Below are 144,179 nucleotides of genomic sequence, written 5' to 3' on the forward strand. Positions count from 1 at the left end.
GCATGAAGAGAGACAGATCATGTATAGCTTGCAAGCTTCTCTGTCAGAAGAGAGTGGAGGGCCCCCTTGAGGGAAGGGAAGTAGGGGGTAAGCATTTATTAGGCACTGTGCTAAGAACTTTAAAAATATCTCATTTGATCCTCATGATAACAGTGTAATATAGGTTCTAGTAGTATCTCCAATTTATAGTTGAGGAAATGAGACAAATAAAGGTTAAGTGATTTTCCCAGGATCACACAACTAGTATGGATATGAGGTGGGATATAAATTCAGGAATTCCTGACCCCAATCCCAGCATTCTGTCCACTGTGACGCCTGGCTGCCTTTGAGAAGGGCATCAGGGTAGTCAGAAAGAAGCAGTTCAAGTGCTCGAGAACTCAAGACAAGGCAGCTTCTACTGAAAGCCAGAGGAGATCTTTGATTACAGTATTCCAAAAGGCAAACCGAGAATAACTTACCTTGCAAAGCTGAGTTGTAATCCTAGAGTAAGAAAATGGATCTTAAATGCAATAGGAGATGTTCTGACATTTCTAATAGAGCAGAGTTGAGTAGGAACTTTGAAATAGAAATATGGGAGTCTAGGGAAACCTAGAAAGGTAAATTTATGTGAGCAATTGAAAAGTGCAAACATTCCATTATTAGGAAAAGTAAATGTCTTTTCAGAACCTTAATGTGTTGAATGAGTTAGGAAAAACGGTTTGGGGGTGTATTGACTCTATCTTGAGAGTTTTAAGCAGGGAGAGGAGTAAAGGTGAGTAAAAGGAATTTACTAGTGTAGAAAAGAAGAATTTGTCTTTCTCATAACTGATATGCATGAGAAAGTATACAAACATGGAGGGAAAGAGTGGAAGGATGGAGCATCAGATGCACCTTACTCTTATCTGCACTGAGTAAAATAGTAAACACACAGAGTTTAATATAGAAATACAACAAACTCAGTTAAGGAGGGATAGGGAAGGGAGAGGGTTAAGATCAACAATACTGGGGAGGGAATAAGTCATTCTGTCAGATGCTTTGTGAAAATATGTAAAATTTAGGGAAGCTATCATTCCACTGTTCTGATAGTCAATTAATTATGTAAGAAAAGGAAATAAGTGAAATTGTCATGACTTGCCTTTGACGAAGCTATACTGGCTCTCTGTGAACACTACTTCCTTTTCAAGATTAGTAATCATCATTTATTACGTCCTAGAATTTTGCCAGGATTTGGAAATCAAGCTCATTGGTCTATAATTTGCAAACACCATAATCTTTCTTCGTGAATTGGGGCATTTTTTCCTTTTCCATTTCTGGGACACCTTTCCCATTCTCTATAATCTTTCAAAGACCAGTCAGTGACCCAGCAATCATGGTATCTTCCTGTTCATTCAGGACTTCGGAATGTAGTTCCTCATAGTTTAGTGATTTAAATTCATCTTAGACTGCTCCCTTTCAGTTCTAATTCTGAAATATTTTTCCCACTGGATTACTCCTTTCTATTTCTACCACCACTGCCTGGCCTGAACTATTGCAATGACCTCCATGCCTCTTGTCTCCTAATTAATCCTACAAACTTGTGCCAAGTTAGTATTTCCAATGCAGAGGTCTCTTCACACTATTCTACTACTCAAGAAATTTCAGTGGTTTCCTATTACCTCCTGATAAGATATACTTTCAAGGGTCTTCACTATCTGTCTCCAGATTACCCTTTTCTAGTTTCGTCAGGCACTCTGCCCAAATTGGATTAATTCCTGAACTCATCCCACCATGCACAATCTCTAAAACAAAGTCAAAATCATCTCTTCTCAACCTCTCCCTCCCTCCTTCATCCACCCCAAGATCTGGCCCTGCTGTACCTTTGTTTATAACTCCTGGCTACACTTTCTTTAATCCCTTTAGGTAAACATACTCCTTACTGTCTCTGATTACTTTGTTTATAATTCTCCTATGTATTTCTATTCTAATTTGTGTTATAGTTACTGTGCATCTTTTCTTCTTTCCCCTGCTAGATTATAAATTGGAGGGCCTGGAAGGAGTCCTATTTGTCTCTATACACCCTCTAGCACAGCACTTAGTATATAATAATCACTTCATAAATTTTATAGAATTGTTCAGTCGGAGTGTTTCCCATTTCCCGCTACTGCCTTAAAAAAATTGAGCCCTGCAATTTATACTATTAGCTAGCTACCTACAACTTAACAACAAAATTGATTCCCATTCCACACTGTGTTACAACAACAAATGGTGATTGAAAAAAAACATTAAAAGCCAAATACTCAAGCAACCTGGAGGTGGACTGGGGGAGAGAGTTTATGGAAAACCAGGTTGGTCATGGAGATATTCAAAACTTATCTTTGGCCTTTGCTCAACACAGATTTGGATAATTTGCATGAAATATATCCTAGAGAGGAAGCGGTAGGTCCTCCTTGCCTTCGCTCAGACTTAGATAATGATAATAAATTTTAAAATGTATTTTGGCTACCATACATTACCCATTCCATGCCAAAGTGGTAGATACCACAGCAGCCTATTAAAAAAAATTTTTAAATAGTCTACAATCCAAAGTTGTCTCAGCTAAGAAGGTACTAAGAATCACAATTTTTTTTTGATCATGTACAGGTGTTTGCCTGATTTATATTTTTCCTAAGGTGCTTGATCTAAATATGTCCAAACACGAAGATGTTACTAAAACAACTGAATCACATTCATATCAGCATTTTCACTATAAATGAAACAACTGACTGGAAAGGGAGAAGGGGGACAGGTTGTGTAGTGAGAGGGTTGATAGATTCTATCAGTTCATGTCCATGTGCGTATGATACTGCTGCTGCCTCAGTTACTGCTGGGCTGGTCCTGAAGGTAGCTCTTTGAGCATTGATCCTGGGCTGGTTGTAAAGTCCATCATGTACTTAATTCCTGAATGGCTCACATTCCTGACCTTTCAAAACTCACAAGGTTGCAGCCTCTAATCCCTTCAACTAAACCTAAAGAACAAATATTGAGCAAGCAAAGAACTGATGCCCGTATTCATAGGGGCACATTTGGTCTTGGAAAGAGAGGTCTCAAAGCTTTTCCCCTTCTGGCATTGCCTCTCACCGGGGAGCAAACCAAGAACTGAGATCTATGCAGAGAGAGGCTGAGGCTGACTAAGGGCAGTCCCAGTTCTGCAAATGCAGCCAATGGAAAAGGCTGCTGTCCATCACAAAGTCAGCAGAGCAGGAACTAATCACAGAATGTCTATAGGTACCCCCAAATCTCTCCAGGGCACTTCCAGTACACCTCACCATCTCTGGTTTCCATCAAGTAGGCTCCCCAGCCTCTTTAACAGGTGAGTAGAAGTATTAGAGGTGTTCTGCAAGTGGCAGTCTCCCAGTACTGTAATCTGAGGGCGGCTAGAACGCCTTTACCAAAAATACCTTCCTTCATTACCTGTAAACCACCTTGACGAGAATCCCACCCGCAGCATTCACTTTTTGGGGGTTTTAAGATCTTGAAGAGTAGGACCCTATTGAAATGTAAATACAGTGAGGTCCGCGTGTCATTATATGTGCAACATTTCTACAAGAAGTGGGGGGTCGGGGTCTTAGGATGATGGATTGGAGCTGGAAGAGACCTTACAGGCCATCTAAGCCAACACCTTAGTTTCACCGCTGAGGAAACAGGCTTGGCTAGGTTGAGCGACTTGCCCGAGGTCACACAGCGACAGGTTGCATTTGAACCCAGGTTCTTTGACCCCGGATCTGGAGCTCTTTTCCCCATACTGTGATCCAGAGGAGCCTGAGAGATGTGTTGGGGGTGGGAGTGGAAGAGGACAGATACCAATTTTGCCTAATTCACCCTCTTTCCTGACGGGCGCTCAGGCTTGTCCTAACATGTATTGCCCGAGTTTTGCAAAGCCAGTCCAGCGGCAGGTGAGCACGGGTACTGGGGCTCGAGTGCTCACGTCACTGCCCGGCTCTCCTGCGCACGATGATGCCTCGGCTTTGGTCCAAGTCCCTCTTCCGCCCCTGATCCAGCATCACCTCGTCGGACTCCTCCCCGCAGCCACACGGGGGCGCTGTGGGGCAAGCCAAGCGGCCAGACTTGGGGCTCTCGAGTCGCTGCCGCAGCCGCAGCCGCCTAGAAGAGAAGCTGAGCAGGTGAACGGGGGGCGAGCCCGCCGCTTGTACGGTGGGGGAAGGGGGAGACGCGCGCGCTCTCGTCTGGGTGGAAAGACGGGGCGGGGTGGGTGGGGGAGAAACAGACTAGGGTCGCGCGTCCAAAGGGAGACTGGGAGGCGGCGGAACTCGGTCTCCATGGCAACGGGAAACAGTCCGCGAGCGCGCTAGATAGAGCTGCTGCGGTGGGGGGTCGCCCGGTGCTGGAGGCATCTTCGCTTTATTGCCCAGGACAGAGTCCCCCAGACTGATGGAAAGCTCAGCATGACCCCCGAGCAGCTTCTTTCTGGGGGTAGGGGCGTCCCAAAGAAAATGAAGAATTCCAAGCTGCCGCAGCCTCCCCCAGGGAAGATTCCCTCTAAAAGCTTCGGAAGCATAGTGGGTGTGGTTGTGGGTGTGGTTGAGGTGTGTTTGTGGGGAGTACGGATGATGCCAGGGGGCTCCTGGGCTTGGTATCTGTAAACCCGAGCGCTGCTCATGGCTTCCCAGCCAGCGCTGGCAACCACAAACACACACACGATACACAGGTAGCTTCTAAACATGATTGTTTAGAAGAATGGAGGACAATAAAAGTATTAAAATATCAAGCCCAAATTCTGTCTCTTTGTGTCTCTGTCTCTCTGTCTCTGACTTTGTGTCTCTGTGTCTCTGTTTGCTGCGTGTGTGTTTGTGTGCGTGCGTGTGTGTGTAGCTGTTGTTCAGTCATTTTCAGTTGTGTCTGACTCTTCATGACCCCACTCGGGGCTTTCTTGGCAGAGATGCTGGAGTGGTTTGCCATTTTCTCCTCCAGCTCATTTTACAGATGAGGATCCGAGACAAACAGGCTTAAGGGACTTGCCCAGGGTCACACAGCTGGTAAGTGTCTGAGGTCACATTTGGACTCATGCCTGGCACTCTATCCACTTTGACAACTAACTGCTCTGTGTGTGTAGATATAGTAGCAGTAATTACCATGGGAATCATCAAGCAGAGGAAGTCTGTTTTATAGGAAACTCAGTAAAGAAAGGACAGGTAGGTGGCTTAGTGGATAGACCACGGGCCTGGAGTCAGGAAGACCTGAGTTCAAATGTGATCTCAGACATGTAAAAGCTGTGTGACCCTGGGCAAGTCACTTAATCTCTGTTTGCCTTAATCTGCTGGAAAAGGTAAATGACAAACCACTCCAGTATCTTTGCCAAGAAAACCCTAAAAAGGGTCCCAAGAATTGAACTAAAAGCAACTAAACAATAACAATGAAGAAAGCCTCTCCCAGCCTGACCTGGCTTGTCCTGATATATGTACACATATGTATGTGTGTGTGTGTGTGTGTGTATATATATATATATATATATATATCAATAAACATTTATTAAGCATCTACTATGTGCCAGACATTTTTGTAAGCCCTGGGGATACAAAAAGAGGCAATACACACACATATGTGTGTTCACATATACAGGTAAATCCTAAGCTTATATAACTAACTTTCTTTATGGAAATTAGTTTTTATTTCCATAAAGAAACTTAAAATTGTCAGGCTATGACTCAACTTTGGAAGGAAAGACATTTTCGCAAAATTAATCAGTTTTTAAGTACAGCGTAGCCAGGCCATTTATCAGAGAAAGAGAGTCTTAGGGTGGGAGAGGTTTTCTTCACTGAGTTTTCCATAAAATAGACTCCCTCAGTTTGCTTGCCAGTGGTTCTCACGATGATTATTGCTACAGTCATATTAATTATCTAATTTCTTAATGATTATAAAACATGTTGAATTATTTTTAAGATTTTTTTCATTCCAGACGTTTTTCTACACCAGAAACCATGGATAAATATGATATAATTAAAATGATTGGGGAAGGAGCCTTTGGGAAAGCATTCTTGGCAAAAGGAAAGGCAGACAACCAGCAATGTGTTATAAAGGAAATCAATTTAACAAAGGTAAATTTATAAAGTAAAAAACTATTTTTAATATATATGCTGACATTGACAATGTTTAGCAATGTATCAAAAATAATTTTAATTATGTATTTCAACCTTTAACTGAGAAATGTAACTCTATAGTATGTGCTTTACGTGCAGTAGTCATTTTGGAGCAAACCACATGTGTGTGTGCATATGCACACATATACACATATGTACTCATTACATATATTCATTAAATAGGACTTATTGTCAGTGAGTTCACTGTGGTCAGAGTTTACATATTGGAAGCATAGTATATGCTTTTCAAAGTGCCCTAGGCATCTCATTATAACAGTATAGGATTTCTTAGTGTTATTCACAGAATCACAGAAGGTTAGAATTGGAAGGGTTCTTAGAAAACAGCTAGCTGAACCCAGACTCCTCTATACAATACTGCTAAGAAAAGATCATCTGTTCTTCACTCAGATATCGTAAGTGAGTGAAAACCCACTGGGAGTCAGTCAGCAGGTATTTATGAAGTACTTAGCGTGGGCCTGGCACTGCACTAAGTCTTGGGGATGCAAAGAAAGGCTCTGTCCTTAAGGAGGTCACATTCTAGTGAGGGAGACTTACTCATGTATGTTTGAGTAGGTAGAGTAGAGGGAAGGTGATCTCAGAGAGAAGTGCCTCCTGCAGAAGGTGGGATTTGAGCTCTCTTGAAAGAAACCAGTGAAACTATGAGGTGAAAGTGAGGAACAACAGAGCAGGGGTGGGGAATCTGCAGCGTTGAGGCCACATATGGCCCTCTAGGTCCTCAAGTGTGGCCCTTTGACTGAATCCAAACTTCGCAAAACAAATCCCCTTAATAAAAGGATTTGTTCTGTAAATTTTGGGCTCAGATACAAGGCTGCAGCCAAGGACCCAGAGGGCCACATGTGGCCTCGTTGCCGAAGGTTTCCCTCTCCTGAGTGAGAGCATTCCAGACCTGAGGGATAGCCAGTGTACAGGCATAGAGAGGGGTGTGAGAGGATCAGCCTGGAGGGTGCTCAGACTGGAAAGGCAGGAAGGGGTCAGGTTATACATAAAGAACTTTAAATGCTAAACAGAGGATTTTATATTTAATCCAGGAGGTAACAGGGAACCATTGGAGCACATTGAGTGGGGAAAGGGTGGGGTGACATGGGCAGACCTTTTTTTTAAAATAGTATCTTCTTTTGTACAGTTACATGTAAAGATAATTTTTAAAATTCATTTTTAATAACATTTTGAGTTCCAAGCTTTTCCCCCTTTCTCTTTTCCTTTCCCCCTCCCTAAGACAGTAAGCAATTTGAAATAGGTTATATATGTGCAATCATCTAAAACCAATTTCCATGTTAGTCATGTTGTGAAAGAAAAAACAGTTTGCAAAAATATTACAGTTTGCAAAAGGAAAAAACGCATGCAAAAATTAAAGTGAAAATAATATGCTTTGATCTGTATTCATACTCCATCAGTTCTTTCTCTGGATGTGGGTAGCATTTTCCATCATAAGTCTTTTGGAATTGGACAGACTTTTTTTTTTTAAGTTGGATTGGAGTAGGGAGAGTAGGGAGAGATGTTAAAAAGGGAGACTGATTTGTTTATTGTTGCTGTTTTTCAGTCATGTCTGACTCTTATTGACCCCCTGTGGGGTTCTCTTAGCAAAGATACTGAAGTAGTTGGCCATTTCCTTCTCCAGCTCACTTTACAGATGAGGAAACTGAGGCAAACAGAATTAAGTGACTTGCCCAGGGTCATACAGCTAGGAGGGTGAGGTCAGATTTGAGCTCAGAAAGAGGAGTCTTCCTAACTCTGGGCCTGGCACTCTATCCACTGAACCACATAGCTACCCAGTTAGTAGGTTATTGCAATAATCTAAGCATGAGGTAGTAAGGGCCTGAACTAGCATAGTGGCTGTGGAGGAAGAGAGAAGGAGATATGTGTGTGTGTGTGTGTGTGTGTGTGTGTATTTGTATATATAAGTATGTATTGGAGATGTTATGAAGGTAGAAATGACAGGATTTGATGATGGATTAGATATATTGAGTGAGTTAGAGGGAGAAATCAAGGATGAACCTAGTTGTGAGTCTAGGCAGCTTTGAGAATGGTGGTGCCCTAGTCCAGGGCTTCTTAAACTTTTTCCACTCTTGATCCCTTCAATGCTTCTTTAACTGTGGGTCTTGACCCCACATGGGGTTGGGATCCACAGGCCTAGACAGTAATAGGGAGATTAGAAGATGGGAAGTTTAGGTGAGAAAAGATAATTTCTGTTTTAGTTATGTTGAGTTTGAGATGCCTATGGGATATCTAGTTAGAGCTGTCCAAAAAGTAATTGATGATGTGAGACTTGAGAATCAAGAGAGACATCTAGAGATCATCATCTTCATAGATATGATGGAACCCATGAGAAGTGATGAGACCACCAAGGCAGCTGATTACATTTTTGGATAGCTTTGTTATGAAGTCTTTCCCTATATCCAACCTAAAATTTCCATCCTTGACTTCTTTACTTGGTTACTAGTTTTGTCTTTTGAGGGCGAGGATACTTTATCTAATCCTGAAAGGTAACCCTTGACATACCTGATGATATCTATTCTGTTCTCCCCGAGTCTTCAATTCTCCAGGCTACAACATCCTCCCTTCTTTTATTCAACTTATCCCAACATTTGAGCCTATTAAAATCATTGGATCCTGATCCTGTCATTCAGGATGTTAGCTAACTTTGTGCCTTCTTCAGATCTGATAAGCATATCATCTATGTCTTTATCTAAATCATTGCTAAAAATAATGAATAGCATATGACCAAGGACAGCTGCCTGGGGCTACTCTCCTAGAAATTTTACATTGTTTACATTGAACCTTTTTTTTGCATACGCTTTGGGTTCATATATTCAATTCAGAATCCATTCAACTGTACTGCCATTTAGTTTACATTTCTTCCTAACCACAGTAGTAGCATGAGAAATTTTGCCAAATGCCTTCCAGAAGTCCACTTTAAACCATATGTGCAATATTCCCCTGAGCTACCAGCTTAGTAACTGTGAAAAGGGAAAATGAAGAGTCTGACATGAGCATTTCCTTGTTTTTTTCTTCTTCACAGTTTAATATAATTGCATCCTTCCATGTGAATTATCTTTTAAACATTTTTTCTTATCTTTTATCTTTAAATCACTTTAATTTCCTAAAATATACTTCCCTCCCTCCCCTACCCATCGAGCTATCCCTTGTAACAAAAAGTAAAAAAAGGAAAGCAGTTCAGCAAAACGGACCAGCACACAACTGACCTGTTCTTGTTTGACCTCATAGCTTCCCTTTAAAGATATTACACAATTTTTAAAGTAATATGTACAAGGACTTGGTCAAAAATTTAAGTCAAGCTTATCAGTTTATTGTGTGCCAATTCCAGTGTCTTCCTATTTTTTTTTTTTTTTTAGAAAATTGGTATAACATTTTTGCTTCTTTTTTTCCTGAGGCACCTTCTGGCCAGCTATTTCAGTACCCTAGGATGTAGTTTGTCTGGGCCTGATTAGCTGAACTCATCCTGGGAAGCTAAGCACTCTCATTATTTACTTAATTATCTTGGGTTTCAATTTTAATTATCTTGTTGAATAAAATTGAATTTCCTATTAGTCATTTCTTTTTGTTTGGTCCTTTCCAATCCAAACACCATTCTCCTTGGGCAGGAAAAATGAAAGCTAAATAAGAGTTAGGTAGTTTTCCCTTATCCATATCATCCATTGTCACTGCCACATTCACCCTAAGCATCAATCTTTTCCTGCATTTGTGCCCTTGAACCCCATACCCTTTCATGTCCTCCAGGAGCTTGCCTCTTTGATCATTCCCTCTTTCTAATCATACATCACAATAATATTCTGTTACATTCATATAACACAATTTGCTCAGCCATTCTCTAATTGATTGGGGACTGGAAACCCCTTTGCTTTCCCGTTCTTTGCCACTACAAAAGTGCAGCTGTAAATATTTTTGCGCATATTGGCCTTTTCCATCTTTCTTTGATAGATTCTCTTGTCATTTTATTAGCTCTCTTGAATTCAACCATCCTTTCTATGCAGATAACTCCCTAAAAACATCCAACCATCTATCTGTCTATCTATATCTATTTGTCTATCTTTCTCTATTTCTGTCATCTATATCTCTATTTCTATCTATTTATTATCTATCTTGATCTCTATCTCTATTGCTATCATCTACCTATTTATATCCATATATCTATCTTTATCTATCTCTATCTCTATCTCCATCTATGTCTATTTATCTATATCTATTTATATCTATCTATCTATCTATCTATCTATCGTCTTTTGTCTGAACTCCAATCCTGTATCATCAGCTGTCTCCAGGATACTTTCTCTTGGATGCTCTGTAGGCATCTGAACGAGCACAAAGCACCTTGCCTCCTAAATCATGTCATGTCTATCTCCATGACATCTTTCTCATCCATCTGTTTACTCACTTGGCCATCACCCTAGTTTAGGTCCTCATCATCTCTCACCTGGACCATGGCCATGATGTCTTACTCCCTGCTTCCAGAGTCTCTCTTCTTCACTCCAACCTCTGAGTAGCTGCCAAAGTAATCTTCCTAAAGTGTAGGTCCAACTCTTCTGCTCAGAAATGTTCAGTGCTTCCTTATTTTAAGTTCTAGGATAAAATGCAGACCTCACATTTAGAGTCTTTCATAAACTTACCTTTTCAGACATATCTCATGTGACTCTCTTTCACGAGCCCCTCCATTCCAGCCAAATTGACTTACTTGCTAATTTTCAAATTTAGCATTCTGTTTCCTTCCTCCATGTTTTGGTTCAGGTGGTCCCCTCTGCATGTAATGCACTCCCTTCACCTCTTAGAAGCTCTAACTTCTTTAGAGGCTCATCTCACATGGCAGTCCCTTAGGGAGCTTTCCTGATCCCCTTTAGTTAGTGCTCAATCCAACCACCAATTATCAAGTATTTACTCACTTATTTGTTTGGATCCCTAAGATCCAACGTAAAATGTAATCTATTTTAGGGCAGGGATAATTTCTACAAATAATATATCCTTATAAATGTTTGTTCAAATGAACTGGATTGAATTCTCCAATATCCTCCTAATATAGCGAAGGAAAATCCCTTTTGGTTGTCCTCAGCATTCCTTACCATTCTCAGCTCATTCTAAGCTTCTGACTTCCTCATTGGGCATAAAAATAATTTTTATTGCTATCTTTTGTTTTTACATCTCCTCCATTTCCCAGTGTATTTTTCCCTTCCTCTCTCAAAACTTTCTTTTGGAACCATTTTGTTCTTCCATTACCAGCCTTTGTTGCTGTCTTGCATACATAAATGAAACAGACAAATAAAAAACCTCTAAACCTGTGTTGTCTGATGAGTTCCCTGTGCATCCACACCTGTTGCATTATTCATTTCTCCCTTCTCTCTTCATTAGGATTATTTCTTTTTGTATTTTCAAAATTTCATTGCCGAGAGTTTCTTATCCTTCCTGGGCTGGCTTCCTCTACTGAATTTTAATTCATGGAATCCTATCCTATCTTGGAACCCTTTGAATTTTGCTCTTCCCAAATCTTGGTTGCAGGTTAGGCTATGGTTCAGTGGATAGTGTTGGACCTGGTATCAGGAAGACCTGAGTTTAATTCTGTCATCAGACACTTACTAGCTGTGTGGCCCTGGGCAAGTCACTTACCCTTTATTTGCCTCCATTTCATCATCTGTAAAATGGAGATAATGATATCCCCTATCTCCCAGGGTTGTTGTGAACATGAGATGAGACATTTGTAAGGTGCTTTGTAAACCTTAAAGCATTATCTAAATATTATTATTATTATTTATCACAAATCGTCATATAGGAGACTTGGGATTCTTCCCAAGATTTCCATTACTTCTACTGCAGTAAATTTTAACTTACTGGCCAGAATCCAATCCATAATAACTTTCGCCCTTCATCGCTTTCTCTACTTTTTGAAGGATGAAATTTTCCTGCACTTACAGCAAGCCAATAATTTATTCACTAGTTTGCTTTTAAAAGGCAGAGAAAGTACTCTAGCAGATGTTCAGATGATTGACATCTAGAATTACTCCTAGATCATACCTTCCTGCTAGACTCATAATCTATTTCTTGCATTCTTCATCTATTTCTTCCTTTTGTTCTGTTGTTAGAAGGCAGACGCAGGCTGGACCCGATGTACGAAGCTTGTTACTGCAAGGAGAAGTAGGGCTTCTTTCTAACAGTTGTGGAGCATAGATTTCCTGGGACAGTGTTATTAAAAGGTTCCAGTGGAGTGAAGGAGGTTCAGGAAACATGGATCATTCACAGATAGTTCAGTTTTGAATTGTTGCCTTCTGACCCAACCACATGCCTGAAAGTGCCCTCCCGAAAATTGCCTGTAATCTTTTCAGTGCTAAGTCTGATGACCTTTTCTCTATGATGACCTCCTCCTTAACTACTACTGCTTTTGACACTATTAGCACTCTCCATGCTGGTTTTTGTGACATTGTTCTTTCCTTGTCCTCCTCCTTCCTCTCTGACTGTTCCCCCTCAGTCACTTTTGCTGCATCATTAACTCCCTCTGATCAGGGATCTACCCCAAGGCTCTGTCCTGGGACCCTTTTTTCTTTTCCCTCTAGACCCTCCTTTTTGGTGATTGCATCGAATACCATGAATTCAGTTATCATTCTTATGTAGATAACTCTACGACTCCTCTGGTGGTGGTGGTGGTGGTGGTTGTCCTTTGTTCTTGAAGACCAAAATGACATCACTATGCTTGAGTCAAGATTTAATGTGTCCATCTGTGGCAGATCAGGCCAATATGATCTCGGAATGCTCTACCACAGGTCAGGCACAAATGGTCTGTGTGAACATTTGGGGTGGATACTCCAAACTTGCTCATCCTGCATTTCCTTTGAGCTGTTTCAATTCTGCTTTGCTTATAAAGCACAGCACCTTCTCTGATGTGAGAATGCCATGCTGAGTGCTTCTGTGCCAGTGTCTCCCATGTCACACAATCAATTCCAAAGTTCTTGAGAGAGACCTCGAGAGTGTCCTTGTATCACTTCTTCTGACCACCATGTGATTGCTTACCCTGTGTGAGTTCTCCATAAAACAGTCTTTTTGGCAAGCGTATGTTTTGCATTCAAACAACGTGGCCAGCACATCAAAGTTGCACTCTCTGAAGCAGTTTGAATGCTTGGCAGTTTAGTTCAAGTAAAGACCTCAGTGTCTAGTATCTTATCCTGCCAGGTGATCTTCAGAATCTTTCTAAGACAATTCAGATGGAAGCGAATCAGTCTCTTGGCATGGTGCTAGTAGACTGTCCAGGTTTCACAGGCACAACAATGAAGTCAGCACCACAGCTCTGATGACCTTCAGGTTGGTAGTCAGTCTAATACCCCTTCTCTCTCATACTTCCCTCGGAGCCTCCCAAACACTGAGCTAGCTCTGCCAATGTGTGCACCAACCTCATCATCCACGTGAACATCCCTGGAAAGTACACTACCAAAGTAAGTGAACTTATCCACAGCATTGAAAACTTCTCCATTTGCTGTAACTGATGGTTGCACATATGGATGGTGTGGTGGTGGCTGATGGAGCACCTGTGTTTTGGCCTAACAATCAACACCAAGAAAACACAGGTGCTCCATCAGCCACCACCACACCACACCATCCATATGTGGAACCATCAGACTCCTCTGTTCAGCATTTAAAGCCCTCTTGAATCTGGCTCTAGATTACCTTCCCAGATTTATTTCACATTCCTCCCTTCACGTATGACATAGTATGTCCAGCCAAATTGCTGTTGTTTGCTGTTCCTTAAACGTGGCATTCCATCTCCTTTCTTTCTGCCTAGGTCTAAGTCATTCCTTATCCTTCCTTATCATAATCCAATCCTTCATCATCATACCAATTGGGTGTAAACTCCTAGAGGACATGGGGTACTTTTCCTTTAGTTCTTGTATCTCTCTGTTCCATAGTATCTTGTACATAGGTCAAAAACAGGGATGAGATGGGCCTATGATATGATTTCATTGATTTAGGAAGCTCTTGGTGAATGATTTCCTCTACTAATGGGGATTGGCACCTTCTCTGCAATTTATAGTTTTAGAGAGTGGCTGATAGGTTAAGTAGTTTGTCTGGGGTCACACAGCCAGTATGTGTCAGAGGCAAGACTTGAACCCAGGCCTTTCTGGATATAGAACTAAGCTTTATATCAACTAAGAACTGAATTTTGACTCTGAGTGCTGTGCTATTTCCATTATCCTAGCTGTTGCTCCATTGGCTTCCCAATATTCTGACTGATCTCTTGCTTTTTCTTCAATTTCTTAATTTCACTAAAACCATATTTTTCCTTTTGTCTAAGCTTTTGATTAATTCTTCTTTCTTTATTATTGATAATTTTAATTAGATGATTTCCACTGAATAAATTATTTTGGGTTACAATTTTTTGATGCTATACCAAATAAGATTGTGTTGATTCTCCATACCTACACATTTCTGTGAGAGGTTAGCCGTTGATGATTTTTAGCTCTGTCATAATAACATTTTTGTTGTTTTCAACTAGAGTTTATTTTGTTTAGCAGGAAATACCATTGTTCATAGTAACAAGAATTTCCTCAGTGCTACATCAGTGACGTAATAGAATGCTCTGAGCACACGCATAATATGCACCCTAAGAGCGAAGACTCATTTTTATTTTTGTATATACATTTCCTAGCACATAGTAGGTGCTAAATAAGTAGGTGCCTGTTGATTGATCTCTTGATCGGTTGTCAATTAAAAGTCCTAGGTCTTTTTTCCACACAAGCTGTGATCTAGCCATGCGTTATTTACTCTGTACTTTGTGCTCTTGGTTTTTGTAGTTTGAGTTTGGGACTTTGCACCTTTCCCTTTTAGCTTTCCCCTTCTTAGATTCAGCCCATTATTCTAGCCAAATGAGATCTTCCCAGATGTCACTTCTGTAATCCAGTATGCGTCCCAGCTTTGTGCCATCTGCAGACTTCATAACTTCACCATCTATGATTTCACCCAAATTTATACTAAAAATGTGAAAGTAATAAAGATGGAAAAAACTCTTGGGGTATGACTGTCCAAATAGTTTTGAATCCACTTAACTAGATTAACATCTAACCCATATTTTCCATTTTGCCTGAAAAAATAATATGTAGGCTTGTAAAAAGCTCTGCTGAAATCTAACCGTAGAATGCCTGTGGCATTCTGTGGTTGTGCCAGTATAGTAACCGTCAAAAGAGGAAGTGAGGCCAGTCTGACTTTTTATTGGCCAATCCAGGCTGGTTCATAGTGATTGCTGCTTTACTTTATGGGCTCACAAACCATTCTTTTCATAATAAATGTGAAACGGCCAGAGAAAGAACTATGCAGTCTGAATGCAGACCGAAGCACACTCTTTTCTCTTTGTTTGTTTTTTCTTTCTCGTGGTTTTTCCCTTTTGTTCTGATTCTTCTTTCACAACATGACTAATGTGGAAATATGTTTAATATGATTGTATGTGTATAACCTATACCAGATTGCATGCCGTCTTGGGGGGGGAGGGGATGGAGGGGAAAAAAAGATTCAGAACTCAAAATCTTATAAAAGTGAATGTTGAAAACCATTTTTACATGTGATTGGAAAAAATAAAATACTATTAAGGGGAAAAAATGAATGTGAGAATTTTGTCAGGTGTTAAAGAATCATCCTGGTCTCATTAGATTTATATTTATATGCATTACTAACTTTTTTTTCCTGTCAACAACAACAAACATTTATTAAGCACTTACTGTGTAGGTTACAAAGAAAGACAAAATCACAGCCCCTGCCCTCAAGGAGCATATATTCTAACGGTGAAAATAACACCTGAATAGCAGCGTACGTATAAGGTATATAAAGAGATGGAAGACCAGGAAAGGTTCCTACAGCAGGTGGGAATTGATCTGAGTCTTGAAGGAGAGAAACAGAAGCAGAGGTGACCCAGCATGGGGAATAGCTAGAGAAAAGGCATGGGATGAGGTGATCTAGTAATGTGTTTGAGGAAGAACATCAAGTAGCCCTGCATTTTGGATCATGGAGCAAAGTAAAGTACTTGGGGCGAGTAGAGTTGACTGGAATGACTGGAAGAGTTCAAGCCCCCTAATATGAAGACAAGAAATGGGCACGACAGAATAACTGAGCTCACTGAGGAATCTTGAGAGCTAACAGCCACCAGGAGCTAGGTTGCTGCCTGCCACTTTTCAGCATCTTTTTTTTTTTTGTATATTACATTTTTTCCCAAGAATCTTTTTTTGTTTGCACAAGACAAGCAAGTATAGAAATAACTTCAGCAGATGCAATATCTGCTCATTAATATTCATAGCAATATAAAAAGGCTTCTCCAGAAATATTAGTTTTATTCATAATAACTATAACAAATACTTATCCGTTTGCCTACTATGGGTTGGCCAATATACTAGGCATTGCAAATTAAGAGGAGGGACCCAGTCCACAGGGTGCTGACACAGGGTATGACAGGGAATAAACACTCGTAATTATCTCTAAACCAGGTGCTTTCTTGTTGTTTTTTTTTTCCCATTTAATTAAATAAATAAAAAGCCAAACACCCAAAATTTTATTTTTTTAAATCTAATTTAGATGCCTCATCGAGAAAAAGAAGCTTCAAAGAAAGAAGTCATTCTTTTGGCAAAAATGAAACATCCAAATATTGTAAAATTCTTCACATCTCTTCAAGGTTTGTTTTTCTGATTTATAGGTGCATATATATTGTGTTGTTTAGGCAGTAGCTCCTGAAAGCTGTGACTAAATCAAGTTTTTATAAGTTGAATAATTTCTCCCAGTCACCTTACATTTCGAGGGCTACTTTATCTTAGTTTCTGATTTATTGACCTTCAGTTGGCAATGGTTCTTAGAATTATTTTAATTTTAGATTTCTGTGCTGCCTCCTGACTTCGGCAAGTACCAAGCACAGTGCTTTGCACACAGAAGTATGATGTACATTGAAAATATTGACGAATAACCATCTACCAACGCATGGCACAGTAGATAGAACACTGGGCCTGGAGTCAGGAAGACTTGAACTCAGATCTAGCTTCAGACACTAGTTGTGTGGCACTGGCCAAGTCCCTTAACTGCCATCTGGCTGTCTGCCTCAATTTCCTCATCTGTAAAATGGGGATCATAATAGCACCTATTTCCCAGAGTTGTTGTGAGGATCAGATGACAATAATTGTGAAACAGTTAGCACAGCACCTGGTACATGGTAAGAGTTATAGAAATATTAGCTTTTTATTAAAAACTTAAATGTTCTATAGGATGCTATTAAAGTCCTATAGTATTATAGGATTACTATACTATGCACTATACAGGGCAGCTAGGTGGCACAGTGGATAAAGCACTGGGCTTAGAATCAGGAAGACTCATCTTCCTGAGTTCAAATCCAGTCTCAGACACTCACTAGCTGTGTGACCCTGGGCAAGTTACTTATCTCTGTTTGCCTCAGTTTCCTCATCTGTAAAATCAACTGGAGAAGGAAATGGGAAAACCATTCCAGTATCTTTGCCAAGAAAACCCCAAATGGGGTTATGAAGAGCCTGAAACGACTGAACAATAACAAAACATTAAGTTTCTTGTGCAACTCTGTCTTTAATTCAAACAGCAGACTCCCCAGTCCATCCAGGCTGTCTTCCATGCCCAGAATGCATTCCCTTCCTTACCTCACCTCCTTAGAATCTCTCATTATTTTTCAAGGCTGAGCTCAAGTGCCGCCTCCCACACATATCCAACATTCTTTCCCCTCGCTACAGCACCTTCTGCCTAGTAATGTAGCTATTTGTGTTTGTCTTGTTCCCCCTTCCAAAATGATAAACTCCTTGAAGTCAAAGAAAGATTGTGTCCTACTCAGGACTAGTGTCCTGGTAATCACCACGTGTCAATTGCGCTGGCTTGCATATAGGAGATAACTGATAAATATTCGTTGAGTGGAATTGTATATCTTTTCATCCCTCACAATGTATCTAGTATAGGTTCACTAATAACAGTAACAACTTACCTTTCTAGACAGTATGTCCCAGAAGCCTTAGTGTGGCCCTCAGTTCATCAGAGCTTACAAAGTGATATGTCCCTTCACACAGAGGGAGACAAAGAATACAAGCTCATTAGAGCTTAAGTTCACACTAGGACACTTGGGACACATTGTATTAGTGTGTATTTGTTGAGAGCACATTTTTTCCTTTTTTTTAATTAGATTTTTTATTTTTAGTTTGCAACACTAAGTTTTACATGTTCTTGAGTTTCAAATTTTCTTCCCTTCCCTCCCCTCCCCCTTGCCCCCCAAGACGGCATGCGGTCTGATACAGATTCTACATAAACCTTCTCATTAAGCTTATTTACACAATAGTCATGTTGCAAAGAAGAATTATGACCAATGGAATGAATCATGAGAGAGAAGAAACAAAACCAAAAAAAAGAGGAAAAAAAAGAGCAAACACTTTGCCTCAATCTGCATTCAGACTCCAGAGTTCTTTCCCTGGATGTAGCTCGCTTTTTCCATCATGAGTCCTTTGGAGCTGTCTTTGAGCCTTGTATTGCTGAGAGGAACCAAGTCTATCAAAGTTAGTCATCACAGAATCAATATGTCTGTGGCTGTGTATAATGTCCTCCTGGTTCTGCTGCTCTCACTCATAGACCACAACCTGTTCAGCCATTCCCCAGTTGATGGGCATCCTCTTGATTTCCAGTTCTTTGCTACCACAAAAAGAGCTGCTATAAATATTTTTGTACATACAGGTCCCTTTCCTATATCTCTTTGAGATATAGCCCTAGGAGTGGTATTGCTGGGTCAAAGGGTATGCACATTTTTATAGTCCTTTGGGCATAGCTCCAAACTGCTCTCCGAAATGGCTGGATCTGTTCACAACTCCACCAACAATGTATTAATGTTCCAATTTTCCCATATCCTCTCCAGCATTTATTATTTTCCTGTTTTGTCATGTTAGCCAATCTGACAGGAGAGATGTGGTACCTTAGAATTGTTTTGATTTGCATTTCTCTAATCAATAGTGATTTAGAGCATTTTCTCTTATGCCTATAGATATTTTTAATTTCTTCCTCTGAAAATTGCCTGTTCATATCCTTTGACCATTTCTCAATTGGGGAATGACTTGTATTCCTATAAATTTGGCTCAGTTCCCTGTATATTTTAGATATGAGGCCTTTATCAGAGACATTGGTTGTAAAGATTTTCTCCCAATTTTCTGCTTCCCTCCTAATCTTTGTTGCATTGGCTTTGTTTATACAAAAACTTTTCAGTTTAGCATAATCAAAATTATCCATTTTGCATTTTGTAATGTTCTCTATCTCTTGTCGTGTCATGAATTCTTCCCTTTCCCATAAATCTGATAGGTAAACTATTCTTTCCTCTCCCAAATTGCCCATAGTATCAGCCTTTATTCCTAAATCATGTACCCATTTTTACTTTATTTTGGTATATGGTGTAAGATATGGGTCTATGCCCAGTTTCTGCCATACTAATTTCCAATTTTCCCAGCAGTTTTTGTGAAACAGTGAATTCTTAGCCCAGAAGCTGGATTCTTTGGGGAGAGCAGATTTTCAGGAGGAAAAAAGGAAAGAAATAGAGTGAGTGATAATAGAGGAGGAAGAGGGAAATTGTTCAGTCATTTTAGTCATGTGTGACTCTTAGTTGCTCCTTTTGAGGTTTTCATGGCAAAGATACTGGAGTGGTTTGCCATTTTTTTCTCCAGCTCATTTTATAAATGAGGAAACTAAGGCAAACAAGGTGAAGTGACTTGCCCAGGGTCACACAGCTAACAAGTGTCTAAGGCTGGATTTGAACTCAGGAAAATGTGTCTTCCTGACTCTAGGCCTAGCACTGTATCCATGGTGCCACCAAACTGCCACAAAAGGGCAAAGGAAAAAAGAAAGGAAAAAAATGGGAGAGGAAGAAGGGGTGCTTCCCCCAGCCCATCCTCCTAGGCTTTTTTGAATTAAGGGGTGAGGAATGTGCTTCCACCTCATTCATTCACTCAACAGCATATGGTGGTTAGTGAACTGAATTTAGAGTCAGAAATATGGGCTTGAAAATGAACTTGACCACTTATTTACTACCTGGACAAGTTATCTAACCTTTTTTCAGTCTCAGTTTTACAATGAGAAGGTAGAAAACTTGAGAGTCAATTGGCTACCTCTCTATTGTTTCTCCACTTCCTTCTTCTCTTCTACCATTTTTCTTTAGGCTATATTTATTTCTATTTCATTCTTTCTCTTCTCCTCCTGATGTTCCTTCTGCTTGAAATCTGTTCTCACCAAATACATGCTAAATTTGAACAGTCTGTTTGATGTAGAGCCTCTGACTGATGCAAACGTTTATTTATATTAAACACTTTTCAGTATGGGGGCAACGTGATTAATTTTCTGATCTGTATTGCTCACCCCCACTCATACATCTGTATTGGTTATCCCCACCCTTTTATCTATATTGATCACCCCCAGTCATACATCTGTTATGTGGATCATGAAAATTTGGATAACCTAAAAGTAACTCTTCTTTGATAAAAGGTTGGGGACCCTTGGCCTAAGTAAAGCTTCTTAACTTGGGATTCATGAACTTGATTTTAAAAAATATATTTTGATGCTTATTTTTCAATATAATTGAAATTTCATTTGTAATTGCAATTCCTTTGTAATCCTATGTATTTTATTTTATACATTAAAAATATTATTCTGATAAAGGATCCATGGGTTTCACCAAACTCCCAAAGGGCTCATGCCATAAAAAAGTTAAGAAGCTCTGGACTAGAGCATAAAGTCCAAGTTTGTTAGCCTAGTAGTCAAAGCCCTCCACCATTTGGTCTCAGACCTGTCATCTTCCTTGACTGTCCTTCTGCCTCTCTATAAGAACCCTGCACTGTAGACATCCTGCTTACGGAAACACTTCCTGGGATTTCTTGTCTCCATGCCTTTCTAATGCCTTCACCCTCCGGGTAGCCTCCTAATCTTTTAAGACCCAATTTAAATGCCATATTTTCCAGGAATCCCTCTTTGACCACCCTGGCCTAAAATATTATCTCTTCTGAACTTCTACAGCACTTTCTGTCCATTTTGAGGCAGAGAGAATAGTAGATGGATGGTTGGACTTGAAATGGGAAGACATGGGTTTGAATTCTACCTGCTTAACAGCTTTACCTACTCAATCTCAGTTTTTTCAGCTGTAAAGTTGGGATGATGAAAACATCTACTTCACAAAGTTGCTGTAAGGATCATAGGAAATAATATATGTAAAGTGCTTTGCAAACCTTAAAATCCATATAAATGTAAGCTGTTATTATTATTATTATTATTATTAATTAGCTAGGTGTCACAGTAGATGGAGTGCTGGACTTAGAGTCAAGAAGACATGAGTTCAAATTTGACCTCAGACACCACCTGTGTGACCCTGGGCAAGTCACTTATCCTCTGTTTGTCTATTTCCTCAACCACAAGATAGGGAGGATAATAACACCTATCTTGCAGAGTTGTGAGGATCAAACGAGATAGTATTTGTAAAAAAAAAATAATAAAAAATAAAAAAAACCTCAGCAAAGTGCCTAATACATAGTCAATGCTATATAAATCCTTATTTCCCTTCCCTTTGTGATCTTGTGAAAATTAACTGCTAAGTTTAGTCCTCTGGCTAGTGCAGAGGTGATGTTGTGGTGGTGGTGGTGGTGCTTTTCAGTCATGTCCTACTCTTTGTGGCCCCATTTTGGGTTTTCTCGGTCAAGATACTGGAGGGGTTTGCCATTTCTTTCTCCAACTCATTTTATAGATGAGGAAACTGAGGCAAAGAAGGTTAAGTGACTTGCCCAAGGACACCCAGCTAGTAAGTGTCTGAGGCTATATTTGAACTCAGGAAAATGAGTCTTTCTGACTCCAGGCCTGGTTCTCCATATACTGTATCACCTAGCTGCCCCCGAGTGCAGAGGTACTGGTATGATTAAATCACATTACCATATTTCACTGACCCATACTCAATAATCCAGTGACACTGACTGTATTGTTTCTCACACAACACTCCATCTCTTGAGTTTGTACCTGTCTTGCATGCCTGGGGTGTTTTCTCTCCTTGTCTCTGCCTCGTGGCTTCCTTTAAGATTCCCACCTTTTGTAAGAGGCCTTTCCTAGTCTTCCCTATTACAAATGCTTTCCTTCTGAAATTTTCCTATTCATCTTTTCAAACCTGCGTTAGACATCACAGCCATCCTGTTTCCTCAAGCTGATAACAACATGCCCCTCATACCTCACATAAAACTTTTTAGAAATTCTCTAGCGCAGTTATCATATAATAGGATTAGGGACTGGACTTGTGATTTCAGTGGCATGGGGAACTCATGGATGAAGAAACCTCTTTCCCATCAATGCAGGTCAGTACCTTCTCCGTGGCTTAATTATTAGAGTGTTGTCCTCGCTAGATCACTTAGAAGTAAAGTGAGTTGCCCAGGTTCACACAGCCAGTACACGTGCAAAGGTAGTCTTGGATCCAAAGGTTGTCTTGAATCCAAATCTTCCCGGGTTTCAAAGCAGACTCGCTATTTATAATACCACACTGCTTCTCATGTTATAATGTTGCATATTATAGCTGTCTGTGTTGCTATCACATTTAATTATATTCTAAATTCCTCTACCAAATTGTAAGTTCTTTGAAAATGGGAAGTGCAGCTAGTACCTAGCACCATGCTCTGAATACACACAGCACTTAAGAAACATTTATTTTTCTGAGAGAGAAAGAGAGAGAGAAAGAAAGAGAAAGAGAGAGAAAGAGAGAGAGAGAGAGAGAGAGAGAGAGAGAGAGAGACAGAGAGAGAGAGACAGAGGAGAGATCACAGAAATTTCTCCATATCTCTCCAATCTACTGCTTATGCAATAACTTTTTTGGAGGGAGAAGGGACCCAAGCACAGGAATTTATATAAATCCTTTTTAAAATTTAATTTTCTTAGATTTAGCTCATTCTAGACTACTGAGATCTTTTTGGATTCCCATTCTTTACTTGATGTATTAGCTATCCCTCCCAGCTTTCGCATCATCTGCAAATCTGATGCACATATTAAATATCAGTTCCTCTCTCTTATCCATTCCCTAAGTAAGCCTAGTTGTTATTTATGCCTATGCTACCAAATTCAGGCACCACTGTACACCACGATGGAAACACAGTATCTGGGAAGAAATAATAAGCCTCCTATAGAGGATTTGCCCTGTAATGTCAACCTTTCTTCCATGATAGGAGCATAAATCTGTGCAGGAAAAATGATAGAGGGAGTCATAAATATAATTACAGGCTCTCTACTACAATATTACTGAAATACCTCATTATAATGTAGAGGTGACCTGATCTCTGGAAGATTCTCATAGCAAGCTCATGCTTTAACAATTCTTACCAATCCAGAAAGGTTTTGCATATGGGCTCAATGATGGCTGGTGTGTCTATTAGGGTTAAGGACCAGCTTAGCCAAATTCATAGAAGCTCAGCACTACAAGGTTGGCTAATAAGCGTCAGATATTTTTGGCCAAAACCACTGGTTAAATCTTCTAGAAGGCAAGGAGTGATTTTTGAGCTACACCAGTATAGAGAGTACACACGCAGATGAAATAACTTTTTCTTAATGACAGATTATGTTTATTCATTTTAAAAATGGAAGGTACATCTTATCTTTGGTATTTTTATTGTTTTGGGAGGTAGATTTCTAACCCATTATATGGGAGGATATTTTAATTATACTTTAGAATACTTTACCTTTAAAGAATTAATACATATAAGAAAGTCATTCCAGTAAATAAAATAATCCCCTCTTTTTTCTTATAGAGATGAATAAATTATATATTGTGATGGAATATTGTGATGGAGGAGATCTTATGAAGAGGATCAATAGGCAACATGGGGTGCTCTTTGATGAGGAACAGGTAAAGGATTCTAATGGGGGTTATAGCAAGTATGTTACCAACAGATAGTATCAGAGAAAGAGAGAGAGAGAGAGAGATTTGCTTTTATAATTCCAAAACTGGATTATTGTGTATGTCATTTATGGGTGACCCCTCAAATTAGAATGCAGTGAATTAGTCAGTGTTTTGGACAAATACAGTTTGCCCAAGAATACATTCACAGCTGTGGATGTAGTGACTCTCCCATTTGAAAGTGGAGTCATCTTGATTAAAATAATTCTCAGAACACCCAGCCTCCCCTATCCCTGCCCAAGTCTGTATATGCCATTAAGATAAATATTTACTTCCCTTTTAAAATCAGAATCTGGAAGCATTTAAAAACAAAACATTATAAATGCAATATATTAACCTCTTGACTTGGTTTTATTCCTTTTCCCATTGGGGCAACTGCCTTATAATAGCTATGCAACTTTGCTAGTGAGGGGGAAAAAACCTTCTTCTTAGAAAATGTCATTTTAATTTCACTGGTTATTAAGAGAAGAGAGAGTGAAAAATAGTGGCCTCTTTTCTCATCCTCACTCTGTGCAACCACATATTTTTAATACATACAGAGCTTTTGTTGAAGTCCATTTGGGAGCTCTGGTCATGGAAGAGATATGTGCCTCTGTGGAGAGGAATAAGAATCAGGGTCAGAATGATGGATGCTTAATGTTCTGGATTAAAGCACTCCACAATAATGTTATCTTCATCTTTGCTGAGGCCTTTTTTGTTACATTTTGCTATTTAAGACCATCATGATCCCATACATTGCCTCCAGTTTTGCTGTTAAATATTTCAAATGAATAAGCAATCCATAGATTTCAAGCAGTTGTGAATTTATTCAAGCATTCTTCCTATGCTGTTGCAGGAGCATATTATTTCTGGATTTATGGAAAACATGTCTCCTCTTCTCCTCTGTGTGCTATTTCTCCTATATTTATATAACTGCCCTTCGCTGTTAAAGTTTGGGCTACATTTCATCTTGATAAAAGAACCTCCAGAATTGCAATTTAACATTTTGTCTCTGGAGCATACCTGCATATATTTCTCCCCTTTTTCTACATTTAATATGACAAAGAAACAAACAAATGCTTGTAAATTAGTAAAATTTGAGTGTCATCTCTATAGACATGGAGTGCATACTGAAAAGGACCCTGGATTTTATGGAAAGAAATTGACAAAAAAACACGGATCAAAATGAGGTGTTAAAAGTGAGATAAAATCAGATTCTAAAAACTTCTATTGGGCAGCTAGGTGGTGCAGTGAGCAGAGCACTGGCCGTGGAGTCAGGAGGACCTGAGTTCAAATGCGGTCAAATACTTGACACATGTACTAGCTGTGTGACCTTGGGCAAGTCACTTTACCCCAATTGCCCTGCCAAAAAACCCCTTCTATTCTTGTTCTCCATATTTCCTCTTACTCCAAAAGGAAACACAACTGAGAAGCAACAGAGTTATCAGAAAAAAGAAAATATAAATGCGGTGCCCAGCACATTATTAACATTCGAATGTTCAGTAAGAAGGACAAAATTAAGAACAGTCTCAGTCACTTCCTTGCTTCTAACCATTTACCTTTTAATTATATTGAATTCTCGCTGACTTAAAGAGCACAGTAGACAGAAGGCTAGACCTGGAGTCAAGAAGACCTGAATTCAAATCCATCCTCAGATACTTACTAGCTGTGGAACCCTGGGCAAATCACTTAACCTCTGTTTCCCTCACTTTCCTCATGTGTAAAACGAGGGTAATAATAGCAGGGCTGTTGTGAGGATCAAACGAGATCATAACTGTAAAGCACTTAGTACAGTGTCTGGTACATAGTGAGTCCTATATAGATATTAACCATTGACAATGGTGATGATGAAGAAGGACTCATCTGGCAAAGCTATGTGGCCCTTCCTGCCTCCATTCTCCTTGTCAGAAAGTAAATAGAATTAAAGGGGAAAGTGGTTACTCATATGAATGTATATGATATTTACAAGGATATCCATGTAATTTACTTTGTTTTTGCATCCTGTCGCTGGGACGTTTCACTGAAATTGCAAGTATCCGATTGACAGAGTAACTTCTCTTTCATTGTAGATTCTGGGTTGGTTTGTGCAGATCTCTCTGGGATTGAAACATATTCATGATAGGAAGATCTTACACAGAGACATAAAAACACAGGTAAATAACCCAGGGAAGGTGACCAAGAAAAATGAAATCTTTTTTTTTTCTTTTTTACTTAACTCACAAAGCTTTTTCTTTGTTTATAGAACATTTTTCTTAGCAATAATGAAAAGATTGCAAAGCTTGGGGACTTTGGCATAGCAAGAGTATTGAACAAGTAAGTAGTTTTTAAATACATTTTCTTTCCTGCTCAAAATGGTCAAAATATATATGTTTAGGCTTGAAAGCTACAATTGTCTAATATTTTTAGGTAAATACTTAGATACAGACTCTGAGGTGGTAATTGGTACATTGAGATGCACCAAACAAATACATTGGAAGGGAAGGAAGGAGAGGAAAGGGAAGGGAAGGGAAGGGCAGGGAAGGGCAGGGAAGGAAAGGGAAGGGAAGGGAAGGGAAGGGAAGGGAAGGGAAGGGAAGGGAAGGGAAGGGAAGGGAAGGGAAGGGAAGGGAAGGGAAGGGAAGGGAAGGGAAGGGAAGGGAAGGGAAGGGAAGGGAAGGGAAGGGAAGGGAAGGGAAGAAAGAAAGGAAAAAAGAAAGAATGAAAGGAAGGAAGGAAGAGGAGGAGGGAAGAAAGAAAAGAAAGAAACAAAACAAGAAAGAACCCTTCTATCATATAAGCATAGTCAAGCAAAACAGATTCCCACATTGGCCGCATCCCAAAATGCATTTCTCCATCTACGTTAGTCCGTCATCTTTTCGCCATGAAATGTTCCATGTCATCGTTCCTGTGGAATCATTGTTAATCATTTCATTGATTAGGGTCCTTTCTTTCAGAATTGTTTATTTTTGCAACATTAATATAATAGTATAAATTATTTTCCTGGTTATGCTCATTTCACTGTGCATCAGTTCATATAAGATTCCCAGATGGCTCTCAAATCATCTCTCCATTTTCTTGTAAAAGAATAGTGTTCCATTACCTTCATATACCATAATATGTCAAACCATTCCTTAATTGATGGATTCTCCCTTAGCTTGCCAGTTCTTTGCCGCTATTCAAAGAACTTCTATAAAGTTGGGGGATTTTGGAGGGGTTTTTTGCATATATGTCTTTTTCCTCTTTCTTTGATCCCTTTGGGGTATAGGCCTAATAGTGGTGTCTCTGGGTCAAACAGCATGTACAGTTTAATAACTTTTGGGGCATAATTCCTTATTGCTTCCTAGGATGGCTAGACCAATTCACAGCCCCACATCAATGTACCCGTTTCCCCACTGCCCAACCAAAATTTGTCATTTTCTTTTCTTTTTTTCCCCCAGCTTTGCCAATCAGATGGGTATGAGGTAGACTCTCAAAGTTGCTTTAATTTGCATTTCTCTAATTACTACTTATTTGAAGCATTTTTTTCATGTGACTATAGATAGAACCCCTTGAGAGGTTCCTGTTCATATCCTTACAATAGATATTAAGTAGAGAATGCAAGCTCAGTTTCAAAAGGAGTTGAATGAGACTTCTGTGACTTTGAGCAAGTAACTGCCCTTCTCCTCTCTGGCACCTCAAGTTGGACTAAATCAAGTTTTCTTAATTTTTTGCTGTGTCACAGACCTCTTTGGCAGTCTAGTTAAACCTATGGACTCTTAGAATGATGTTTTTTAATGCACAAAATAAAATACACAGGATCGAAAAGGAAAGACTTTTATTGAAATACAATTAATAAAGTATTTTTTTAAAATTCAAGGGCTCCCAGTTAAAAACTCCTGAACTAAATGATCCCTAAGGTCCCTCCTAGTCCTAACATGATACTTTGAAGGGTTTGAGAGGTTTGACTTCCCTAAAAGCATCTGTCTGTTTGCTGTACTACTCACCTCTCCCCTCCCTCAACTCCTCATTAACCTTCTTGGAAGAAACAGCTAACTGTTCTTGATAACTAAGTGCTAAGGGAGGTTTAAATAGCAAGTTGCCGAATGGTCTTCTTTTGATCGTCGGTAGATTGGGAGTAGGCAGCCTCCCCGGCAAAAAATTTGTGGTGTTCTGGAGTCTCTATCTCCTTCTATTGGGTAGAATCCATTCTTCACCTTCCCCTGGGTTGCCTCTTGTGCCACTTGCCCTGAATAGGGTTTGTGGTGCTTAATCCGGGTGCAAAAAACTCCTAGTTTTGGCTGTGCCACTGAGGTCTCTTCCAATTGCGTTTCTCTGACTTTTGTTAATGGTTAAAATTCAATTTAATTCAATCTAGTTAATATTTATTGCGTCTACATGGTGCTTAGCACTAGGAGGTGTTGGGTTGAATGGTGATCTGGAGGTAAATACGTTGTCTTTGAAGAATCAAGCAGGTATGCGATCATCATTTTTTCTATTCTAAGCCTATGTCTGTGGTTTTACTTGATTCTTCCAAAAAGAACTGTAGTCCTCTGGCCATGAGGAAACTGGGAGAGGTAGGAGGCACAGTGTGGTACATGGAAATAGTGGTGGATTTGAAGGTAAAGGATCTGGGTTCAAGTCCTATCTCGACCACTTATTTTCTGTGTGGCCTTGAGTGATTCACTAACTTCTCCAGGCATCAGTAAATTAGTCGTATCAAAGGTCCCTTTCAACTCTTAAGTGTTCAGTCCTATGATTTTATCCTAACAGCCCTGGGATTTGCTATTATTATCCCCGTTCTACATATGAGGAAATTGAGGCACAGAAAAGTTAAGTGGCCTACTCAGAAACACACAGCTAGTAAGGGTCAGAGGCAGAATTTAAACTCAGTCTTCCTGACTCCGAGTCCTGCACCTTCAGGCCTTCAGCCTCAAAAGTTAGGGAGGAGGGGCAGCTAGGTGGCGGAGTGAGGAGAGCACCAGCCCTGGAATCAGGAGGACTTGAGTTCAAATCCAGCCTCAGACACTTGACACATGTACTAGCTGTGTGACCTTGGGCAAGTTTCACTTAACCCCAATTGCCCTGCCAAAAACAAAAAGTTAGGGAGGAAATGATAGTTAAGAACTGTTTTCCTTCCCTTTGTTATTTTCAAAGTAGTTTTATTTCCTGTTCTAGTAAAATATTTTTTGGTAATATAATGACTTCAGAATAGAGTCTACGTTTCTTGTCTTCGTGAGAATAAACTACTGTATTATCTTATTCAAAATATTTTTAGTACAATGGAACTTGTGCGGACGTGTGTTGGGACACCTTATTATCTGTCTCCAGAGATCTGTCAGAATAAGCCCTACAACAACAAAACGTGAGTTCTTGTTATCCATTGACTCATTTGAAATTAGCTATCAAGTCCAATTTGGAGAACTCTATAGGAATTCCAGGAACTGTGTGTCATCCTGGCCATGCTGTTGATTAAAGCATCGTACCTTAATGTCTATGTAAGATGGCTCCTTTGTAAAGATATAGGAAAAGGTTGAATTCTTTTGGAGAAAAGGTGTCATCATAGACACTGGAGATCTCACAATCATGTGATGCCATATGGTAACTTTGGGAATTTTGGTCATGGGATGTAAACCTTGGCCTCTGGGATTGATCCTTGTGAATGGACTGCCCTGCAGTGACTTGCTAAAGATTCTATTAATGCTTCTGATCAATCAATCAATAGACATTTATTAAGTGCCTACCATGTCACCAAGCACTGTACTAAACTCTGGGGATGCAAAAATAAGTGAAATTCAGTCCCTCCCAGCAAGGAGTTTATAATCTAGTGGGAGAGACAACATGCAAACAAATATGTACAAAGCAAGCCATGTACAGGATAAATCGAAAGTAATTAACAAAGGGAAGCCATTAGAATTGAGAGGTCGAGGAAGGCTTCCAGTAAAAAGAGGGATTTTAGTTGAGGCTTAAAGGAAGCCAAGGAAGTCAGTAGGCAGAGTAGAAATATTCCAGCTCTGTGTCTGAGCAACACACATACAGAAGAGTGGCCTTGTCATTGTACACATTGCAGGTACCACCTATTTAATAATAATAATAATAGCCAGCATTTATATAGAGTTTTAAGGTTGTAAAGCAATTTACAAATTTTATTTGATTCTCATAACACCCTTGGGAGGTAGATGCTGTTATCATCACCATTTTTAAAATGAGGACACAAAGGCTTAAGGGTTAAATGAATCACTCAGCCTAGTTCACCTCCCCCCCCCCCCCCCCCCCCCCCCCCGCCCCGCACCACACCCCCTCCCCACGTGTCAAGTTACTGCCTCTTCGCACAAGGAAGTCCCTTCTGGGAGGACATAGGGTTCCTCTTGTGATGTTTAAAAAGGTCTGAGAGACATAATTTCTGGATAATTTAATCATTTTATTAATAATGCCAGCATTTTAATAAAAGGATGATCATTTGGCTCTCTCTTTCTTAAACCAAAGACAATCATGGCAGGGGGCTCGAGGCTTATATGCCCTTTTGGAAGAGGAGGGTTCCTGAGGGTGGCAATCAACTCTAATTGGCTAACAGCTATTTTGCTTGCCTCCCTGGAACTGGCTGAGTTGCATAGCAGGGGTCAGGGCAAAATATTATTTTAAGGGTTTGTTATCAGAGAGAAAAAACCAGCTGGTGGGAGAAAAAATATTATTTTAGTGGTTTGCATATCAGGGGGAAACAGTGGTAGACAAAATATTATTTGGGGGACAGAGCTGTACTAACCTTTGAAAAACGTTATTGTCAGTATTTTTCCATGAGTATGTTCTATAAGCCTGTAGCTGTCCTTGAGGGGAGACTGTCACGATAGGCCTCACAACCAGGCCTAATATTATAATAGTATTGAAAACTGACGTAAGAATGTAGTGAGTTTGGCACAGCTGGATGGGACAGTGGGTGAGTTGGAGTTAGGAATTAGTTCAGTTCACTTGTGTTGGACTCTTTGTGACCCTATTTGGGGTTTTCTTGGCAAAGATACTAGAATGGTTTGCCATTTCCTTCTCCAGCTCATTTTACAGTTGAAGAAACTGAGGCAAACAGGGTAAAGTGACTTGCCCAGGGTCACACAGCTAGTAAGTGTCTGAGGCCAGATTTGAATTCAGGAAGATGTGTCTTCCTGACTCCAGGCACTCTATCCACTGCACCATCTAGCTGCCCTGGAATTAGGAATGTGAGTCCAAATGCAGGCTCAGACACTTTCTTAAGCCATGTAATCATGGGCAAGTCATTTAACCCTGCTCAGTCTCAAAACCTGCTTCCCAGTGTTGTTGTGATGATCAAATGAGGTAAACATGTACACGGCATTTTGGAGCACTATGTGGATGTTGTCTATTAGTATGATTATTCATACTGGTAGTCTGGTAAACAACTGCCTCTCCAAAAAAAAAATGTGTGCATAACACACTTTGAAGTTTAATCTTTGTTATACTCTCTTAAATCTAGGTAGTCAACAAACAATAAATCCAGCCCTGATGTGTAATATTTGCTGATTTCTGAGGTGTTAATACTCACACTGAAAATTTAACGTTTGGCCCTCAGGAGCTATTCCCAACTCTAAAATCCTTTGTGGTTTGTCCTTGGCTCTTGAAGAGGACCATGACATCAGGGAAATGGTGACACGACTTCCAATTGACTTTGATATGAAGGAGGGAGGGTTGTGCCGAGTCACCAGACTGGCTTTCTCCTTCGGAGCCCTCTGGGTCCAGTGGCTGGATATTCACCAGGGCAAATGGAGATGGCCCAGGATGCATTGGGAGACCTTGACTCTTTTAAACTAAGGTCTTTTCGGGTTCTCACTTTGAGTGGGGCAATGCCCATTCAGTAAATAGGCCTCTTAAAGAGGTGAGTCAAGGGGTGGCCCTTTTAATAAAAAAAAAAATCAAATTCCCCTGGCTAAGGACAACAGAAACAGTTGTGTTTGTTTGCCTGTTTAGCTTTACTGGGAGAAAGAGGTGATCAACAAAGGGATAGCATTGCTGCTTGGAATGGACAGGATTTTTAAAACAGACGTCTTCTGGTTTTTACATCATCATAGTTATCCCCAGTATTCCTTGGTTGTCTCCTCCCAGAGAACCATCTCAGATAATAAACAGACAGAGTGAGAGCGAGAGCGGGAGCGAGAGAGCAAGAGCGGGAGAGAGAGAGGAAGAAGGAAAGAAGGAAGGAAGGAAGGAAAAGAAAAGGAAAAAAAAATCAGTACAACTGATCAATACATTATAAAAGTCTGAAAACATGTGCATGGTAGTTCCTCTACAGCTAGATCTATTTCTTTTTCTGAGATTGGGTTATTTAAGATCTCTATCTAATCTTCTGATAGTTTGAGTATTTTATAACCTTGAAGGTATTTCTCCATGTCTTTTGTGCTCTCAGTTTTATTAGCACATAATTGTGCATAATACGTGCACACAGTTATATGTGCGATTATTCTTTTTATTTCTTCTGGTTTTGTTGTGATGTCACCTTGATCATTTGCTATTTTACTCATTTGATTTTCTCCCTTTTTAATTAACTAATTTTTAAAAATCAGTTTTGTTTATCTTTCCAAAGAATCTGCTGTTCATTTTCTTTATGATTTCTGTGGCGGTTTTTTGGTTTTCAATTTATCTCTATCTCTAATAATTTTTAATATATCCCCTTTTGTGCTATTTTAGGCCTGCTTATTTATTTGTTGGCTTTCTAATTTTTAAAAATGCATATTGAACTCATTAATCCTCTTTTTTTCTATTTTGTAAATATATATATTTGTAGGGACATTCCAGAACAATTATGATTTGCTCTGACTATAGCCCTCCTCTCATACTGCCTTACCTTGGGACTAAAGAGAACTTTGTATCTCAGTCTATACCTTTGAATAATCTCAGTATTCCTCTACACTTGGGAGAACTAAATAACTAAAGAACATTGGCTAGCATACTGAACGTGGACTCAGGAAACCCTGAGAGTTCAAATCCTGCCTCAGGCATTTACTATCTGTGTGAACCTAGGCAAGTCACTTTACCATCACTGTAGACTGCACATTCTGCTATTCTGTGATGGTGTGTGGAAACTTGGGGAATTTTGGTCATGTGATGTAAATCTCAGCTTCAGTTCCCTCATCTGTAAAATGTTGGGGTTGGACCCTATGGCATCTGAAGTTCCCTCCACCTCTATCCAAAGCTGTGCCCCCTCGGTTCAAGACCACACAAACATAGCTAAGCTTTACTATATTGTGAGGGGATTTAAGGTGCAAACCCTATAAAGACTGATGTCTCTCAAAGCACTGCCCCTGTTTTTGAGGCAGGAGAGCTCAGTTGGAAAGCAACAAATTTCCACACTCTTCCTGTGGATGACAGTATTTGTTAAAAACAGCAGCAAACAAAACTAATTCATTCCAGGTATCTTATGCCCTGGATCCCCTTTATTCTCCAGGCTTCTTTTCTAATCCCGATCTTTGGAGAAATGTCTCCTCTGACCAATTAACTTTGGTAGGCTTGGATATGCTACCAGATTTTTTTAAATAATTTTTTTTAAAAATGAGGTTTTCTTTTTCCCCTACTGGGTCCATTTGGCTTCTGGTCAAGACCCCACCGACATCATGGCTATCTCTGTGATCATTTTTGAGTATCAGGAAAGATATCAACTTAGTTTGCATCTGATTCTGATCTTAAGGAATCTTATCATGTCTGTCTCTTCCCTCTGTCTCTGTCATGAGCCCTGCTCTTTCCTTTAGGGTATTCTTAGATTTTTTTTTTTGTGATCCTGTACTATCTTGCTTCTTCTCCTGTATCTCTGATTGCTCCTTTTCTGTCTCCTTCCCTAGGTTCTTCTTCCTCCTTCTGCTCCTTGAATGTGGCTAACTCCCAAGGCACTGTGGGTAGTTGCTTTTTTTTCTTTAATAATTTCTCTAAATATGTTGTCTAGGCTCTTTTTCTTGGTTGTGGCTTTTGGGTAGTCCAATGATTCTTAAATTTTTTCACATAAATATTATTTCACATAAGGATCACAGGCGGGATTCAAACCCAATGTCTTGAATTCTAGAGTCAATCAGCATTTTTTCTATCATGCTGCTTCCCATATAGTCTGAAAATACTGAAGGACCCACACTTACATTTCAAGAAAGACCCCATTAGCCACTCTGGTTTGGAGGTTAGACCTCTCATTTCACAATCATTCCTTTCATGCACTGTGAACGCCTACCATTGCCTGCTAATCCTATTTCTACTGTTGCCATATTAGATTGAGACTGATTTATTACAATGAGCAGTGGTGTTGGGAACTGATTGTGTAGAGACTTCTTTACTGTTATGAGTACTGGAATAGATGATGCTATCCTTGCAATTAGCTTATCACTATAACTAAATAGCATACATTTCTAAGTGTAAAGAATTATCACCCTTTGCTGTAACACTTAAGGTGTTCTGCATTTAATTTGGCTGTGTTTTTATTGTATTGCATAAGTAAATATTCTTCATAATGATCCTCTAAGATATGACATTATGCTCTGTGAAATTAATCACTTCCTGAAGAGTTCCAACCTATATGGAACTTGAGTATCTTTTAAATTATGTGAATTAAATGCTCTTCAGCCCAACCTCTAAAAACCTAATAGTTCCATCAAATCACTGAGGAAACAAAAAGATTATAACATCTCACCCTTTTGGAGCCCCTTACCGAAGGAGAATTATACTGTTTAACAAATTAATGATGAGTTGTGTCTGTGACAGAATGGTGCATATGAATCTTGGTAATTAATGTTATTTGATAATGGTTGTATGATATAACTTTTTTCCCCAAACAGAATATTATCTATTATAATACAGTCTTAACTGAAGACCATAAAGATGGAGTAAGGAGAGCATTACTAAAGCCAAGTGAGGACTAAGTGGTCATGGTGGCTCAGAACTGATTTTTATCTTGGCTTTTCATGTCCTGAGCACAGGAACTGCTCCATGCTGGCCCTTGTTAGGTTCTGCCTTGCCTTCATCTAAGGAAGAAGGGAAGAATGAGAAAGGAGAGTGGTAGTTGGAAGAAAGCAAGATGAGGGGGAAAGGAAGAGGAAGATGAAAGTAGAGAGAAAGAGAAGAAAGAAGAAAAGAGAGAAGATAAAAGAATGATGGAGTATGGAGAATGAGGGAGAAAGGCTATAGTCTTGGCTAGAAGAGTGCTGGGCATAACAAGAGAGGAAGTTGCAAAATATTATATATTTCCATTCTATTTGACTCTTTCTGTATACTTTCCTCCCACTTTGCTATGACTGAGGTGTTGAATTTTTCCACTAAACATTCAATTTATCCTATTTTGATGAGGTTGATTGAATTACCTGTCAGTATTATGATGCTACTGTGTTTGAAATGATCAACCTTACATGTCTCTGCATAAACTTATAGGAATTATAATGAAGACCTGCACTGAAACTAGTAATACAGCTATTAGATTAATATGGAATATAGATCAATTTCATTGTTCAAACTGTCACCTAATTCTGGGGTGATATGACATTTACAAATAAAGTAGTAGCATTTTAAAGACACTATAATTAAAGTATACATTATAAGTTGGAAAACAAATTCTCTTTGCTATAACAAAGTGCTATGCATTTAATTTAGCAAATGAAAGAAAATGAAAGTATCATTCTTAACTATGTGTCCATTGTATTTCATAAGCAAATATCTTCCATGTTGATTTTTTAAGATAGAGATGGGACCCATGGATTCCCAAGGGGCTCATGGATAGACTTCAAGAGGTTCGTGAACTTAGATAGAAAAAAAATTACATTGTCATTTTCACCAGCCTCTAGTTGACATTTAATATTTCCTTAAATGATGAATATAGGCAACAAACATTATTCTGAGAAGAGTCCATACATTTCACCAGACTGCCGAAGGGGTCCATAATGGACCAAAGAAAGGTTAAGCACCCCAGCTCTAAGATATGACATTATGCTTTGTGAAATCAAGTCAAAACCACAAGCATTTATTGAGCACCCACTCTGTTCTAGACATTTATGCTAAGCACTGGGTATACAAAGAACATGAAAAACACAAAAAGAGTACCAAACCTCAAGGAGCTTATATTCTGATGGGTCAAACAATGTAAATAAAAAGATATTCATAGAGTAGAAGAGAACCTTAATATTCCATTTGTTTCTTGAAGCACTTGAAAATAATATCATTATGTAAAGTACTTGTCAAAAAGAGTTAGATATTCTCAAAGGATCACTTTCTACAACTGAGATTACTTGTTACAAAATTTATAAATTCTCTGTGAAGCAGGAGAGGCCATTTTAAAATATTTCATCCAGGGCCATTTTTCTCCTAACTTGACTCTGAGTGGCTCTGATATAATTATTTTAAAAGTGAAGTGGTGATTATTTCCTGGATAAAGTCACAAATTGCTTCATCCTTTTTAAGCATCACCTCTCATAAGTGCCACCTTTAAAAACCAGAAGCAAATTTGTTATAGGACTTCAGCTTTGAAGGTAGCTATTCATAAGCCAGGCGTCCTTCTTCCTGCTGAACAAGTTGCCAAGTTGTCTTTTACAGCCATCACTTATAAAAGCCTAGGGAAAGCTAATGCAAGTTGAAAAATGGTAAGCAGTAATTTCAGTGAGCAGTTGTTAATATAGTAGACATTTAATAGAAATGGTGATAAGATTTGAGCCCCTAGAACTTTGTTCTGAGATGAAAATCCAGCACTCTGAACCTTAAAGATACAGGGGGACCTAATCCTAGAAGGTGCAGCTCAGTACAAGAACCCAGGTAGCCAAGGATGAGAATAAACAGGGCCAAGCATTCTGCCCAAAAGTACAGTATAAGGTGAAGCCTGGTTTTGGCACAGATTGCAATTTTGGAACTAAGGTTAGTTAGATGAGCAAAGTAGAGGAAGATATGGAGCAGTATAAAGAAGAGATCTAGAGATCTATTAGATCTAGAAGAAAATAGCTCTATCAATTGTAAGCAGAGACTCAAAGAGAAAAATGAGTTTTCTGCAAGAATTGCATAAATATCTGGAAGAAATGACTCAAAAAATAAAAGTTCTGGAAAGATTGGAAAGAGAATAAATAGCTTAGAATAGAAAGTGGTAACCCTTATCCAAGTAGTGGATTCCTTGGAAATAGAATAACCTAAATGGATATCAGTGATTCCGTGACAAAGCAAGACATTTAAGAAGAAAATTAAATGAAAACAGAAGAAAATGTAAGGAATCTGCTGTTAAAAATAACTAACCAGAAAAACAAGTCATGGAGATATAATTTAAATTGAACTATCTAGAAAGTATAGTTTAAAAAAAACCTAGAGACTAAATTTTCAGAAATTATAAATTAAAACTTTCTAAATATATTAGGACCAGAGGGCAGAATAAAGACATACAGAATCTGAAAACTGCCTCCTAAAAGGAACCTCAAAAGTAAAAATCCCAGGAATGTCATAGCCAAAATCCAGACTTTCCACCTTCAAAAAAAAAATCCTGTGAGCATCCAGGAAGAAATATCCAAGTACCAAGGAATCACAGTCATGATCATTCAAAATCGTGATCATGGAAGTTTCTACTGTAAATGAGAGGAGACCTTGGAACACAGTATTCCAAAAAGCAAAAAATAAAGACTTAGAAGTGAACAGTATCCTACAGGGGAAAAACAGATACTTAATGGAATAGAGGACTTTCAAGCATTTCTGTTGAAAAGGTCACAGCTCAGTAGGAACTTAGACATGCCAACATAAGAGTTAAGGGAAAACTAGAAAGAGAATGTTATTGGAACATTTCAAAGTAGCTGTATGATGTTGAAGGGTTAGCATTTTAATAGGGAGAAAACCAACAAGTATTCTTCTACATCCTTAATGTCTTCAAAATATATTGAGGGATTTAAATAAGAAAAACGGAAGATCTGGGCATGTATTCGTTCTGTCTGAGGAGAAAAAGAAGGGCAGATAAAAGGAATGCATTAATACTGAAACGAAGAAGAGGGTACAATTTGCTATTTCTCATAATTTAATGTGTGAGAAGGAAAGTATACAAACATGGCGGAAGGGGTGGGGCACTGCACATCAAAAGCTCACTTATCCAAATCCAATGAAGCAGGGTTGCACATACACAGAGAGAGACTTTGGTATAGAAATATATTAAACTAATCTGGGAAACAGGTGGAGGTAAAAATGGGGGAAGGTTAGGAAAAGGGTAATACCGGGGAAGTATTACAAACAAAAGAAAGCTCTTGATCCTGAAGAAGGTATGAGAAGAAGAAAAAGATGAGAGAAAAAATGAAAGATAAGGTGGAGGGACAGGGCATCCACAGGAGAATGAATGACTGTATAAATTGTAGGATATGAAAGTAATGGAATATTATGGCATCATAAGAAATAGCAAAAATGTTGATTTCAAGAATCTTTGGAAATAGAAACTGATGCATAGTGAAGTAAGTAGAACCAGGAGAACAATTTATGCAATGACAATAACATTGTACAGAAAAATAACTTTGAAAGTCTTAAGAACTCTGTTTGAAGCAATGACTAGTCAGGTTCCTATAGGACCTAGGATGAAACATATTATCCACTTACTAAAAGAGAGATGATGGAACACCAGCTGCAGAAGGAAACATACAATTTTATATATGGCTACTGTATGAATTTGTTTTGGTTGAAGATAGTTGTTACATGAATTTTTTTTCTTCTTTTAGTTGGTGGAATAGAAAAATTAGTAATGGCGATCCCACCAAAAAAGAAAATATAAAAGAGGAGGGCCATTGAAACATAAAAAGTATACAGAGGAGTGCAGAAAGTAGTTCAGAAAGAAGAACAGACAAGCATGAGAGTTTTGAAAGTAACAGCTTAAATTGATTATATACGTTTTAAAAAGTAAACAGTGTAAAAAAGAAATTCCCAGTTTCATATGCATTCCCTTATTGTATTCTACTTTTTTATGGAAATGCTCATTTTTTGGTTGTCAAAATATTAAGTTCAGAATAGAGACATTCTGAAAAGAAAAAACTATGTTTGCTATCATGATATACACTGAAGGTTGCACGGCTAGCTCTATGGAGACCTCAAGGGATTTACTTCAGTAATTTACCTACAATTAAGATACACTGTCACCAAGTGGATAGTGGTGACTTGTTGATGGCTTTTATGATGTGGGAAACTGGGCTTCCCGTAGGGATAGTAAATTGAATTAGAGAGTAGCCTATTTTTGAACTCAACTCACCAATGCAGCAAAACATTACTATTGATTTGATCAGCACTCTGAAAATAATTATACAATTAAAGCAAGATTTAAAGAAATACAACCACATAATTAGGTGCCTTTCCCAGTAATCCCTTATCTTCTCAAACCCTGCTTAATTCAACCTAGATCTTCTCCAGACTTGATTAGAACATATCTGTTTAATTCTTATTAAATGTTAAATTCTTATTAAATATTAAATTTCAAATGAAAACTAAAGCCTCAACTTACTTCAAAACCCTGCTGGTTCTAGATGTATGGAACCGTCAAATTCGTAGCAAATTTTACATACTTTTCCCATTCCAGGAAACTAATAGAAGAAATTCTACCTTACTTGTATCTTATAGAATTGGCCTCAGTTTTCATTTGAGCCAGAATAATTTTTCACATATTTATAATATTATGTGAAAACACTTTGAAAAACTGTAAAGTGCTTTGTGAAGGGAAGTTGTTCACTTTTAATATTTCCATTGTCGAAGCGTTTTAGAAAAAAATGAAACATATGTTCTTGGTATATAAATTTAATCTTATTTTTTACAGGGATATTTGGTCTCTTGGCTGTGTCTTATATGAGCTGTGCACATTAAGGCATCCTGTAAGTATCAGATTAATATTAAACTACTGAAGACATAAAAATAATATTAACTGTTGAAAGGAAAGAGTTGCAGTCTTTTTTAATAACAACAACAGCAACTCACATTTGCATAGGAAGGAAGGAAATAAGCATTTACTAAGTGCTTACTGTGCCAAGGCACTGTGCTAAGCATTGGCAATTCAAATACAAGCAAGATGTGGCACATGGTTTTGAAGTCCAGAAAGTCTCCTTCCTGAATGGGCAAGAGGGAGAAGGAAGGCAAGCTGGACTGCGCCCTTCCACAGAATGGGGCTCCACACAGAACTCAGCAGTGGGAGAAGGGGATGTGGGTCCTGTAGAATGATGGTCCAGGGCAGCTAGGTGGCGCAGTGAGTAGAGCACCGGCCCTGGAGTCAGGAGGACCTGAGTTCAAATCCGGCCTCAGACACTTGACACATGTACTAGCTGTGTGACCTTGGGCAAGTCACTTAATCCCAACTGCCCTGCCAAAAAGCAAAAAAAAAAAAAAAAAAAAAAAGAATGATGGTCCAGAGTGAACAGGCTGCAAGGATGGCAGGCTTTTCTAGGGCAAGGAGGTCCCAGGCACTGAGGGATGTTCTGGGAGGAGCCAGCCACAGAAAAGGCCCATGTGATTTTGAAGTGTGGGGACAGGCCTGGGAAGAGAAGGAAGGTTGGCCGGACTGGGCCCTTCCACAAAATGGAAGCTTCAGGGGGGAACTTACCAACAGGATAAAAGGGTGAGCTCACTTATGGAATGTTTTAGGGTTTTATCACAACACTCCCGTGGGTTAGGGCAGGTAACACCCCCATTTTCCAGATGAGGCAAATGTGGCTCATGATGGTAGATCTTAAGGCAGTAGCTGCTATGTTCTTAGTTGCCCAGGTTATAAAATAGCATCAGTAAAGATGACTGAGACCAGAGGAGTAGGCAAAGCTGGCCCCTGGCATTTGTGACAGAATGCATTGAGGGCAGAATGGGAAGAGTCTGGCTGTGGTGTCAGAGGACTTGGGTTCAAATTTTGCCTTTGATGTTTTCTACCTGTGTAGTCTTGTCAAATGGCCCTTAATGTCCAGTTCTTCAACAGCAAAATGAGGGGGCTGGGTTAGATGGTCTCTGAGGTCTCGTTCAGCTTGAGATCTATGAATGGGGTGGGAAGGAATAAGTATTTATACAGCACGTACTGTGTGCCAGGTACTGTGCTAAGCACTTTTTAAAACCATTTCCTTTGATCCTTCTAACATCCCTGGAAGATAGGTGTTTTTATTATCATCATTTTACTGCTGAGGAAACAGAGGACAAGTGACTTGCCCAGGGTCACACAGCTGGTGAGAATCTGAGATTTGAACTCAGACCTTCCTGATTCCAGGCCTAGGGCTCTATGTGCTGAGCCCCCTAGCTGTTGAAAACACCACAATTTGAGCCTATAGAGAATGGAGAAAATCTAGAAGCAAAGGTGATTGATTAACATAATTATGTGGAAGTGGAATATTAGTTATATGTCAGTGGGTTGTGAACCAGCCTGTGTGTGCTGGGGGTAGGTTCTGATGTAGATCTCTGGAAGGCTCCAGAATGTGGAGAGGGTGGGTTCTGAAGTTATTTGTAGAGTGCTATGTGGTACCATTGCTTTAGGTTCTGGAATGACCATGTGCTAGTTCCCAGTTCTGATCCCCACAGAACAATATAATCCTTTGCAGAAACTATGATGTCTAGCAGGTGGAAATATCTGATTGGCATAGCTCTGGGCCCCCAGTCAACTCTGTGTAGGAAAAGAGGATGGCCGGTGAATGAGACAGAGCTCAAGCATCATCCTGAATCTGGAGTGTGTGTATGTGTGTGTGTGTGTGGTGTGTATTGTGTGTGTGTGTGTGTGTGTGTGTGTCCTTTCTCAGTGTGTTAATAGCTCGAGGATCTGAACCAGGTAAAAAGTGCTTGTGCAAAATTAGAATATATTTGTTGTTGAAGAAAAAGCAGAGGATGGAGCACTACGAAAACAAGAACATGTGGGAACCAGGTAGCAATCTCTGTTATACTCCTAATTATTGTAACCCCAGTTAAGAGTCTGATGCCACTATGGTCACCACTACTTGAAACATGGGGGAACCATTCAACTCGACAAACTTTAATAAGTGCCTACTGTGTGCAAAGAAGAAAATGAAACCATGCCCATCCTCCAAGAGCTCATTGGAGGGATATGTTATTTACATGGGTAAACATAACACAAGGTAACTGGGGAAGGAAGGAGGGGACTAGCTAGTGAGGATGGGGCTGGTGGGGAAGGGAATCAGGAAACATATCACAGACACTGTACCTGAGCCAAGCCTTGAAGAAAGAGGATTTTGATAGGCAGAAATGAGCATGATGAGTATTAGAGGCACTGGAAGGTGGTTGGTGCAAAAGCACGGAGGTGAAGGTGTTAGCTATCATCTGAAGTCTCTTCTAAACTCATGTTTCCTTGATTATCATAATTAACTTTTTTTTAAACCAGACAATTAATTGTTATGGGGAACTCCCTCTATCCATGTGGGTCAGCTCAATTTATTTTATTAGAGAATTTTGCCTGGAGTACACAGTTCAAGTGATTTGCCAAGGGTCATATGGCCAGTAGGTTCCAGAGGCAGCACTTGAACCCAAGACATGCTGACTCCCAGGTCAATTCTACGGCCCCTATGCCATAGTGCCTCTCATATAACTGACTCAGTTTCAGAATTTTTCACATCATCCTTTGAATTCTACTTGACTTTATCACCAATTTGAACAATTAAAGTGAAGTCTGCATTCCTTGCAGTACTTTGGAAATTCTTTAGCTAGAGCCCTGACCTTCAGCTCAGCCACCATAAGGTGCTTTAAACAAACTTTAAACAAAGTACTTAATTATCGGTTTTCTCTCCTCCCCAAGGGAAAGTATGAGCCTGGCACATCTGAGTTTAAAGAGACAGCACCAAGAATTCCAACTATTCCATAGCAGTCTAAGAGGTGATATAAGAGGTGATATTGACTATAAAGAAATGAGACTGAATTTTTGTGGGTTTTGGTGTGTTTGTAACTTATTAATCAGTCTCAATAATTTAGAATAATACTATGTATTTATGTGTATATATATATATAAGGAGAAAATAAGTATATCCCTTCCCAGAATAGCTTCACTATCTGGTTAGAAATATTAAGTTCCGTAATGTCAGACATGAACATTTTCAAATGTAAGTATGACCCTGGGCAAGTCTGGTCATCTCCTTAGGCCTGAGTTTTCCCATCAATAAAAAGAGGAGGTGGAACTAAAAGATAATCTAAGTTCCCCTCCAACTTAAAGATCTAGAATTCTCCCATCTCTGTATAGAAATCTGCCTACCTGCAGACCTGCCCATTAGCAAGCGGTGGCACTGACCTTGCCTGTAACAGAGGCCTGCCATTTAGGAATATTAATTCTGCCTTGAAGTAAATGGAATAAACAAACCCCTTTTCAAATGGGAACTAGTTTGCCTGCCCTTTTTAGCTGTTTAAAGTCATTGAAACTAGTTCGTCAAATCCAAAATATCTCAGAAGGACCTTAAAATGAGTTCATTACTTAGTGATTTTGCTTGCATTGTAATATCCTTCTATTGAAGTATATCAATACTCCAGCTGATTTTGATTGCTTCTGAGTCTCTGGACCCAGGCAAGGTCAATAGCAGCACCTAAAATCAAATGGGTAATGTTTTCATTTATCTTTACAAGGCAAAAAATGTTTATTAGGGTGGGTAATAGAAAGAATGCTGGATTTGGAATCAGAAGACCAGGATTCAAATCCCAACTCTGCCACTTACTTACATGTGTGAATGTGAGTAAATCATTTCATGGCTCTGAGCCTCAGTTTCTTCATTCGCAAAATTAAAATGTTAGATTAGATGGCCTCCAAAAGCCCTTTCCAGTTTCAAATCTATAACTAGGTGATCCATGCAGAAACACCTATTATTAGCGGCAATGTTAGGGAGCTAACTTTATGCTGGCATGACACACCTTCTCCCGTGTTCTCTCTGTCCCAGTACATTACTTAAGCTGTTGTTGTTGAAATGGACCAATGACATTATAGGCAATGTCCTGACTGGTTCATGAATTGGATTTAAGTGAGGCAGAGTTGCACAAAGTGTCAGCCTCACTCTCTCTTTCTGAATCATCAAAGTCCAGTGGTAAGACAAAAGTCAAGATGACTGGCTATGGCCAGGGATGCAGGGATGACCTTGGCATCTTCTATGCCTGACCAAGCTCTAAGTACTCCATGAAACCTGCTTCAGCTGCTTCCTCAACTCCACCTCCTGTCTTTTTTGGCTTCCTTCGAGTCTCAGCTAAAATCCTACAGTCTGCAAGAAGCCATTCCAGGCCCTCTTTAATCTTCATACTTTCCTTCAAGAGAGCACCTCCAATGTATTCTGCATATACCTTGTTTACATATAGTTGTTTGTGTGTTGTCTCCCCTAATAGACTGTGAGTTCCTTCAGAGTAGGAGCTGGGTTGTTTTTTTTCCTTTCTTTGTATCCTCAGCAGTTGGCACAGTTCCTGGCACATAGTAGGTGATTAATAAATGCTTGTTGCTGTGACACTCTGAGGTACTGGGTAGTACAAGAATTACTATACTCATTGACAAATGAGAGGCTCTGGGAGTTTTGAGTGACTTGTGGGCAGGGCCACACAATTGTAATCTTTGTGTCAGAGACTCTGTCCTAAAGGAACTATAGGTTTAGAACCTTGAAGGGGACTTTGAGGTCATGTAGTCCAACTCTCTCATTTTGAACATGAGGAAACTGAAGCCCAGAGAAGTTAAGTGACTTGTCCAAGGTCATATGCTGGTAGGTAGCAGAGTCAAGATTTGAATACAGGTCTTCTGACTCCCACTGCTAGCTCTCTTTCCACTGTACCATATTATCTGTCACATATTTTAGACAGGTCCCTGCCCAAGCTCCACTTAATGGCCCTATTTTGGACCCTCCTGGCTCGGAGTGAATTTCAATGGTAACTGTTTCTCTTTGGAACAGCAACCCTGAGGGTCTTCCCCTTCCAATTTTATTTTTTTTTCTAATTAAGGGGGCCATCCCTTGACTGCCTTCTTAAAGAGGCCTATTCACTGAATAGGTGTTACCTCACTGTAAGTGAGAACCTGAAAAGGCCTGAGCCCAAAAGGGCCAGGGTCTTGCAATGCATCCTGGGCCATCTCCAGTCATCCTGGTGAATGTCAGGCCACTGGAACCAGATAGCTCTGGAGGAGAAAGTGAGGCTGGTGACCTTGCACAGCCCTCCCTCACTCAAATCAAAGTCAACTGCAAGTCATGTCATCACTTCCCTGATGCCACGGTCCTCTTTGAGAAAGAAGGACAAACACAACCTGTTGGTTAAACTTTCTGGCTTTCTTTAAAGTTAGCTAAGCTGGTCCTCAGGAGATAACAATAATTATTATGATTCTTAGCACTTATATGGTGATTTAAAGTTTGCAGAGTACTTTATGCTATGTATATCATATCATTTGTTCTTCACAACAGTCCTATAAACGAGGTTAGGGGCTGTTATTACTTTCATCTTACGGGGGCAAAAACTGAAGCAAGTAGAGGTTACATGACTTGCTCAGGGTCGTTGTTGAATCGCTCAGTTCAGTCCGGCTCTTTGTGACCCATGGACCACAGCACGCTGGGCCCTTCTATCCTCCACTATCCCTCGAAGTCTGTCCAAGTTCATGTTCATTGTTTCTATGACATCATCTGTCCATCTCATCCTCTGCCGTCCCTTTTTCCTTTAGCCTTCACTCCTTCCCAACATCAGGGTCTTTTCCAGTGAGCCCTGTCTTCTCATTATGGAGCCTCAGCTTTAGTGTTTGACCTTCCAGTGAACAGCCTGAATTAATTTCTTTAAGTATCGGCCGGTTTGATCTTTTTGCTGTCCAAGAGATTCTCAAAAGTCTTCTTCAGCACCACAGTTCAAAAGTGTCAATTCCGCAGCTCTCAGCTTTCCTTGGAATCCAACTCTTACAGCTGTGTGTTGCTACTGAAAAAACCATAGCTTTGACTATGTAGACCTTTGCTGTCAAGGTGATGTCTCTGCTTTTTAGTGTGCTGTCCAGATTTGCCACAGCTTTCCTTCCAAGGAGCAAGCATGTTTTAGTTTTATGACTGCAGTCACCATCTACAGTGATCTTTGAGTCCAAGAATATAAAATCTGACACTGTTTCCATTTCTTCTCTTGATGGGAAGTGATGGGACCAGTTGCCAAGATCTTAGTATTTCTGATGTCAAGCTTCAAACCAGTTTCACACTTTCACACTCTCTTTCACTCTTATCAAGAGGCTTCTTAATTCCTCTTCATTCTGCCCAGGGTCACACAGCCAGTAAATATCTTGAGCCTGGATTTGAACTCAGCCCTCCTGACTGCACTATGCCGCCTAGCTGCCTCATATTATTAGGCACTGTCACTAGATAGTTCTTGAAGGCTTTCCAGCTTGGTAAGATCTTCAAACACTTGTGCTCTCCTGGCATAATATTTGAAGACCCAAGGTTCCTTCTACAGTTATCCACACTGGTAGAAGGAACACCTCTGTTGTTGACATCACAGCTCCATTGAAATATCTAAGTCATATAGTGATAATAATAGAATAATTAGTAATATATACATAGTGATTGCATGTAGCTATATAATGATGGAGTTATTAGTAAAGAATAATAATTAATATCTATATTTATGTAGCTGAGGAAAATATACTTTTCTTACCCAGTATCATTTATTCTCTTAGTTTGAAGGTATCAACTTACACCATCTGGTGCTCAAGATTTGTCAAGCACGTTTTGACCCCATCTCTCCAAAGTTTTCTTCTGACCTACAGACTCTAATAACTCAGCTTTTTAAAATACCTCCTCGAAATCGGCCATCAATTAATTCCATTTTGAAAAAGCCCTTCTTGAAGAAGCTTATTGCCAAATATTTGTCTCCTGTGGTGAGTTTCTTCAGCAGAGTCTTTGGGTGTTGACCAATGTTTTGATAAACTGAGATAGTCACATTTTGGGGGTTTTATTTTTAGGAAATGCAAGAAGAATTTGGTCATACACTAATTCATAGAAACAGACCACCAGCAGCACAACCTGTAACCAATCTGGCCCAAGGTAAGAGTTTTTTAGTCATAATTATCAAAAAGCATTTATTAAGGGTTTTCTGTAGATGATACTATGCTCAATGGTACATGATGAGATAAAGTGTACTGTTCCCATCCTTATGGAGCTTAATAACTGACATTAATAAAGCACTTTAAGCTTAGGTACTTTCACACTTCAACGACATGTTATGGCCTGTCCTCTTCCTACCTTTCCAGTCTTCTTACACCTTCCTCCCCTGACATACTTTACAGTCCAGTGACATTGACCTCTATATTATTTCTCACACAAGATGCTCCCTCTCCTGACTCTGAGTGTTTTCTCTGGCCTCCCACCATGTATGGAATGCTCTCCCTCCTCACCTCCATCTCCTGTCTTTCCTGGCTTCCTTCAAGTCTCAGCTAAAATCCTACAGTCCGCAAGAAGCCATTCCAGGCCCTCTTTAATCTTCGTACCTTCCTTCAAAAGTGTACCTCCAATGTATTCTGTATATGACCTTGTTTCCATATAGTTGTTTGCTTGTTGTCTCCCCTAATAGACTGTGAGATCCTTCAGAGCAGGAACTGAGTTGTTTTTTTTTTTTTCCTTTCTTTGTATCCTCAGTACTTGGCACAGTTCCTGGTACATAGTAGGTGATTAATAAATGCTTGTTGCTGTGACACTTTGAGGTATTGGGTAGTACAAGAATTACTACACTTATTGACAAATGAGAGGCTCTGGGAGTTTTGAGTAACTTGTGGCCAGGGCCACACAATTGTGATCTTTGTGTCAGAGACTCTCTCCTAAAGAACTACAGGTTTAGAACCTTGAAGGGGACTTTGAGGTCAAGTAGTCCAACTCTCTCATTTTGAACATGAGGAAACCGAAGCCCAGAGAAGTTAAGTGACTTGTCCAAGGTCATATGCTGGTAGGTAGCAGAGTCAGGATTTGAATACAGGTCTTCTGACTCCCACCATTAGCACTCTTCCCACGGTACCATATTATCTATCACATATTTTCAATGAATTTCTCATTCTCTTGGTTTTAGCTCCCACATAGGAAACATAGAGGCATGGCATAGTATATGTGGTACTTTGTGGCATACCAAGATAAAATTCCAATTTGTAATTAGGCAATTTATGCCATTATGCATCATTATCTCATTGACTCATTTTACCCACACTCAGCGTTTCCTTTGGGAAACTTGGAATATAGCTGGTGTCTAGGTCTGTTGATGTGATAAAGGGCATGGAATTCCTGTGCAAGCACTCCAGCTAACAATATCGAGTACAAGACAGCCTTAATTTAACCTCTTAGAAAATACAAAATAACATAAAGGACTCAGAGGCATCTATAACAGTCAAGACATTCTCTTTCTGTCTGGTGAGCCTTATTTCCACCTAGGAAAATACCTAGGCTTCTAGTTTCGTATGGGACATTCTAAGGGTTTGGACTCCTCTGGGAAATAAACTTGGGATGGGTAAAGAGGCAAACCCCTGTCCATTGAACCTGCACTATTCAAATAACTGGTGGTAATCATGGAAAGCAAAGTCGGTTTTGCTGCTCTGCATTATGGCTCAGTCCCTTGCTGCTCATTCCGCTCCAGGGTTGTTCTCAATTCACACTTCAGGAACTCTCCCCACTCCTCCAGAAGGCTAGGATTCAGCTAGCCCTGCTACTCAGGGATGTGGCTCACACCTCCCACCCCCTTTGAGTGTTTCAGTCACTGGCTCTCCATAGCTAGGAGGGAACTTGGGGGCCCACCACTCTTGCAGGTGTGATACTGTCTGGAGTTGAGGCCAAGAGGCTTTCCTCACATGACCAGCTGTTCTTGAATGATGTATGTGTATGTTCATGTGTGTGTGTGTGTGTGTGTGTGTGTGTGTGTGTGTGTAAGACCAGGAAAAGGGTATAATGTGAGAGAAAATACAGAGGCAGGATTAGGATGTTACAATGCAGAAATGTTGACTGGCTTTATCTGGAGGGAGCACAAGAGATAAGCTGAAGAGCATCAAAGTTAAGGAGAAGAAGATCATCCTCTTGGGCAGGCCTCTAGGACAGTGAATTAACCACTTTGCAGCTGAGGTAGAGAATTTTGGAGCTCCTTTGTAGCAGGATAGAGTCACTGTAGGAAGACACTTATAATATGCCCCCAAAAGGGGGCCTTGTCATTTTTTGATTAGCTCCTCACAGTACTTTGGACCTGGAAAGAGTATAATAAATGTTTGTTGAAATGGTCAACTGAGAAGAAAGCTTTGGAAGGGACATGAAGGATTGATTGGGTTAGTAAGGACTGATGGACTGTGAGGGAGAAGGACTCAAGAAGAAAGAATTTTTTTGGGTCAAGCAGGAGATAATTAAGACCTTTGGCTATTAAATTAGAAAGGAGAGTAAATGCTGGAGATATGGTGAAAGAGAAAGGAGTGGGATGTCTCCTTACCCTAAAAGAATAGAGTTGAAGGGCAGTAATGAGTAGAAAATTGGACATAAGATGAGAGAGATTCAAGTCAAGGCCGACACTGAAGTCAGTGAGATGGTGGCAATATTCTCTGTGGTGGAGAAATTAAGCAGAAGGAAAGTCATGGGGAAAATCGTTATCTCCATCTTTCTTTGCCAGACTTAATTTGAGTTAGCATTAGGAAATCCAGTTCAGAATATCCCGAAGACAGACTGCCTTGTCTGACTGGTTTGAATGGTAACATTTAGGGGTGGGCAGATAGAATTAGAGATAACAGCACCACTATTTTTTTTAATATTAGAGGTTAAAGGGAACAGGGGACCAAAGAGAGCTTGGATATATGTAAATAAAGACAAATGTGCAGGCAAATATAGGTTTAAAAATAACAGTTCTCCTCGAATTATTGTTATTAGCAATGTTAATTGAGCAAATCTTCTTAATAACAATAACTCATATTTATATAATGTTATAAGGTTTGTCAGGTGCTTTCCTCAAACAGCCCTGTGATAAAGGTAGTATTATTGTCACTGTTTTACAGAAACTTGGAGGCAGGCTCGTCTGTGATGAACTGTGATCTAACAGTTCTCATCACTGCTCATTCCATGCTGGTATAGGCTATGGGGGTGGGATTAGCAAGCAAGTTCTAAGGCCAGCTTTTAATAGGGTATGTGCCTGTGTGCCCACCCATGCCCATGCCAACCATGATTTTTATGGAGAAAGAGATCTACAGCAAAAGCCACAAGACACAGGCAGGCAGCCCTCCACATGTGTCACCCTCTCCTCTCTGGTCCTCGATGATGCTGAAGGCTTTCAGCCATTCCACTTACTTGTACCTCTCACCTACTCTTTATTCTTTGGTAATGCCCCTAGCTTTGAGGACTCTTATCTGCTTCCCTCTTACACCCCCTGCTCTTCTCCTCCTGAGCCACAGCTACATTCACCCACAAAACCATTGACTCTTAGTCTGAACCATAAGCTGTGAGGAGCTGTGTGAAATGGATTCACCCTTTCTACAACCATTGCCCCAACTGCTGCTTCCTCTTTTGTACTGCCCCACTCATGGCATTCAGATGATACTCCTCTAGCTGGTCAGTTGGTTTTGTTGTTGTTGTTCAGTTGTGTCCGACCCCCATTTGGGGTTTTCTTCACAAATATGCTGGAGTGGTTTGCCATTTCCTTCTCCAGCTCATTTTACGTACAAGGAATTGAGTCAAACAGGGTTAAGTGACTTGCTCAGGGTCACACAGCTAATAAATGTCTGAGGCCAGATTTGAATGCAGGAAGGTGAGTCTTCCTAAGTTTGGAGCTGAGAGAGTCTTGTCTGAGGAACAGCAAGGAGGCTGGTGTTGTTGGATTGAAGAGTGCTTATGGGAGCTGGGGAGGGGAAGGATGTAAAGTGAGAGAAAAATGGAAAGGGAGGATAGGGAGTCTAGGTTATGAAAAGCTTGAATGCAAAACAGAGGATTTTATATTTGATCCTGGAGGTGACGGGGAGCCACTGGAATTTACTGAGTAGGGGTTGTGATGACATGGTCAAACTTTCACTTTAGGAAAATCACTTTAGAGGCTAGGTGGAGGATGGATCAGAGTGGGGAGAGACTTGTGGCAGGTAAAGTGACTAGCAGGCTGTGGCAAGTGTTAAGGGGGATAGATTTTGAATGAAGTTTTGATATGTTGTGTTTAAGATGTCTGCAGCACATTGAGCTTGAGCTACCTAAGAAGCAGTAGCAGATGCAAGGTCAGGAGAGAGGCTGAGGCTAGGTAAGTACATCTGAGCATCATCTGCATAGAGATAATAATTGAATCCATGGGCACTACAGATATCACCAAGTCAAATAGTATAAGGGGAGAAGAGAAGAGGGCCCAGGACAGAGCCCTGCAGGACACCCGCAGTTGGTAGGCATGACCTAGATGAAGATCCAGCAAAGGAGACCAAGGATGAACAGTCAGCTAGGTGGGACGACCAGGAGAGAGCAACATCCTGAAAACCTAGAGAGAAAAGAGTGTCAAGGAGAAGGTGATCAACAGTGTCAAAGGCGGCTTAGAGGTCAAGAAGGATGAGGATTGAGAAAAGGACCTTAGATTTGACAGTTCAGGAGCTCATTGGTAACTTTGGAGAGGGCAGTTTCGGTTGAACAATGTGGTCAGAAGCCAGATTATAGAGAGAGAAAAGAGTGGGAGGAGAGGGAGTGGAGCCACCTGTTGAAAATGGCCTTCTCAAGGAGCGAAGCCACAAGAGGCAGGAGAGATATGGGACCGCAGTTAGTGGAGAATGAATGGATCGAGTGAGGTTTTTTTGTTGTTTTGTTTTGTTGTGAGAATGGGAGAGGCACGGGCATGTTTGTAGGCTGTTGAGAAGCAGTCTTTTGACAGGGAGAGACTGAAGATGAGTGAGATGGTGGGGATTACAGATGGGGAAATCTGCTGGAGCAGACAAGATGGAATGAGATTTCTTGTGAAAGTAAAGGAGTTGGCCTTGACAAGGAGAAAGGCCACACTTTCATGGGTCTAACTTTCTTAGCGCTCCCATGTGTCAACATCTTGAGTATGAACAAATCCCTATCAGAACCCTAACAAAAAAAAAAATAGCTACTGGAGAGCCTTGAGCTGAAGTAAAGCTGACAGTTACTTCTGGCTCCTACCTTTGTGCACTGCTGATGACACTCCATGGCTTGCCTCAAAATGATTTCATTCATTAATACTTTTCCCCTGGCCTTAAAAGAATTTGTATATTCTTTCTTTGCATTCTCTAAGAGGGCGAGAATTGCAGGTCAGCTACTTTACTGAGAGATTTATATGTTCTCTCTGGAACCAACATAAGTAGCAGACCATGAAAAGAAAATACCCAGGACAGCCATGTCTTCATCCTCTCCAGATCCCAGTCTTCACTCTCTAGACTTTCTCTACCATGTCCCCGCCTAGGTTTTTAGCTCCTTTTTCTGTGCTCTCTTTCCCCATTAGAATATAAGCTCTTTGAGGGGCTGTCTTTCTGTTTATATTTGTAGCACAGTACTTATAGCAGCTCAAATAAATTTGTAGTGCTATGGAATCCAGATTGTAATTACTCTTTATTTACATAAAAATAAAATTATAAAATATGATAATTATATTATTAATATAGTGTAACATGTATGTATATTCTGATTGACTCTTTTTTCTTAAAAAAATGCAAATAAGGTCCAATAATGCAGAAAAAGAGATTCCAGGGTAATCATCCACCAAAATCTAAGATCCTGATGCCTCCTAAAAGACGGGAGTTGCTACCTAGAAAAGAATGGATACCTCCTAGAGCTCAGAAGCCAATACTGGTGAGTACCCCCATTAAGTCTTCATCCTAAGGTACTTTCTTTATTTTCAATCAATCTACAAACATTTATTAAGTGGCCACTGTATGCCAGGCCCTATGCTAGGCAATAGTGATAAAAAGACAAAAAATGAAACAGCACCTTCCTCCAAGGAGTTTACATTCTATTGGAAAATATATAGATATATAGATATACGCACATACACATATATACCTACACACACACACATATATACATAGACACATGTGTATATACAGAGTATATACCATGTACAGACACAGTGTATATATACATATGTATATGTACACAGAGATATACATAATATATAGATATACATATGTATATCTACACAGATGCATACATATATCTGTATATGCATATATACATACACATATGCATGTGCATGTGGATAGTAAGTTTCTTTGGGAAGGGATCACCAGTAGCTGAGGGGATCAGCAAACACTTTATGTAGGAAAATGTCCCTTGGTAGAGTTTTGAAAGAAATAAGGGATTCCAAGAGCAGAAGTGAGATGGGAGTACATGGAGATGGGAGATAGAACGTTGAGTGTGAGGCACTTTAAGAAGGCTAGTTTCCCTGGGCATGAAAGGGTGACATGCGTGATAAGACTAGAATGGTGGATTGGATTCAGGTTACACGAGACTAAGTCAAGTCAAATTCAGTTATTAAGTTCTTACTATGTGTCAGACACTGTGCTGAGTGCTGGGAATACATATCCAAGCAGAAAGACAGCCCCTCAAAGAGCTTACATTCTGATAGGGGAAGATAACACATAAAAGGGAACTGAAAACCTGGCCAGGGGCATGGTAGAGAAAATCTAGAGAATCAGGAGTGGAACCTGGAGACAGTGAAGACATGGCTGGCCTGGGTATTTTCCTTATTGTTGGTTCCAGGAGGAATCAGCCAATAAGGGGAAGGAGCCCCAGGAGCAGAGAGTACTTCTAAGGTGAGAAGTCCGGGGGTACAGTGAACTTGCAGAATGAATAAGCTTCTTTGGAATGATCAAGAAAATCTGGAGAGTCAGGAAGGCAGCCTGGAAAGGATGAAGAAATGGCCTGCTTGGGCATTTCCCTTAAAATGGAGTTTCTGCGAGGAACAACAGATCAGAGGAAGAGACACCAGGGTAGCCAGAGGAGACTGTATTTGATCCTACAAAAAACAAAGAATAACTAGAATTTAAATATTAATAGAAACTACTCCTAAGAGTTATTTTTGAACCAATGTCCATTGGTAACCCATTGGTAGCTTTTTGTTAGGGACAGTTTGAATGGAATCAGAAGAATGTAGGTTCTTAATAGTCATGTGATATTTTACTCAACATGTCCAAAACTTAACTCATTACCTTTCCTCCAAACCCTCTTCTCTTTTGAACTTCCCTATTATTATCAAGAGCATTCCAGCCCCCCCTTGCAGTGAATAAATATTTATTAAATGCTTTTATATGCCAGGCACTGTACTAGGTGATGGGAATACGAACACAAAGGATGAAACAATCCCTAATCACTAGGACTGTGAGGGCTCACCAGGAGCACACATTCTAGCAGGAGAGACGACACATAGACGTTGGATAAATATTTAGAGAGTAATGCTAATAATAGTGGTGATATCAGATGGTATTTATATAGCACTTCAAGGTTTTTTTTTTGAAGTGGGGAAGGCAGGGCAATTGGGGTTAAGTGACTTGCCCAAGGTCATAGAGCTAGTAAGTGTGTCAAAGTGCCTGAGGCCGAATTTGAACTCAGGTCCTCCTGACCCCAGGGCCGGTGTTCCACTCACTGCGCCACCTGGCTGCCCCATACTTTTAAGGTTTGAAAATCATTTTACATACGTAATCTCACTGAATCTTTACGACAACCCTATGAGGCAAGTGATTTAAATATTATCCTCATTTTATAGTTAAGGAAACAGAGGACGAGAAAGGTCAAATGACCCACTGAGTGTCACACAGCTAGTGAGTGTTTGAAGCAGCATTTGAACTTAGGTCTTCCTGATTTCAAGTCTGGCCCAGTAAATGGGAATTTCAGAGGGAGGGTACTAGCTAGAGATGCCCAAATACAAACTCAAGAAGAGGATAATTCCAAAACACCTATAAGCATAGCCTCAAAATAGCATGAAGCTTGTCTGCGAGATCCATTAAATTTCAAGTAGAAATGATGTGAATGTTTAAAAAAATTAATTAGAATGGTAATATAAACGAAATGGGAGTGATAGAGGAAAGAACTGGAAAAAGAAGAGCTATGGAAGAGAGATTTGGAAAGGGAATTGACAGCTTAGCACAAGAGGTACAAAACCAAGTATCATACACTCTGAAAATTAGAATGAACGAAGTAGAAGCAAACGACTCCATAAGATTCCAAGAAATATTAAAACAAAAAACAATAGAGGAAAAGTAAGTTATCTCATATCAAAAACAACTGACCTTGGAAGAGAAGTTTAAGAATTATTGGATTACCTGAAAGTCATGATTAAAAAAAGAGGATATATTTCAAGAAACCGTGAAAAAAACCTGTCAGTCAATAAATATTAGTTAAGCTTCTGCTATGTGCTGGGTACTATGCTAAGTGCTGGGGATGCAAATGAAGGCAAAAGAGAATTTCTTTTCTCAAGGTATTCACAATCTAATGGGGGAGACGACATGCAAAAAACTATGTACAAACAAATTATATACTGGATAAATAACAGCTAATCAATAGAGGGAAGATTAATGAGGATTGAGAAAGGCTTCTTGTAGAAGATGAGATTTTAGCTGGGACTCGAAGGAAGCCAAGGAAGGTAGGAGGTGAAGTCATGGGGGACAGCCAGTGAAAAATTTGGAGTTTCTTGTTTGAGGAGCATCAAGAAGACCAGCATCACTGGATCTAAGAATACATGGAAGGGAGGAATGTAAGTTATATAAGAAGATTAGAAAGGTGGGGAGGAAGGCTGGATAATAAAGTTCTTTGGATGCCAAGCAGAGGGTTTTATTGGTCTGGGAGGCGAAAGGAAGCCGCTGGAATTTACGCAGTAGGGAGTAAACATGACCAGACCTGTGTTTTAGGACAATCGTTGAGGGGAGGTTGGAGTGGAGTGGGGAGAGGCAGGCAGACCAACCAGCAGGTTATGACACTAGACCAGGCATAAGAAGATAAGGGTTAGAGGACAAACTGGGTATAGAAAGACTACTGGTAACCTCCTGAAACTCCAAAATGAAAATTTCTGTGAATTTCATAGCATAAAACCAGAACATCCAGGTTAAAAAAAAATGTTGCAAGCAGCCATAAAGAAAGAGCTTAAGTACCAAGGAACCACAGTCAGGATCACACAAGATTTAACAGCTAGTAATATATAGGAGCAGAGAACATGGACTACAAGATTACAAAAGGCAAAAGATGACTTTTGCCTTTACAATCTTATAAGCAAGGATAATTTACCCAGAAAAATAATATAATTACAGGGGAGAGGGGGAGTATGGAGTTTAATGAAATAAAGGACTTTCAAATATTCTTATGAAAAGACCAAAGCTGACTAGAAACATTGGATAACATATATGGGAGTAAAGAGAAACATAAAAAGCTAAATACAACAAGCAATCAGAAAAGGTTTTATAAGGCTTAAGTTTTTGCTTTTTAATGGGGCAATAAAAGCATTCCTTAGGAACTAAAGTGTCAATGGGAGACATAGAACAAATCAAATAAGATGGAGAGCCTGAGATTTTTGTTATGTTTTGATGATCTTAAAAGGGGAAAGGAAAGGGAAAGGGAAAAGGAAAGCATATGATAGGAAAGAAAAGCATCGAAATGGTGGGGGGGAACTTATCTCACATAATCTGGGGAACGAGTAGAAATCTATAAAATGAGGAAGGGATAGAGGGAGTGGGCGTACTTGAACATCACTTTGAACTAACACAGAAAGAAGTGAGCAGAACCAGGAGAACAGTTTATACTATAACAACAACACTGTAAAGCAGAATAATTTTGAAAGACTTAAGAACTCTGATCAACACAGCGATCAACCTTGACTCCAGAACACTGATGATGTAGAATGCTGCCTCTCTCCTAACAGAGGGGTATTGGATTAGATATGTAGAGTGGGCCATGCATTTTTAGATCTGGTCAATATGGAAATGTCTTTTGTTTGACTATGAATTTGTTGCAGGGGTTTTGTTTTTCCTTTTTTTCTGGGTGGATGGAGGTGGAAGATGAGAGGGAGAGAGGACTGATATTTGTTAATTTAAAAATTAATAGATTCAATAATTCAATAGTAAGAGATTCAATCATTCTAAGATAATTTATCAGAAAAAAACAAATACATTTTTAAAAATACTTTTCAACTTTTTCTTTCTTTGACACATTAGATAGCAACTCATTGTTTACTGTATATTATTTTTAGTATCAAAACCCCCAGAAAAAGTTGGCAAGAAGACCAGAAGTTGCTCCAGATTGCAGACTTTATGATCATCTTTATGCTCAGCTGGACATCTTACAGAAGAGAGCTTGCGACCCAAGGTATCAGTATGTTTCTGAAATCAACTGAAGAGTTGATAGGTTTTATAAACAGAAAGAAGGCTATGCTTTACCTCCAGCTCAACGGTATTAAATTCAAACTTAAATTTTAATATTCTAATAATATCTTGATTGGCCCAACCTTCTTTATTTTGTGATATTTACAGTTTCTCCAAAAGCAAATAATAAAGCAAGAATGTAAAAAACCCCTTCTTCCCTTTACTTTTCACCTTATTTGCAATTTCTTTTTTTTTTTTTTAGCTCTCTTCCCTCACTAGTCGGTTGTACCTGTATCTGGACATTGATAAATTAGAGGGTGGCCTAAATGGTGAAAGGTCTTGAGATCATGCTATTTGAAAATAATCTGAAGGACTCTGGGGATGTTCAGCCCATGGAAAAGTAGGATTTGGGGTAGTAGGGGGACATGGTAGCTGTGTTCAAAGCTATGAAGGGTCTCTCAGATGTAAGAGGGATTCCATTAGTTCTGCATTGGCTTTGAGGGCAGAGCTGGGAGCAGTGGCTGAGAATTGAAGAGAAGCAATTTTAGGCCCAATGTGAGAAAAAAGGCATTAAACGATTAAAACTATTTAAAAGCAGAAGGGGCCTTCTCAGGATATAGAAGGTTTCATTTATAATTTTGTCTTTTGGGCTATGCGGCCCATAGAAAACAGTGTAATTTTGAAGGTAGGTTAAAGAATGTGTAAAACTGTAGAAGTTCCTGCTTTTCTGGTCCAGATAATTTATACCTATTATTTTCTTGGTTATTAATATATAGAGTTAATTAATAAAGGGGCTATACCTAATAATTTAATAATAATGCCTAATAACAATAAATTGAATCCCTTTTATAACTAAGAAAACATGCCACGGTCATTTTTAAATTTTTTCTTGTCCCCTATTTCTCTGAATTCCTTATATTCATTATTAGTAATGGCACAATAATACTCCATTAAGAGATTCAAGTCTCTTCACCACCCTGACACTATTCCAGTGGGTCAATGTCCCCCTTAAAATTGTCCTGAGTTGGCCAAGTGAGGTGGAGCAGTGGATGCAGTGCTGGAGTTGCGGTCAGGAAAACCTGAGTTCCAATCCTGTGTCAGGTCCATGCTAGCAGTGTGAACCTGGGCATGCCATTTAACCTCTCCCAGACTCAGTTTCCTCATGTGTAAGATGGGGAAAATAATAACGTCTCACTGCCAGGATTGTGAGGGTCAAATGAGATAACATATGTAAAGGGTTTTGCTGAGGGGCACTTTAACAAACTGCAGTAGAATCAGAATGGCAAAGAGAACTGACTCTCTGAATAGAGTGTTATTGTGCCATCAGTAATAACAAATTTGAGGTATTCAGGGATATAGAGGGCAAAAAAATTTTAAACATGGCCCATGGCCAATAAGTCTTCTTTTTCTCGGATATAAGAGGGATTTCACTTATTATTATTGTTATTAGATGTTATTATCATTACTACAGCGTTTGCAAATCTTAAAGTGCTCTGGAAATGTTAGCTGTGATGATAATGATGATGCCTAGAATGGAATCCCTTTTTCCAGGTGTGGTCTACCCAGTACAGAGTACAGTGCCCTCTTGTCTCTCTTGTTTTGGACATTGTATTTTTTTATTTTACTGTATTTATTTTCAGATAGTGTGGTGGAGTGGAAAGAATGCTGGACTTAGATCCAGAAGAGATCTAGTTTTTGGTGGTTGAATCTTGCCTCCGACACCTGCTAGTTATTTTATAATTGTTTCCTGAATCTGTTTCCTCTTCTATAAAATGGGGATCATAATACCTAGATAATATTTACCCCTTGAGGTGGTTGTGAGGACCCAAACATGAGATGCTTTGCAAACCTTGAAGCATCATGTAAATATCCGATCATCATCATTATTGTTGTAAAGATCATATTATTCATGTTGGAAGTAACATTAAACTGATTTTTTTCATAGGCAGCTGGGTGGTACAGTGGATAGAGCCCTGCATCTGGGGTCAGGGACACCTAAGCTCAAATCCAACCTCAAATATTGACTAGCTGTGGGACCCTGGGCAAGTCACTTAACCTGTTTGCCTCAGTTTCCTCAACTGTAAAATGGGGATAATAGTAATACCTGCCTCTCACGGTTGTTTCAAGGATCAAATGAGATCGTAATTGTAAAGCACTTAGCTTAGTTTCAAGCACTATATAAAAAGTAAATATAATTATTATAATTACTTATAGTCAGTTTATAGTCAATTCAAACCTCTAAGTATTTAAAATATTTGACACATGCTTTTTTATTCTACTGTCAATTCCTAATAAACCCTCCAACTCATAGAATCCTACCTAGTAACAAAGAAAAACAGCTAAGCAAAATAAACAGTGGTTGAATTTGAATGCATATAAGACATTTTGTACCTGTGTCCACCACCTCTATCAAAAGGAGAATTGTATAGTCTCACCGGGCCTCTGGAACAAAGATTGGTATATTAATCTGAATTTCAATTGTTTTAATTTTTGTTATTTTGGTCTTTGTACATATAAAACTCTTTTTAAATTTTATATTTTATTGATGCTCTTTTAACATTCTTTTCATTTTTAAAAACTTTTACTTGCTATTATTAATTCTCTCCCTCCAACTGTCTCCCACCCATTGAGAAGACATGAAATATAATACCCATTATTACATATGAAGTCATGTAAAACATTTCTACATGAGCCATGTTCCTATGCACACATAAACACACATGGGTGTATCTGTATATAGGTATGCATATGTATGTATACACACACATCTCAAACTCTCGATCATTTCATTGGCTCTGTATCAATTCACACAAACATTCCCCTGTCTCTCTGAATTCCTCATATTTATTATTCCTAATGGCACAATGGTGGCAGCTAGGTGGCACAGTGGATAGAGCCTAGAGTCAGGAAGACTCATCTTCCAGAGTTCAAATCCGGCCTCAGACACTTACTAGCTGTATGACCGTGGGCAAGTCACTTAACTCTGTTTGCCTCAGTTTCCTCATCTGTAAAGTGAGCTGGAGCATCTTGGCCAAGAAAATCTTAAGTGCGGTCATGAAGGGTCAGACATGACTGAAAAACAACTGAACAAAAATGGGACAATAATATTCTATTAAGTTCATATGATGTAATTTGTTCCCCCCAGTATTTTTCCAGCATTTAAACACTGAAGTTTGAATAACTCTTATTAAGCCAGGTCTTCTCCATTCTGTAATTTTGTAGTTCATACAGAACTTATATGCAGAATTTATAGTATTTCCTATCACATTTCATTTTATTAGATTCAGGACATCAATCCAGTCTGTCGAAATCTTTTTGGGTTTTCATTCTGTCATCCATTATATTAACTATTGCACCAAGCTCTGTGTCATCTGCAAATTCAATAAGCATGTAATTAAATCATTGATAAAAAATATTGAACAAAACAGAACTCAGGAGAGAGCCCTTTCTCCAGACTGACCTCAATCTTCCAATCCCCATTCTTTGTGTGGAGTCACTCAGCCAGCTCTGAATCCAACTGACATTTCATCTTCCTGTTCAAAAGCCTATGATGAGATTTAGTCAAATGCCTTTTGAAAATACTGTGTGTACAAAGACTGACTTAACAGCCTAGGAACTCTTTCCAAAAAGGAAATGAAGTTGGTCCAACAAGACTTAACGTATAATTTAGAGCTGAAAGGGGCCTTAGAAATCATCAAGTGAGATCCTCTCATTTTACAAATGAAAAGACAGGCCCATCGAGATTCAGTTTCGAATAAGGGTCCTCTGTAGGGATGTACTAGTAAATATTTAACAACCAAAATAGCCATCATTTTCTTAGGTCTAGTCAGCCAACCAAAAATTAAATCAAGCCCTGATTTGTAGCATTTTCCAATTTCCATGGTGTAAATGTTCACACTGAAAATTTAACAGTCAGCTCTAGTGGTATGAGCTGTCTCCAGCACACACCTGCTCTGGCTCGAAATTCAGTTCCCTTTCCACAATAAGACACAATGAAACAATTCCAATGAGGAGGAAAAGGGAGAGGTTTTTTGGTTTGTTTGTTTGTTTTTAAAGATATTGATATGGATGCAAAAATCAACATGGTAGAGATTTTTTTAAAAGACATGTTCAGAGCATGGAAGGAAAAGCAGATAATGGAGAATGAATGCAGCAATGACGCAGTCCTATATGAACAGTTTCAGGAGTGGTAAAGTTCAGAGGAAGCTAAGACTAACAAAGAAAGCTAAGGATAGGAGAAGGTGTGTGTGTGTGTGTGTGTGTGTGTGTGTGTGTGTGTGTGTGTGTGTAAGCTTTACTGGGGGAAAGAGAAGCCTTAAAGAAGAGATAGGGCAGCAACTTGTGGTAGATGGAATGATGTTAACTGATCAGAGAGATAAGACAGCACTGCTCTTTTCTCTGCCAGGAAGAATGGTCTTTAGACTGGAAATGACAGCATAAAAATGACTAATAATGAGTTGGAGTGGAATGGAATGTAAAGAGATTACATCTTGGGAAGGTTAGTTAAAACACTGGATGACAGGATTCAAAAAAAAAAATTTGACAGGCTAGGACAGTGGACTGAAATGAGTAAGAATGATTTAAAAGAGATAAACGTAAAGTCTTACGCTTGGGCTCCATAAATCAACTTCACAAATACAAGATTGCAGAGGCATGACTGGATCTCAGGGTTCTAGTGTACTGCAAGCTCAAAGTTAGTCAACAGCGTGATGAATGCTAATACAACCTAAAGGCACAAAAGAAAGAGGCAAGAAAACTCATACAACCCTAAGTTGCATTAAGAGAAGTGTTTGTTGTTCAGTCGTGTCTAGCACTTCAGAACCCCACTCAGGGTTTTCTGGACAAAGATACTGGAGTGGTTTGCCATTTCCTTCTCCAGATCATTTTACAGGCAAACAAGGTTAAATAATTTGCCCCGGGGTTACCCAGCTAGTAAATATCTGAGGCTGGATTTGAACTCAGAAAGATGAGTCCTCCTGACTCCAGACCCAGCGCTCTGTGCACTATGGCACCACCTAGCTGCCCAAAAGAGAAATATAGGATCCAGAATTAAGGAAGTTATAGTTCTGTGGGGTCTGGCTTGGTCAGTTGGCGCATTAGTGGTCAGTTCTGGACAATATATTTTGGGAAAGACATTGATAAGCTAGAATGCACCCAGAGAAAGTCAACATGGATGATTAAGGTTTTGGAGTTAATACCATATAAAAATTAGTTGAAAGATATGACAATATTTGGCCTGAAGAAAAGAAGACAGAAAGGATTAATAATTGGGTTTTTTATTTTGTTTTGTTTTTTATAAGTATGTGAAGACTTGTCACATGGAAGAGAGATTAGACTTTTTCTTCTTTGGGGAAATGTGTTCCACATTCCAAACAACCAACTTACAAACATTTGGAAAGCAATCTGATTATAAGTAGGGGACTGTCTATATTGATTTTTTTCAAAGTGGGTTTTTTTTCTTTTTAAGGGGGAACCTTCCCTTAACCTATACCCTTGTCAACTGCTACCCCAACTCTTCCCTCTTGACTGCCAAATTTCTTAAAGAAAATCTTCTCAATGACTCAACTTCCTTACCACTCACTCTCTCTTAACTGGCTTCCTTCTCTATCACTCCACAGAAATGAATCCATCATCAGTCAGGTCACCCACATCCTTCTTATCACTGAATCCAGTGGTCTTTTCTCAGTCAAGACATTTTCTAGATAGAAGGTAGAGGAAGTATAACATTTATTTAGATACAAGAGAACCCAATCCCAGGACCAATAATTCCAATTCCATATAGTAGCAATTATATTCCAAAACCAGTAAGCCCACCTCAATGTAGCAACAAAGAAATTATAACGAAGTATTATAGCAAGGAGCCAAGTCATACCTCCCCCTAACCCCCCTGGCTAATGTCTTCCTGTAAACAATCACTCATGAATCCTAACTCTCCACTCAGTGCTCTCTTTTGCAGCTCTGCTGAGTCCCAGTTCCTTGATCTCCACAACTCTCTCTTGTTCTGCACTCTCCACTCTGCAGTCTCTCTCGATGCTGGCTCTCCCTCAATGTCTGCTGCCTCAATGTCTTCTTGATGTCTGTTTCTGAATCCTGCCGCTCTCTGTTCTGCTGCTCCCAGTTCTGGACTCTCTTTTTATATGGTTCTAGCCAGTATCTGATTGTCTAGAACTCAGGTCTCTGATTGGCTGAATTCATGATTGACTGGAACTCATGCACATTGCCTCTGGTCTTAGCAACTCCCCTTAGTGCCCTGAGGGCTTCATGCCCACAGTGGCTTATCACCTAGTAAGTAGGGGCTTTAGGCCTACTTGCAAACAAAGATATGATCAGGCTTTCCCACCAGGTCCTCCTGAGGCCTATTGAATGGGTGGGGAAGATCTTCCTGATCCTCCCAGACCATAATTATCTCTCCTGCTCTGTCATCTAGTTCCCGCCTCTCTTGTGTTTTGTGTTACAGTTGTTTGTGATTATCTCATATGCCATTCTAGATCTTAAGTACCCACTCTGTGCCAGGCACCGTGCTGAACAGCTTACAAATATTATCTCATTTGAACCTTGCAACAACCCTATGAGGTAGGTTCTATTATTATCCTCATTTTTCAGTTCAGGAAACTGAGGCAAACAGATGATAAGCAACTTGCCCAGGGTCACACAGCTACTGAGTGTCAGAGGCCAGATATGAGCTCAGGACTCCAAGCCCAGGACTTTAGTCACTGTGGCACCTAGCTGCCTCATGAAAATAGCGCTCTGCAAATAGTAGTTGCTTAATAAATAACTAATTAACATTCAAATTGAATTAGAGAAAACTGATAATTAAAGTTATTTGTTTTTGAGCATAGACACAAAAAAACTTTGTAATCACACAAGAAAGTTTGTCCGGTAAATCTTGAAAGAACATTGATTCTGTTTCAACTGGACCTGTACATGCTTTCATCCATTTAAGAAGCCATTTGTGAAGAACTTCCTCCAATAATGCAGACTGGCACCTTCTCTGCAGCTTTTAATCTTACAGAGTTGCTTGAGGCATATGAGAGTAAATGACTTGACCAGGATCATACAGGCAGTATAGGTCAGAGAGAAGACTTGAACTCAGGACTTTCTGCCTCTCTATCCACTACACTGTGCTGTCTTTCACATCAGACTCTAGTAGTTATGAATCAGTGACATTAAATAATAAATCATTTAAAATTTGAATACAATTCTGCAGGTAAATATATATTGGGTTTCTTTTGAATGTGCATATGTAAGACTAGAGGCTGGTTTGTCAATATTGAGTTAACCAAACACTTCAAAAACATCCCCCTTAAAGAGACAAATAGATCTTGTGGCATAAACAGATTGTGAGTTGGATTTTCTACGAAAACACTAAGTTGTCTATTCCAGGAAAAGTAGCTTTGGAGTGGACCCTTCTTTCCCACTGTTATTCCCCCTCCACCCACTTTCTGTTCACTCTCCATTCCATGGATATTTTCCATGGAAACACTCCATGAACCTCCTCCTATTTTTTGACCTTGGAGTTGTCCTTTTCACTGCATAAAGGTGAAGTAAAATTGAATTTTCAGCTGTGCACCAAGATCTGCCAACTGTCAATATGGTTTCCTCAAATTATTTTAAATTGCTCCTCTAGCTGAAAAAAGTATTGCTTTTCCTTAGGCCTGCTGAGTATCTTCAGAGGAGATTGGAAGCTCGACAGTATAAGCTGAAAGTCGAAAAACAGTTGGTAAGTGAAGTGCTAAATTCTGGAGAAAAATCAATATATCTAACTCTGAGATTTTGCTTTCTATACCTTTCTGTGCCTTTTTACTTGGACATAGAGCTTCCTGTTTTTTTCCCTTACAACATCAAAGGCAATTCTATTCTGTATTCCATCCCCAAGGGGTTAAACATCAGATTTTTCCTATCTCCCTTATCATTTATCCATTGAGAAACTGGAACTAGATGTCTCACATGGCACCATAGAATATTATATTTCCATTGATATGCTTTCCTTTTATTAACTTCTATTAGAGGCTTCCAGCTTCTAATATCCCTAAATATTGAGTTTAATTCATGATGAGATTCTTTTTTTAGAATAGAGAGAGCTAAGGGAGAATGTTTTTAAAAAGAAAACTGTTTTGCATTATAAATGATGTTACTAATAGGGCCTTTGGCTCATTAGAAAAGAATATTTTAAAAATAACGATTTTTCGTTTCATTATTTATATTTATTATTCATTGATAGGGTCTTCGTCCATCTTCAGCTGAGCCAAATAACCAATTACAAGTGCAGGAAAGAAAGGGAGAGCAGCCCAAATTCCAGGATCTACAGTCTAAGAAGAATGAAATTAAACAAGAGGTCAGTCAGTCAACAAGCGCATATTACGCATCAGGCACTGTGCTAAGCTCTGGGGATACAGAGAAAAACAAAAACATGCTCTTTGCCCTCAAAGAGCTCATATACTAATGGAGGAGCTGATATGTAAATAACCATACATATGTGGGGATTAAAATTGACTGTTCTACAATAAAGGAGACTGTGGCAGTTCTGAGCCAACGACCCTTTATTAAAGGGTCCACGGTCCCCTCCAGTGAAGTGGACCTCAGCTCTTTCTCATGATCTGAGATGCCCCCTTCTTCCAGGGTTATTTTTATAAGGTTTGATACCAGATTTGGTACATGAACACTCTAGAGAAGCTATACAAAGTACAGAATACCACTGGTTGATAGACCTTGCTTTGTGGACCAAAAGTGACATATCAGTCAGGGCGGGGGTGGAGTGGGAGGTTCACAGTTTGAGTGAAGCATGGGGCATCTCCACTGACCAAGTGGTTTAAGATGGTCGTACGAAGTTCACTTGTTCATGTTGAACAAGAGGGAGTGGTCTGGAGGTGCAAAAATAAATTGAAGGACTTTCCGTGTAATTGAGTCACCTTTGTCATGCTGAGCTTGGTCGGTCACCTCAACAAGAAAAAAACAAGAGTGGAGGGCCTCTAGTTAGATTCCTGTGACTAAGCAAGTGAGCTTACAACCTGCAGTTCACAGCTTCGGGGTCTAATATACAGAACTCATCATCACTACCCCATGGAATGATATCAAACTGATTAATACTGATTGGAATAGAGTAGGGATCCAAATGAATCACTTCTCACATATACAGTGTAAATGAAAGTTTTAAAAATGCTCATATCTTGCAGATCAATAACTATTATTTATATGTTAGCATCATTTATTTTATGAGATGATATCGGTGACAGTGTCACTTTCCACATGAGCAGAAGGGGCAGTGTGGTGTGCTGGTGAGAGTGTTAGACTTGCATCACAACCCCAGGGCCTGAGTCCTGGTTCTGTTTGGTGTGCAGAGGCCTTCCCGACCTAACACCAGCCTGCCCTTCTAGCTTTATCCCATCACCTGTTGCATTTTGTGGTCCAGTCAGACCGGCCTTCTAGATGTTCCTTGTACTCATACAAAACCACAACTAAGATATCCACAAGTAAATTGAAATTAAAGTATGATGCCTTCCACTAAGCAGAGTCGTGTGAAGAAAGGAGGATCAGATTTATGTCGAAAGCTTTCTAATGAGTGGAAATCAGGGATAATTCACTTTTTAAAAATTGCTTTTGCTTGGTTTATGGTCAATATCTACACACAGAGAAACACGACTCCTGCTGAAGAGCTGCTGTGGTCACTGACTGTTATGTTATTATTTGTTGGTCGGGTATCTTTTAATAAAAAGTTAAAAAAAAAGAAAGGAGCAAAGAAAAATTCACTGGCTTGGCCAGCTACAGGCCAAGTGAAGAGTACAGTGGGCCCACAGTCAGGACAGACCTGTGTTCAAATTCTGCCTCAGATACTTACTAATTGTATGACCCTGGGCAAGTCACTTAACTTGTCTGCCTCAGCTTCCTCATCTACAAGATGGGGATAATAATATCATCTGCCTCGCAGGGTTGTTGTGAGGATAAGATGTAACACTGTATGGTGCTTTGCAAGCTTTAAAACTCTACATAAATGCTAGCTATTGTTATCAAAGTAACTGAATGATTTCTAACAATTATTATCTGCTTCTGCCCCATGCTCCAGGCCATACATAGGGTTTTTAAAAAATAATGAAGCATATTTGATCATATTGCTCCTAAGAATAAAAAGGGGTTTTGCACCATTAATAAAATTTAAAATACACCGTTTATTTTTTCTTTGCCTCATTCTTTTTAATTCTTGTTTTTGTAGATGACATATTAGCCTAATAGTATATATAATTTATAAATGCACGTAACAAACATTCTACAGTCCTTTTCTCCCAGAGGCAGGCTGACCACACCTGCCCTTTATGGTTCTAGAGTACACTGAGGGATTGGGGGGGGGGGTGTCTCTTTTCTCTGCCATCAGCTCTGTGTCCTACTAACTTTGTTTCCTCTCACTGTTAAGTACCACCAATTAATACCTCAGTTCCATTTAACCACTAACACCAATCAGCTTTCACAAAGGAATATTTGCCTTAAAGAAATAAGAAGGAACAAAAGTACCAACATTTCCCCCTGCCACTTCAGGGGCAGACCCTCTCCTGTATTACCTCAGTCTCTGGGGAGAGTGGGTTCACTTTTAGTTTAGTTTCAATGTAAACACTGATCCCACCAAGTTCATACAGGATGCAGCATGAGTGCCAGCTGAGTTCTTGTCTCAGGTACTGCCGGGCTGGGTCTTGAAGGTCATTGCTGAGGGTCGTCTCTTGTTTCTCAAGGCATTGATGCCAAGCTGGCTAGCTATTCAGTGGTACCACATCTTTACCATTTCACACTTGACAGAAAGACGTGGAGAATATTAGATGCCATTGTACCTTTTGTTTGCTAAATATGAAAAGGCATTTGATTTTTGGTAGAACAAAACATTGCCTTGAAGGTTCTTTTCCAATAATGTGTCTCCCATCCATCTACCAAAATCATTCGAGATTGCTTAAATGACACGAAGACTTTTGGTGATGTTTAGGTTATCTTTGCTAGGTTGCTCACATAAACATGAAAAATGTTTATTTTGCTTAATTAGGAATATTGGAAACAGTTAGAGGAAATACGCGAGCAGTACCACAATGACATGAAGGCTATTAGAAAGAAGGTTGGAAGAGGACTTGAGGTAAAAAAAGAAAAAAAAATCCATTTCTCCCAAAGGGATTGTTATTTTTTTTTTTAATTTAGAATAAATACATATATTGAACAGCTATCAAAATTAATTATTTCCTTTAAAAAATGAGGTTTAAATTCCCAACAGGAATAGTAACATAACATTTCTTTAGAGAGAAAAACTTTGAGTACATTGAAATTCTCTCAGATAATTGGGGAATATAGCAAAATCCCTGTTGATTATTATTATCAATTGGTCGAAACAAGTTTATCTTGAGAGCCTGCATGCTTCATGGTAGAGTGAAAAGATAGACCTAGTTTTGAAACCTACCTATGACTTTAAATAGTTGTGTGACCATGGTCGTAATGCGTGCTGATTGACTGATCTGTAAGATGGGACTAATACTTGCATTACTATCTACCTCATTATGTAGCGAGGGTTATTAAATGATATTATATCAGTAAAGAACTGTGTCAGCATCAAGGGCTTATATAAATATAAGCTATATTATTCAGATGGCATGACTAATGGGCCTTTTTTGCACTCTGACTTTTACCAAGGAACTTACTGAATTTTTACAGGGTGGATTCAAAATTAATCATAAACATTTTGTGTTAAAGGAGGATTCAAACGTAAGTCACAAGACTTATTTCGTGAAGCAGAAAAAGACGTACATTCACCAGGATGAACCTAAGGAGGTAGGAGAACCAGTGCAGGTACTGATGTCTATGAATGGAATTTTATTGTAAAGTTCCCATAAAGATTTCCTCGTAATATACAAGATCAGCTCCTTGAAAGTCATGTGTCAGTTTCTTAGTTACATAAAACCAGTCATTGAGATATCATAGTGAGGAAACCATCCATTTAATTAACTTTCAATATTGCATTTTTTTATGAGTGGAAATCTCAGTTGCCTCCAGGTGGACTCCTATCACAGTGCCTTGTATATGATGGGTGCTTAAAAAGAGTGAATTAAATTCACTTGAATCACATTCCTTATTATATAATACTTATTTGCATACACATTTCCTCTCTCCTTCCATTTGATCATAAGCTCCTCAAGAACAGGCAAGGTGTCATATCTGTCCTTCTACCCCAGTGCATTACACAGTACCTTGCCCATAGTAGATGCTTAATAAATGTTTTAATGTTTTTATTTGAATTGAAATGAATTAAAATATGTTTTCAGTAATAAATTTTAAAATGATCAGGTTTTGGTCACAGGTCTCTATCTTTCAATTTTCCCTTGACATAATTTTCTAGTTACAAATGTTATATATAATATGTAAATATTTGCATATATATAATTTTTTTTTTGCAAATTAGGTGGTATTTTTTAGGATCTATCCTCTAGGACTTAATCTTGCCAAGCAGAGAGATATGGTTGCCAAACACAACATGAGATCAGACTATAAACTCATTTGTAAAATGTTATGGACAAAATCTCTGGAAGATTATAAACAGTATCACCTCATAAAATAATGAGAACCAGTAGAGGGAAAAACAAAATTGCAGATGGCTTGGCTAGGGGCACAGCTAAAGAAAATCATTGTGGAGGCATTATAAAGGAAACTGGAAGGAGGATAACAAAAGGAAGAAAGAGGAAAATGATCTGTAAGGATTTTGAAAACAAATCCTTTTCTCCATTAATGACAATGGAGCCACCCATCATATTTGGACTCCAACAGGCTCTAGTGTGCTGCCTTAGAATTAGATGGAATTTAGGAAAACAAATATGGGAAAAGCTGCCGGATTTAACCAAGTAAAATCACTGAAGCTCTGTGCTGGAGGCAGTGGGATTTTGAGTGTTAAAAGTTTGATTTTCAAGGGGTCTAATAAATAGAGGGATACCAGAGGCTTTGGTGGGGAAGAGAGAAAACTTGGACCTTATTGTTATTTTTTTTTAAAAGATGACTATGAAAATTTTTACTAATTACCAAACCATGTGTCTACTTTTCCATCTCTGTATTATTTATTTGATTAAATAAATAAATTTATATAACATATAATAAATCTTCATTAAAATAATGTACACGAGTATCGAAGGAACCTTCATGAAGATATATGTGAGAAGAGAAGAGGCAGGCAAATGTTATTCTAAAACAGATCACATCTTCACAGTCACACAATTAATTGGAAGGTTCAGACCAAACAAGATCTTGCTGTACTTATTATTTGCATGTTGATTTGGCAGAATAAAATGTTTGCAGAGGCGGTGCCATTGGGTGTTTCCCATGAGTATTTTCAAATCTACTAGATTATTTTTGTAAAGATTCTATAGAGATGGGAAAGTAGAGCTATCTCAGCTATGTCTTGCAAGAAGTCTTGTATGATTTAAAAATGTTCATGAGAAACATGAACAGGAGGGCCTCTGGAGACATTTTGTTCTGCCAAATCAAAGGCTTGTTTTATACTTGACAAATAATGAGCACACTGAGATCTTCTTTTCTCCTCAACTCTCAATCAGTTCTGTGACTGTGAAGATGTGACCTGATCATTTGTGAAAGCCTGCTGCTTTGCCTCTCACGTGTACCTTCATCTAGGTGCCTTCGGTGCACGTGTATAAACTAATGACCCTTTGAGGCAAAAAACAAGGCGATTCATGCTTGCCAAAGCTATTGCCACTATGATGGAGGACTTCTAGTGCCCAGCAGAAAAAGGGAAAGGGAATTTCCTAAGGCTGGTGAAGTCCTCCAGATGCTTCTGTTTGCAAATGATGGGCCAGTTGCATTGAGCCTTGGAACACTGCAGAGCTGCCTCTGTAAGATCCATCATCACTTAGAACCATTTGACCACACAGAAAGAACTATGTGGATGGAGAATGCCTGTTGTTCAGGTTTGGAGAACCTGTGGTCTTGAGTCCACATATGGCCCTCTAGGTCCTCAAGGGCAGCTCTTTGACTGAACAAAGGGCTGCCCTTGTGAACCTAGAGGGCCTCATGTGACCTCAACACCACAGGTTCCCCACCCTTGCTAGGTTTTTTTAGGAGGTGGCTAGGTGGCACTGTGGATACAGTGCTGGGTCTGGAGTCAGAAAGACCTGAGTTTAAATCTGGCCTCAGATACTTGCTAGTTATATGATACTGTCCAAATTATTAATGTTTGTTTGCCTCTTCAACTATAAAAAACAGGGATGGGTTGTTGTGAGGATCAGATGAGATAATATTTGTAAAGCGTGAAGTCTAGTGCCTGGAACATAGTAAGCACCTTAGTGCTTGTTTCCTTCCCTTGTGTTCAGTTGGCTGTACAACTATGGAACTAGTCCATCAGCAGATACATCTTGGATAGACTCTGCTGAGAAGCAAAGAGCTGTACCATACAGTGAATGGGAAGAAGAGAAAAGGATGAATTGCGTTTATGAAATTGTGCATTGTTTATAATGCTTCTCTCTGCAACAAAGGCTTGTCTTTCATCCAGTGATGTCAAATGGTTTAAAGCCCTATAGTCCCAAGAGTCTCTGAAGAATTAAAGTTGCAGGTTACCCAAAGGACAAGGAAAGGGGGATACGGGTATACGAGCAGGCTATGACATGTGAACATTGAAGGATTGCACAGGAAGTATGATGTGGTGAATGTCATCAGAGAGAGATCTGTGACTGGAAGAGGAGGTGGATTGCTTGTGCAGTCAGGTTGAAGGATAACTGATAGGCAGCCTTTGTGTTCTGTCGGCATCCATGCAACATCAGGATGTCTAGATGGAGGCCCCCAGAGTCTTGGATGAACTTCTTATGGAAGATCTAGAGCAAGGAGGGCATGGACAAGAATGGCCACAATGGGCGGCAAATTGAACCATTGAAGAGAGTGTTTATATTGATGAGATCGTAGATCCAAGGAAGCATTGAAATATTTCCCAATGTCTTGTATATAGAACATCTTAAATAAGAGCCACAATCATTCAAAGGAGTTTGGCCTAATGATCCACACAGGAAAAAACAAGTGGATGAAAAATCCCTCTCTTCTATACCACGATAGGCAATCATTTATATAGCTGACCAAACTGGTTTATCAATGTGTTTATCTGGGACAAAGGCAACAGGCTGGGCAATGTGTTGGGATCAGAACTAAACTGGACAGGGGAGGAAAGTTTGAATTGAATTTGATAAACTGAGCAGCAGGTGAAGTGTTCTGAAGCTGCTTCCTGTTAAAGGGTCCCCTGAACTTGCTTCTTTGATCCTGAAACAAAGACCCATGCTTTTAATCCAGCAATTCCTCTAATCACTTCCAAAGTCCATACTTCATTACGGTGTGGAAGCTGTGGCAGCGGGTTGGAAATTCAAGCAGGTTCTACCATGCTAGAAAGGATTTGAGTACTGCACCGAAAACAGGTTGACTTAACTTTTCTGAGATCTAGCATAGCTAAACCACAGGAGGCGTATCACTAGTAGGCTAGGTTCTTGGCAATGAATTCATTGGACATGGCAAACATGCAAAAGAAAATACTAAAAAATAGTAAATGGCATTCACTGCTGTGCAGCCCTCTTTTATCTCTGCGATGATAGTGCAGAGTGGCAGAAAAGGGGCAGAGACCTCTCTGTAATCAATCACATAGTTTTTAGATCATCTACATACTTTTAACTTTCCTACTGGGTCTCCAAAGATGAGATCCCAACACAATCACCATGGAGCTTAATGAATGCTTTTGAATGAATGAATGAGTGGGCATACTACTAAAGGAACTGAACTGTATCAATCTTGACATTCTTGTTGAAAACAAAAACCAGAAGAAAGAAGAAAGTTGCAGCTTAGTGGAAGGGTGGCTCACAAGTCTTCCTTGGAGAGGCAAATAAAGGAATTGATGGAGTGGATGGTGGAAGCATCATACTTGGATTCTGACATCACAGTCCCAAATGCGCTGATAGAGGAGGGCATAGCATGGAGAACAGAGATAGGAAATGCAGCTGGATTAGGCCAAAGGACCTGTACTGGAAGCCACACAGGTGTGATAGTGCTGAGAGAATGATTAACATGATAGTTGAGGTAAGGAAAGATACAAAAGGCATGGAAAAAATCCAGAACTTTATTAATGCTGAAAAAAATGGAGACCATTAGAATTCCAATAACTAGTGGCCTTTATACTCACTTTCCCACCTGTATACAATTTTATGAGGATTGTCTACACTCACATCAAAGGCATTATCAATGAGAGTATTAGTGGGGAACAGGCAGGCTTTTGCAAGTAATATTTCACAGTAGACGACATCTTTACAACTACACGATTGACCAAAAATATAGAGGATACAGAATCCCACTGTGGTTTTTGTTAGTTGATCATAAGTAGCATTTTATTTGATAGAGCAAAATACTACCTCAAAGCTCCCTTTCAACAAAAGAGTTGGAAGTACGCCCATGTGTACATCAGAATTACTCAAGATTCCTTCAGTGACACAATGGCAAAGATAAACTTGTTCACCATATCTCTGATCACTAATATTAGGTTAGGCATAAAGCAGGGAGACAAATGCTTGCCAAAAATATTCACCACTGTCCTTGAGGAGATCCAGTGTAGAGTCTGCACTAAGGATTCCCTTTAGATGATGAGGTACTCTGGTTGTTTCTGTCTGTGGAAGACACTTGATATTATTGCAGTTACTTCAAGCCATGGAACACTGCAGAACCTCCTAGATGAGATCTCTAACCACTTAAAAGAGTTAGGTCTAACCATCCACCCTGAAAAAAACAAGTGGATGAAAAATGCCTATTGCCCAGACTTTGATATGCTGTTAAGTGAACAACATGCAGAGCTTTCCCATTGGTGTATATATGTTTGCCACATATATGTATATGCATATGTATGTATATGTATATATGTGCATAAACATACACAGACTGCAATTGGGAAATTCCTTGGGTCTAGAATTAAGTAGAAAAGGAGAATAGACTGGATTGCCTACTATGTGGGAGGAGGCAGCTGGGTGGCTCAGAGCACTGGGCTTGGAGTCAGGAAGACCTGAGTCTAAATCTGGCCCCTGACACTTACTAGATATGTGATGCTGGCCAGGTCACTTAACTACTGCTTGTCTTCCACTGGCGAAGGAAATGGCAAACCACTCCAGCATCTTTGCCAAGAAAATCCCATACGGGGTCAGTGACATAGATGTCACTGAACGACTAAACAACAATATGCTTCAGGCACTGTGCTAAGTAAGTGCTTTAAAAATATCTTATTTGGTTTTCACAGATCCATTTAGGATTTTAATATTCTTCCAATGATGTACAAATGATAGAAACATCACATACTCCATCACATCCAGAGATGTGTGCTGGGCATAAACAGGCTGAAGAATGTCCCCACTCATCAGTCAGACACAAGATATGTTGAAAAGAAAATCATTCTAGAATTGTTTGACCAAAAAAAAGAGGGCCCATACTGGTCAGGTGGTGAGAGAGAAGCATTGCCTACAGATGCACGAAAAGCATTAGAAGAGAACCGCCTGACCATTGAATAGACTCTCTGTGAAGGATTTATGGGAAGATATGTTCAGGAATCCTACACCAGCAGTGTCAAACTCAAACAGAAACCAGGGCCATCGAACTGGACATAAAGATCCCTGCAGTGACATAATTGACTTTTGTTGTTGTTCAGGCATTTTTCAATCATATCTGACTCTTCATGACCCCATCTGGGGTTTTCTTACCAGAAATATTGGAGCGGTTTGTCATTTCCTTTTACAGCTCACTTTACAGATGAGGAAACTGAGACAGAGAGTTAAGTGACTTGCCTAGGGTCACACAGCTAGCAAGTGTCTGAAGCTGGATTTGAACTCGGGAAGCTGAATCTTCTTGACTCCAGGCCCTACCCTCTATCTATTGAGCCACCTTGCTGTCCCAGAGGACTTAACTATGCCTACAAAATCATGGATCCTTTGAAGTTTTCAAGAAACCTCTCCCAATAACCCAGAATTAACTGAACTCAGTACAGAAACTGGCTCAGGTGACTGTTGAGGAAAAGAAGTAAAAAAATGGTTTTAATACAATAGTGTGTATTATGTACAATAGTGTGTGTATTCAAATCAAATATTTGTAAAGAGAATTGTATTTTAAATACACTAAGAGAGCTTTCTTTTTAACTAAACCCTCCAGTGAATGTTTTGTGAGGCAAACAATCATGCCCAATTTTTCTGTTTTATAAATTCTTATTTTCATTTATTGCTTTCCTTAAAGTGTGTCACGTCTCTGTAATGGAAAGCTTTTTAAGAGACAAGGGATTGGCAATATCAAATCACACACCTTTGTGCAGGAGAAGCTAGAGTGACTCCTTTGTGGTTCTACTAGGCCGAAGTCCCCAATCAGGATAACAGATGTTGACAGCACTTAGAGGCACAAATGGGCCGTAAATCACTTTCAACTGACGCAGCTTACAAGGGAATCGACAATTGGATTCGGTCTGTGAGCCAGTTCATTTTTAGAACTGCGTTATAGTTTTAGGGCTTGCATGTATACAATTGTACTTTTAAAATCCTCTTATTTTCTCTGCCCTTTCAGGACATGGAAAGGAAACTGGAACAAATTAGGTTGCAGAGCAAACAGGAAAGAAAAATGCTAGAACAGAAATATAAGGTTAAGGTAATCAGCATTGTTATCTTTTTTTGACTCTGGGCCTCCATCTTTACAATTTGGTTTGCTTACAAGTTTGTTTGTTTTTTAATCATGTTATTATGAAGTCATCTCAGAGTTTGAAGGTACCTTTCAACTCTTCCCTCTCAAAGACAATTGCCCTCGGCTTTGAGGCCACATGTGGCCTTCTAGGTCCCTGGGTGAGGCCTTTCGACTGAGTCCAAATTTTAGAGAACAAATTCTTTTATTAAGGGGATTTGTTCTGTGAAGTTTAGATTCAGTCAAAGGGCTGCACCCAAAGACCTAGAAGGCAAGATGTGGCCTCGAAGCCACAGGTTCCACACCCCTGCAAGGCTGTTATAATTGGGAATTTCAGTAGAATATTAAAAAATAGATTTCTTTTTTTTAATTGTAGGGAGGAGTGAAGTTTGAAATAAATCTAAATGAATGTATTATTGATGAAAACACCAAGCAAGGGGAGGAGGTATGACTTTAATTATTATGCATGTCTGTTTTGTATCTGTTAATTTTAAAAAGACTTTCAGGATTCCTGGCCAAAAGAGAAACAGTTAAGTTCCTAAAGGGAACCTTTAAGAAGAGTGTCCTGAAACAGAGATGAGCACAGAGTGCCTTCCAGGGCTGGAAGACCCTGGCCCTTTTAGGTTTAGGTCTCTTCAGATGCTCTCTGTGAGTGAGGTAACGCCTATTCTTTAAGAAGTTAATCAAGGGATGTCCCCTATAATCAAAACTCAAAAAAAAAAATCAGACTGGGAGGGGAAGACCCTCAGGATTCCTGGCCAAAAGAGAAACAGTTAAGTTCCTAAAGGGAACCTTTAAGAAGAGTGTCCTGAAACAGAGATGAGCACAGAGTGCCTTCCAGAGCTGGAAGATGGCTTGCGGGAATGTAGGGAGGTAAGAGGCAACATGTTAAATTCAGAGATGGTCTTACTAGGGGAACAATGTCAAACCAAGCTGAAGAGGTTAACTGGAACTAGATTCTGAGTGGTCTTAATTGCTGGACTAAGGAGTTTGTATTTTATCCTAGGAGCAATGAGAGCCACTTGAGATGTTTGAGTAGGGGAGTGTTAGTTCAGCTGTCTGCCTTTGGAAGGTTATTTTGGCAGTAGGGCTAAAGGAGGGTTTGGGGTGTTACAGGGATATCAGTTAGCAGACTGTTATAACAGTCCAGGTGAGAGGTAATGGGGGCCTGCCCTAGGGTAGTAGCCATGTGAGTGGAGAGAAGAGAATGAATTCTAGAAATATTAATACAGACATAAATAGGAGGACTTGCCAATTGATAAAGGCTGTTTAGGAGACCAGAACTACTAGCAAGTAGCAGAACTTTTTAATACCTTTGCATTCCCAAGTTTAATCTCAGAATGGGAAATTTGAGCATTTCTTTTTTGTGCTGACTTATGAGCTATGTGATGCTGACCAGGCTACTCCGACTCTCTGGTCTTTGATTTTCTCATCTGTAAATTGTGGATAATAACACATGACAAGCTTTATAAGATTGCTGTTGAGGAAAACACTTTATAAACCATAACACCCTCTATGAGTTTTGACCATTATCCATTATGGACATTCAATAAGTATTTACCATTGCTTATACCACCGCAGCCCTCCTAATTAGTCACCTTTGCCTCGTCTCTCCCCTCTTTAGTCCTTCCTTCATGTGGCTGGAAAAGGGGTATTCTTAATACCCACGTCTGACCTTGTCACTCCTCAGCTCAGTAAATATCACTGGTTCTCTATTACTTCCAGCATCAGATGTAACCTGGCCCCAACCTCCCCTTCCCAGGTTTTTTATATGCCATTTCTTTCTACCCTCCTTGGGCTACCTTGCTATTCCTTACACAGGACACTCCATTTCCTGTCTCCTGGCTTTGTACTGGAGCCCCCATGCTTGGCATGCCATCCCTCCTCGCTGCCACCCCTTAGAATTTCCTAGTTGCCTTCAAAGCAAAGTCAAACTCCACTTCATTTCATAAAATCCTCATTCCTCCCCTTAGTTTCTAGTGGTTTCTTCTGTAAAAATATCTATTCATCTATCTATCTATCTATTTATCTGTCTATTTATCTATCTATTCATCTATCTATCTATCTATTCATCTATCTATCTATCTATCTATCTATCTAATATACCTATGTATCTATCTATCTACTTGAGTTTATTTTATTATGCTTTGTACATATGTATATTGTGTGTATGTATATGTATGTATATATGTGTATATATATATATATGTTTTTGTATGTATACACACAAACATACACCAGACATATCGTCTCCCCTGTTAGACTTTAAACTCAATGAAGGGATGGATAGACTATTTCATTTTTTGTCTCTCTTATCTCTAAGTATTTAGTACAATGTCTGATGCATAGTAAACACTTTTAATTAACTCTCATTAACTGACTGATAATTACTGTGTGCCTACTATACCTAGTGATGTGATGGGGAATTCACAATTTTTTTCCTGGATATTTTGTTGTGTTTCTCATTAAACAGTGGTTTTCTTTCAGGAAATAGATGTATTGAATGAAACTTTGACTTTTGAGGATGGTATGAAACTTAAGGAAAAGCAGCTTATGAATGAATATGAAGATGATACAGATCAAGCTTTGGAAAAAAGATATTGTCTGGAAGCAGGTAATTTTTTTTTAGGGAAATACAGGCAAAAATTTGTATGCTGGCCTTTTAAAAAGACATGGACCCACTGAGTACAATTCAATGCACTGAAACAAAATTCTGTTAATTCCTAAAGGAATTAAATGTAATTTTTAGTGTATCTGATTTTTTTGCCCATGAAAGAAAGGATTTACTAGTCTTCAGGATAACCACTCTATTCTGTTTGGGAGCCCTAGGACCTGAGGAAGGGTCCTTTTCGGTGCCAACCAAAAAAAATTGTTTCTCACTTTGCCAAAGGCACTCTCTAACACTTATCTCAAAACAGGGAATGAGGCCACAATTCTGCTTTAATTGGCCTTCCCTGCTCTTATAGCATTCCCGTCTAATAGCGGCCTAGTATGTACCAAAGTCTCCCACATTCCTTCATTCTTTTCTTTTTCCTTCTCTCTCTCTTTCTTTCTCTTCCTTCCTTTCTTCCCTCCCTCCTTCCTTCCTTCCCTCCCTCCCTCCCTCCTTCCTTCCCTCCTTCCTTTCTTCCTTCCTTCCCTCCCTCCTTCCTTCCTTCCTTCCCTGCCTCCCTCCCTCCTTCCTTCCTTCCCTCCTTCCTTTCTTCCTTCCTTCCCTCCCTCCCTCCTTCCCTCCTTCCTTTGTTTCTTCCTTCCTTCCTTCCTTCCTTCCTTTCTTTCTTCCTTCCTTCCTTCCTTCCTTCCTTCTTTCCTTCCTTTCTTCCTTCCTTCCTTCTTCCTATCATGGAAGAGCTCCTTCTAGGACCTAGTTGAAGCCAAAGCTTCTCAGGAGGCATAGGTCATTACTAACCACATGGAAGAAAACTTTCCTAAATCATCCTCACTCTAATGGCCATAATCTCCTGGCCTGTAATCTGTCATCATTCATTGTCCTGCATGCGAGTGCTGAGAGTCCAGCGTTCCAACCTTGTGGCACTTTCTGGAAGCTCCCTGCCACCCCCATAGCTTATCCTTCTCTCACCAGTCCCCTTCTACACACATATGCTAGAGCAAGCCCTGGAAGGATTTACTTAAAACTAGCTAACATTAATTTTATAGGAGATATAAAAGGATGAGTGTTTCCCAAATGGTAGTCCTTAAAAATCTGAAGCATTGTGGTCAGAAAAGAATTAAGCCCGTGCTACTTAGCCCTAGAGGTCAGGTCTAAGAGCAATAGATGTAAATTATAGGGAACCAAACTTAGGGTACACATAAGCATTTAATAAATACTTGTTGAGTGACATATAATAAAAACTTTGCTAACAGTCAGAGCTATCCAACAATGGAATGGTTTGCCTCAGAAAATAGTGAGCTCCCCATCACTTGAGGTCTACAAAAAAGAGAATTTGTAATTTGAGTAAGAGTTGGACTAGATGACCTCTGGGGGTCAGTTCTACTTCTGAGATTCAGTGATTCTTATGGAATTCTGATATCCTAGAGCTTATTCCAATGGAGGCTCGCTTGTCTCAGCTGTATTGGCAAATGAGGTTAGATTGGAGTTGGCTATTAAGGACAGATCCCTGTGACATAGAGTAAAATGAGAGTGGACGTATTTCTGACTTCTAGTCTCTCCAGCTCTTGGAAGTGCAACCAGTTCTTATGCACCTCATGAGGTATGCAAACTGTTTCAACAATCCAGCCAGCAGCTGCTGTGGGGGTGAAAAACCAACAACAACCAGCTCACAGAACGCTGCAAGCCTGGGTTCTTTTGATCTGCTTTACTAAGGAAAGCAACGTTAAGCAGTTAACAATCTTACTTTAATCCAGCATACAAATATCATTTACTTAGTTCAGGGGAAAAAGCCAGCACCCTGAACTTCAGAGCAAATACAAACAAATTACAAACATCAACAGACAGACCAAATACAATTCATAGGACCAACCTCTGAGTTCAGCCGGGAGCTTGACAAGGGCTGGCCCAGAGTCACACAATACTCCTGCTGTGGGTCAGAGCTCCGAAAAAAGAAAGCCAACCCCTGGTTTTATATCTTTTTCAGGGTCAAGGGTGAGTCACACATGCAACTCACCCACGTGACGTAAAATTGTCACAAAAATGCGACTTAAACCCACGTGGTCTAAAAGCCTCTGATGTCACAAACATGTTACTCAAACCCATGTAAACTAGGCTTTCCCTTGAGGCAAGGAGGTCATCAAGGACTCCTAATTTAATCAAGGAAATAAAGGCCAAACTCTTCAAGGGCACTTGGTTGAATTAAGTGCTAAGAGCCCATTTTGATTGCCAATACACAAACTTACAGTCTGGTTACCTCTGAATGATTTCATTATTTTCCTGTTTCAGCTGTTCACAGGAAGGATGTTGTTACTGGAGAAAAGAGGCGGCACTGGAGTGTTCGAGCTCCTCAGACACTGCTACATATGATAGAACAAGCAGACATCACCTCAACCTGCTCTACCACCACTGGAGGTGAGTCCAGTGGTTGACACGGACTTTGTCATCCGTGTCACCGAGGGAAGCTGGACCACTACTCTCCCATTGCTTTATGAGGGCAATTTGGTAGCTCTTCCTTTTCAGAAGAATTCTTATGGAATTTGACATGAAGCCATGAAAATAACCTGTCTTCTAGGATGGAGGGCTCTTAGGTTTGGGTCCATGAATTATTTTCATATTTTGATACCCATATTTCAGTATTATTGGTTTCCTTCATAATTCTGTGCATTTTATTTTGTGCATTTAAAAACATTATTCTGAGAAGGCATCTATAGGTTTTACTGGAGGCAGTCTGCCCATGGCATAAAAAAAGTTCAGAACCTAGGGTATCATCTGGTTTGTTCTCTCTCTCTCTCTCTCTCCCCCCGTCTCTTGCTCTCTCTCTGCCCCTCCCCCTCTCTCCTTCTCTCTGTCTCTCTCTCTCTCTCTCTCTCTCTCTCTCTCTCTCTCTCTCTCTCTTTCTCTCTCTCTTGCTCTCTCTCTGCCCCTCCCCCTCCCCCTCTTTCTCTCTCTCTCCCTCTCTCCCTCCCTCTCTCTCCACCTCTTTCTCTCTCTCTCTCTCTCTGCCCCTCCCCCTCTTTCTCTCTCTCTCCCCCTCTCTCTCTCCCTCTCTCTCCACCTCTCTCTCTCTCTCTCTCTCTTTCTCTCTCTCTCTCTCTCTCCCCTTCTCTCTGTCTCTCTCCTTCTCTCTCTCTCCACCTCTCTCTCCCTCTCTCTCCCTCTCTCTCTCTCTCTCTCTCTCTCTCTCTCTCTCTCTCTCTTTCTCTCTCTCTCCCTCTCTCCCTCTCTCCCTCTCTCATTCAATGTACCCAGTGTGATACACAGCAGATTCTCAATCAAGACCCCTGGGTAGTTCCCACTCTACCGTCTATTAGCTGTGTGACCCTGAGCAGGTAATGTGACTTTTCTGGCCCTCAGTTTCTTTGTCTGTAACTTGAGGATAACACTACACTCCTGATCTCACGGAATTGTTGTGAGGACACTGCTTTGTAATGACATATAAATGTGAACTATCATTATTATGGTCATCGTCACTCAAATTGTCCAGGACAGATTATTCATCTTAAATTTTTCACAGAAAATTGGGGCTGAAAGGGATGTTAGCAATCGTCCAGGCTAGTCTTCTTATTTAGCATATGAAGAAACTGCAATCCAGAAAAGTGACTTCAACGTGCCTAAGGTCACCCAGGCAGGCAGCAACAGAACAGGGGCAAGCTCTAGGTTTTCTGACCCTGGTCCTATCCTATTCCAGTGATCTTTCCACCACCAGATAGTGTCCCACTGTGTCTTCCAGAGAAAATTTAAAGTTAGCTTCTTTTGGCAATTTTCTGCATCTCAGAAATCCAGATGGTATGTTGGCAAGGCGGCTAGATTTGGAATCAAGAAAACCTGGGTTCAGATCCTGCCTCCGACACTTATCAGCTTTGTGGGCGCTAGGTGGCGCCATAGTGCACAGAGAGCGGGGCCTGGACTCGGGAAGACCTAAGTTCACAATAGGCTTCAGACGCTTAGGTGTGTCACCCTGGGCCCATCACTTAATTGCTGTTTGCCTCAGTTTCCTCATCTGTAAAATGTGCATAATAATAGCATACAACCTTTCTGGGTTGTTGCGAGGACCAAATGAGATGATATCTGTAAAGCACTTTGCCAGTTTTCACGTGCTATGATTATTATTAAATCACTTAGCTTTTCTATGACTCATTTTCTCATTTACAAAGTAAGGGGGTTCAGTTCAACAGCCTCTGAAGTCTCTTTTATCTCTCAATCTACAACTTTCTATTTTCTTCTTCTATGAAACCTCCTCCTTTTTACCTTTCAGGCCCATCTCTTGTTTTTCCCTCAGTAAGCATTAGGCGGCATCCCACATTTGGTATCATTTCACATCTTGGTCATCATCACTTAATGTCTAGGGTTTCTTATCATCATGCGGACTTAAGGAAGAGTCATGTATCTTACACACGTGTCACAAGGAAGCTGTCAAGACTAGAAAGTGAATGGTCAGAAGAAAATGATCAATTACAGTCACGCAAATTGACTGGATTACTATTTCATATTACAGTGAAACTTATCACCCAACCCATATGTAAAGTATCTGGGGGAAAGGGATCTTAGGAGTGTGTCAAGGATCTGTCATTTTGTGGGTTGTGGATAATCCCTTCCCTGGTAGGGATCTCAGCCTTCTATGCCTTAGGACAGGGCCGTTCAACCCTAGGTTTTTTACTGAAACAACAGACAATATATTTTGATTTGCCATTTTAGTGAGAGCTCTTTGGTAGCTAAGCATTTATGTAAATTTCTATGCCTGTAGGCGGGCCACATTTTGAACAGCCCTGCCTTAGGAGATGGTCTTTTGGAGTTGTTTTGCCTGATAAGACTATTATTCCATGACCCACCTGGGAAGTGAACAGTGTGAAATGGAAAGATTCCTGACTTGGGCATAGGAGACCTGGGTTCACGTGTCAGCTTTTCCACTTACTCCCTAGGTAACCTTGAGCAAGTCATTTAACTTTCCTGAACCTTGCTTTCCTCATTTGTAAAATAAGAGGGTTGAGATAGACAACCTCCAACATCGCTTCTAAACAACTAACACTTACTAAGTGCCTCCTAGTGCCTGGCAGTCTGCGTGGTGTTGAAGATACGGACATCAAAGTGAGAGAATTCTTGGCTTCAAGGAGCTCACGTTTTAGCACTAAATCTATGGTCCTATGCTTCTGTGAACTTAGCTGGAATGGTTCTTGGACAAGAGTTACCAGGTCAAGACCATTATCAGACCCAACCCTTTCGGTTTGGAGGACTTGTCAGAGCTTACGCTCTGTTGGCATAGACCTTGAGAACTCAGGTTTACATTCATGTTATGATGAGGCATTGGGATGAGATTTCAGCAGAGGTTAGAGGAATTATGCAATTTATTGCTGATTTCTGAGCCAAAGAAATAAGCTCTGAAGAGAAATAGATCTAGTTTAAAATTTAAATACAATAAAAGTTTTCATGTGAAAAAATAATTCAATTTACAATGCAAAAAAGGGGGAGGGGGCTCTACTGTTCAGTCCATGTGTTTGTGTCTGTGTGTGTGTTTGTGTGTGTATGGATGTGTGTGTGGCTTTGACTAAAACACTTTCTTGTACTTGGCTTCCTATTCTGTAAAATAAGGAAGTTGAACTAGATGTTCTTTAAGGACCCTTTCCAGTTCTAACATTTTGTGATTCTATTAAAAAGCAAAAGGAAAAAGGCATTTTAATTTTTTTTTCACTGTTGACACTTCTTCTTCCAGATGGCCAGGTTATTATAACTGAAGATGCTTCAGAAAATAGGAAACAGTGGAAACAGGAATCACCAGGGACACTAATGAATATGTTAGCAGCAGCTGAGCTGGCCAGTGACTCCTTTTCTGCCAATGGACAAAAGTTTGGTATGAAGTTTATTATTAAGACCATAACTGCCCCCTGTAGGCTTTGTCCAGAGGCCTGTGAGAACAATAAGGTGGCTAAAAAGAAAATCTGTGGAGTGGTGAAACAAGTGGGAAAGTTTCTAACATTTCTAGAAATTTCCTTTGCCGAGTATTGTACAATACACCTGCGAATTTCCAAGTAGGGTGGGTTTGTCTTCTTTTGTGCCTAATCAGATGACAGATTGTGATTAGTAGGATAAGTAGAATTGGTGACATTGTATTTGATACCTTGGAGCTCAGCTGGCATTCTGGGAGTCACTGAGTGATCCCCAGTTAATTTCCAATGCTCAAAATAAATCTATCACGATGTCCAGAATTTCTTCCAGCAGTTCTTAACAAGAATCTGAGCCTATGTTCTGCAGAGCTTTTATTTAGCACTTTGATTTATTTTTAGGAAAGCAATCGTGCCTTTCCAGTATTTAAAGGGAATTCATTTAACAACAGGAGTTTGATTTCCTACTCTAGCTTTCTCATATCAAGTAGTACAGGCAAGCTAGTAAACAAATATAACCTGTGGCCCCAGGGTCCCAGGCTCTGAGCTTACATGGTCTGAGTTCAGTCTAAGTGACCTGTGCCCTAAACCATAACTGATGCATTTTGCCTTCATGCAGAATTTCCTCTGGGAACTTTAGAATCTAGTTTGTGTCTAAGTCTCTACAAATATAGGTAAGGGACCCCAGCTCTCACAGACACTGAAGATAAGATATAAGATACTTGCATTTCAGATATGATACCTTTATTTTCTGTCACTGATTGAATGCATAAAACACAAAGGATTCCTAGTAATCCACAAATGAGTAAAGCTCCTAAGGTATCTCTTTTGGGTTCCTTCTTCTAAACAGTTTCTGTGTTATTAACTTAGACATCTTGTTCCTCCCCTCCACCCCCTTTTCATCCTTTGTGCCTTATTCTTAGAAATACAATTTCCTCCAAGTGATAAAGAGAATATTGCCTCATTGCAAGTCGTTACAAACCTTTGCCCTTCCCTTGGTAATTTTTCCCCCCTTTGCCTTGAAATCTCCCCCCTGGGTCCAGGCTCTCCTATTCTTCTAGGTATCAGTTGTCCCCAGCAGCTCTGATTCCCCTTATCGTGAGCTGGGGTGAGTTCTCTTTCTAAGCACCAAATCCCTTCAGATTAAACCCATAGTTAAGATCCCCATCTCCCTTTATAGAATATCTCTCTTCTCCCATGGTAGCATTCATCACTGTTATCTCCTCCCACCACTGAAACAAGATTTCTTCCCCTTTTTCCCATTTGCAATCCCCCTCTTTTGTCTCCTTGCCCATTCTCCTGTAGGCTCTTCTCCAGAGAGACCACAGGAGGTATTTGCTCTTTGTTGTTAGCCTGTGACTTGATTGTTTATTCATTCAGTGGTGTCTGACTCTTTGTGACCCTGTGTACCCTACTGTCCATGGGGTTTTCTTAGCAAGGATAATGGAGTGGTTTGCCATTTCCTCCTCCAGTGGATTAAGGCAAACAGAGGTTAAGTGATTTGCCCAAGGTCACGCAGCTAGTAAGTGTCCGAGATGAAAGAAATGATTATTTCTCTCCTCCATTAATAGCCAATTATTGAATTAGGACTAAAGTTTTTCTCCTTGCTTTTCCTCTTTTAGAAATCAGCCCCGGTAGGTTATTCAGGCAGTCTTTGAAGTGCAGGGCTCATAATGAGATGAAATCTTGGGCAAAAATGACCCAACTGGAAAACTCAGATCTGATCAAAAGGTAAAGAAATTTTATTTTAGGTGAATTGATGTATTCCAGCCCATTGTCTTTTACTCAGAAAGGTCTAGGTAAAAGTGGATTCCCCCTTTTGTCTAGGTTGCCCTAAATGGGGTGACATGGGTATAGATAAATCTCTTTGCCCAGGACTGAGTGATCAGAGTTATATCCCCCAGACCCTCATTAGAATAAGCTCGCTTTTCATTATAGTATTCATTCTCTCATTGCTTGTTAGTCAATCAGAGTTGATTGCTACTCTCAGGAACACTCACTCTTCCAAGGGCATATAAACATTGAGTGGGTTCCATGAGGGATCTTTGGCATTCAGGAGTCCCACCGACTCCTTTTATTAATTATTGCTAGCATGATTAACAAAATGATTAATCGCTCAGAAACTATGTCTCTCGAACTTTTTATTTGCCACAGAGGACAGTTCTGAGCTCAGGTCTTCCAAACTCTAGGCCTAGCACTCTATCCACTGAGCCACCCAGCTACCTCCTTTGATTTATTAGGGTACATTCCCATCTATGTTTTTCCTCTCCTCTCCCATTTTGTTGCACCCTGCCATTCCGTAATTTAATCTCACAAAAACCATTCATTCACCCTGAGGTTTAGTCCATGATGTTTCAGGCCTCTTTCTCTACCATCATTTCTATTGGCTCTCTGCTTTCATCCTTGTCAACTTGTGTGCATTTAGAAAGAAATCTCTCACTGGTTTCTCTGTTGTTGTTTTGTTGTTGTTGCTGTCATCCTTGGAGCCTATATTTGTTTGCTTTTTGTATTTCTATTGTCTAGTGGGTGAGAAGCAAATAATTTCTTCAGGTTTGGTTTTCTTTTTAGGGAATGCTTTGAATATCTGTTTTTAACCGAATATCGCTCTTTTTTCATTAATAGGTAGGCTCAGATTTGCAGGGTAGGTCACCTTGAGTTTTATCTTGAGCTCCTTTGCTCTTTAGAACACATTATTCTGTTCCCTACTGTGGTTTTTGGTAGGTCTTGTATTATTCATTTTTTTTCCTTTCTATTTGAAGGTCTTTCTCTTTATTATTTGTATAATTTGTTATTTTTCAGTGTCATCGTTGAGTTTAATTACCACGGGTCCTGGAGTTTGCAGCATAGCGTTTGTTTTTGTTTGTTTGGAGGCAATCTGTAGATTCTTTCAACTGGCACTTGGTTTTCAGTATTCAGAAGTTCTGGGGGGAGGGGGGTTTCTTTTATTCTTTTTTGCATTCTAGTGTTCTGGTTTTTTGACTGGTAGTGTTCTTCTGAGAGACCTATAATATTTAAGTTATCTTCTCATCCTATCTTTGAGATCAATATATTTTCCTTGTAGGGAGAATATACTTTAGTTTAATGTTATTATTTTTTCTATCTCTTCTTTCATTGTCCTTCACTTCCCTGTATTTGCATTCCCAACTAGAGATTCTATCTTTTGTTTCTTTGGTAAGGCTTGCTGCCGTGGATGTTTTTGTATTCTATCAATCGTTTCTGCTGTTTAGGCCATAAATTCTGTTTTCACCATTGAGTGTGTGTGTGTGTGTGTGTGTGTGTGTGTGTGTGTAATATGATATACATATACATAGATACATATATACATACATACATATATATATATATATATACACATATACACACATGTATGTGTATATATTGGGTTATTGTCTAGGGAAAGAAGTCCCAAGTCTAAATTTCAGCCTCAGTTCTCTCTCTCTCTTGCTCTTGAAATATTGTAGTAAATACTGTACTACTACTAGTAGTAGTGGAAGCACCTAGGCGGTTCAATGGATAGAACACTAGGCCTGGAGTTAGGAAGACCTGAGTTCAAATCAGACCTCAGATATTTACTAGCTATGTGACCCTGGACAAGTCACTTCACCCTGTTTGCCTCAGTTTCCTCATCTATAGAGTGAGCTGGAGAAGGAAATGGCAAACCCCTATAGTGTCTCTGCCAAGAAAACCCCAAATGAGGTTATGAAGAGTGAGACACTACTAAAAAACAACTATTGTAGTAAAGGCTTGTTCTTGATCACAACTTGGGTGTTAGGAATGATTTCCTTAAGTTCCTGCAATGTTCTTCTGCCTGCAGGCTGCCTTCAGATATTCCCTGGGGGTTGTGAATAAACCAATATAGCCAGAGTGGATATTCTGAAGAGAAAAAAGCAGATTATAAAACTTGAAGGTACCTTAGAGAGTGTCAGATCTCATTTAACAGATAAGAAAGCTGAGGCCCCGAGAGCTTAAGTGATTTCACTAAGGTCACATTCTTAGTAAGCAATTGGGATTTCACATTCTTAGTAAGCAAATTGGGATTTCAACCCAGGCCTTTTGATGACAAATTTAATCTCTCTGTCTCTGTCTATCTGTCTCTCTCCTTCTCTCTCTTCCTCTCTCTCTCTCTTCATCTTTCTCTTTCTCTACATATATACGATACAATACGATATAATATACTGTAATATAATATAATATAATGATACATATGTATTATCCCATACTCCCCTGTTGCACATAGTGAGAGACAAGGCTAGGACAAGAATAACTGCCTTTCTAATATAAAGTTCTTATATATTGACTTGTATTGGTATTTGGTTATTTATTTGATTTTTTTTAAAAGAAAACAACCTTAAGGATTATGATTCTTTAGTACCTTTTCAACTTCAAATTGAAATTATAACTGCCAGAATATGGTCAGGACTCAGAATCTGCTCCAATGTTTTTTGACCCGAATAGAAGTTAGGCAGAAAATAGAGGAATCAGAAGAAAAAGAGCAGAAGCTTCCTTATTGTGTTGACCTGTAGCCTTCAAAGCCAAGTGCTGGGGGTTTGTTTCAGGAGAGATAAATGGGGTAGGGAGGGGAGGAAAAAAAAATCAGTGTTCTAGAGGCACATGTGTTTTGTAAAACCCTAGCAAGCTAGGGATAATGTGAATGATTTCACACCCTGCTCCAACATCCACAACTGACTTTCAGATCTTATAGTTCTTAGAAAAGGTCTAGGGGAAAAAAAGTCCCTTCTGAATTCATCATTCCAGGTGTCAATGGTTGCAGCAGCTGCCCATGAAATGAATTAATCAATAACCCTGTATCTTCGCATGGACAATTTCAGTGACAATTTCTCTAAAGGAATTTTGATGAAAGAGTGCAATCATGTGGGTATCTTCTTTGAGAGCTGCTTATGGTAGTTAGAAGGCTCTGAGCATTATGGGCATGCAATGACTGTACATATTTGATTCCTGGACCCTGAGGTATTCTTGAATGCCTCCTTAATTCTTTTTGTCTATGGGCGAAAGACCAGAGCATCCTCTGTCTGGGACTGGGCAAGCTGGTTTTCATCCCTTTCCTAAAGATTTACTTTTTCTTTATTAGATGGCTTGGAGAATTACAGGATGATTTTTCCCCCCAAACCCCTCAAAAACTAAATAGAAAATCTAATATCTCATTCAAGCTCTTTATCTGATGAAATGATGCTTATGGCATTTAAAAAAAGACAGTTACTAGGATGGTTCTCTCTCTCTCTCTCTCTCTCTCTCTCTCTCTCTCTCTCTCTCTCTCTCTCTCTCTGTGTTTTAACAATCCTGTATAAGGGCTGTAAGAGTGAAAGAAAACAAGGTTTTCAGAAAGTTTTTTCTTTCCCAGATGAAGTCATAATTAATTGGATGCCTATGTATCTGTAGGCACAGGGTTCCTAACCTGTGTGTATGTGTATGTGTGTGTGTGTGTCTGTGTGTGTGTGTGATGGACTCTTTTGGAAGTCCAGTGTAGCATATGGACTTCTTCTTAGAATAATATTTTAAAGTCATCAAAATGTATAGGATTGTAAAGAAAATGAGTTATATTGAAATAAATATATGAATTTTTCCCCCTTCCAAGTTCAATACCCTCCAGATTAAGAACTCTGAGCCCTAGGCCCTTGTTGAACTTTGTCTACAAGGTAAATATGATGGTAAGCTAATTCCTGATTAATATGAATAATTAATCCCCTGAAATAAAATTATTCAAATTCACGCTTCATATTTCCATTGGACTGGAACGAATTACCATATTTTACATGATTATAACTTCTAATAGTACAAATTCATTATTATTTGTATTAATTAGACTTACAGTAGAGCCCAGGTACTCTTCTGTTCTCACCAGACAGACCTGTGTGAAAGCAGGAGGCCAAATCTCTCACTGGGATGCCAGGAATCCTACCCCAAAATGAATACCTCTTAATGGATGAAAGCTCTTTGTTGCTACTTGACTCAATATGTCATCCCTGGAGGCCAGTGACACCCAGCTGTCGCTAACTCATTTACAGGAAAGCCAGATTGCAGGGGGAAATGGAATGAGTTTGTGGAGAGGAAGTGAAGGCAATGAGTTTGCACTACTCTTCTTAGATATCTAGAAATGAAGAGCAGGAAAGAAAGAGGCTGATAACTGGAAGGGAAGGCAAGGCCAAGCAAAGGGATTTTTAGGACAGAGGAGAGCTGACAATAGTAGGCAACAGGGAAATAAACAGACGTAATTGATACAGCAATGTTCTAGAACAGGGGTGGGGAACCTGCAGCCTTGAGGCCACATGTGGCCACAGGTTCCCCACCCCTGTTCATTTGTTTCAGTCATGTCTGATTCTTAGTGATCCAATTTGGGGTTTTCTTCGCAGAGATACTGGAGTGATTTGCCATTTCCTTCTCCAGCTCATTTTCCAGATGAGGAAACTGAGGCAAACAGGGTAAAGTGACTTGCCCAGGGCCATACAGCTAGTAAGTGAACTCATGGAGATGAATCTTTCAGGCCAGGCAACTCTATCTGTGGAGTGTGGAAGAGCACACAAGTGGAGGGGTTAACCTTTACAGGGAGAACTATTTCATTCTCTGAGTCTGAAGGAAATGAGAAAAGAATGGGAGAAGCTATGTAGAGGTTTCGAAGAATGGAGAAGAGGAATTGAATGGAAGATCTCAGACTAGCCCAGTTTAAGCACTGCTCAGCTTCCAGAATCTATTGGGCCAATCTCCACTGGAAGGTTTAATGTTAGAAGACTCCCTGACTCGCCTCTTTAGATTGGTCAAAATGCATGATTAGCTGCACGAGATTCCACATCAGCCGGTATCTTGAGCTGAGTGTGACAAGAATGACAGAAGGAAAATTGTCTGGAAAAATAGAAGCCATTCACAAGCTATTAACATTAGTTATCTTCCTAAAAGGGATGCCTTTTATGGAGAAATTGCCTTATTATTCCAGAGGTGGGTCACCACCTAATGTTGACCACAGAGCATATGGCATGTTCAGGCATTGTTCATTTGTAATCATTAGCCAGAAGCTATAATAGGAAAGTGATTTTAGTATTGAAAAGGAGGCAGGAGAATATAGCACATGTGAATGAAGATAACTGCCACAGAAAAGGATTGAGGAGCCTTGGTCTAGAATCTGCGTTGATTTTGCATGGGATGCAAAAGGGATGGTCTTTTCTCTGAGGCTGTACTTGAACTTTAGAATTTATTCTCTTCTGCTGGATTTACCCTTCGGGTTTCTCTCAGTCCAAAGTGTTTTCTTCATTGTGTATGTCATTTTTTTCCAGTTTACTCCTATCTCCAGCCTTAGTTTTTGGATTGCAGGGTTTGTGTTTGGATCAAACTCTGCTTCCATACTCCTAGGTTGGTTGAGAAGTCTCAGTTTGATCTTGAGTTTGGTGGTTAAAACTAGGCCCCACTTTTAACTTGCCTCCAGCTGTGGATCAGGCCAAAGCTACCTGAATGTGGGCTTCCTGCTTGCTGGATCAAGAATGGTCTGGCCCTATCTTTCACTATGGATGAGGATGAAACCCCTGTGTCACACATCATGGTGCTGGTTTGTCCCTGAGACCTGCTGTGGGACTGGCCTGATTTTCACTTTGTTTTCCACCTAGAATGCTTTTATCTCCACTCTGTAGTTCCAAAGGATTCTTCCAATCCTTTTGTGGACTGCATGGAGAGGGTTGTAGCTGATTCTCTTTGGTTTTCTTTTTATTATTGTTCTTTTAGCACGATTTTAGAGCTTTCACTGGGATGTTTGGGCGGGAACTGGGCTCTTCTAGGTCCTAACGTACCACCGTCTTCCCACAATCCCCACTACCCTCAGGATCAAATATAAAACTTTCTATTTGGCTTTTAAAGCCTTTCATACTTGGCCCATTCCTAACTTTCCAGTCTTCAGACATCTTACTCTCCTCCGTGTACCCTAAAATCCAGTGACACTGGCCTCATTTCTGTTCCTCACAATATACTCCATCTCCTGATGTCAGGGCATTTTTACTGCATCTCCCGTGCTTAACATTCTCTCCCTTCTTATTTCTACCTCTAAATGTCCTCCAACTTTCAGCTAAAGACTCACCTTCTGTCAAAAGTCCTTTGTAGCAGGAAGTCCTTCCTAGTTCTCCTTAATCCTCTGGGATTCATCTTCAACTTCTCCTCTAAATGTATTGTTTGTATATGGTGGTTTGCATGTTGTCTTCCTTTTCAGAGCTCGTTGAGAGCAAGAAGTAGTTTTTTTGCTTTGTTTTGTTTTCTTTCTTTGAGTTCTCAGTGTTTAACACAGTGTCTGGTGCAGAGTAGGTACATTAATAAATGCTTGTTGACTTGACCTGACAACTGGGGAGGCCATAAGGAGGTTGCAGACCACCTAGGAAGCCCTGAAATGGATTGTGTGAGGAGATGAGCCAATAGGACTCACCCATTTTTCACACTTACCCAGGGTCAGATTTTATATTCCTGGGCTCAGAGATCACCACAGATGGCAGATGCTTGCTCCTTGGAAGGCTATGGCAAATCTAGACAGCACACTAAAAAGCAGATAGTCAAAGCTATTCTTTTTGTTTGTTTTCGTTTTTTGGTTAGGGCAATTGGGGTTAAGTGACTTGCCCAAGGTCAAACAGCTAGTAAATGTGTCAAGTGTCTGAGGCCGCATTTGAACTCAGGTCCTCCTGACTCCAGGGCCAGTGCTCTACTCACTGCACCACCTAGCTGCCCCCAAAGCTATGCTTTTCTGGTAGTAACGTATGGCGATGAGAGCTGGATGACAAGGAAAGCCCAGCACCACAGAATTGATGCTTTCAAATTGTGGTGCTAGAGAAGACTTTTAAGTGTCCCTTGGACAGCAAGGAGGGCAAATGTATTAATACTTAAAGAAATTAATTCAGGCTATTCACTGGAAGGTCAAATACCTGAAGCTGAAGCTTTTGCCACATAATGAGATCAGACTCATTAGAAAAGACCCTGCCATTGGGAAAGATTGAAGGCAGAAGGAAAAGGGGAAGGCAGAGGATGAGATGGATAGATGGTGTCATGGAAACAACAAACATGAACTTGGTACAGACTTCAAGAGATAGTGAAAGACAGAAGGGCCTGGCCTGATGTGGTCCATGGAGTCACAACGAGTCAGACACAACTCACAACTGAACAGCAACAGAGTTTTTCATTGCATTGTTCAGCAAAACAAGTCAGTCTTGATGAATTTCCAATAAGGTGAACTCTCACAACGGTACTTGAGTACGCACAATGGAAAAAGCACTGGAGTCAGAGAATCTGGGTTAAAATCCTGTCTTTGATGCTAACTACACATGGGATAGGCAAGTCACTTAACTTCCCTGAGACTCAGTTTCCTCATTTGTAAAATGAGAAGGCATCTGAGGTCCCTTCCATATTTAGCATTATGATCCTATGAACTGTGATTCTATGACTTTTTTCAAATCTTTCCCAGATCTCTGTGTCAAAAGTTTTTAAAATATTAACTTTAAATACTAAGGGATTTAGCAAATGCCGGTGTAGTTGAAAGCCTTCTTTGCCAAATGGCTAGGTTGTACAATGGATAGAGCTCTGAATTTGGAGTCAGGAAGACCTGAATTCAACTCCTCCCTCAGACACTCAATAGCTGTGTCACCTTGGGCAAGGCAATGAGTCTGCCTCAGTTTCCTCATCTGAAAATGAGAATAATATCACCTACCTCACAGGATTATTATGGTGATCAAAGGAGGTAGCATATGTAAAGGGCTTTACAAACCTTAAGGCGATATATACATGCTAGCTATCATTAAGCCACACCTCTGAGAGCTCAAATAGACCCCTATTTGGAATGTTCTGAGAATCTATTCTCATCCACCAGGGAAAATAGACTGACTGGGGGGTAGAAGGGGCAGGACAGTGGGAAGCACCAACTGCCTCAGTACTTGTAGAGAACACATATATGCTGGGAATTCCAATGATCTTCTACAGATAAGTTAAACATTTCTTTTACACACAGCTTCACACTTAATGAACAATATAGCTATATGGAAAATAGAAGTACATTTTAATATTGCATTATGCAATACATATGTTATATATTTGTGTACGTGTATTATGTGTATGTACGTCTATACATTTTGACATTCTGTTACCAAGTAGAACCTATCCATTCAATGTCAAATTTTGCATACTTGGTCAATGATGTTCATTTTCTTTGTGTTCTATTCATCTTTGTTTCTATCCCATTTGTACATTTCCTATTACAATTTTGAAGTGCTCAAGGTCCTTATGAAGACCCTGCACATGAATCCTATTGGTGATAGCTACACTCATCAACCTTGACAAATAGATTTGTGGGCAGTTCCATAATTAGTTTACATCTGCATTTTAATTCTTCTAAAGGAACCCTTCTTAGCAGGGATTCTTAATCTGGGGACCACAGATGGATTTCAGGGGTCCAGGATATTGTTTTTAAAAAATATTTTGATAATTATATTTCAACATATTTGTATTCTTTTATCTTATGTATTTTATTTTATTCATTTAAAAACCATACTCTGAGAAGGGGTCCATTGACTTTGTCCAACTTCCAAAGGAATCCTTGACACAAAAGGTTAAAACCCCTTATTTATTATGAAGATGATCTCTTTCCTCTACCAGTCTTTATGAAGTAGTTGCATATATAGCTAAAACAGGAATTATCCTAAGATGAAAAGTAAAGAATTTTGCATTTCTATAGTCAATCCGTAGCTCATTTACTTGCCTGTCTCTTGAGCCACTGTAAAACACAACTTCCTAAAACTAAAACTGAAACATGTCCGATTCCTTTCCCTTGGTCTGTCTGCTCTCACTGCAACTAAGTAGCAAGAATGCACAAACTAGATTCACTTTCACTGTACTTCAGGAAATTATACAAAATATCCCCTTGGGATTAAACATACTGGTTGACATAGGAAAAAAAAATCTTTAATCTCGTGTTTGGAGCAACTTCAGATTATATTTTATTCTCATTTCCCCATCATTTTCACATTTTAAAATGTCGAGAAAAGGAAGAAATGCCCTAAAAAGTAACATAAAATATTAGGAGTAATTGGAAGCTATTTATGTAATATTCAAGGCTCTCCTCAAACGTGGGCTCCCACAGAAGCTAGTCTAGGTACATTGTTGGTGAGTTCCCTAGCATCCTTTAGTAAGCTCCCCATAGGATACACGAGTTCAAAGCAAACGAGATTTTAAACACTAGAGTGAAATAAACGGCCAGAAAGATTTTCCTAACACACTAGTTTCCATACTATTAAACACACAACTAAGGAGAAAATCACGCCTGTGATATTGGTGTCGAACCGTGCGTAGCTCCTTAGCTGTTTATCTTCCGTACCCCTTCCTAATCAGCGCTTCCAACAGATGATCCTTGCTGAGTCCCTTTTCCCACTGGGAGCCGCCGTTGAGCTGCTCTCCAGAGTAGGTTTACTAAAAGCCACACATTTCCTTTACCGAGCAGCTGTTGGCCCCGCTAGGAATCAAACGCAAGGTGGAATCCTGGCAGGGACACAGCGGAGAGCTCTAAGCACACTATTTTTATCACTCACAGTGCCAGCTAGCAAGCTCGCTCGCTAGCGAAGCCATGACGTATCCCTTTGAACTACAGGCTCTGTTCCCACTCGTTTGGACTCCCTCAGTCTAATTCATACCTTAGTTATGGTCAGAAAATTTCTTTTAATTTCTATCATAACCTGGTCTTGGCAAATCATTACCAGAGGAATCCATTTAACAAAACAGCGAAAGAGTTGAATGAAGTTGAATGAAGTGAGGATTTTCTCCGCAAACCTCTATCATGTTTCTTGGATTCTATGCAAATCACAGGGGATAGAGGGAGGAGACTGGAAAGGGTTAGTCATAGCTGCTCTACACTTCCCCCTGTCTCCCAGCAACAGAATAACTGCCTTTCTACATAAAATGTATTTAAATGAGCTGCTGTCAGTTCTGGAATAACAGTGCTGATTGAGACAAATAGGCAGAGAGTTAAGCAATAATTTACATTTACCCCGGAAAAAGTTTTTCTATACCAAATTCACATTCCAAGTTATGGCTGGCTTTAATTAGTACATTAAAGGTAGTCTTCATTCTCTGAGCACACGTTAACTGATGATAAGTAAGAAGGACTTGGACTTTTGTTTGGTGGCAAAGGCACCCTGGGATTCAAAGTCCAACTCAATTAACCTGTGTAGGGGAGGAGCCACGTGTGGATAATCCCCTGGTAAAGTTATTCCTGGTAATGTTGCTTTGGGACGTTGAACAAACTGTAATACCTGCTACCTACCACAAGAACCAAATAAAAATCATGTCAGTGATAGATTCATAGAGAGTAATAATATTTATATTAACACAAAAACACAATAGCTGAGATTTCTATAGTGCATTAAAGGTGTTTAAAGTGCTTTACGTACAGTCTCTCATTAGTTCTTTACAACAAGCCTTTTACTGTGGTGTTTTTTCTACTACAACATGCTGACTCTAAAAATGCTGTCATAAAAGCTAATGTTTCAGTTATAAATTGATAAATGGGGGTTCTGTGGTAAACATTCTACCTCTTATGTGAACACAGCTTTAATCTAGGTAAATGGTGGTAGCCAAAACACTTCTTACAAATTAGAGAAAATTCGATGCTGGGTGCTTTTAAATCTCCATTATTTCCTTTCCCGCCTTGCCAGTTGGAAAGGAATGCTTTTAAAAAATTTACTAAATAATCATAGAAAAAATAGTGTGGCCAGGATCTGGGTGGGAGCTCTTCATAATCATTAATGAGTGATGTCACCAGTAATGTTATGGGAACAACAGGAAATCTTAGAGAATTGTAGAGGTTCCTTGTTTTAATAAAGTACAAATTGATCTTTGTGTTTCATTAGTGGAAACATTAAAGTACTGGCTTCCCCATGATGAAAAGGAGGGGAAGGTGGAACCAGCCTCTGCTACTGATGTGGATGAAGAACCACTGGAGTCTAGATCTGATGATGATGATACGTAAGTGACTGAAATGAAAGACTGGTAGAAAGGTAAACCACCATAACTGGGATGGAAAAGAGTACGTCTAAATGAACAAGCATTTTCCCCCTTTCCCTCCCCTCTAAAAAAGTAATCTGTTCAGTAGTTTAAACACTGATACCCAGATTAATCTGTACTTTGTTCCAAGGAATTTCACTGTACATCTGGAAAATGGAATGATAGTTGGGCCTTTGCCAATTTAATAACTAGATTTAAAATACTGATTCACTGATAAAGGAAGAATGAAAGCTCACCCCTTCCAAAATTTACATTTTATGAATTGGAATTCAAAGAATATTTTTAAAGATATAGAGAGGACCTAGGAGCTTATCTAATCCAATACTTTATTTTATGGATAAGAAAGCAGACCAAGAAAAGTTAAGATTATGCATCCAAGATTATGCAACTAGTTGCTGCCTGACTATTGTAACAATCTTGCTAGCAGCTGCTGTGGGGGTGTAAGATCCACCAACAACCAGCACCCAGAAAGCTGTGAACACAGATTCCTTGATCTGCTCTACTAAGTAAAGTAACTTAAAGGGGTTAACAATCTCAGTTTAATGAAACATACAAATATGTCTCTGATGAACAGTAACAAAGGCTGAAATTTAAGTAGTATTTTTGCACATGTTATATCATTGGAGCTTTGGAAGAATCCTGAGAGAGGTACCACAGGCATTATTATCCCTATCTGTAAGATGGGGAAACTGAGACTCAGAGAAATTAAGGATTTGTTTGTGGTCACACAACTAGTAAATGTTCAAGTTGAGATAAGAGCCCAGGCTTTTTCTGATTCCAAACCTAGCATCCCTTCCACTGGCAGAAGCTAAGAGACTCATCCAAGGTCACATAGCTAGTTGCTGGCTAGCTAAGCTATGCTTTAATGTTGTTTTTCCCCCTGGGATGTGTGACAAATGCTGTCAGTTATATAAAGCTAAGTGCTATAAAGCAGAGAGACCCATACGGTTTTTGTTTTTGTTTTTTATTAGGACAAGATATTACTGACATTTCATTTTACTGATTAAAATTCTCCAAGTCTTTTCTTATACATAGGATTATTAGCTAGAATTTTCACGGGCATTTCTGAGAGATGTAAGGCAGTTCTGTGTAATGATTATATACGTTTCAGTGAGAACATTAACATTTGTTGTAGTTCTCTAATATGTGTTGGTTACTATTATAAATTTACTTGTAATTTTTAAATTTAAAATGTTAAATGAGAGATTTTATAAATCTTGGAGAGAGAGGCATGGGGAAAGACTCCGAGAGACATTTATTGACATCCATAGAAGAATGGCAGCATTGAGAGGCTTCCTACTCAAGGTCAGAGCTTCTCAGCCCACATTGAATATTAATCAGTTTAAGTGAGGAAATAGGAAGGAGAGTAAAAAGAAGAGTTTATTTCTTTGATAGCTCTGCAGGATACTTTGTGAGATGGAAGAAAGGAAAAGGTGCCATCGGGTCATGTTCTCCAAGCCACGGGAAGTAGATAGAGAATTGGACTCCAAGTTGGGAAGACCCAAGTTCAAATCTTCCTAAGACACTGGCTTTCTGATCCTTGGTAAATCACTTAACCTCTATGACCCTTAGTCTGTAAAGTGGGGATAATAACACCTACACCATGCAGCTTCTGTGAGGATCAGATATATAGGTGAAAGACTTTGCATATATGAAATATATGCTACTGTTGCTGCTACCACCCTGGATAGAGCTTGGGTATGGTGGGAAATTGAAAAAAAAATTCAAGCCATTGGTGTGTCATTTAGTAAACTATCCTTTCAATCCCGCTAGGTGATTCCCAGACTGGGTTTGTGATATGCAGAATGTTTCAGCTCTAGAAAGGAATGCTATGAAATTCTCAAAGGAATAATTTTTAAAATATCTATTGTATGTATACAAGGTGTCTCAAAAGTCTTAACGCAGTGTGGTGGGTGAAAGATGAAATGACTAAGGAAACAAAGGTGAGAGCTCCTGAGCATACAGATTTATTAAGCAATGCATGTCAATTGACCAACAGATTGGGACCAGTAACCCTTAGCTTAGGCACTGAATCCCAACACAGGGGGAGACACTTTTACGCATTAAAAACAATTAATCACATAAGACCAATTAATTCAGAGAAAAAGGATACAAAATTAGGTTTCTAATTTTGGATTTCGAATAGGAGGAAAGAATAGGGAGAGCAAACCGGAGCAATTCCTTGAAATCAGAAAAAGAGGTGTTCCTTTCCTTCCAAGTATCCGTATCCATATTCAGTGAAAGGTACAGGAAACAATACCTGACCGATCAGTTTGGCATCAGTTTTCAGGTAAGACCTATGGGTTGTTTGAGACGTACAATTGTGAGAAAACTCCTGGCATCAATCTTTGGATCTGGATAAGGGTCTCTAAGCCACAGGCGGAGGTGGTCCAGCTTCCCAGACACACAGGGCTAGGTTCAAACAATACAATAAGGTTTTTCTCACAATTCACACAACTGAATAAAGTTTTCTCACAGGACAGAAGTTGGATTAGACCGATAACTGGATAGAAAAGGGAGCTGAGCTAGCTCCAGAATTGAGTCACAAGATGGAGGCAGTGTGTTTCAATTCCTCTTACCACCTAGTGTTCTAATTCCCTCAGTACTACAGTAAGCCATATGCACAGCTATACAACCCTATAGCAGTTGGTTATGAGTAAATATTTTCTATAAAGGTTTGTATGCACATGTAGTTCTATGCACATGGTATGAAGGATAGAGCATTTCACTTGGGGTCTGAAAGATCTGGGTTTGAATCGTGTCTCAGACACTTCCTAGCTATCGAACTCAGGCAAAACTCTCTACATAGATCAGCCTTGGTTTACTTGACTATAAGTAAAATAGGGATAAAAATAACACAACCTTCCAGGGTTGTTATAAGGCCCAAAGAAGATTAACTGATGTTTTCTGAGCCAGCTGGGTGGTGCAGTGCAGCGAATGCTGGATTTGGAGACAAGAAGGCCTGAGTTTGAATCCAGCCTCAGATACTGAGTAGCCCCAGGGCAAATCACTTCCTCCACTGGTGTACTCAGTCTCAGTTTCTTCATCTATGAGATGGGGATAATAATAGCACTTACTTCATAGTATTGCTATGAGGATCCGATATGATGAACTATGTAAAGGTCTTTGCAAGTCTTGAAGAGCTCTAGAAATTCTAATATATGTAAAACATTTTGCCAACCTTAAAGGATCAAATGAGTTAATATTATAAAGCCCTTAGCACACTGTCTTGTAGTAGACACTTAATAAAAGCTTTTTCCCTTTCCCTGTAGCAGGCTATATTAAATGACAACTTGTACTTTTGAGGGAATTTTGTTTGTTTGTTTATTGAATTTATTTATTGAGTACATTTACTAAGATACTGTGTTAGGTTTGGAGGTGGGTAGAGAGAGGAATACACGGATAAATCCGATGTATTCCCTACCCTCAAGAACCTTAAAACCTACTAGAAAATTTTCATGAAGTCAGATGGACAAAGCCTTACACAAGTTTCTCATCTCCACAATGACTGTTAATCATTAACCTAGCTGAAGAAAACGTCCCTTCCTTTTCCTAAGTCTTTTACTCTCTTAGCATTAGACTCTGGTATTTCCAGGTTATTAATCCACTGTTTGTTCAGTAATGCCTTAGAGTCTTGAAAGAGTTTATACAACTTATAGAGAAGGGCTTGCCTGGGAGCTGACTCCAATGAATACTTATTCCTTGGTACTTTAACATGATAAAATTAACTTTTCCTTTTGAACACTTCAGAAATTTTGAAGAATCTGAAGATGAGCTGAGAAATGAGGTGATGGAATCTCTAGAAAAGCTTGCAGTTTCCAAAGAGGAAGAAGCGATGCCAGATCACCCTAAGGATGAAGAAAAGTCAGAAGGAGACCATGTGACTGACCAGACATCAGGGAGTCAGAAGGAGACCATGTGAGTGACCAGACATCAGGGACACCAAATCAACGTTTAGAGGAGACCTGAATTCCATCTAATGCCAAAATTTGTGTTGTAGACAAAGAGAAGGAAGGAACAAAGGAAGGAAGGAAGCACATAAGTGTGGTCACAGTATCATGTCTGAAATAATACTGTAGCATCTCAGCTCTGCTATATGATTTAAATGCATGTTACAGACATTATTTTTGCTTCATTAGCTCTCTAATGAGAAAGGAGTGTGGGGAAGTGGATAGAGGGCTAGCCTCTGAGCCAGGAAGATGCATGCGCAGATACCACCTCTGACACATACTGGCAACGTGATCCAAGGCAAGTTACTCAATCTTGCCAAGTCTCTAAGGATATAAGGAGCAGAGAAGGTCCATTGATTTGTCTTGGTTGAAAGAGTTGAGCACCAGGAGCTCCTTAACTCAATGAGGTCTCAAATATAAGCACATTATAAATTCTTGATGTTAATCCATCAGGCTTCAGTCCAATCTGAATATTACAGTGCTGTGAGAAATGATGAGTATAATGAATACAGAGAAGCATAGGAAGACATATGAACTGATGCAAAGTTAAGTAAGCAGATCCAAGAAAATACTATGCACAACGAGTATAGCAACATAACTGGAAATAACAACCACCACAAAACAATACTGGAGGACGTGAAATTGTAATAATCAAGTGATGAGAAATAATTTAACCTACCTTTTTGGAGAGGTGTGAGGCTATGGATGTGAAACACTGAATATAATGTCAGACTTTTTTTTTTTATGTCTTTGTTAGTTTTACTAGCCTCTCCCTCCCGCCTCTTTTATTCTTTGTTATATAGGGGATGACTTCTGGGAAGGGAGATTTATGTTATGTAAAAACAAAATATCTCAATAAGCATTTCTTTATAAAAGATAATTGAGGTTCCAAATATGGTGACCTGAAATATGCTCATGAAGGGAGTTTCTGAAAGAGTACTTTTTGGAACTCCAAGAGTAGAGGGCACTTTTACCAACTATCTCATGACTATAGACAGGACAAGCTAGTTTTTCTAATGCTGCATTTTTTTCCCCATGTCTTCATTTTTCTACACATCAGTTGTGTTCTTCCCAATTGCCCTGTAACCTCCAGGCCAACCATAGATGGTCTAGTTTTAACTAGATAAATATCTGTGTTCATCATCTTTCATAAATACATATGGCAAGACATGTACAGTGGATAGAGTGCTAGATGTGGAGTCAGGGAAGATCTGAATTCACATCCTGCCTAAGGTACTTTATTCCAGCTGTGCGATCTTGGGCAAGTTATTTTATTCTCTTTTGCCCTTAGTCTCATGTAGAAGGGGGATAGTGCTATCACCAACTTCCCAGGGTTGTTGTGAGGATCAGATGAGAGAATATATGCCTCGCAAACCTTAAAGCACTATATATTAGTTATTATTACCTTTGCTTATGCTAAGGTGCTCCCACCAATGTCGTCCATCTACCCTGCAATTATGATTTATCGTGGGGCTCTGGAGTGATGGTGGTTTGGGGAGGAACAAAAAGTGACTAATAGAGTGTTGCAGAAGATCACTTCTCTCCACTCTCATCATTAGTCCTGTTCATCTCTGACCTGCTATTTTTCTACCCCTTGGGGAATACCTGCCCACTCTGGGATAGGAAGCTGTACATGAAGACTCCAGTGACAGAATCATACATGTGTGCATTGCCATCTCCCTACTTGGCCTTGAAATTCAGGCTGGACTTTCTTCCTTACCACTAGGGAGTGTTGGCAAGTTTGGCTGCTGTCTAGTGAAGCTGGGGGGGGGGCTGACTGCCAGGCAGTTAACCACATACTTATGGTCGGGATTGGAAAGTGTGGAATAACAAGCCTAGGGAGACTTTCTGGCTGCCGTCCATCACATGGGCAGAAAAAGCTGCAGAAACTGGGCTGGGAGCTCCCAGACAGCTGAGTAGGTGCCCAGACCTGAATTCCTGTCTGTGGAAAACGGGAGAAGCAACAGGAAAACTGGATTGGACCACCAAAATTGGAATTGTTGCTGCAGATGAAATGAGTTCCACAAGGATTTGTTGGTTTAAGTTTTGGAGATTTACTTTCTAAAGAAGCCAGCCTAGTGTTCTGAGAGCTGAGCCCAGACTGGGTAGAGAGCGGAGCAGAGCAATTCTCTGGTACTGATCCCCACATTTCCCCTTCTTTCCAGTATTTATAGTCACTGGCCTTAAAGGGAGCCTCGACCTTCAACTCCTTCCTTAATTCCTAATGTTATAGTAAGAGCGGGGGGGGGGGGGTGGGTTCCCCCTCAAAAAATGGGAGGTTAAGCAGGAGATTTGGAAGTGACTGGGGTACTGTGTTGATTCGCTCTGGTGTTCATGATAGCCTCTTTGCAATTTTATTTAACATTACTGGACCATATGGTTATAAAAAAATCAATAGCCTATAAACCATCAATATATAGGATAAGCAGCAGTTGGGAAATTTTCCAGAGGCTAGTCGGAGGGTGGGGTGGAGGAGGACAGAGTGATAGATATCTTCATAGTTTAGTAATCCCAAGTCATATCTCATAGCATATCCTAAGCATCTTCAGAAGCTGGGCCTGTGAGGGTTTTTCCCCTCAGCTCTTTGAAGCTGCTGGACTTGGGGGTGGGGTGGCGTGGAGAAAGTTGAGGGTAAGGTTGGTTTCTTGCTTATTTGCATAGACAAAATCTTTAAAAAATAACCTTCACGAGATATAAGCAAAAAAACTTGAGTTGTTCCCCAATTCCTAGGGCATAAAGATCAGTTTCCTCAAGCTGGCCATTTAGGAGCCTCCACAATTTGGCCCCTGCTACCTTTCTGGCCTTATTTAAACTGCTCCCCTTCATAAATTTTACATTCTAGTTAAACTGGTCTCCTAATCATTCATTCCCCTAATTCTGTGTAGCTGCCCAAGCTTTCTCCCATGGGAGTCATAGGATCATGGATAGTGGGCTGAAAGGGACCTCTTTTTTTTTTTTTTTTTTTGCTGACCCCGGATCCTGTACCTCCAGGTTCAGGGCTCTTCCAACAATGCTTGGCTCAACCTGGAAGCCTTCCCTCACTCCCATCCCCCACCCCCCAGGTGTCCTTTCCCTTGGTAATGTGCTTATTTGTGTATGTGTTGGATTCTCCCCTCCCCCCAACTTCACTTCTTTAAAACGGGACCTATTGTTTGTCTTTTTTGTCCTCTCTAGCATAATATCTTGCTTTAATAAATGTCACGGTGGGACAGTATTGCTGATGCATTGTCCGTAGATGGAAAACTTAGAGGGGGAGTAGCAGGTGATAGAGTGGACAGACCACTGGCTCTGGAGTCAGATGACTGGGATTCCAATTCTGTCTCTGAACTGGAAACCATGGATGCCCATGGCTGAGCAGTTTTTGGCATATGAACATAATGGAATACAACTGTGCTCTAAGAGAGGAAAAAGGAGACAGTTGCAGAGAAAACTGGGGAGACTTTGTGAACTGATGCAGAGGGAAGCAGGCAGAACCAGAATATTTTCTACAACAATAACAATGTAAAGCAAACAATTTTGAAAGACATAAGAGCTCTGATCAAGAGCATCGGTGATGAAGCGATAGCCCTAACTGTAAATTCCCCCTACACACATCCTGACAAAGAGGTGATAAGACTCAGGGTGCAGAATGAAACAAGCCAATGTGGGCTTGTTTTGCTTGACCATGTATATTTGTTATAAGAGTTTTGTTTTTCTTCAGTGGGGATGGGGGGTGGGGCATACCTGGGAGCTGGGATGGAGAGAAAATAAATTTTTGTTAATTAGAAAAAATCCTTGTTGACTAACAAACAAAACAAAAACAAATTCTACCTCTGAGATATATTACCTGTGTGACCCTAAACAAGATACTTAGCTTTCTGGGCCCTCAGTTCTTCATCTGTAAAGTGAGAGGGTTGGTTGGATTGGAGACCTTCTGGGGGCCATTCCAGCTGCAGGTCTACGATCCACAGCTATGATGTGAGGTGATGCTGCCTTTGCTTTAGCCTAATAATCTTGCTGATGCTCCTCCCGCCCTCCCCAGTTCCCTCTATAACAGCACCTCTGGCATTCTCAAATATTAGAAGAGAAAAATTAAATATTTATGAATGGTGAACTCAACGTGAGTGTGATTTTTCAGTAAATCTTCCTTCTGTCTGTTTCCTCTGTGTTTCTATATATCATCCTCATTAGGAAATCAGCTAGATGCAAAGACTGAATTTGATTTAGTAGGGAGGACAAATATCAAAGCTTAAAATAAAAGTAACTTTTTTTTGATGCACCCACAGACACCTGAAACAGGAACAAGGGGTCTACTTATTTAGATTTTTTAAAAAAAGATGTTTGTCCTAGGGCATACTTACATAATTAAATGCACATACTCTGAAAAGCATAAGCAGCCATACTGTAACTTTTATCTTATTATATTCTTTACATATATGCCAGATTAAAATGGTATATCTTGCATTGGACTCTGCAAATTATTAATTGGCAAATTTATTTTGCCCTATCCTTTATAAATAGGAGACAGCTGGGTAGCTGGGTGGAGAGAGTGCTTGGTGTGGAGTCAGGAAGACCTGAATTCAAATCTTGCCTCAGAGACTCAACTCTGAAACCCTGGGCTAATGATTTAACCTCTGATTGCCTTAATCCATTGGAAAAGAAAATGGCAAACCACTCCAGTATCTTTGCCAAGAAAGCCCTATATAGGACCACGAAGATTTGGACACAATTGAAGAACCACAAATCCTTAGTAAAAAAATATCATGCCTTTATTTGATTTCTTGATCTTGGAATTCTTTTAAATAAGTTATTATAGATATTTGTAATACTTTTAGGATATGTAGGGAGGGGGAGAGGCAAATATGCCACTAGTTGTGATCGCTATATAATGATACAGTTATAAAGGTGAAAATCAACTTCTAAAAGTACCTTTAGAGGCAGAAGCTGCAGAAAACAACTGCACAAAGAACAAAGTTGACTTACTTTGTTATTCACATTTAGAAATAAGAGCTATAGATTGCTGAAAATACACTTTTCTGCATACAATTCTTCATAACAAAACATTAATTCTGATAATATGCATTTTCCCTCATACAATAACCATGAAATAAGCATAAAATGTAGTACACAAAATAAAATTGGTAGCACACTAAACATTTTTTCTCACTAGTAATTTCCTAGAATTGAGACCTTTTGTGCTAACATCTAAATTTAAAAAAAAGCATTGATTTCTGACAATATTCACTTTTCACAACACATGAAATCCACAATACTATAAATACTGTACAGCAAATAAAATTCTTAGAACATTTTTAAACCTGAATCTTACTTTTATCTTGTGTCAAATGGTGGTGTGAGGGCATTGTACTGCATACTATATACTGCTGTAAACCTCTCTACCTCAGCCACCTTCTGAAAACCAAGGGAGAGGTTGTTGGGACTTTATTCCTTGCTGTTGGAAGACAGTGAGCCCGGTGAGGCTTTGACATTACCTTAGAGTCCAAAGGACTTCCATTATGCTTGGGGACCGAATTGCAAAACAAAACTTGAGTTTTAAAGGTAAATAATGAAAATGTGCTTGACTCTTCAATGGGAAGATGAAAAAGACCAGTGTAATACTTGGTAAAGTACCAACCACTCCACAAACTTCCATGTATTGTGCCTCTTTTTTCTCTACTGTGCATAGCTACAAATGTACAAGATTGCCAACATGAAAGTGAAAATGAAGTTAACTAATAAAATAACATGAATGAAGTAAAAAAAATTAAATGCACAAATGTCATCTACTTAGGTTGTTCACATAGAAAATTTAGAGAAGCTGATAAAGTCACAGGGCCTTCCATCCCCTGTAAAGACATAACTAGAATATGATGTTAGGTACTTTGAATATCAGCATTTATGACAATTTATTTTATAATGTTTAAAGAAACTCACTGGAGGCAGGCATACACATTTTCTTGGTAAATTACTTTTATGCTATATGAAAGAATTGATTTCCTTTTTGTTTTATACAGTTTTTTTTTCCAAATTCTAGGAGGCTACTCCCTTCCTTCCTGCTTTCATCCCTGGTTAAGCTAAAGAGGCAAACAATGATTAAAAAATAGCTAATAGGTTAAGATAAGCACTGTATGAGTCCAAAGACCCTGGGATCTAGTTCCAGGTTTTCCCTTTATCATCTCTGTGATCTTAACATCAACTACTCTCTCTTTATATATATATATGTATATATGTATCATCCTTGATTTTTTCCTACTTTACACTTCCTCTTCCATCTAGTCCTCTGCTGATCTGACCGTCTTTTGCTAGCCACAACTGCTTCCTAGCATGATAGTTGCCACCTCCACCTTGAAGTCTAGCCTTCTTAACATTTTTTAACCTGTATCCTACCTTCTACGGTGTCAGATGGTGGTGTGGGGTGTTGTACAGTATACTGTGCTGCTGTAAACCTTTCTAGCTTGGTCACCTTCTGAAATCCAAGGGAGAGTCTGCTGGACTTCAGTCATTGCTGTAGGTCTTGGCATCACCTTAGAGCCCAAAGGACTTGCATTATGCTTTGGGGGCAGAATTGCAAACTGGCAAAGGGGTATGAAAAACCCAGTGTTTAACACAGCGAAGATAACTTTTGAGACTTTTTTGGAGACAATACGCAAACTTAGAAAAGGTAGAATAATTAGTCTAGAGTTGGAAGAGACACTGGTGATTATTTAGACTGGCCCTTTCATTCAAATGAGAAACCTCAGTTCTAAAAAGATCACAGAGATAATAGAACTAGAACCTAAGGTCCTCTGCTCATTTTGTCCCCATTAGCTGATCTTTTCAGGGGCAACAACAGTATTAATTTATGATTCCAGAGCTGGAGAGAGGGAAATGCAGTGGCATTTCTGGGGGAGTAGGGATTAACATGAAGCTTGGCAGTAGCCTGCCAGAAAGAAGTGGGCCCAGTGAGGCACTTGCCAAACAAGGCAGCAGGGTCTCTGAGGCTGGAGCTCCAGGGCTCCTGGAGGACATCATCTGCTGTTCATCAAGAAAGTGGCTTCTTGGGAGATTCCTAGGGAGTAAAAAGGATTATGTTGAATGGCCTGATTCAGAGAGTAGTTGCTAATGATTCAATGTCATCTTGGCAGCTTGCTAGCGGAGCATCCCAGGGACCAGCAGTTAGCTCTGCTGTTCAACATCTTAACAGGGTAGAGGATTGGGATGAATCTAATCAGATGAAATTCAATAGGGAAGAATGTGAAGTCTTATGTTGCACATGGGTTCAAAAGACCAACTTCAGAGAGAGTGAATGGGAGTGGTGTATGATTAGAAACAGTTTGTCTCAAAAAGATCTGTGTTTTAGTGGGCTGAGAGCAAAACATGAATCTGAAGTGTGATGTGATGGCTGGCCTACATTAAGAGAAGCAAAACTTCCAGGAATAAGGTGACAGACCCAAGTTCAAATCCACCTCGGGCACCTCTTACTACTTGTGTGATCCTGGGAAAGTCACCACTTCTGGCACCTACTTCCTAGAATTGTTGTGAGGATCAAATAAGATCAATATATGTGAAGCACTGAACACACATGTAATAAATGCTTACTCCCTTCCCTTCCCTCTTTTACTCTGCCCTGGTTGGAACACATTCTTCAGCGTTCAGTTCTCAGAACCTTAGTTTTAGAAGGCACTGATAAGTTGGAGTTTACATAGAGTATCTGGTTCTTGACCCGGGGTCCATGAAATTGATGACTGTATTTCAATATAATCAATTTCCTTCATCATTCTCTGTCCTGTATTTTACACACTTAAAAACATGATTCTGAGTCCATGAGCTTCACTAGACTGCCAGAGGGGTCCAGGACACTAAAAAGGTGAAGAAGCCCCATGTAGAGGAAGGCAGCCAAGATGGGCAAGATCTCAAGTACATGTCATAAAGGAGCAGCTGAAGATACTGGAGATGTTTAACCTGGAGAAGAGAAGACTAGAGGCAGGATGAGAGCCACATTCAAGGACATTAAAGGCTATCTTATAGGAGAGGGACAAGAAAAGCAGGAGTAATGGCTGGAAGCTACAAAGAGGCAATTTTGGCTTGAATCTGGAAATGTCCCTCACCATTGGAGATCTCCAGAGGTAGAATGAATGGACTGCCATGGGTTCTTCTCACTGGTCTTTAAGTGGAGCCTGGACAATCACTGGAGTATATTGTACAGCAGAAGTGTCAAACTCCTCTGCAAGTGGCAGGACCCAGATTAAAATTTAATTGGGAAATGTGCAATTTGAGGTAGATAATATTAATTTGTAGTTTTCTAAGTCAATATACAGCTCTAGGGATCCATTTCTATCTAAATTTTATACCACTGTTGTAGAGCATTTTTTTTAAGGGAGGCTAGAAGGGTTCCTTCCAACTCAAATTCTATAATTACACAAATCACTGGTCAAGAATTAGGAAGTCAAACTCTCTCTCTAAATCGTGTGTGTGTGGTGTGTGTGTGTGTGTGTGTGTGTGTGTGTGTACAATGATGGTGAATTGGAAAATATGTTAAATGCTCATTACACCAAAACTGCAGAATTTTAGCTAATGAAATATTTCTTCTTAGTACCTTTTTGAAACATTTTTTCAAAGGAAACTATAAAATTTCTGGCCATAAACTAAGCCAAAAATTTAGATTTTTTTCTCATAAGACAGTTCATTTTAAACAAAAGATGTGTACTTTAGATAAATTTCCTTTTCTTCACAAACTCAAATAAATATCCATGGCAGTAAACATACTTGAGGACTTGCTTGGGGTGACTTTATTAAGATAGGGAATGAAAGTTTAGAAAAATATTTACATTTAAAGGCATTTAATGATGTTTAGTTAGAGAACATAACTTCTCCACAGATGCTAGGAATGTCACTTCGAATTCTTGATCAGAAAATCTGCTTACAGACTGACGAGCATTCTTCCTTATTTGAAGCCTCTTTTCGGGAGACATAGAAAGAATATGAGCCATAGTTTCGGCATACTCTTCTTCACTTTCTGCCAGGAATCCGGTTCTGTTGCCTTCATAAGGTACAACAATATCGAGCTTGGGGCCTCCTGAATTGTGAGCCAGAATAACTGTCCCAGCAGCCATGCATTCCACAACTCCTAGAGAATACACAAGAACCAGCAAGGAAAATCATTACCAAAGGTATCATATTTTAATTTTCCATATATGCCACTAAAACAGAGGTCACAAGAGACCATTTATGAATTCAGTTCTCCAAGTTTAGAAGTTGGTGAGGAACTGAGTTAAGTACTGGTTAGTATTTGTGCATATATAAAATAGCTTTTGTATAAGATGTTAAAAAAGTAAAATGAAAAAAACACTTTAGTTTTAAAAAACACTTTCTAGTGCTGATCTTTAATGCTAAGTCATGGTTTCTCAAAAAAAACAAACAAACCAGGAACAAAAATAACAGAATACTCTGGAAGAAAAACAGTCAGCAAATGAAAAAAGCAAAACAGAATTTTGTTGTAAGAAAAATAGTATAGTAGAAGAAAAAAGCAGCAGAGAGGTAAGAGTAGTAAATAGAGACAATAAAAGGAAAAAAAAAAGACATAACTATTGTAATGTTAATGGGTCAGGAAGATCTTTCTCCCCCATTAATAGGCCTCACGGTGGAGCCCATTGGGGGAGGGACTTGCCTTAGGGTGAGGCTTGTGCCTAGGAAGTCACAAGGGTTGTGATACTCTCTGAAGGGTATATATACTTTGAGATAAGGTTTTGTTTCGGGGCTCACTCATTGGAAGAATGTTCCTGTGATTTGGCCTGAGGAGTTTCTGGGTAGCCATTAAGGAGCCAGCCCTGCCCCCTACCCCCAAACCCAGATGTTGGTGCTTCTCTCTCTGGTAACTATGTCTTTGGTCAGACAGTTGGATCTGTCTGTTAATCTGGGCTAATTTCTCAGACAGTAAGAAGCCCTGTCTGTTGATTTGTGCTATTTTTTCTGTTTGTGATTTTCTCTGAAGTTCAGGGTGCTGACTTTTCCCCTGAGCAGTCTTACCTAGTAAGGCAGATCTAACCTGTGCTAGCAGCCATCCTGGGTGTGCCAGTGTGGTTGCTGTTTACAGCTATATATTAGGAATAGTAACGGAGTTTTGGTTTGCTTAGTGATCCCTATTCTCCTCAGCAGTCTCTGATGGGATCTTTCTTAGGTGTATAAACTCATGGCTTATTTGGCATATAACAGCAATGCTACACTAAATGGATTAGGAAATTCTTTTCTTTTACATGATTTCAGTGACAGGTAGTACACAAATATGAAATAAATTAGAGCCCTAAACTAAAAGAGGGAGCAGGTTCAGTATGAGGCAAGTCTATCTCAGAATTCATAAAACAGTGTAGGTCAAGAGTTTTTAACCTGGGGTACCTAAACTTTTATTTTAATAGAATTGATTTCATGATACCCAATAGGTTAAGATCCCCTGGTTTAGGTTGAGAAGCATACCAAGTAAGGGAAATGTAAGATAAGTGAGGTAGCCAAAGGAGCTCACTGTAAGTAGCCACATCTTTTTAGAACAGTCTTGAGGGCTGTGTGAGAGCAAAGCTCCAATCTATTGTTAACCAGAACTTAAAAAGTGGCTATTAAAGTACCAAGAAAGGTCTTTGAAGTTAAAGACAAAACTTACCAATCCCAAAATGCTCATTCCACATAGTGTGAAGGCCAATCATTGCTCTTGACAAGTAATATTTGACATCTTCAAATGGAATATTGATTTGGAACTCCACATTTTCCTGAACTCCTAGGTCTTCACAAAGCTTTTTAAGTTGATTTACCCTATGTTCATCATCTCTGTTACGACAACCTCCAATTAGGATGAGTTTAAGTGAAGAAGGATGCTCTGTAGCCATCTTTTCCAGCAACTTTGCAAAAGCTCTGATCTGCAAAGGGTGGTTCTTTTCAGGCCTGAATTGGCCAACAGACACCACTATAGCTTCCGAGGCCATCTGCTCTTCATGTAACGGAATGTCCAGGAATGTCTTCACATCACAAGGGGGATAAACAATGCTACAACAACTTTGCACCTTCCAGAGGGATAGAATATGGTTTAGAGTCCAGGAAGAATTGACCATGACTACATCACTGCAAGATCCAACCAATCCATAAATCATAGCAAATAAATAATAGTAGAAGAGCTTCAATGTGCTGAGTAAATAATTTCTTGTAATAAAGGTTGCATTGTTAAACGAAGCATTTTGATTTCTCACAATAGAGAGCATATCGGTACTGATGGTGGGATAGTGGACATAACATCCAACTTTGCAGCCTCCTAAATATTTAAACAGTGGTAGTGTGAAAGCATAACCCATGGAATCGATGTAAACATCAGGCACACAGTTCCAAAGAGCTTCCCAGCCAAGAAAAAGGGACCCGAAGCTCTGGCCCAGCAATGTAAAGTGAGGATAGAGTGATGCTTCCACAAGGTAGCGTTTTCTTAAAAACACAAACTTCACTGGATGGACTAATTTGATGTTGAATCTTCTAAAAGCATTATCTAGGATTTGTTCACCAGTGACATCCTCATCACCAGTATAAACAATGTAAGTTGCTTCATGATACCTAAAAAAAATCACTGAATTGAAAACTGGCAAATGTTATGGGAAATTTTTGTCATTCAATCATATAAGAGGTTCTTTTTAGGCTACTTAATGGTCTTCAGGGTTTTATAAATTGTCTAATATTACTGGTGGCACTATATTTAGCTTCCTCCTCTATCCTATGGCTCTTGATCAAAGTTTTCACAGCACTTAAATTTTTTTTTGTAAATACTGTCATTTCATGTAATATCTATAGGATATTCATAAATAGGCCATGAATTCTTAATTAAAAACTACAGAATGATTTCTTTGTATTTCTCAAGCACCGAACTTTGCAAATAATGGATACTAAGTGCCCCACTTATTACAGAAATGTTTGCTTTTTAAAACACTAAAAACTTTCATTTTGCTCAGGGCCTAACTTGTGTAATTAGGTGGAATTGTTATAGAGCCATAGAATCTTAGAATTGGAAAGGATCCCAGGTGTTCAGTCTCACCTATATCTGAAGCAGGAGAATGCATTCTACATCATCATTGCAAATGGTTATCAAGACTCTGCTTCTAGTCCTCTAGAAATAATATATTTTCTCCTGAGACAGCCCATTCTGTTTTAGGGAAACTTAATTTTTAAGAAATTTTTCCTCACTTGGAGCTAAATCTGCTTCTAACTTCCACAGACTTCTCCTAGTTCTGCCTTCTAGGCCAAAACAGTGTAAGTCTAATTTCTACAGCTTTTAGAATCCTTGAAGATAGCCTGCATGTCTCCTGTTCCTTCTTCCATCCACCAAGTATTCTCTTCCAACCAATCCTTATGTGAAATAATCTATTTCCATCACCATCCAGTTGCTTTCATCTGAACATGCCCCAGTTTATGTTTATTCTAAAATGTGTAGCCTGCATTGCACATAATATTCCAGATGTGGCCCCATCAGGGTAGAGTACAACAGAACTCTAGCAGAATGCCCCCACTTCCTCCTCCTATTAATGCAAACTTTGTATGCAAAATTGTACTAACTTTTTTGGCCAACATATCAATTACTGACTTGGGCTTGTAGTCCACCAAAAACACCCAGGTCCTTCTTACCCATACCTGGCTATACCACCTTCATTTTATACTATGTAGTTGGATTTTTGAATATCGGTATAGGACTCATATTCAGTTTATTGTTCCTGCCTATTAAATATTTTTTGCCATTCTTTTCCACAAAAGAATACCATAGTGACATTTGATGTTTTGGCTGTTCATAATTGTCTTTCAGAAATAAGTCCAAAACACAGATAAAACATGATGTCTATTGCTCAAGGAGTTTGCCACTTGGGGAGAAAAGCTCAACAACTAGAGGTCAATTCCATGTTAAACTATGTTATTTCCTCATTTCTTATCCGGCTGGACTACTTTGGGCTTTTCTGACAGGATGATCTCATCAGCCTGTAAGGGCTCATCAGCCTGGGCACTCCACCAGCACCCTCAGGCTCTAATTGGTAGGGCCAAGAACTCCACCCCTCCATTTAAGGAGCTCAGCTCAGACATCTCATTTCTCATCTGGCAGTCCTCCGTTAGTACTCCAGACTAATTTCTCCACCATGCCCCATCTTGGGGTACTTCTCCTCCTTCCCCTCCCCCCATCCCACCTGCTTCCTTTTGTTCACTGTCTTCCCTCATTAGATTGTAGGCTCCTTGAGGGAGGGCAAGGACTGTCTTTCTTTTTTCATATATGTATCCCCAGCACTTAGCACAGTACCTGGCACATAGTAGGTACTTAATAAATGCTTACTGATTGATATTACTATTTCTGCTGCTGGATTTGAGAGAAGGCTGTGATCAGTGTGGCTGGAATTGTCAGCCACTTCCCTGAAGAAGGAAAGCCTGAATTAGGCCTTGACAGATTGTTAGGACTTATTGGACACACTAGAAGAGGGGGGTGGAGAATGTGGAGTGGGTGGGGGGAAAGGGGTGTGGGTCTAAGCACTTACAAAGGCACAGACAGATAATATATGCAGGGAAGTAGAGAAAGGAGAGCTGACTCAATAAAGTCTATACTTTGAAGAACAAGAGAAATGAGGCTGAGTAGGCAATTTCTTCACTATAAAAACTTAACAGAACATATTTGAAATACTTCCTTCTGAAACAGAATTTACAAGGATTAGAAGAAAAACTAAATATACTAATTGTCACACAACACTTCATAAATTTAACTTTTTTGGTGGAAATGATAGATTTCCTATGGGAAATAGACTAGATTGATTCATGTTGATGATGATTCTAGAGTAGGTAATTTTCATCATTCAATCTCTTTACCACTAACCTACAGGCCACAGTAACGCAACAGTCATCTATTAAGTGCCTGCTAAAAGGGAGCATTGTGTAGTTAACAGAGATGGCCTCAGAGCCAGGAAGACCTAGCAGCAAGTCCCACCTCAGATCTACACTGGCTGTGTGTCCCTGGGCAAGACAGGTGATCTTGAAGTGCCTGCAGGTAATTTGTAAATGGCAGAACAGTTCCAAATTTGTTCTTTGCAAGGAAGCTGGATGGCCTAAGTGCTAGAGGGGGTTTCTATACCACAAGGAAGCAGGAAACTCACTCAACAATGAAATCATAAGTCCAAGAGGCAAAAAAGTACAAAGCTCCAAGCTAACCATTGTATCTTCCCTGAGTTCAGTCAATTTGGTTACCCTAGATGAAGTACAACATGACATGGTGATGTTTTCCAGCAATACCAATTGAAATGAAAGGGTATGGGGAATGTAAGAACTCTAGAGTTAGTGCCCCAAGGGAATTCTAAAATGAGAGTTGGTGGTACCAGAGGAGAACTTTCTGGGTGGGGGAAAAGGGAAGGTTACACTTTTTAATAGGGGGAAGGTTAGAATGAAGAGACTTGCCTCAGAAAGATGCATACCTACTTTTTCTGCAGAGCTCTTAGGGCACACCACAAAACTCTCTCCCCTCCACCGCCAGCATTGCAGTATGGATGAAAAAATGCAATCACCATCTGATTTTTATTTCTGTACGCCGACACTGATTTTTTCTTTCTCAGTAGCATTGCTCTGATGCTCCAAGGAATAGCGATCAAACAAAAACATAAAAGTCCACAAATAATCAGCCCAGGAAAGAGAAAGGAGTGAAAAAGTCTGAAATGAGAAAGGAAAAAGGTGAAATTAAGGATTCAAGTCAATAAACATTTGTTAAGTTCCTAATGCGTGCAAGGCACTATGGCAGGGGCTAGAAATCTAAAGATGGAAAAAGACAAAGTTCCTGACCTCAAATCATTTATAATCTAACAGGCAATCTCTCTCTCTCTCTCTCTCTCACACACACACACACACACACACACACACACACACACACACACAGTAGAATTTAAATAGGGCAAAGGGGGTCTAGACAAAGTAAAAGAAATGTGAACAAGGAAAGATTGCTTTCTGGTGGAGAAATCAGGGAAGGCTTCATCATGGATAGGATGGTACCAGAGTCTTAAACATAGAGAAGAATTTCAACAGGCAAAAGTATGAAATGATTGTGTTCCAGGAATAAGGGATGGTTTGTGCAATGGATGGAAGCAGGATAAGATGGGGGTGGGGAGGGATGGGGACATTTTAGTTTGGCTGGAACACATAGTGCAGGAAGCAGGGCAGATGAAATAAGGTTGGAGAGATAGCTTGTAGCCAGCCTGGTGAAGGGCCTTAAATGCCAGAGTAAGGAGTTTTGTATTCTTTCCCATGAGGAATGCAGAAGCAATGGAGGTTCTTGAGTGTGCAAACAATCTGGTCCAACCTATGGTTCAGGAAGATCATTTTTATAGCTGGTTAAAGGAGTATAATGGGGGGCAGGTGAGAAAGGAACCAGGAAAACCCATTAGGAACTATTACAACAGTCCACTAAATTCAATAATCATTAAGTATTTACTTTGTGCACTGTGCTAACTGCTAGAGAAACAAAATTTGGATAAATGGTCCCTGCTTTAATGGATTTTACTTACAGTCCAGCAGAGGGATGACTATAATACAAAATAACATGTAAGCGCACAAGAGACAAGTACAAGTCAGGGGTTACGTAGGTCTGAAGAGGATCCGTCAATACGGACTGGAAGGGATCAAGGAAGGCTTCCTAGATTTGAGTTAGAATTAAGAAGGAAAATTCTGTGCTAAGTCTTCAACAGGTGGGAGTTTGGGTGTAGGGAGGATGGGCATCCTGGAGTTAAGGAACTCCATGTCCTCCATATAAGTATTTTTAAAATGCTTGTCGAATTGAATTTGGATACATGGAGTCTATACAGGGCAGTAGTAAAATATACACCTGGGAAGGTGGCATCAGATTGTGGATGGCCTTAAACACTAGGCCGGACTATAAGGCAATATAATATAATGGGAAGAGCTCTCACTTTGGAGCCAAGGGAATGTAGACTCAAATCTGGACTCTGTCACTTACTACTTGAGTGATTACTGTGGACAAGTCACTTAACCTCTCCAGACCTCAGTTTCCTCACCTATAAAATGAGGTGGTTGGACTAAACTGTCTCCAAGGTTTTTTCAGGCTCTAAACTTACGGTCCTATGAACTTTACTCCATGAGTTAAGGGAGTCATTGAACGGTTTTGAACAGAAGGATGACACAAATATCATGCAGATAAATCTGGCAGCAGCGTGAAGGATGGACAGGAGAGGAGAAATCGAGGTGGGAAAAGACCTATTGAAATAGTCTATGCAGGTGGCAAAGGGTCAAACAAGGGGATGAATTCAGGAGACACTGGCAGTAGTTTTGACAAGACTTGTAACTGATTTGATATGAGAGGTGGAGAAGTGTCAAAAATAACACTGTAGTTTCAGACCGCACATAATCCTTGACACATACATTTCTTATGCACTTGTGCTATTTTACATTACAGGTTTTTGCGCATATGCTTTACCCCTGTTAGAATGCAAGTAAATTCCTGCAAGGCAGGGACCATTTTATCTAAACTTTACTTCTTCAGCAGTGAACACAGTGCAGATAGTAGACACTGGTAAGCTGGGCACTAGTGAGACATGGAGCAGGAACAAGTAAAGAAAGACAATAAACTTTAACGAGAATATAAGGGTTAAGTTCCAGTGGGACAAGATATTTTATAGTTTCAAATAGGCAAATCAGAAGTGGAAACATAACTATGGGAATATATCAGATTGCTGGGGAAGAGAACATGAGGGAGAAAAGGATCATCACAAAATTTTGGGAACTACTCCATTATTTAGGGGCATACTTGCCTTAAGAGTCTGTGAAGAAAATGTAGGGCCAATGTTGGGAGACAAAAGGTGCAGTTAGAGAGGCTGGAGAAGCAGGAGATTGTAAGGTTTCAAGAGTCATCAGAAGGGATAAGATAGCATCTGGGAAGGGGGGTGTTTAGTGGCAAGATACTTTTCAATACCTATACTTCACTAAAGTTATTCCTATATTAAATTAGACAATTATGTAGTTCTACTTATCTTTTCATAATATGGAATCTTCTGAATAAATTGTTTTTAAAATGTTAAGTCATCAAAAAAGAGAGAAAATAAAAATGGAAAAAAAATACAGATAGAGAGGTACAAAGGAAATAGTCTTTATCAACTTGCTCCACACTAGTGGTAGAGGATCTGAATGAGGGCAGTGACTAGAAAAGGACAGATTAAATAAAAATTGCCATGGGAGAATTGGCAGTTAAATGAATATGAGTGAGTGGGGCAAAGAAAAGTGCCAATGATGATTTCAAATTTTTAAGCCTGGGTAACCATAAAGAAGACAGGGCTTCTAACAGAAATATACATGTAGGGGAGGGTACATTTTTGGGAAGAATCTTTGAGTTCAATTTTAAACATGGAATATGAGGGGCTGGCAGTACATACTGGAGGAGAGATACTTTAAGATAATATAAAATGTGGGACTGGAGACAAAGGTTTGGGAGTCAATTGGGTTAATTGGAACCATGGGAGTAGATGAGAGCACAAAGAAAGTAAAGGGTGCTGAGACTAGTCTTGAGAGTCACCAATTCTTAGGCAGAAAACTCATTTATACAGTGATTTATGGTTTATAAGGAAGTCTCCTCAAATTGGTTGGGTGACTTGCACAAGTCCACACAGATAGTGAGGGCCAAAATTCTCACCCAGGAGTTCTGATTTCCAGTTACAGGGCTCTCTACTATACTATACAGAAAAGTGACTACGAACAAGAGATAGGCAAGAAATAAGAAAGCAGTGTCACAGAAATTAAAAGAAGGAAGAAAAGGGTCGAGAAAGATATCCAAAGTTGCAAAAGGTCAAGGAGGATAAAAATTTAAAAAAAACCAACCAGATTTACTGGATGAGAGTAATTTCAATCAACAGAAGCATAGTGAAACAGGATGATGGCTTGAGGATATAGCAAGTCAAGATTTTTTAGAGGATGGGGAGAGCTGAAATGTAATTAGGAAACTAGTCAATCTTGGATTACTCACTTTGCATATTATCAGAAGTGAATTTCTGACAATGAATCAATGTATATACATAGAATCTTAACAGAAACTTAACCAAAACAATTAGGTAGGTAAACTATTCCCCAAGATTCTACTATACATTCCAAACCTTTTACTTTTGGTTTAGCACTATTCCAGTAGTTCAAAAGTCTTCTCTCAATGCCAAAATAGAATTCTATGGGAGGGAGGATTGTACAGAATTTCTGGATTCTACTTCTGGTTTGTTATATGACATAATTTGTTATATGACTCTTTTCACCTCTTTGCTCTCTATAAAGGCATTTTCTCACACAAGAGACCAATTTAATCATCATTTACAAAGCTAAGAATTGTTTGATTCTCCAAGTAACGGTACTCATACCACTCACCTTGCTAACTCAGACCAATTTTCTCATCTGTAAAATGAGGGGGTTGAACTAGGCCGTATTTCTGAAACTAGAGTACAAACTTCCTCATTTTACAGATGACATAATCATTTTATAGAGATGTACATTTAATAATTTAGAGCAATGGTAACCAACCTTTTCGAGTGTGACCCCCTTCTGAATTAAAAAAAAATCCACCCCAAGTAATAATGGCATTATTAATATCTGTTGGCTCAGAAAAATAACAAAATCTACTATGAATTCTGTTAATGCTTTTATGAGACTGCATTTTGTTAATCACAAAAGCATATATGTGTGTGTGTGTATATATCTATGTAACTGTAACACACGTACTGGTCATTCAATCTACAGAAAAATTTCACTGAACTGAATCTCACTGCACATTTTGTTGGGGCTGAAGACCTTTGCTACATGTATGGATTTTTTAGACAACTGCAAATTGTCTTAAGAGTCTAGAACCCAGCAAATGGCCTTCAGCCAAAACAGACAATTAACAAAAACTGACAGATCCAGGAACAGCTAGGTAAAAGAAGTGAACAGAGGATTGGACATACTTAGTACTAGTTGTGTAACCTTGCCACTTAACTCAGTTAATTTTAATAGGCTTCAGTTTATTTGTATTTAAAATGAAAGATTAGACTTGATGACCTCCAACATCCCCTCAAGGTCTAAGTCTGAGATCATAGGATCTGAGAATAATAATGAAATCACCTTTAAAAGTAAATACTGGTGCTGGGGAAAGAGCACTGAATTTGAAATTAGAGGACTTGTTGGGGTTGAACGTCAGCTCTGACTCTATGACTCTAAGATCCCCTCCAGCTCTAAATCTATGATCTATGATCCTAGGAACTTAAAGCACACTCTCCCACCCACAATACAAGCATTACCTAATGGTGCCACACAACGCCCTACACATCTCTGGGAGACAGGACGGAGTCTCGCACTATTTGCCATATAACTAAACTGACCCCAGTTTCCTGCATTTATATATATATATATATATAACTCGTGTAGCATTATATTTCAAATAGCCTGGTTTGTCCTCTTTTTTTTTTTAAATCAGCAGTAGATTGCTATTAATTAATTAATTGCTATTCATTAAGATTGCTGAAACTGGTGAGGGATAAATGCATCATCATGAACAGAATTGGAGATACACATCAATCATAAAGTAATGCACAGAGACGGAAAAAAGGCTAGTTAAGGGATTTGCTGAAAATAACACGCTGAAGCATCTCCTGAAAAAACTGCGGAGTAGGCACATACTCAATGGGCAGGAGGATGATAACGCAATAACGGCAGCTGGCACTGCCATAGCCCTTTAAGGTGAACAAAGCGCTACCCACGTTCTCTCACTGGATGAGGGCGGTCATTTACCAAGCATCTCCTGGGCGCCTGGCACTGCCAGCTTGGGGCACAGAAAGAAAGGCAAAGGCCGGGCCCTGCCCTTAAGGAGCTTCCATTCTAACGGCGTCAAAGGGAGAGGAAGCAGAGGATGTGAGGAAAGGAGACCAAGCGGTCCCAAGCCGAGATGGGCGCGTCGGGAGGGGGGCACGATGCGTGGACTCTCGAGGCGGTGCTGGGGGCGGCGGCGGGTGCGGGAAGGAGGGAAACCCAACCAGGGATTTCAAGTAGAAAAGGTGAGAATACAATCCTCGCGGACTAGGCCGTGCGGCAGCCTGTCAACCAGCGCAAGGAACGCAGAATCAGCTTCTGTGAAGCGCCGGGAGCTAAGCAAGCCGCGGGCGGCGTCGCTCAAGGGGTGTGACGCAAAGCGCTCTGGAATGAGAATCGGGATCTGGGTTCGAATCCTAACTTTGCGACCCGCTGCGCGCGTGATGCTGGGCGAGTCTCTTCATCTCTGCAGGCCTGTTTCCTCGCTTCTAAGTGGGAAGGAGGTGGATTCATTGGTGACCAAAGCGGTGGCGGGGCGTACGCTCAGACAAGCTCGCTGTCCCCGTCACGAGGCCAGACGGGCCTCCGAAGGAGCCCGTGGAGCCGAGCTCCTCAGCGCCCGGGACCCCGGCGGAGGACCCCCAACGAGCCAGCCCGGGAGTCTCACCTCAAAAACCTGGACAGGTCGCCCACCGCCATCTTTCACCGACCCCGGAACCGCTTCCCGGCCCCTCCTCTCCGGATTGGTTCCCAGTGACGTGTCGCTGGCTCCGCGCTTCCCGTCGAGCGACCATCGCGTTTCCTGATTGGTTCTTGGCAGCAGCACGCACGCATCCCACGCAACCAGGCTCTTATCCAATGGTATCTCCGAGATCGTGGTGACGCTTGGCAGCGGGTTGTCTCCCCGCCCCCTGTCTGAAGGGGAGCGAAGAGGAGGGGCGGGGCCTGTCTTAGTGACGAAAGGAAGAGGGCGTGGTCGATTAATTGACCTCTAGAACGTTTCCATCCCCAGGCTCCTCCTCCGTCACGCCCCCTCCCTTCCTCATAACAACCTCCCCGTCCCCCACCCCCCAGCTTGCCCAGGGTGAGTGATACCCGCCGGGCACGAATGGCAGTCTGTGACGCTTCCTTATCGTTCTCCCAGGTGCAAAGTCCGTCCTTCTTATCACTGTCCCTGAGACCCCGCGTGGGAGTTCAGAGGCCGCGGCCGCCGCCGGGGCTGTGATCTCTATGGGGCTGGGAATCCGTAGGGCAGGGACTTCGGCTTCCCGCCCTCTCCTTCCCCTCCACCTCCTCCTCTTTCCCTGGGAATTCCAAGCACTGCAGGCAGAGGCGGCCCAGCCCCTTTTATTCCTTAGCTCACACTCCCGGGTTACAATCCCAGGGGAGCTGCCGGTCCTGGAGACCTCTGGGATACCCTCGTTGACTCCTAGGAGCTTACCTCCCTCTATATCACTCTCTCTCTCCCTACTACCACGTGCCTGCAGCCAAGGACTCCAGTCTCCAGCAGTGACCTAGAGGAAAGGTACTGAGCCCCAAGATACCTGCATTACGTATCAAATAGCCTGGTTTGTCCCCCCCTTTTTTTTTTAAATCGGGAACGGAAACATGGAAAGGCTTAATTAAGCAGGTTAAGGGTTTAGCCGCTAAGCCTTCTGCAACAAATGTTGCTTAGGCCTAAGAGTGACCTCTGGTCCTTGTCATTGCCCGAATCCATCAGACATAAAAAAGACTGGATCTGAAAGGTCTCTGGGGTCTCCCGATGTTGTGTGATTTAAGGCAGGGGCGTGAGGGTGACCTGCTTGCCTTGTCCAAAAGGAACTGGGAGTTTAGGAATCGCTGGCTCCCAGAATTGTGTCATTTTGTAATTTAGCTCTAGCTGTGCCTGAGAGATTTCTCAGCACCCCAGCTTCTCTCTGTCTTTACAAAGCCATAATGACTGTTTCTCCGTGGCCAATCTGGTGATTTTGGTGCTATTTCCAGGCTTATTAGAGAAAAACGCTATTTCTCAGAAGGGAGGGTACCTGGAAAAGAAAATAAGATATAGCTAGAAAAAGGACCCGCGGACCCCTGCAGGGCAGCTTCGCACAAGATAAAGTAAGTCCTTGCCCTCTTTTCAATCTGTCCTACACTTCTTTAATTGATTTGATGCACTCACCTGTCCGAGAGAGTGGACTGGGGTATGTTATTCAAGGTGCCTAGTATTTTGTTGATGCCTGATGAAAAGGAGAGTCCCAGGACTTACTGTGATAAAGGACAAAGAACTGTGAGGGAGAGGGACTGTCTTTTGCCTTTCTTTGTATCCCCAGCACCTAGCACGGAGCCTGGCACATGGTGGACACTCCATAACTGTTAACTTGTCTTGGACTTGCCTGGCACATGGTGGGCGCTCCATAACTGTTTGTTAACTTGTCTTGGACCCGGAGTCAGAAAACCTGGTTTCAAGCCCTGGCTCTGATACTTAGCACTGGTGGGTTAGGCAAGTCCATTATTTTTTCTGAGTCTCAGTTTACCAACCTGTAAAATGAGTGAAATTGGACCAGATGAGACCCAAGGTCCATTCCAGCTCTAAATATATCTATACCTATGTCTGAATCTATATCTATGCCTATATCTATATCTAATCTCTTACAGTTCTGGCCATGCACTTTTAAAATAGTACCTTGTTTCCAGATCATACTTTACAAAATATCATATATGTGTATGTATGGGTATATGTGTATGCACACATATATGTATGTATACACACACCATGACCTGTATACACACATGCACACTATGTTTTCCCCGATATGTTTTTTTAATTGTTCCTCAGGGACTCCTTTTTTAAAAATATTTTTGGGAACTTAACTACCAGTAGGATATCCGAGAACAAATCCCATCCAAATCTTTGGGCCTCAGTTTTCTTATCTGTAGGACAAGAAGATCACACTAGAACAGTGTTTCTCAAACTGCCGAAAGGAATGCTGAAACATCACAAATGTGTTTTTTTCAAAATGAACCTTAGGTTGTTTCTTAATAGGTATTAAAATAATTTTAGAAGATTTTGCTACAGGGATTCTGCCAAAATTTTAAGAATAGTGATGATGATATAGCTAACATTCACGTAGCCCCTACCATGTGCTGGGCACGGTGCTAAGTGCTTTACCAATGTTACCTTATTTGATTCTCACAAAATCTTTGGGGTGCTATTATTATCCCCGTCTTACTGATGAGGTTAAGTGACTTCCCCAAGGTCTCACAGCTAGTTAGTGTCTGAGGCCAGATTTGAACTGGATGTCTATCCCAGGCTCTCTCCATTGAATCATCTAAGTTTGAGAAGCAGGATCTCTCAGGCCCCTAGCAGGTTTAGGTCCTATGAAGTTACTTACCTAACTATTATACATCTACTATGCTTGTACCTCATTTTATTGTGTTATTTAGGGTCCACCATGAGAGGTATGGACAGGTGGCACAGCGCAGGCTGGTAGGTGGGATAATCCCTAATTGTCTTGGTCAATGGAGTTACTCATTTGAACATGATTCTGAGTGAGGTACCAGGATAGCTGCTGATCTTTGAGGCTCCCAGTGGTTTAAAGACTGATTTTTTTAAAATGCTCATTTTTTATGTTATGATCACATCTGTGGTTATGGTTTATTTTTGCCTGTCTCTGGTTTATTTCCAAAATCCCTGTTATCCCTAAACAGATTCTTTGAAACCTTCAAAACAAAGCTCATGACCTCTATTATGAATTCATCCCTGCCCACTCTATCTAACAGTGATCTCATCTTTAAAAAAAACAAAACACCTTCTTTCACATTCCCTGTCTATAAAGTTAACTGAGTACTTAATCATTTGTTGTCGTTTAATTCCACATATGCAGGTATCTATCATAACACTGTAGAATTAGAGCTAGAAAAGAGACCTTCAAGGCCTCTGATCCAACACCTTTTATTTCATAGCTGAGCAAATGGAGGCCAGACCCGTTAGTCAGATGACTTGCCTAAGGTTACACAGACCTTAGCTACTGAGATAGAATTTGTGCTTTTACTTCTGGCTCCAGAGAGAGTGCACTTTCTTTCTTCCTTTTTTTAAAAAAATTATTATTTATTTATTTAATATTTTTAGTTTTCAGCATTGATTTCTACAAGAGTTTGAATTACAAATTTTCTCCCCATTTCTACCCTCCCCCCACTCCAAGATGGCATATATTCTGATTGCTCCGTTCCCCAGTCAGAACCTCCCTTCTGTCACCCCACTCCCCCCATCCCCTTTTCCCTTACTTTCTTGTAGGGCAAGATAGATTTCTACGTCCCATTGCCTGTGTATCTTATTTCCTAGTTGCATGCAAAAACTTTTTTTTTGAACATCTGTTTTTAAAACTTTGAGTTCCTAATTCTCTTCCCTCTTCCCTCCCCTTCCTAAGAAGGCAAGCAATTCAGCATAGACCACATGTGCAAACCCTTCCACAATACTCATGTTGTGAAAGACTAACTATATTTTGCTCCTTCCTATACTATCCCCCTTTATTCATTTTTCTCCCTTGACCCTGTCCCTTTTCGAAAGTGTTTGCTTTTGATTACCTCCTCCCCCTGAATGGGATGGATAATTGTGAAGACTTCACAGGGTATGTCTAAGGGACTAGGAGAGGTTTGGGATTTGGCCTTGTGATTCTGGAAGGTCAGGGCCTGGAGCTGTGGGCATGCCCTTCTCTCTCTCTCTCTCTCTCTCTCTCTCTCTCTCTCAGATGTTAGAAGATAATGAACTTCCTGTGAGCTATTTGTTCTCTGCTCCAGGAGGGTCTCTCCTCCCCCCCACCCCATTTCTTCTCCTAGACTTTCAGACACCACCCCAGCAGTTGGGTTCTGATAGGGAAAACTTGAATGGACCATATCAACCTTGGTCTTCTGCCTAGTTTTCACACCTACACTGTAAGCCCACCTCCCAGCCAAGGGTGAGAAGGGATAGAATAGATAGATAGATAGAGAAGGGTGGGAATCTTTTCATTAAGAGCATAAATTGCACACGTACCAGAGACTTCTCAGACTAGCTGAGCGCCTGAGGGCAGGCCTGGTCTCACTGGAGAGTCACAAACTGGGAGGAGAGGAACTCGGAGAAGCAAAGTAAAAAGGGGAAATTTGAGTGCACTGTGTGCTGAGTGGAAATTGGCCGGCCGTGAAATTTTCAGTCATGAACAGTCAGGGTAAGTCTTCAGTGTCCCCTGTCCGTGGGACCCAGGAGTGTTGACTGACAGATTTAAGGACTCTGAGAAGACACTGGGGGACTGAGCTAAGATTGTGAGGTCTTAGAAAAAACCAAGCCACCTGGCCCCTGAGTGCCCTGGGATTGGAATTTGTGGGGTTTCTAACCTGGAGACAAGGGCGACCTGTCTCGTGTAAATTGGTTGAGAAAGGAATGGCCATAGAAAGAGCTCTTAAAATATTTGACTCAGGTGGGGAAAATGGGTTTCCCCTGGTAGTGTTGGAAGTGGGTTTGAATTTGAATTCGAAATTGTTCATGCGAAGTGTCTGTCTAACTAATGTTTTGTCTGTGTTTTTTGTTCTATGTTCAGGTAAAAATGTTTAACTCTAGGAGACTGAAATGGGCTCCTTTAGTATGAAAATTGTTAGCTAAGGAATCAGAGCTGAAGCTGTCAGCTGGGAGGGCTGGGAGCTCTGAATTAAGGGTTTGTTAGATTCTAAAGGGAAAAAAATCTGTGTATTTTGTATTGAGTTAGACTATCTAACATCAGGCAAGTGTTTAAACTGTAGAAGAGAAGTAAAGGGGTCTGTATGAAAAATTGGATGACCACTTTAAAGAGGTTCAGTGGTCTGCTTAGGATGTGATTAAAAATTGTTGGTCATTTTAATCTTTAAGTTTTATGGTTAAAAGAAAGCAGCTGGGAAAAGGAAAAGCTGGGTGAGTATGTAATTTATTATTCACTTGAAATCTTTGAGGTAGTTTGGGTCAAGATTAGGGAAGAAAGATTGAAATTGGAATGCAGAGGGTAAAAGTTTGTAAAAGTTGGGAAAGAGAGAGATAGAAGCTAGAGATAAAGGGATTTAGGTGGGGGATGTTGCTCTTAGCTGCCATGTGCTCCTGGCCACACACTTCCCCCACCCTCCACATTGAAAGACTGTGGGGAGCTGAAGCTGAAAGAAACTTGTAACTTGATTGGGAAATAGGGCTGATTAGTTAGTGATGAAAGGTTTTATTGAATCTGGGTACAAGTCACCTAACCTCTTTCACATTCAATTCCCTCATCAGTAAAACAGTGATTATAATAGAACCTGTCTCATAGAGTCCTTGTGAGAATCGAGTCAGTTAACATGTGTAAAGTGCTTTGCAAACCTTAAAGTGCCATGTAAATGCCGGCTATCATCATGATAGTTTTTTTTTTGTTATTTGTAGGAGTGGTAAGCTCATTCTTCCCATTGGAAGATCATATGATTTAAATTTGAAAGCATCCTTCAAAGCCTCTATTTCATAGAAAGTTAGCACCTAGCCAAAGGAAAGGACTTGTCTATTGTCATCCAAATAAGAATGCATTGAATAAGTTGTTGCTACATTCCAGGTACTAGGCTGAGGACAGAGGATGTAAGGTATGCAACAAGAAAGGCAATCTCTCCCCTTAGAGAGCTTACAGTCGGTGTATAAAAGGGAGCTAGGAAGGGGGGAAGGTACCTGGTTTTGAAGCCCTGAGGCTGGGAAGAGGTCTAAGAGGGGAAGGAAAGGCAGCTTGGACTCCTCCACAAAATGTACACTCCGGGAGGAACTCACCAGTGGGAGAAGGTTGTAGGGCTAGGTGGATATTCTGGGGTGAGGAGGCCCTGAAGGTCCAGGATGAGACAGGATAGTTTGGAAGTCTGAAAGCCAAGAACACAGATGGGAGGGGAAATCAAATATGAAACAGCAGAGCCAGAGGAGGCAGGTGGCCCATGATCTATGGACTTTGGAAACTATCATTCTAGAATAGAGGGGAGTGGAAACAAAAAAGCACATACGTAAATGCTTTGGGAGGCAGTGCAGAAGAGGAGACTGAAGTTACCTGTTTGATGGATATTTTTTGGGAAGCAACCTGTAGAAAGAAGGTTTTAGTTTGCTCACTGAGTTTCAAGAACTTGCCTATATAGTCAAGGAATGGAACCATAGATATTTGGAGTCTCACATTTTTAACTAAAATGCATTATGGGGCAGTGGAAGAGCCCTTGACTTGGAATCACAAGATGTGGGTGTGAGTCCCTGCATCACTGAACCTCAGTCTTTTTGCCTTTAAAATGGGGATAGTGCCTGTGCTACCTCACACAGACTGGGACCTCCCAGAGTTGGAAGGCAGCTCAGTAGTCGTGTCATGAGATCCTGGATGTGACATGCTTTGTCACATATATACAACATGTGAACTGCTAGCATGGGAGTCGTGATTGTATGACAATGAACTTTGGGCTGGGGGAGTCTTTGTGAACTTTGGTGAAACAGTTAGCTTCTCAGAAGCATGAAGATGGTGTTTTAACAACCCAGCTAGCAGCTTGATGGGGGCGTAAGATCCCTCCCCTGCTGCCGGGACCCAGGACGCTGCCGGGAAAGCACAGGTTCTTTTTATCTGCTTAAACAAGGAAAGCACGGTGAAGGGGTTGACCAGCTTACTTTAATCCAGCATTCAGTTAGCATACAGACAACATTCATTTAGTTCAGGGGAAAACGCCAGCATTCAGTTAGCATTCAGTTAGTTCAGGGGAGCATACAGACAAGCATCAAGAGATATACCAAATACAGATTCACGTACTTCAGGGGAAAAAAAACCAGCACCCTGAGGTTCAAAACATTCATTTAGTTCGGGGGAAAAACAAACCAGCACCCCGAACCTCAAAACCAAAATACAAACAAATTACAAATATCAACAGACAGACCCAATACAATTCATAGTTACCAACATCTGGGCTCAGCCTGAGAGCAAGGGCTGGCCCAGAGTCACGCTTGCTTGCCGCTGCTTCCCACACCAACCGGAAAAGGAAAGAGAGCTCTTCAAGCTGTCCTCTCCCCTCTTATAGAGTTTTTGACATCATCAAGCACTGCCTGAATGACCAGGGCCGATTGGTTCTTGACTTGGCCCCTCCCCCTAGCGTAGACGTTAACACCTCCCCTCAGCCAGCCCCATGACTCATCACACAGGAAGTTGTCTGCTTTCTGGCATGCTCTCTGGGCTTCCTGCCCCGGAAGAGCAAGCCACAGCGTCCAGAGGCTCAATGAGGTAAGCTGAGTCACTCAAAGAAAACAAAGGCCATTCGGGTTACACTCCACCCCTTGTGCTCTAGGATACAGATGGTAATTCCACCTGCCTCCCGCAGTTGCTGTGAGGGGAAGCTCTTTTTGGAGTCAGAAGACCCGACCTGTGTTTGAATCCCAGCTCTACTTGCATTTACTAGTGTGCAGCCTGGGGCATGAGTCATGTAACTCATTTAGGCCTCAGTTTCCTCCTCTGTAAAAGGAGAGGATTAGACTCAGTGGCTTCTGAGTTCCCTCCCGCCTCAAAGTCTTTGAATCTGTGAGCTGTATGTAAGAAGTACATTATGAATTGGAGAAGCACTGATGTACAAGTCAGGAGGATCATGGTGGTATCGTATCCTGACATATCTGTCTATAGTCTGTAGGCCTGAAACTTAGATTTTATTTTTAGAAAACAAATATTTTACTAATGCTATTTTTTGAGGGGGTGGTGTTAGTGATGGTGGTAGAGAATATTATTCTCTTCCCAGCAATCTTCTCCACCTTCTGGTAAATAAAATCTTTCCTTGTAACAAAGAAGCAAAACAACCCAATACATTGAGAATAGCCCAGTGCCTGGAACACAGTAAGCACTTAAGAAATGCTTGAACATTCATGGCCTACCTCTTCAGTGCCTCCTTTCAGACCACCTGTCATTGACCATTTGGCTTCAAACAGGGATAGGTGATCTGACTTCTAATGTTGCTTAATTCTCTTTTCCTTCTCATTATTATTGTCATGATTTACTTGGTTCTGCTTCCTTTGTTCTCTGTCATTTTCTATGAGTCTCCCCAAGTTTCCTGATATTCATCGCTTATTATAGTGTTATACCGGCAGCAAGCAAGACACGTCACAGAGTATAAGTTTTAATTGGAGAATTTATTAGCCGGTGGCAGTCCGGGGCACAAGCAACCCAAATCAGAGCGGCCCCGAACAGGGCTCGGGGAGAGATTTTTATACTGTTAATGGTTTAGCAACCAAAAGGGTACAGAAGCAGAGGTTCAGCGGTTAGATATTTTTCTTTACTGTATGGGTCGTTGCTCAAGGGTTAGGCACAAGGAACAGGGATGTTAGCAAATGTCGTCTTTGCATAACCTTATCCTTTTTAGCTGACAGGAACAGGCCTCGAGGAGTCCCTCGAGGCCTAACTGCATTCATGTTGCCTTATTATTTTACTGTTTGGGGGTAGGGGCCTTAAGGGACATACCCATAACAGGACTTGTTCCTAAAGCCTTAGTCTTGAGACAGGGTCTTGTGCTAATTCAGGTTGAAGCAAGAGGGTGGGGGTCCCTTGGGGATTATAGAAATGTGTGGCAAGGCATTTTCTTCTTCGTACACGGATGTGTGCTGTAATGCAGGGAGGGGTCAACAACTGTTCTAAAACAGGGTTCTTTATTATATATCTAAACTGCAGTCTTAATTCCAAGTATCACAATAGCACAATATGGCTTTCCTATTCTTTTCATATACCAAAATGCGTTCAACCTCTTTCCAATCGATCGACGCCCATTTCTTTTTCCCCAGCACTTTGTGCTGCTGTGAATATTTTGGCACATAGGGGACCTTTTCCTTTGTCCTTGGGATGTATTCTTAGAGGAAGCACTGGGTCAGAGATGATAAGCCATTTAATAACTTTTCCAGCATCGTCCAGTTGGGCCTTGGAATGGTTGGGATAATTCACAACTCAACAGAATGTGTTCCAGTGTACTGAGCTTCTCCCAGTCCTTGACATCAACTCTTTTTGTCTTTTATCATCTTGGGTAAATTTGCATGTGTGAAGTGATGCCTCAGTTATTTTAATTTGTATCTTGCTCCTTATTAGTGGTCTGGAACATTTTTTCTTTCTATAATTTGCAGTTCTTTTGAAAACTATTCATATCCTTTGACCACTTTTCTATTCAAAGAATGACCCTGAGTCTTCTATATTTCCTGTAAATCTTAGAATAACAGACCTTTATTAGAGAATCTAAATGCAAAAGAAAATTTAATTCTTGATCAGCAGTTTATCTTTTATTCTGGTTACATTGATATCATTCATACAAAAGCATGTAAAGTTTTATAGAACCAAAAAATATCTCTTTTCTCCTTTTTGATCTCCTCAGCACCTCGTTTGGTTCTGAGTTTCCCCCAAAGCATAGATCCTTCAACTGACACACTTCATTGTCGATCAATTGAAGAGGCCAGGCGGCTGCCAATGGACGTTAAGGGAGTAAATGTGTTCAGTCATATTCAGTACTGACTTCTTTTGCAAAAATGTAAGTCATTGCCAGCTGAGGTCCTGAGAAGGTGCCTCAGGTGCTGATTTTTGTTCTGCGTTCCCTTTTATCTCAGCTAAGTGAGAAAACCTAGAGTGAAACAAGGGACAGTGAGATAAACTGGAGGTCAGAGGGGACAGTTATTTTTATCAAAATGTAACTAACAGTGCAAATATGACTTTGTGAAACTACAAGTCATTGTGACATTTGTTTTTTACAAGTGGAAAAAAGGACAGAATACTGGATTTCTTCTGAAATGAAAAATTAACGTTATATGGGGTTTTGATGGCTGAATTTTTTTAGGGGGGAGATATTCCTTGGGTGGGTCTCATAATTTTTCCTAGCTAGTTACTTAGCATTTTACCTTACAGATTTGCTAAATCATTTTAAAAAATTTTTTAGAAAAAATATTTATTTTTAACATTCATTTTTAAAAAATTTGAGATCCTAATTCTTTTTCTTCCCCATTGACTGAGAAGGCAAACAACGTGATATCAACTACACACATGAAGTCATGCAAAACATATTTCCATATTTTGCTAAATCATTCTGTCAGTTTACCTAGAACATCTAATGCAGCGCTTCCCGAAATAGTTTGACTGTGGATCACTTTTGGACATGAACTATGTCGGTAGACTCTATAATCCTGGGCCCTAGAAGGAGCAGGGTGTTTGGGATGATGGAATTCTCCCTGGGATAAAGGAGATTGGGGAAAATTTGAAGCAAGGTAGAGGAAATGAAGCCAGTCTTTATAGCCCAAACGTGCTGTATACAGTAAGTATTTTTATTACATAATGCTTTTGAAGAGAAAAATATCAGCTTCAAAATTTTCTCACGGAAACCCTGTTATCCTTCTAAAAGATGGTATGTAAATATTTTTTTGAATTTCAAAGCACTTCATCTGTATTATCTCACTAAATCTTCTCAACAGCCCTGTAAGGTAGGTGCTATTGTTAGCCTCAGTTTACAGCTGAGGAGAGTGAGGGATTATGTATGCGACTTGCTCAAGGCTACAAAGCCCATAAGTGTTTGAGGCTGGGTTTGAACTCAGGTCCTCCTGACTCTGACTCCAGCTGTCTATCTACTGTGCTACCTGACCTGTTTAAAGTTTTCTACCATAGGCATTTTGGAACCCTGTATCCTAATAATATCTGTGCTTTTAAAAAATGTAATTTTCAGTGTAGACAGCAGCAGGTGGAACACGGGGCTTGGAGTCAAGAAGATCTGAATTAAAATCTTGCCTAAGACACTTAATAGCTACATGGCCTGGGGCAAGTCATTGAACATCATTCAGCCTCAGTTTCTAAATCTGTAAAATGGTGCTAATAGTGGCCCTTACCTCCCACAGTTGTGAGGGTGAAACGAGATAAAATTTATAATGCTCTTTGCAAACCTTAAGGCCATATATAAATGGTAGCTGTGATGAAAATTCTGCCAATGAAGTATAATAATTATAACAGAGTTAATAAGTACCGAAGTTTGGATTTTCTCAATAATCAAATCACCCAGTGTGTGTTGTGTGGTAGCCTATGACAGTATCACTGAGAAGAATTTTTCTTCCTTTTCTTCTGCTTCCCCGATTGAACTTGAGAGGTTCCTATCGTTTCAGATAATTTCACTTCAAGAGCTGTTATTTCCTGTAGGAACCAGTTAATTATCTTTGTCTTTGTTGACTCTGGGACCTTTCAAATGTTTGCCTGTGTTCATAGCTTTATTCTCGAATTCATTTTTTCTTTCCTTCTACCAACATTCATTGAGGCCCTAGGGAAGGGCATTGTGGGAATGAGCAAAGAAGTGGAAGGAGAGAGGGGAGTCATTGTGGTCTTCAGCTTGTATGATTGACTGAAAGAATGATGGCACCTGTATAACAAAAAGAAGAAAGTGGGGGTGGGGAGACATAGAGGGAGTTAGGGAAGACATGTTTTAATCCTATCTTTCAGTGTCTGTACATTTCTGCCTAATTTTGCATTGTTTGTTAAAATCATGTGAGAGCCCTTGATGGATTCAGCAAGTGAGACAGATTGTCAGAGGCTTGCCGAATAAAATCATCAATGTCGAGTGAAGCATAAAATGGGAAGAAATTACTCATCAAGGTGTTTGCCACTGTCCTGATGAATGTCCATCTCAACATCCAAATGAAAGAGGAATTCCATACAGAGAGCAAAATCTTCCAAAAGCTTCTGTTTGCAGATAGTATAGTGCAGATGCCATCAAGACCCTTGGATGTTACTGAGCTTCCTTCTTGCTGTTCAGTCCTTTCAGCCTTGTCCAGCTCTTTCGGGCCCCATTTGGGATTTTCTTGGTGTTTTTTTTTTGTCAGGGCATTTGAGGTTAAGTGAGTTGCCTAAGGTCGTACAGCTAGTACATGTGTCAAATGTCTGAGGCCGGATTTGAACTCGTGTCCTCCTGACCCCAGGGCTGGTGCTCTACTCACTGCGCCACCTAGCTGACCCATAGTTGGCACTTCTGGATCAGACTGGTAGGGAGCACTCCCTACTGTATGTACCTTTTGCAGGAGGTGTACAGCATTGTGCTATGTGCTGGATCATACAAAGATAAAACAACTGCCTCAAGGGGCTTAGATTCTAGTGGGGGCGGGGCATCATGAAATAAAGGGATAAGTATATCCATGATAATCTGAAGAGGGGTAGTACTCTAACAATTGGGGGTGGGGAGGGCTCAGGAAGGACTTTCCACTGGATATAGGCAATGAACTGGATCTTGAAGGAAACTAGGGCTGCCAAGAGGACAAATGAGGAGAGGATATATTCCAATTCTGAACGGCAGTCTGTGCTAGGGCATGGACCCATGCAAGTCCATTCTCAGAATCCCAAACAATGGACAGTCCAAACAAAATTTTTAAAAATAACTTTCCTTTAAAATGTATTTTGTACTTATGTTTAATTCTGGTAATTTCTGATGTTCTGCAAATTCATACCTCATAAAATAAAATAATGCAGGTCTTGCAAAAATATTATCTCCTTTGTCTTCTAGTTCTTAATTAAGAAGATGCACTGGCCTATTTGGAACCTATCAGGGGTGTGGAATTTCACAAGATCTAGGAAAGATGGAAGAGTATAAGGGGGAAATGTGGGGCACTCAAATTCTGGGGCAAAGAAAAGTACTGGTGGCCTTCACAGAGCTTTGGGAACTTGGATGCTTCTTTTTGTTGTTCCTTAACTACCACTAAAGAAAAACCATACTCCTAACCTGTCCCAGGGCAGCACAGTGCATTATATTTGGAGTCCAGGGATCTGGATTCTAATTTGACTTTTCTCACCTGCCAGTTGTGTGACATTACAGAGGAAACTTGACATTTCTGGGCCTTAGCCCAGTCTCCTCATGTGTAAATGAGGATTGTCCTAGATGACTTCTGAGGTACAGCCTTTTAGCTCTAGATCTCTTATCCTACCAGCTGTTAATAATTTACAATTTGCTTTTAAAATCAGTTTGGTATTGTTTTACTCCTATCTTTAAAAGCAACTTGCAGTTGGATTTTGGCAGCTGGACCCACTCCAACTACCTGATGCTTTGGTGTGCCAATAAACAACTTTTGTCTTAAAAAAAGATCTGTTTTGTGTGCATTATGCTATCAATGGAGAGACCTCCCAGATGATGTAGTCCAACCTCCTAAATTTACAGCTAGGGAAACTGAGGTGCAGATAAGTGACTTGACTTTCCCAAAGTCATACAGGTAGGAAGTAGGAGCCCGGAATTGAAACAGATGTTCTGTGCCCTTTCTGCTTTACTAGGCTTTCTCTCCTCATCTCCTGTACAGCAAATTTTCCTAGTTTCCTCACAAAAATGGTTTTTGGAAACAGTTAACACAAATGATTTGATTACACCTTCTATGTTCATTAAGTTTCTTTTCGTATCAGAGGTAAATTGGATTGCTTCCAATTGAACTCAGCGTGGGGATCAGATCCTGACCTGAATAATCTTCCCATTTCTGAATTTCAAAACTTAAGGGACACACAGCACACATAGATCATATTCAGAGGAGAATCACACATATGACTAAAGGCCTGGAAAATAAAACTCATGGAGAAAGGAATAAGAAAAGAGATGAGGTAGTGAAAACTTTTAATTGGACTGACAGACTATCTACTCAGGGTCAAGCAAAACTAAATAGCCTTGAGCTATAGTAGGAGGAATTTAGAGTGTTTATAATTTCTTAACAGTGAAAATTGCTAGATATTGAACTAAATTGCCAAAAGTTGGCTTGTTCTGCCAATGTACATTCATTGTGATTCTTTTTTTTTTTTGATTTATTTAATTTATTTAATATTTTCAGTTTTCAGCATTGATTTTCACAAGAGTTTGAATTACAAATTTTCTCCCCATTTCTACCCTCCCCCCCACTCCAAGATGGCATATATTCTGGTTGCCTGTTCCCCAGTCAGCCCTCCCTTCTGTCACCCCACTCCCCCCCATCCCCTTTTCCCTTACTTTCTTATAGGGCAAGATAAATTTCTATGCCCCATTGCCTGTATATCTTATTTCCTAGTTGCATGCAAAAACTTTTTTTTTTGAACATCTGTTTTTAAAACTTTGAGTTCCAAATTTTCTCCCCTCTTCCTACCCCACCCACCCTCCCTAAGAAGGCAAGCAATTCAGCATAGGCCACATGCGTATCATTATGTAAAACCTTTCCACAATACTCATGTTGTGAAAGACTAACTATATTTTGCTCCTTCCTATCCTATACCCCTTTATTCATTTTTCTTCCTTGACCTTGTCCCTTTTCAAAAGTGTTTGCTTTTGATTACCTCCTCCTCCTATCTGCCCTCCCTTCTATCATCCCCCCTTTTTCATCTCCTGCCTCCTTCTTTCCTGTGGGGTAAGATACCTAGTTGAGTGTGTATGTTTTTCCCTCCTCAGATCAAATCTGATGAGAGCAAGGTTCACTCATTCCCCCTCACCTGCCCCCTCTTCCCTTCCTACAGAACTGCTTTTTCTTGCCACTTTTATGTGAGATAATTTACCCCATTCTATCTCTCCCTTTCTCCCTCTCTCAATATATTCCTCTCTCATCCCTTAATTTGACTTTATTTTTTTAGGTATTATCCCTTCATATTCAACTCACCCTATGCCCTCTGTCTATATATATGTATATATATATGTATATATATACATATATGTATATATATATACATATATATGTATGTATGTATATTCCCTTCAGCTACCCTAATACTGAGGTCTCATGAATTATACACATCACCTTTCCATGTAGGAATGTAAACAGAACAGTTCAACTTTAGTAAGTCCCTTATGATTTCTCTTTCTTGTTTACCTTTTCATGCTTCTCTTGATTCTTGTATTTGAAAGTCAAATTTCCTATTGAGCTCTGGTCTTTTCACTGAGAAAGCTTGAAAGTCCTCTATTTTATTGAAAGTCCCTATTTTCCCTTGGAGCATGATACTCAGTTTTGCTGGGTAGGTGATTCTTGGTTTTAATCCTAGCTCCATTGACCTCCAAAATATCATATTCCAAGCCCTTTGATCCCTTAATGTAGAAGCTGCTAGATCTTGTATTATTCTGATTGTGTTTCCACAATACTCAAATTGTTTCTTTCTGGCTGCTTGCAGTATTTTCTCCTTGATCTGGGAGCTCTGGAATTTGGTGACAATATTCCTAGGAGTTTTCTTTTTGGGATCTTTTTGAGGAGGTGATCTGTGGATTCTTTCAATTTCTATTTTACCCTGTGGCTCTAGAATATCAGGGCAGTTCTCCTTGATAATTTCTTGAAAGATGATATCTAGGCTCTTTTTTTGATCATGACCTTCAGGTAGTCCAATAATTTTTAAAATTTCTCTCCTGGATCTATTTTCCAGGCCAGTGGTTTTTCCAATGAGATATTTCACATTGCTTTCCATTTTTCATTCCTTTGGTTCTGTTTTATAATCTCTTGATTTCTCATAAAGTCACTAGCTTCCACTTGCTGCAATCTAATTTTTAAGGTAGTATTTTCTTCAGTGGTCTTTTGGACCTCCTTTTCCATTTGGGTAATTCTGCCTTTCAAGGCATTCTTCTCCTCATTGGCTTTTTGGAGCTCTTTGGCCATTTGAGTTAGTCTATTTTTTAAGGTGTTATTTTCTTCAGTATTTTTTTGGGTCTTTAGCAAGTCATTGACTTGTTTTTCATGGTTTTCTTGCATCATTCTCATTTCTCTTCCCAATTTTTTCTCTACTTCTCTAGCTTGCTTTTCCAAATACATTTTGAGCTCTTCCATGGCCTGAGACCAGTTCATGTTTTTCTTGGAGGCTTTTGTTGTAGGCTCTTTGACTTTGTTGACTTCTTCTGGCTGTATGTTTTGGTCTTCTTTGTCACCAAAGAAAGATTCCAAAGTGTGAGTCTGAATCTGAGTCTGTTTTCACTACCTGGCCATGTTCCCAGCCAACTCACTTGACCCTTGAGTTTTTTGTTGGTATATGACTGCTTGTAGACTATAGAGTACTTTGTCCTAAGCTTGAGTGTCTGCACTGTTGTTTTCAGAGCTATTTCTACACAGCAAGCTCTGCCACACCAAAGCTCTTCCTCCCCCAAGAACCACCAACCCAGACTGGACTCAAATCTAAGCTGGCTCTGCACCTCTGTTAAGATCCACCACTTAATTCCTCCCACCAGGCGGGCCTGGGGCTGGAAGCAACCGTAGCTGTAGCTCTGTAAGCAGCCTCAGAGCTGCATCACCCCTGCTGTGGCCCTCCCCCGCCCTGCCACAGGCTGTGGCCAAGCTGGGAACTCCTTACACTCTGTCCTAGCAGCTGTTCCCACTAACCTTCTCTGTTGTCTTTGGTGTTTGTGGGTTGAGAAGTCTGGTAACTGCCACAGCTCACTGATTCAGGGCGCTAGGGCCTGTTCTGCCCAGCTCCTGGTCTGGTTGGTTCTGGGCGTGGGTCACACTGGGCTCTACTGTGCTCCACTCCCAGCTCTATGCGAGATAGACCTTACCCTGTGACCATCCAGGCTGTCCTGGGCTGGAGCCCTGCTTCCCTCTGCTATTTTGTGGGTTCTGCAGTTCTAGAATTTGTTCAGAGCCATTTCTTATAGGTATTTGGAGTGACCTGGCTGGGGAGCTCACAGCAAGTCTCTGCTTTCCAGCCGTTATCTTGGCTCCGCCCCCCAACAGTCTCCCATTGCCATTCTTATATTAAGGCATCATTTCATAGCTTTAGAGCTGAAAGAGAGCTTCAAGGTCATCTAGTCCAGTTCCCTCATCTTACAGAAAGGTTGTGACTTGCCCAAGGTCACTTAGGAAGTAAGTGACATAGCCACAGTACAAACCTTGGTCTTCTGACTCTAAGTCTAGCAGTGTATAAAACACGCTATGCTCCTCCTGTCCCTCTGATTTGTAATCTAGTAGAATGCACAAATATTGGACTGATACCAGGCATAACATTAGCCAACATATCATTATTTCATAGTGATGGTAGCTGACATATTTAGAAAACACTTTATGAATGTCTTTTCATTTGTTCCTCTTAGCTAACCTCATGCAGCCCTGTGAAATAGGTGTAGTATCATATCCTAATTTTACAGATTGGAAATCGGTAGATTAGAATGAATTGACTTGGCCAAGCTCAAGTGAATTGAAAGGCATGGAATTGAATCCAGGCTTTCTCACTCCAAATTGCCCTATTACTCCCTAGCTTCCTCATTAATACATTTAACTAAATCCCATCTTAACATCCTGAAACTCTGATGTAATATATTTTGGTTGATTGCTTGAGGTACAAATTAGATGGCTGGGAATAGCCCAGATTCGTGCTTAAAGCCCAGTCGCCCGAGTTTAGTAATCTTTTTTTGAATTGAGCTGCAATCTCTTTATTGTACCCTCTATAGCATTCCTATAGAAACACTGCTCCCCTATAATATTATTTCACCTAATAATACTAGGTGCGGTGTGCCTGTAATACAAAATGGCATGTGCTAAGCAGAGAAGGAGGTACAAAATGCTGCAAGAGTCCATAAATGTGAACAGTCACTTTGTATGTGTGTGTGTGTGGGTGCTATATGAGAAGAGTGGGGTTAGGGGAGGAAAGAAAAGAGAGTGGGTGAGGGTTAAGGTTAAGATGTTAACAAGGGCTTTATGGAGGAGGAAGGGGCCTTTGAGTTAGGCCTTGATTTTTTTGCACCGGGAGTTTTGGAGTTGCATTCCACATGCTAGGAACAATGGTGAGCAAAAAGGTACTGGAAGGGAAGGGAAAGTAGGGACTCTATTTGGAGTGTGTTGAGCAATACCTTTTGGCCAGACAATTGAGTATGTAAGTAGTTAAGCTACTTTAGCTAAAGCAGGAAGGTTAGCCTGGAGAGACTGATCATGAAGGACCTTCAATTCCAGGCTATAAAACTGGGTTTAATTCAGTAGTAAAGGAGAGCCAGTGGAGATTTTTGAGCAATAGGGTAACATAATCAACAGGCATTTTAAAAAATAATGATAAGCATATCTTTAGAATACCTTATTTAAGAAATAAGGATGAAAATGCCGCCTAGTTCATATTACAGAAACTTTGAGCATCACGTATTCAAAGTAGTGAGAGTATATAGTAGTAATGCATAAATTGTGGGCAAATAATACCTAATTAAAATGCATAAAGTCCCCTTTTTCATTTATTGACTATTAGATTGTAAGGTCCTTGAGGGCGGGTACTTTTTTTTAACCTTTCTTTGTATCTCTAGTTCCTATCTCAGTGCTTAATAAATGTATTAATCACCTGCCTGCAAGATATTATACTAATTTCTGGGGATACAAATTTAAAGTATGATTGAATTTTGTTTCCACAGAGATTATATGAAAATATGATTTGAAGCCATACTAGGGGCTAATTATAGGAAATCAAACTGCTTTTTGAGGCAGCTGTAGAGTTTGGCTGCTTGAAAATCAGCATATCTAAAAGACACCTCTCTTTGTTCTAAGGTGGCCTGTTCCTGTCTGTCTGGCCGGGTGACAATCACCTGGCCTTTTGTGAAAAGTTTAGACTATCCAACTCTGTATTAGATAATGGGTCTTTTATCTTCGGTACCCTGCTTTTGTCAATTCCGTTTAACAATTGAAAGGGATCCCTTTCTCCTGCTATCTAATGCAGACAAACAAAGGAAACTAAAAATGTTGTGTGTGGATGAGTAGGGAGGCGGGGATTGAAATGTGAGGTGAAAAGATATAACCAAGGAGTGAGGTTTAGTGAACCCGAAATGCTGACCAACGGGAGTTCAAGGCGTAAAATTCGAATCGGGATGTATTATAAAGCAAGCTTTGTACCTAATTTGAGGTGTGCTTGTGCCAAAGAGGCCAAGTCACCCCATCAAATATGACATAAAATAAAATCTTTTTTTTTTTTTAATTCACACATAGGTAAAATTCTTGTTATTTCTAACACAAATGAAGTTAATTAGGTAGTCATGTGTATGGGATGGCTTGGCATTGGAGGAAACAGGCAGACCAATTAGTAGGTTATTATGATAATGCTGGTTAGGGGTAGTAATTACAGGAAGAAAAGGAAGGGAGTGAGAGATAGCTGAAGATAGAATCAACCAGGCTTGGTGACTAATTAAATGGAGGGTGAAGGGGAAAGGTTGTTTTAAGAGATTCTTTTCTAGTTTAGGTTGTATCCTGTCCCTGTCACTGTCCTTGTCCCCATCCCTCCCTCCTCATGGTGCTCTTCCCAAAAGAATGTACATTTTGTTGGCTGAAAGCTGCCTCCTTAACTTGGGGTTGACTGGCTAGATTTCTTTCTCAAAAGACCAAGCCTTAAACCCAATTCACTTTGGAGCTCATAGACTGCACAGCAATCCCTGATGCTCCTAGGATGGAGTGAATGTAAAGAGTAAATAGTAACTGTTTCTTTTTTGCCTAGCTACCTTGAGGGTCTTCCCCTCCCAGTTTGATTTTTTTTTTTTAATAAAATGGCTATCCCTTGACTCACTTCTTAAAAAGACCTAGTCACTGAATGGGCCTTACCTCACTCAAAGTGAGAGCCTGAAAAGACCTTAGCCTAAAAGGGGCAGGGTCTCCCATTGGATCCTGGGGCATCTCCTGTTGTCCTGATGAATATCTGGTCACTGGGATCCAGATGGCTCTGGAGGAGAAAGTGAGGCTGGTGACCTTGCGCAGCCTTCCCTCACTCAAATCTCAGTCAACTGCAAGTCACCATCTTCCTTACAAACACAGGCACAACCAGGTTGTATTAGATGCCCCAAGGTTCCCTTCTGGCTCAGATTTTGTGATTGCTAACACTTTGGGAAGCATTGGTCTGGATTTTTTTTTACAAGCAGCTTTTAACTGAAAAAATAAATAACTTAAGTAATCTCACCATCTCACTAATCAGTCACCTTAGTTCTTTCCTGGGGGTAAGTGCTGAAAGGATAACAAAATTCTTTCCCTAAGTGCTGGAAACAAAAACGTAGGACATGAGATTCTTTGTTACACTGTGTTTATAATCTTCTTTGCTATTTTCTGATTTGTATTTGTATTCTCATTTTCTGGTCCCGTAGCAGCAATGAGCTCCACATGATGAGGGCACAGTCTCTGGGAGCCCCTTGAACTCTCCTTGAATCTTCCCCACTCGACCTGGCCTTGGTCTGAGGCTATAACCATTAAGCCCAAATGCCTACCTTGCCCAGTCCTCTATTGTCCAGCTGTTTCCCACTCTTAATCCTGTTTCCCATCCTTAATCCTGATCAAAATATCTATACCCTAGCTCTGTTACCCCAGCCCTTTATGGTCTGTCATTTCCATATAGCCTTTTCCATATAGCTATTTCCCCCACCCTGGAGTCTGACCTCATCCCAGTCCCTTCAAGCTCCTCCTTAGACTCCTCCTTAAGTCCCTCCCTAGACCCCTCCTCTGGTCACCCCAGACCACCTCTCAATCCCTCCTACAACCTTTGTGTATATAATCTCCATCTTGCCTCCATGAAGGTGGTCAGATCCAATCTAGCTCAGATTGGTCTGGCCCTCTTTCCTTACAGGCGTTGCAAGGGGTGGGATGTCTTGGGGCAGGCCTATTTGGCTAACTCTTAATAAACTTTCTTTTCCCTTGGCTCAGAAAGCTTGAGTCGAATTCTTTCGGCAGGACCCGGTGTGTCGGTACTTTGGGGTGTCGAGCGCCTCTCACCCCAAACCCTCATCACACAGACAGCCTGTGGACTCCAGGATGTCAAGAGAGCTTGAGGAAGGTACCTTGTTGTTGTTTCTCCTTCTTTCTTGAAGAGGACCATGACATCAGGAAGGTGATGACTTGAAAGTGAATTGGATTTAAGTGAGGGAGTGCTGTGCAAAGTCACCAGCCTCACTTTCTTCCCTCTGGTTCCAGTGGCAAGATATAGATTAGGAGAACTGGAGATGGCCCTGAATATTCCCTAGCACATTGGGGGAACACCCTGTCCACGTGCATAACGAAAGACGCAGGACCTACAAGATTGGTTATGAGTTATATTACTGCAGGGACTTCTATGAGTTTACAGATTCACTGTCATATATTCTAGGTGACCTGGAAACTCCCATAAATGTAGTGAGGATGTTAGTTATACTCAGACCTGTGTGTAGGCTGCCAGAATGGTTTTAAATAATTATAATATGGTTAATTTTCAGTTAGTGGATAGAATGCTGATTTTGAGTGTGAAAACCTGAGCTTATGTGAATAATTTCAATTCTGAGCCTGTTTCCTCATTCATGAAATCGGAATATTTCACTTTTTAGAATAGTATTTCTCATAGGATTATTATGAAGTAAGTGCTTTGTAGACCTTAATGTAACATAAACATAAGTGAGCTATTTTAATCCACAGGTATTTATCACCTACACTCTGCTAGGTCCTTGGGATAGATAGGAAGAAATTAAATGGCCCCTTGTTCACATATGAGTGATACACGTAATAGACAAAGTGAATACAAAAGCTTTTATTTTGGGGAAAAGAGGATGGAGTTCGGTGCTGACCGCTGGGAAGCTCCAGAAAGGCCTCACTTTGAAGGTGGTACTTAACCTGAAATTTGACAGGAGCAGGGTATTTGGAGAGGCAGATGAGGAAGGAGTGACTTCCAGGGATGGAGGTCAGGCTGGGCAAAGGTGTAGCACCCGGGGATGCACTGTTGTGAACCACTGTTGTGGTTCTCTCAAGGAGAAGAATGTGTAACAAGCCTAGGAAGGTGGTGGAGCAAGCATGTGTCGGTCCTTAAAAGCGAGGCAGCTGGGAACGACTGGAACTTTTTGATCAGGAGTGTGACCTATGTGTTAGGAATATCACTGGCAGCTGGGAAGAAGATGGATAAGAGAGGGGAGAGATTAAAGGCAGGGAGACCAATTCGAAGGCTCTTTCAGTAGTCCATGATAGAGGTGAACAGGATCTGAGCTATTCACTTCCATCAAAGCCCTCCTCCTGTTGTCTCATCTTTCTCCAGAGCTTACCCTGGCTTCTCAAAACTGACCCTGTGAAGTTCAAGCTCTGACATTTTCTTTTCTTTTTTAAACTTTTTTTTCCCCCCAGCAAGTCAATAAGCATTTATTAAGTGCCTTCTGTGTGCCAGGTACTGGGCTAAGCATTGAGGATACAAAGGCAAAAAAAATGGTCCCTGCCCTCAAGGAGCTTGTAGTCTAACAGGGAGACAGTAGCAAACAACTAAGTACCAACAAGATACAGA

At 40.2% G+C, this 144,179-nt stretch overlaps 2 protein-coding genes across 2 annotated transcripts; one reads left to right on the top strand and one right to left on the bottom strand.

The window, feature by feature from the left end:
* Positions 1-5,933: 5,933 nt before the first annotated feature.
* On the top strand, positions 5,934-101,302 carry NEK5 (NIMA related kinase 5). The gene is made up of 23 exons (XM_036747401.1): positions 5,934-6,050; positions 16,662-16,758; positions 23,882-23,979; positions 26,079-26,162; positions 26,252-26,322; positions 29,243-29,329; positions 39,737-39,791; positions 46,541-46,741; positions 46,826-46,907; positions 52,510-52,640; positions 57,025-57,140; positions 64,790-64,856; positions 65,358-65,471; positions 68,157-68,243; positions 68,852-68,929; positions 75,713-75,793; positions 76,200-76,268; positions 78,311-78,437; positions 80,721-80,846; positions 84,142-84,279; positions 97,180-97,294; positions 101,084-101,197; positions 101,233-101,302. Exons 1-23 carry the CDS (start codon positions 5,934-5,936, stop codon positions 101,300-101,302), a joined length of 2,325 nt encoding a protein of 774 aa, XP_036603296.1.
* Positions 101,303-106,014: 4,712 nt separating this feature from the next.
* ALG11 (ALG11 alpha-1,2-mannosyltransferase) lies at positions 106,015-121,876 on the bottom strand. Its single transcript, XM_036745028.1, has 4 exons — positions 121,712-121,876; positions 115,705-115,932; positions 111,893-112,824; positions 106,015-110,368 (listed from the first exon to the last, which is right to left on the bottom strand). The coding sequence occupies exons 1-4, from the start codon at positions 121,741-121,743 to the stop codon at positions 110,082-110,084; spliced, it is 1,479 nt and encodes a 492-aa protein (XP_036600923.1). The 5' UTR covers positions 121,744-121,876; the 3' UTR covers positions 106,015-110,081.
* Positions 121,877-144,179: the final 22,303 nt, after the last annotated feature.

This window comes from Trichosurus vulpecula, chromosome 2 (genome assembly GCF_011100635.1).
Source record: "Trichosurus vulpecula isolate mTriVul1 chromosome 2, mTriVul1.pri, whole genome shotgun sequence".
Taxonomy (NCBI): Eukaryota; Metazoa; Chordata; class Mammalia; order Diprotodontia; family Phalangeridae; genus Trichosurus; species Trichosurus vulpecula.

What these genes read in the sequence shown, in the direction of transcription:
- NEK5 (XM_036747401.1), top strand. Translation starts at nt 5,934, where the DNA reads ATGGATAAATATGATATAATTAAAATGATTGGGGAAGGAGCCTTTGGG. An exon ending in AGGTTGGAAGAGGACTTGAG is followed by an intron (nt 68,244 to 68,851) that starts GTAAAAAAAGAA and finishes TTTGTGTTAAAG; the next exon opens with GAGGATTCAAACGTAAGTCA. An exon ending in TGCCAATGGACAAAAGTTTG is followed by an intron (nt 84,280 to 97,179) that starts GTATGAAGTTTA and finishes GTGTTTCATTAG; the next exon opens with TGGAAACATTAAAGTACTGG.
- ALG11 (XM_036745028.1), bottom strand. Translation starts at nt 121,743, where the DNA reads ATGGCGGTGGGCGACCTGTCCAGGTTTTTGAG. An exon ending in GACCTGTCCAGGTTTTTGAG is followed by an intron (nt 115,933 to 121,711) that starts GTGAGACTCCCG and finishes TTCTCATTTCAG; the next exon opens with ACTTTTTCACTCCTTTCTCT. An exon ending in GAATGAGCATTTTGGGATTG is followed by an intron (nt 110,369 to 111,892) that starts GTAAGTTTTGTC and finishes TGTATTCTCTAG; the next exon opens with GAGTTGTGGAATGCATGGCT.